The sequence below is a fragment of the Schistocerca gregaria genome, chromosome X (assembly GCF_023897955.1).
Source record: "Schistocerca gregaria isolate iqSchGreg1 chromosome X, iqSchGreg1.2, whole genome shotgun sequence".
NCBI classification, from domain to species: Eukaryota; Metazoa; Arthropoda; class Insecta; order Orthoptera; family Acrididae; genus Schistocerca; species Schistocerca gregaria.
Genome location: NC_064931.1, coordinates 648,835,499 through 648,979,677, shown reverse-complemented (window position 1 = coordinate 648,979,677; position 144,179 = coordinate 648,835,499). Strand labels below are relative to the sequence as shown.

The 144,179-nt window shown below is 42.0% G+C and overlaps 2 protein-coding genes and 1 non-coding gene across 4 annotated transcripts; 2 read left to right on the top strand and 1 right to left on the bottom strand.

The window, feature by feature from the left end:
• Positions 1–951: 951 nt before the first annotated feature.
• On the top strand, positions 952–1,488 carry LOC126298254 (uncharacterized). Its single transcript, XM_049989557.1, has one exon. It carries the CDS (start codon positions 952–954, stop codon positions 1,486–1,488), a length of 537 nt encoding a protein of 178 aa, XP_049845514.1.
• Positions 1,489–38,942: 37,454 nt separating this feature from the next.
• LOC126299191 (PAT complex subunit Asterix) lies at positions 38,943–88,286 on the top strand. Of its 2 annotated transcripts, none has more exons than XM_049990971.1 (4): positions 38,943–39,094; positions 57,641–57,749; positions 71,352–71,449; positions 87,948–88,286. In XM_049990971.1, the coding sequence occupies exons 1-4, from the start codon at positions 38,958–38,960 to the stop codon at positions 88,027–88,029; spliced, it is 426 nt and encodes a 141-aa protein (XP_049846928.1). In that variant the 5' UTR covers positions 38,943–38,957; the 3' UTR covers positions 88,030–88,286. The 2 variants fall into 2 exon arrangements, with proteins under 2 accessions (XP_049846928.1, XP_049846929.1); XM_049990972.1 differs by having other exon boundaries at positions 39,044–39,248.
• Positions 88,287–141,061: 52,775 nt separating this feature from the next.
• On the bottom strand, positions 141,062–141,136 carry Trnal-caa (transfer RNA leucine (anticodon CAA)). The gene has a single exon. It is a non-coding gene; the product is annotated as a tRNA-Leu (tRNA).
• Positions 141,137–144,179: the final 3,043 nt, after the last annotated feature.

Genomic DNA, 144,179 nt, shown 5'->3' with positions numbered 1-144,179 from the left:
CTGGAGTAGCTTCAAAACATTCACAGGGCAACGGCAGACGCACACTACCACCCTGACAGTAAACAACAATGAACCTTCAACAGACCCCCTCGAGCAAGCAATAGCCTTTAAAGAAACACTGCAAGACGTATACTCATTCCCGAACGACAACAGATTTGATGACATATTCAGACGACATGTAGACATGCAACTAGGAACCCTGATAAACGCCCCAACAACTGAAACCGATGAACAGCAGGCCCTCACCAAAGACATCACAGACGCAGAAATAGAGAACGCAATCTTCTCAGGACGCAACTCCGCCCCCAGCCAGAATGAAATTAGACGTATTCACCTACAAAAAGCCCCCCTCCTCGTCATAGCCCCCATCCTATCCCTTATCTTTAATTATTGCCTACACAATGAGACAATACCAACTAACTGGAAGACCAGCAAGACTATCATGATACCTAAACCCGACAAACCCAGGACAGACCCAAAATCATACTGACCGATATCGCTACTGAACGTGATAGGGAAAACATACGAATGAATAATAACGGACCGCATAAGGACTTACGTCGAGACAAAAAACCTATTCCCCTCACACAAGCAGGATTCAGACACAACCACTCGACTAATGACCCTCTCCTTAAACTGACAGACAGCATCACGAAAGGGTTCAACCAGGGACACTGTACACTCGCAGTGTTCCTCGACATAGAACGCGCCTTTGACAAAATATGGCACCAGGGCCTGGTGTTCAAACTAATCAGCATCGGCATCCCATCCAATGTAGTCAGGATAATACAAACATATATCACCAACCGGACCTGTAGGGTGCACATCACCAATCAGGTGTCAGAAGCCTTTACCCCACAAGCTGGCGTCCCCCAAGGTGGCATCTTGTCCCCACTACTGTACACACTTTACACTGCTGACATACCCACTGTAACGACACCACACAAAGAAATGGGACTATATGCAGACGACACGGCTTACTGGTGTATAGAACTACGCACAACGACACTGCAACGAAAAACGACCACATACCTCCACCGCCTAGAAACCTGGATGGCAAAATGGAGGATACGACCAAACCCAACCAAGACACAGACAGTCCTCTTCAGACACTTATCAAAAAAGAAACAACAGAACGAACATGACATCCGACTAACCCTCTGGATTAGCCCCCTACAACTAAACGACACAGCTAGATACCTCGGAGTACACCTAGACAAACATCTCAACTGGAAAACACACCTAGCGTACCTCCTTAACAAAACCCGACTCAGACAAAACCTAATACGACAAGTGCAAGGACGCTTCCATGGCTGCAATACTCAAATAGCAATAAATACCTACAAAACTTTCATTCGTCCAGTTCTAGAGTATGCTGCAGCCCCCCTGGGAGGCATACATGCACCGATTACAAAAAGTCTGTTCAGCACAGAACGCAGACTAATACGAAGTATCGCAAGGCTACCGTTTCTAACACCAAGCAATTAAGTATATGAGACAGCCAGAATAGAGCCACTACAAACAAGGTTGGCCAAAATGAGACCCAGATACGGAAACCACATCCTAAACAAAAGACCGGACATGGAGGACCTAATCACAGTCAACCACAGAACCAAAAGGAAACCCAAATTCAAGTACACAACACCCTCCCACACAATCGCCCACAACACAGCGAAGATGTACCCCGATCTCGCCCCAATCCTATCACCACTAACAACAAACACCACCATCCCCCCACACTTAGACGAAAGGACCCAAGAATAAAATACTAACACCACCAAGTACACAAAAACATGGCCCACAAAGAACCACCAAAATACACCTAACACGACTCCCTCTACTCCCACTCCCCCGCCAACCCAACTCCCTCTACTCCCCCTCCCTCGCTCTGTACACCAAATAAGAAATGTAAAACAAATGCATATGTATAGTAGAATAAGTACTTAGACATTCTACAAGATATCTGTAATTATAAACTATTAACGACAAGAACAAATGCATTGTAAAACAAACCTAAAAAATCGAAACTGTAATGTAATATTAACAGAAATTGTTTAAAATATCACTGAAACTGCTAAAATATCAATGAAATTACCAAAATATCATTGTAATTGTTAAATTATCACAAAAACTGCTAAAATAACATTGTAAATGTTAAAATCCCACTGTAAATGTTAAAATATCTAAAAACCTTTGTAATTGTTTAAAATATCTAAAGATCTTTGTGACTGTTAATGACCAAAAGGAAACTTGCACTATGTAGCAAGACAAATGTAAAAATAGTTTAAAAATAAATTGTATAAATCCATGGCTGCAAAGGGCAAATAGCAAGCCCTAAAACAGCCCGCTCTGTCCCCACAGGGCAGAGAATGAAAAGTGCAAAAAAAAAGCCGTCTGGAATGCTATGAAAAAGGAAACAGGGAGAGGCAAACAAATGCAGAATAACATACTGCTAAGGGAGGAGAATAAAGTAATAAATGATACACAACGCTTAGCAAACTATGTAAACGAGCATTTTTCAAGTATTGCAGAGAAGTTACAGCAAAAATTCCCGAAAACAAACATAACACCTGTAAATAATGTTGCACTAAATACAATGACATTACTTCCAACCACAGAGAATGAAATCAATAAAACTGTTCAAAAACTAAAAAATACAAAGTCAGTAGGCACACATGAGGCATCAGTGTGTATACTGAAACAAAGTATGGGGATTATACAAGGTCCCTTAATAAATATAATAAATGAATCCTTCTGATGAGGGACATTTCCAGAGCAGTTACAACAGGCAAGAGTTGTACCTTTGCTTAAGAAACATAATGCAGACGACATAGAAAATTACTGGCCCATTTCCCTGCTGTCAGCATTCTAAAAACCATAGAAGCAACTATGAAAGACAGATTAATGAATTACCTGAATAAATACAATCTTTTAAGCGAATCACAGTTTGGTTTCCGAAGTAGCATAAAATACGGAGTCAGTCATAGTAGAATTCACAATAGCTGTTCTTGATGCTCTTGATGAAGATGAGTATGTCACAGGAATATTTTTGGGACTTTCTAAGGAGTTTGTTACAGTCGACTAGAAGATTCTGTTAAATATGTTAGAACCATTAGGAATAAGAGTGGTAGCTAATGACTGATTTCGATCATATCTAACAGATAGGTTACAAAAAAGTAGAGATAACACATACTTCAAATAGATCTAAACTTTTAGTAAAACACTTATCATACATCTTGCACACCAGATGGTAGAATTTTTTCAGGACTGGCTCTCCCAAGGCTGTCAGTAGTTCTAATGGAATGTTGTCTACTCCAGGGGTCTTGTTTCGACTCAGGTCTTTCAGTGCTCTTTCAAACTTTTCACATAGTATCCTATCTTCCATTTAGTCTTCATCTACATACTCTTAAATTTCCGTAATATTGTCCTCAAGTACATCGCCCTTGTATAGATCCTCTATATACTCCTTCCACATTTCTGCGTTCCCTTCTTTGCTTAGAACTGGATTTCTATCTGAGATCTTGATATTCGTACAAGTGGTTCTCCTTTCTACGAAGGTCTCTTTAATTTTCCTGTAGGCAGTATCTATCTTACCCCTAGTGAGATAAGCCTCTACATCCTTAAATTTGTCCTCTTGCCATCCTTACTTAGCTATTTTGTACTTCCTGTCGATCTCATTTTTGAGACGTTTGTATTCCTTTCTGCCTGCTTCATTTACTAAATTTTTATATTTTCATTTTATATATATATATATATATATATATATATATATATATATATATATATATATATATATATATATATATATATATATCAGTTCGTGACATCCAGTCTTACAAATTTACTGTCTCTGATGGACACACGTCCAGATCATAAGCTCTCAAAACTCAGCCATCTCTCTCCCCACATCTACCACTGCTGGCGGCTCACCTCCAACTGCGCAACGCTACGCGCTGTTCACATGCAACTGCCCAACACTACAACAGCGAATATTACAACAACGCTAACCAGCCACAGACTGCACACAGCACAGCCAGTGATTTTCACACAGAGCGCTAGGTGGCGTTTACCAATAGAAAAACGTAAACAGCCTACTTACAATGTTTATGTTCTCTCTTCCTAGTACTTTCTTGGTATGGAATCCAAACACCACAACAGTTCTACAGAATTGATAGCACAAGTGCTTTACATAAAATGTTTCAAACTCCTTCCGTCTGGAGCTCCGTCATGCAAAAACCGTACGTTTCTTCTTCTTCTTAATTGTCTGGTATATCCCCACAAGACTCTCAAATGAATCAGGTCCATATCTGCTACAATAGTACTAATCCTCTCAGCATGCATGCACCTAGAGGGACCGTGTATGATGCATCACCCATGGTGAAATCTGGAGACTCAAGTTGTAGCTCGTTTCGAAACAGAGGGCAGAGTACTGCTATGGTAATGATTCGTTTATAGGGATAGTAATCATCAAAGATGTTGGTGAGACCTTTCAATCCCCGACATTATCCCACAAACGCGAGAATACTTTGCGACTCCCATCCTCAGAGAGGGAGATAGAAAATCGTAATGAAATCTTACCGAATTTATAAAGTGTTTCGGCTATGGAACGTAGTTTTCACACCTCCTCTCTGTTGATGGCTATTTCCTACACTAAGAAACAGTATATGTGTCATGTGATGTAGGCTGTGTGACAGGGTTTGCGATGTGTCCACATGTATAGAGCCCTTGCACAGTAATGAAGAGTGGTGGTTTAGGAATAATAAAGAAATTGAGAACCATGCTGCAATGTCATTGGCTAATAGCGTCACGAGGTAGACTCGATTAGACGTTATGTTGACGTGGCAAGTCGTCGAGAGTGGTGATTTGTAACTCGAGTAATTGGCTAAAATGCGTTGAAGTTATGAGAAACCAGTTAAAATCACGAAAATTGATGGAAATATGAGAAAAATATAGAGGGATGAGGGTACGTACATGCTAGCACAGATGTATCAAAATCATTCCATTCCTCTGCTGGTGGGATTGACAACTGATGGTGGATATTATCTGTACTCTATCGGTTTAAGTCCCGCAAAATATCTCTTTGCTCCATAGTGATTATGCATTGTAGGCCATAAGAATGAAAGATGCAGTGCAAACTTTTGGTCTCTACCGTGGCACCTGCAACCCTGTCACTGTAGAAGATGGGATTAAATGTAGAGGTCATCACCTTGAGACAGCTGTTTGGAAACACTCCACAATGCCACAGACTTTTACAGTTTCTATTTGCTGCGACTTCTTCCACATTTTCGTCAATAAGAAACACCATCTCTATCCTTTATTTCAAAAATCCTGTGTGTTGTGGGAGCAGCTTAGTTTACTTCATGCATTTTGCAGCTTTCTATGACAGTCATTGGACTGAAACGTGTTGATGTCAGTTTAGTACCTGACACAGACCTCAAAGTCATGGCAGAAAAACAAATGTACATAGCTGAATTCATACACTACTTCGATGTGTTCTAGCAGAAAACAACATATCAAACTGCTTATGAAACAACAACCAAAGAACCAAGTATTGTGACTGATGGTCTGTGGGATATGGTATTCCTCCAGTAGAGGTATCAAAACTTTACACAGCTCCATAAATGCGACCATAAAAGTAGGGAGAATATAAAATGTAGACTGGCAATGGCAAGAAAAGCGTTTCTGAAAAAGAGAAATTTGTTATTATCAAGTACAGATTTAAGTGCCAGGAGGTCCTTTGTGAAAGTATTTGCATGGGGTGCAGCCATGTCTGGAAGTGAAAAATTGATGATACATTGTTCAGAAACTCTTAAAATGTGGTACTACAGAGGAATGCTGAAGATTGGATGCGTAGATCATGAAACTGGTGGAGAGGTACAGAATAGAATTGAGGATATGAGAAATTTATGGTACAAAAAGACTAAAAGAAGGTATCAGCTGGTAGGACACAGCGCGAACCAGTTACGAAGCGCCCAGCAGGAAACAGAAGTGGAGACCAAGGACACAGCCAGGATACACAGCACCAGACACTATGGATGATGACTGTGACCCCAGAGAGCGGCCGTGCTGGGCGCGGGCGGCAGTTGGAACACCAGCGACCACAAACGACGATGGGAACCGCGTCTGGCCGGCACAGACCACGCAGGGAACACCCGATGCGCCGCGGACCGGGTAGGGAAAGCCCAGCACCTTACAGGCATACATACTGGACTCTATCCGCCACCAGCAGTTGCGCTCGAGCAGCGTACACGCGCGCATCACTGGTGAAGGGCGACACCTGTGTTTGGCCAGAAGAAGAGCTGTGAAGCTGCGCTTGAACTGTGGTGTCGTGCGTCGTTATTACGACACAGCAAAATTATCATGTCCTCGCATCACAGAATGGGCAGAAACGGACAGAAGAAGAAGGCAGACGCAGAGAAGACGCCTTCGCCACCGCAACCCAGCAGGAATGCAGAACGGAAGCACGATGAACATCATGTACCTGTCCCCCCTCTATACATTCAGTGCAGCAGAGGGTCGTGGACAGAGATATATGATGTCATAGCCAGCTGCTGCAGGGAAGAAGTAGGCGTACAGTCCCTTGACTCAAGACGCCATCGTCCAGCTACAGGCAGCGAGCGTGGCCGACCACTGTGGCTAAAAAGTGCCGCAGCCCAACACGGTGCGTAAAGTGCGCCGGCGCGCACGACACCCACGCCTGTGACAGAAGACGAGAAGAGGCGCCAACTCGTGCTCGCTGCAACGGGATACACGGGGCAAACTGGCGTGAATGCCCATCTTTCTCTAGCGATGGCTGCACTGGTGACAAGGCGCAAACCGAGAAGAGACGTCGACGGCGCCGAAAGCGCCGCAGAACGAAGACACAACAGAAAGGAGAGAAGACAGCTCCCACTGACCACGGGCGACCGGAATATCGCACCACTGAGGGTGTCGATGGGGACCGGCCACTGGCGACTGCACAGTAGGCTCTGTAAGTGCGAAAGATGCGCGCCATGCTGGAGGCCGCGGCGGAGGTGGCTATTACGGCCTTCAAAGCCGCCATGGACACAGACGTTATTGTTCTGGTCTTCAGTCCCGAGACTGGTTTGATGCATCTCTCCATGCTACTCTATCCTGTGCACGCATCTTCATCTCCCAGTAGCTACTGCAACATACGTCCTTCTAAATCTGCTTAGTGTATTCATCTCTTGGTCTCCCTCTACGATTTTTACCCTCCACGCTGCCCTCCAATACTAAGTTGGTTATCCCTTGATGCCTCAGAACATGTCCTACCAACCGATCCCTTCTTCTAATCAGGTTGTGACACAAACTCCTCCCCAATCCTATTCAATACCTCCTCATTAGTTATGTGATCTACCCATCTAATCTTCAGCATTCTTCTGTAGCACCACAATTCCGAATCTTCTATTCTCTTCTTGTCCAAACTACTTATCGTCCACGTTCCACTTCCATACATGCCTACACTCCATACAAATATTTTCAGAAACGACTTCCTGACACTTAAATCTATACTTGATGTTAAAAAATTCCTCCTCTTCAGAAACGCTTTCCTTGCCATTGCTAGTCTATTTTATATCCTCTCTACTTCCACCATCATCAGTTATTTTGCTCCCCAAATAGCAAAACTCCTTTACTACTTTAAGCGTCTCATTTCCTAACGTAATTCCCTCAGAATCACCCGACTTAATTCGACTACATTCCATTATCCTCGTTTTGCTTTTGTTGATGTTCATCTTATATCCTCCTTTCAAGACTCTGTCCATTAGCCGAGCGGTCTAAGATGCTGCAGTCATGGACTGTGCAGTTGGTTCCGGGGGAGGTTCGAGTCCTCCCTGATCTTCCCCGAGGTTGGCTGCTACCAAATTTTCCATTCGTCTGTAAAGAATTAGCGTTATGATTTTGCAGCTGTGACTTATTAAACTGATAGTTCGGTAATTTTCACATCTGTAACACCTGCTTTCTTTGGGATTGGAATTATTATATTCTTCTTGAAGTCTGAGGCTATTTCGCCTGTCTCATACATCTTGCTCACCAGATGGTAGAGTTTTGTCAGGGCTGGCTCTCCCAAGGCTGTCAGTAGTTCTAATGGAATGTTGTCTACTCCTGGGGCCTTCAGTGCTCTGTCAAACTCTTCATGCAGTATCGTATCTCCCATTTCATCTTCATCTACATCCTCTTCCATTTCCATAATATTGTCCTCAAGTACATCGCCCTTCTATAGACCCTCTATATAATCATTCCACCTTTCTGCTTTCCCTTCTTTGCTTAGAACTGGGTTTCCATCTGAGCTCTTGCTATTCATACAAGTGGTTCTCTTTTCTCCAAAGGTCTCTTTTAATTTTCCTGTAGGCAGTGTCTATCTTACCCCTAGTCAGATAAGCCTCTACATCCTTACATTTGTCCTCTAGCCATCCCTGCTTAGCCGTTTTGCACTTCCTGTCGATCTCATTTTTGAGACGTTTGTATTCATTTTTGCCTGCTTCATTTACTGCATTTTTATATTTTCTCCTTTCATCAATTAAATTCAATATCTCTTCTGTTACCCAAGGACTTCTACTAGCCGTCGTCTTTTTACCTACTTGATCCTCTGCTGCCTTCACTACTTCATCCCTCAGAGCTACCCATTCTTCTTCTACTGTACTTCTTTCCCCAATCCTGTCAATTGTTCCCTTATGCTCTCCCTGAAACTCTGTACAACCTCTGATTTAGTCAGTTTATCCAGGTCCCATCTCCTTAAATTCCCACCTTTTTGAAGTTTCCTCAGTTTTAATCTACAGTTCATAACCAATAGATTCTGGTCTGAGTCCACATCTGCTTCTGGAAATGTCTTACAATTTAATACCTGGTTCCTAAATCTCTGTCTTACCGTTATATAATATATCTGTAACCTTCCAGTATCTCCAGGCCTCTTCCATGTATAAAACCTTCTTTCATGATTCTTGAACCAAGTGTTAGCTATGTTAAAGTTATTCTCTGTGGAAAATTCTACCAGGCTTCCTCTTCCATTCCTTACCCCCATTCCATATTCACCTACTACGTTTTCTTCTCTTCCTTTTCCTACTATCAAATTTGAGTCACCAATGACTATTAAATTTTCGTCTCCCTTCACTACCTGAATAATTTCTTTTATCCCATCATACATTTCATCAATTTCTTCATTATCTGCAGAGCTAGTTGGCATATTAACTTGTACTACTGTAGTAGGCGTGGGCTTCGTGTCTATCTTGGCCACAATAATGTGTTTACTATGCTGTTTGTTGTAGCTTACCCACACTCCTATTTCTTTATTCATTATTAAACCTACTCCTGCATTACCCCTTGTATTTATAACCCTGCATTCACCTGACCAAAAATCTTGTTCCTCCCACCACCGAACTTCGCTAATTCCCACTATATCTAACTTTAACCTATCCATTTCCATTTTTAAATTTTCTAACCTACCTGCCCAATTAAGGGATCTGACATTTCTACTAGCATTTAGTGATCTGAAAAGTCTTATTTTTAAATTTAAAGCCTCTGTGACACCATTTTCAATGTTTCTGAAGGTATTGTCTAGTACGCAATGTGACATCTCTGTTATTCTAGTGCGGTCCTAAAACAATGGTTTTATGTGGGAGCTATTGAGGATACTCAAGAGCTGTCTTCTCACTTCACTTTTAATTAACAGGCTAATATTAAAATCGCTACAAAATAATAATTTAACTGTATTATCCTAAAATTTGTTTAATGCACCATTATGATGAGAATTTTGCAAAATCTCATCACCACTTACCGAATGTTATTTCTGCCGTAAACGTCAAACTTATTCTCTGGGTAACCTCTATAACCCAGCCCCAAACGCTCAGATTTATACTCAAGTTGTTCCTCACGTAACTGTAAACTTGCATGATAATGACTAGGGTAATTTTGAGCAAGTTTCCGGACTGCTCACCTTGCCACAGGCTTGATCGATTTTCATATACGCAAGCTTATGAACGTACATATGCTCAAACCTCAGTTGTGAGGCGATCATTGCAGGGTACTGCGTCTAGCAATGTGGTTGCAGATCAATTTAAAATAGTCGAGAAAGTTTCTTTGAGGGTCTGAGAGCCATCCTTGCTTCACAAGCATTAATCCATAGACTATCATGATAAGACAAAGTAGAATATTGCGTATCTTATACTTCTAAAAATAATCAAAGCAATTGACCCTGTTTGTACAGACATTTCATTAGTTATAAATTCTCCAAGCACCAACTACAGGAGACAAAAATGGATGGTATTTATTAGTATGGATCAGGAAGAGATGATTTATATGAGTCAACACTTTCGCATTGTCTATGTGTACAGATGAATATTTACTGTTTCATAACCCTTCAATTAGCGAGGATTCATAATATTGCCATTAGTATTTTGTGTCGTTTTATAGTGCCTTTCATAATTGCACCCTGGTTTTAGATCAGTTAGGTTACAAGTGATAGAGGTTAATATGTTTCTCCATTCGCCTTGATGTATTTATACCAACCATATGGACATGTCGTCAACTCATAAAACAAGTCAATGTGAGATTAAATTTTTCGTTTAATTTTTTTAAAATCTTAGTTAAAGTTCTAGATTTGTACTTTAATTTTCAAATAGTGGTCATCAAGGTATGTTTTCTGAAAATTTACAGTGGATTATATCGAGTATTTGAACTAAAATAAACTCCTGAATGTAGTATTCAATGAATCTCTACAAACTGTCCAGAAGTAATGCCACGACAGTATTTCGCAGACAGTATCCACATATGCCACTGAATGTACCTACACAAATACATCATTGTACGACACATAGTTTAAGAGATATGATGTCATAAACACTGAGATGCACAAAAAAGTGCCACATCTTGCATAAAGTTTCAATATCTTTATTTTTTACCTCTACGACACTCGTACCGTCAAGTCAAATAAACGACACTCCTTACATCTGTCAGCACTTTTGACAGCTTTCAGCTGCGAAGTACAAATTGTTGTAAGCGAAAACAGAAACTGTCTACAGAGCTATGAAGAGGTGTTGCCATAGACGCTTACAAAATCGCACTGTAGACACAGAAAGCGCACAAACCAGATGTGTCCAGCATACAGAAACTGACCGAGATCATGTTTCTTAATTTGGATGGTGTACTTATACATTACGAATATTTCTTTAAACGACTGTTTCATAATTTCGAGGGTATTTTCATTAATACATGGAAGTTATGTGACACAGTTCATTTTTTGTTTTTGTTTCTAGTTGGCAAAATGAATATGCAGGTGATGCTGAGTTTGACAGATAGTTATACATAAAAAGGAAGAATATGTTCGAGCAAACCATCTGTCTAAGAGTTTAAGTACACGGCTATTGCAGATAAAACAGACTGTGAAAAAATTAATAACACCAGACATTTTCGCAGCACAGCAGCACACGTCACATTTTACTTTCTCACAGTCAGTTTTAATAGAAAATCTGCAAACTGTTATTTTAAAAAATATTTAGCATATGTCAATACTACATTATATTACAGCAGATCTGAAGTAAATCGATCAATGATTTTCGAAATTTTTGCTAAAAGCACTTCCATTGTATATATTACATATATTTATACAGGGTGGTCCATTGATCGTGACTGGGCCAAATATCTCACGAAATAAGCGTCAAACGAAGAAACTACAAAGAACGAAACTTGTCCAGCTTGAAGGGGGAAACCAGATGGCGCTATGGTTGACCCACTGGATGATGCTGCCATAGGTCAAACAGATATTAACTGCGATTTTTAAAAATAGGAACCCCCATTTTTTATTACATATTCGTGTAGTACGTAAAGAAATACGAATGTTTTAGTTGGACTACTTTTTTCGCTTTGTAATAGATGGCACTGTAATAGTCACAAACATAGAGCTCACAATTTGATACGAACAGTTGGCAACAGGTAGATTTTTTAAATTAAAATACAGAACATAGGTTCGTTTGAAAATATAATTTCGATTGTACCAATGTGATACATGTACCTTTGTGAACCTATCATTTCTGAGAACGCATGCTGTTACACCGTAATTACCTGTAAATACCACATTAATGCAATAAATGCTCAAAATGATGTCTGTCAACTTCAATGCATTTGGCAATACGTGTAACGACATTTCTCTCAACAGCGAGTAGTTCGCCGCCCGTATTTTTCGCACATGCATTGACAATGTGCTGACGCATGTTGTCAGACATCGGTGGATCACGATAACAAATATCCTTCCACTTTCCCCACAGAAACAAATCCGGGGACGTCAGATCCGGTGAACGTGCGGGCCATGGTATGATGCTTCGACGACCAATCCACCTGTCATGAAACATGCTACACAATACCGCTTCAACAGCACGCGAGCTATGTGCCAGACATCCATCACGTTGGAAGTACATCGCCATTCTGTCATGCAGTGAAACGTCTTGTAGTAACATCGGTAGAACATTACGTAGGAAATCAGCATACATTGCACCATTTACACTGCCATCGATAAAATGGGGGCCAATCATCCTTCCTCCCATAACGTCGCACCATACATTAACCCGCCAAGGTCGCTGATGTTCCACTTGTAGCAGCCATCGTGGATTTTACATTGCCCAATAGTGCATATTATGCCGGTTTACGTTACCGCTGTTGGTGAAAGACGCTTCGTCGCTAAATAGAACGCATACAAAAAATCTGTCGTCGGCCTGTAATTTCTCTTGTGCCCAGTGGCAGAACTGTACACGACGTTCAAAGTCGTCGCCATGCAATTCCTGGTGCATAGAAATATGGTACGGGTGCAATCGATGTTGATGTAGCATTCTCAGCACCGACGTATTCTCGTGCAATTTGTCTGCTACTGATGTGCGGATTAGCCGCGACGGCAGCTAAAGCACCTTCTTGGGCATCATCATTTGTTCCAGGTCGTGGTTGACGTTTCACATGTGGCTGAACACTTCCTGTTTCCTTAAATAAGGTAACTACCCGGCGACCGGTCCCGACACTTGGATGATGTCGTCCAGGATACCAAGCAGCATAAATAGCACACCCTCGTTGATCACTTTGATAACAATAGCCATACATCAACAAGATATAGACCTTTTCCGCAACTGGTAAACGGTCCATTTTAATACAGGTAATGTACCACGAAGGAAATACCGACCGCACTGGCGGAATGTTACGTGATACCACGTACTTTTACGTTTGTGACTATTATAGCGTCATTTATCACAAAGGGAAAAAAGTGGTCCAACAAAAACATTCGTATTTCTTTACGTACTACGCGAATATGTAATAAAAATGGGGGTTCCTACTTAAAGAAACGTAGTTGATATCCATTTGACCTATGGCAGCGCCATCTAGCGGGCCAACCATAGCGCCATCTGGTTTCCCCCTTCAAGCTAGACGAGTTTCGTTCTTTGTAGTTTTTTCATTTGATTCTTATTTCGTGAGATATTTGGCCCACTCACTATCAATGGACCACCCTGTATAATATATGTCTGAAAAATAATAGCTTACGTCAAGCCAAATATTTATTAGAGTATCATGTATAAACTTGAAGTAAATCAGTCAGTAACAATTCGAGGTATGTGCTACGTTCATCCATTATATATTTTATATATAATTTTATATAGGATATATATTAAAGCAATGTGTAGCTTTTGTCTGTCCAAGCTTTAATTAGAGTATCACACAAATATTTTAAGTACATGGGACATCAGTTTCTCAAAATTTTTACTGACGAAGGTTGTCTATATATTGTCACGTAGAAGAAGGTGTAATTAGATGAATGACGAACACTAACTTCACTTAACAAAGGTTGCAGCACTTGCACATCCTAGAGCGCGGAGCGAACTGCCACCGGCCAGAGCACATACAGTATATTCCAGTACAATGGTTCTTGATATTTGTACATACTTCTAGAATGTACTCGAACCGAATATAAAAACTAAAGTTGCACATCCCAGGTGAGTGTTGAACTCACAACCCTCCATGCAACAATTTAGTGTCATATCCATTAGACTACAGGGCTACTAAGCTCCTTCAGTGACCGGCTCTTTCCTTAAGAGAACAGTGTATCGGTGTTACGACGTCATCGTCCAGGAACGAGTGATTGGTCCTGCATACTCCGACTCCCGGTAACTGATGCTCGCACTGGCGGTGATCTTCTTAGAACTTCTGTTGCCGCCATGCTGTTTCTCACCTTTCCTCTTATTGCCAGTCGCTGGAGCTTCGAATTTACTCTGGGTGGCAGGATCCTTGTAGGGCTTCATTCGAAGGACGTGGACTGTATCTCCGATCTTTCGTCGTCTTGTGTCGGGGCAGAAATTTTCAACTTCGTAACATCAGACAACTGTGTTTGCAATCTTATAAGGTCCAAAGTAGAGCCTGAGGAGCTTCTCAGAGGTACCAACCTTCCAAACAGGAGTCAAGATCCAGACGAGGTCACCCGCCTGGTAGACAATAGGGCGGTGGGTCGCGTCATACCTTTGGCGATCGTTTTCTTGAGCCTGCAGCGTGCGGTGTCCGGCTAACTGCCGCAACTTCCTCAGCTCTGGTTAACACCTGGCCGATTTAGTCGTCGTCTACGTCATCAAGATGTAACGGAAACGCAGTTTCCATCGTCGTAGCCGCCCCACGCCCATGCACCAGGAAAAATTGCGTAAATCCTGTGGTGTCTTGTTTGGCGGTGTTGTAGGGAAACGTCTCGAAAGGTAGCGCCTCATCCCTGTTGCTCTGCTCAACATTGACGAACATTGATAGCATGTCGGCCAAGAGCTTATTAAGGGGTTCAGTAAGCCCATTAGCTTGCAGGTGGTAGGTAGTCGTTATGTGATAAGTAATGTTGCACCGAGATTTTTATTTCTGTCACAAGATCTGATTGAAAAACTTTCCCTGATCCATAATTAACGACCTTGGGGCACTGAGATTTAATACACTGTCTTCCACGATGAATTTGTCTACCTCAGATGCTTCAGCTGTTTTCATGGCTTTTGTAATGGCATAGCGTGTCAGATAATCAGTGCAAATAATAATCCATCTATTGCCCATAGCAAACGTTGGAAATCGTCCAAGGAAGTCAATCCCAACACGCTGGAAAGGCGTTTCGGCTGTTGGAATTAGTATGAGTCTGCCAGGTGGTTTCTGAGGATCTGCCTTTCTCCTCTGGCACTCTCTACAGTACGACACATAGTGACGGACACTCCTAAATAAACCTGGCCAGAAGAATCTCTTGCAGAGTCTATCGTATGTCTTAATAAATCCGAAACGTCCGGCCTCAGGTGTGTCATGGAATTTCTGTAGAACATCTAAGCGCATGTGTTTAGGAATCACTGGTAGCCACCTCTTTTTTTTCTTGCAAAGTAACCATTAACTACCTTAAATTGTCCTTTCACACCCTCTGACCGAATCAAGGCAAGCATAATTTGATACATCTTGGCGTCCTTCTTCTCAGCAGAGAGATCTTGGAGTGCAGCGAGACAGTCACTACCTTCATCAAAGACTTGATGGTCTTGCACAGGGTATCTTGAGAGACAGTCGGCATCTTGGCGTTTTCTCCCACTTTTGTACACTATGGTAATGTCATACGCTTGAAGATGTAGTGCCCACCTGGCGAGTCGTCCTGTTGGATCCTTAAGACCTGTCACCCAACGAAGTGAATGATGGTCTGAAACAACTGTGAATGGCATTCCATAGAGATACTGTCGAAATTTGCACATGACCCACATCATATCAAGACATTCTCTTTCTTTAGTTTCTCTTGGCTTTTGTAAGTGTCCTAAAAGCATAGGCTATAACCTTCTCTTTTATATCCGAAATTTGCACCAGAACAGCACCGATCCCATACCCACTTGCATGTTTGTGTAGTTCTGTAGGTGATCTTTCATCATACAGACCAAGTATAGGGTCAGTCGTTAGAGCTTTTCGCAGCACATCGAAAGAATCTTGTTCAGCACCACCCCAGATAAATTTAGCATCAGCTTTTAACAACTCTTTGAGCAGCCTTGCTTTGATAAACCGACAGTAATAAGAACATAATCCGAGGAAGCTTCTTACATCTCTAATACTTATAGGAATAGGAAATTCCGTTATAGATCTCACCTTTTCTGTGTCTGGCCGCACAGCTTCGTTTGACACAAAGTGTCGAAGTATTCTAATTTTTTTTCCAAAGAGACACTTTCTTGCATTAAGTTTCAGTCCGCCTTGTTGGAGACACTTAAGAACGGCCCTCAGTCTTTTTATATGTTCATTGAATGTCTCTGAGAACACTATAATGTCATCTAAATAACAAAGACACATAGTGCACTTCAGGTGCCTTAGAAGATTATCCATCATGTGTTCAAAAATTGCTGGTGCATTAAACCAACCAAATGGCATTACCTTAAACTCACACAGGCCCCCAGGGGTGATGAATGCAGTTTTCTCACGATCAGCCTCATCTACTTCGATTTGCCAGTATCCCAAGACATGTCCATGGTTGAGAAAAACTTAGCCCCGTTCAGACAATCTAGTGTATCGTCAATTCGTGGAAGAGGGTAAACGTTCTTTTTAGTTATCTTATTAAGCTTCCTGTAAGCAAAACAAAAGCGCCAAGTGCCATCCTTCTTCCTGGTGACAACCATGGTCTCTGCGAACGCTGAATGACGTTATTCTTCATCATTTTCTCTACCTCGTTTCGAATTACTCGACGTTCCGTTGCTGACACGCGATATGCTCTCTGGCTTATTGGTTGATGGTCTCCAGTGCTAATCCAGTGCTTCACAGTCGATTTGTCTAATTTGCTCTTCACCTGTGCATTGAAGCTTTCAGAGAACTCTTGAAGAATGGCAAGTAGCTTCTTCTGTTGTTCCTTAGGGAGATCTGGTGACAGTCGAGCTAGAAGATTTTGTCTCTTAGTGGTAGCGCTAATTTCGCCCACAGACTCGGAGTGGGTGGTTTCTATGATGCTCAACTTTTCTTCAGTTAACGGCTCAGTGTTTGCTATGCACAAGCATCTTGGAAGGATCTGCATTTCTCCACTACAGTTAATTATTCACAATTCACCGAATCCGTTCTCAAACGAGCCGAAAGTGGTTGGGATGACCAAGTTATTCTTCGGTGGTATGTTTCTCTTACATTCCACAACAAGATCCATGGGTTGACGCATGGCATGACACACAACAGCTACCTTTCTAGAGTTGACTGCAGGAATGATTACTTCATCCAGCACACATACTGTCCACACACTCAGATGCGCATCTTCCTGTCTACAGTATCTCATCTCGTCTAGCATAATCTTTGAGCGACCACAATCTATAATTGCCTAGAAGCTTTCAAAAAGTCCCATCCGAGAATGACGTCATGAATGGACTCTTGTAAGATGGTGAATTCTAAGGGCTATGATTGGCCACTTATACCCACACGAATGGTACATCTTTGACTGAATATGATGCTCCAGAGCCCACAAGAGCTTGGGCTGGTCGGCCAACAAAAAAAAATGGTTCAAATGGCTCTGAGCACTATGGGACTTAACTGCCGTGGTTATCAGTCCCCTAGAACTTAGAAGTACTTAAACCTAACTATACTAAGGACATCACACACATCCATGCCCAAGGCAGGATTCGAACCTGCGACCGTAGCGGTCACGCGGTTCCAGACTGTAGCGCCTAGAAACGCACGGCCACTCCGGCCGGCTCTCGTCAGCCATCCATGAGGATATCCACGTGGTTTCCTATCATTTTTGTAGTGATCGACGGCGGAGGATTTTTCTCTTCGGTTGCCTCACTTTCAAGGAAGGGCGCACTCTTTAGTTTTACAGGTTGCGGCGACTAGGTGATGGGCTGGAGCTTCAAAACGTCGATGAAGACGTTGATTGGCGTGCTGGGGTACGTCCTCTCCAGCAACTAGCTTGCGGCGATGGTGATGTACGTCGCCCTGCATCCACAACGTCTTGTTTATCTTCGTCGTTCCGGGGTTGCCGCCTACTAAGATCGCTCTGCTGTCTTCTGGCATGGGCGTCATCAAATATCCACCACCTTTCTCGACAGTAGCGCACTACATCTCCTGGTCGTCCGCAGTGGAAACATACTGGTTGGTTATTTTGGGTCCCCCAGATGTCTTCCTTGGTGCCCAAACAGGTTCCTCATGCGACATTGTAGGAACGTAACTTTGCCTCGGTCTCGACTTTTTTACCATTTTGAAGGAAATTGGGTTCAATGTCTGTTCCACTTCTTCCCTTATGACCCCTTGAAGCGTCTCGGTTTTTTGCTCGCCGTTCAATCCAAGTGCCTTCTGAACTTCCTCTCTCACTATCTCATGAAGAACACTTGTGAAATCTGTTTCTTCCTCCATCACAGACATCGATCCGACGTTTGGAAGCCGTTCAAATTTCTTGCATGTAATTTTTTTTGATGCATTGTCTCGATATACTGGCACCATTTTATGAAGTCGTCTGCTGTCGAAACTTCCTTCAGGAGAACGTTTTGATACATGTCCTCAGCAACACCCCTCATGAGATAGGCAACCTTATCTTCCTACTCAGTTCTAGGATCCACTATTTTACACAGCTCGAAGACGCCTTGAATGTAGGATGCTGTAGTTTCTCCTGGACGCCGTGCCCTGCACTTTAATTTATCTTCAGCCTTACACTTCTGTCGCTGTGTGTAGCCGAAATACTTGCGCAGTTCCGCCTGCAATACTTTCCAGCTTTTGAACTTCTCCTCGTTGATCTCATATCATTGCTTGGCAGTACCCTCCAAGTAGAAAAATCCGTTAGCCAAACACAGTGTCATCCCATTTCTAAATTTGGCTATACGCTCATATATCTTCAGCCACATGTTTGGATCTTGGCCATCATCACCAGAAAACGCGGAAGGATGTCTCATCTGGTGGCACACAATGGCTGTCATCGTGACGTCCTCTTCTTCTTCTGTCTCCGATAGATTGCTATCCATTGAATATGGTTCGAACTCTGGTTTCTCGCCACGTAAACGGCAGCTCCGTTGTGGTCTGTTGGGAGCCACTGTGTCGTCGATAATGTGCGGAATCACAAATTCCTATACCCAGCTCTCCACCAGAACAGTGTCACGTAGAAGAGGGTGTAAATAGATCAATGACAAACACTAACTTAACGAAGGTTTATTCAGCACTTGCATATACAAGAGCGGGAAGCAAACTGCCTCTGGCCAGAACACATACGGTATATATACAGCTACAGGATATTCCAGTGCAATGATTCTTGCCATTTGTGGATATTTCTGTACTCAACCAAATATAGAAATTAAAATCTTGCACTTTAGGAGAGTTTTGAACTCACTATCCCCCACACAACATTCTAGTATCATAACCACTACACGACAGCGACTGTGCTGCTCAGTTTCGTCTTCGACAGTATTTTTGGTTTTCTTACAGCATTCAATATTTATGCAATAGATTAGAGATGAACAGAAAGTTTCCCAGTGTTTAACCATGGATTTTGCTATAACATTATTACTGTTATCGTACATTCTGGCTTGTACAAAACTGGTAAATTAAAAGTATGTAAAGAAGTGTATGATGGAGCTAAATATAAGTACAGGCAAGAAATCAATAATGCAATGAAACTACATGATATATTAAACATTAAGAAGTCCAAAACCAAATGCGACGAAGCCTGGAGTGTAATGAACTTTTTTTGTCTAAACTAAACAAACAGGTGATATTGCCATAACCCCACAAGGATGCAATAAATTTTGTATTTAATCCAGTGATGAAATTAGTAGTTCAATAAACAAACTTCCTGAAACTGCACTTAGAATCAGGGACAACTGCTTTGAAAACTCATTTCCAAGCACTTTCACTTTCACATAAATGTGTCATAATACTATCTTGAAAGTAATGAAAATTTCAAACCTTCAGGTAGTGTTGATTACTATGATTTGTTATGTAATTTGTTGCAAGATGTTATTGACTGTGTATTTTATCAAATGGTTCAAATGGCTCTCAGCACTATGGGACTTAACTGCCGTGGTTATCAGTCCCCTAGAACTTAGAACTACTTAAACCTAACTATACTAAGGACATCACACACATCCATGCCCAAGGCAGGATTCGAACCTGCGACCGCAGCGGTCCCACTGTTCCAGACTGTTGAGCTTAGAACTGCTCGGCCACTCCGGCCGGCTGTATTTTATCCTTCATACTTTGTGTAAATAAATATCTAGTTGAAAGTAAGTTCCCTGAGAAACTAAAAACTTCCAGAGTTGTGCCCATATATGAAAAAGGTGAAAAGAACTATCCCACTAACTGTAGGCCCCTGATTTTTTCTAAATTTTTTGAACAATAATTTATAAAGAAGTGTTTATTTGGGCAAATCAAATATAATCAATGATAAACAATTTGGTAAATCCACAACTAATGCAATGGAGCCCATAGTAAAATTTGTCATAGATGTGTTCGAGGCTACGTGTAGTGTCCAGTCTATGTTTTGTGACCTGAGCATAACGTTTGATTGTGTAGAGCACAATATTTTCATGAATAAGCTACTCTATTCTGGTTTTGACAGCAACAGTATAAATATATTTAAATCATCCGTAGATTTTTGGTAGAGAGAAGTCAAATTTGGTTTATATTAGGCCTGGAGTTCCACAAGAGTCGGTGTACGGGCCTTTTTTGTTTCTGTTAATGATTAATGGTTTACCCTTAAACATAAATTCTCACACAATATTGTATGCCAGTGAAACAACTTTTCTAAATAAAAGCTCAGATTTAGCTACACTGAAAGCATTGACTGAAAATACCCTAGCTCAAGATTCATTATGGTTCTGAGTGAATGGTTTCTTGCTAAATGAAAGTAAAACCCAAGAACTTTACATTAGCTTGAAGTAGATCCCTAACCACCATGAACTAGAAACTTAAAATTGTATGTGTTATTGTTGACAACAAATTGACCTGGGAACCACACATCAAAAATATATCAGGTAGACTTTCAAGAGTTATTTATTTAATTAGAAATTTAAAAAGATATGTTCCAGATAACTATGTAAGATCGGTCTGTTTTGCTTTTTTCCAAAGCATAAATTATCACATGAAGTTTTATTGTGGGGTAGTAGTTGTCATATAAATAACATTTTACTTTTGCAGAAAAAAGTATTAAGAATAATTATTGATTATAGTAAATCAGAACACAGTAAAACTCTGTTGGTGAAATTGCAATGTGTGACAGTAGTAAACCTATTGACTTATAATGTTCTGTTGTCCATTAGAAAAATGATCCAAAATTTGTATTCAGAAGTGATATTCACAGCCATAATACTAGAAATAGAACACCTGTAGACATACCACATCATAAACTATGTAAATCACAGAACTACTCTCTAGTCCTTGGACTAAGCATCATTAACAGATTAAACAAAGATTTTAAAGAATGACCTGTAAATATTTTTAAAACCTCAATTGTATAGGCTACTAGTAAACAATCCGTTTTACACTGTTGATGAATTTTGCTAAGATGAAAGTACTGCTTTGTAACATGTGGGTTCTACTTTTACCAATTTCATGCAAACTTAAGTGCATTGAGAAAGGTATGCCCTTGACTTTGTCTATTGCTGTAACGAACTGAATGACAATAAAGTTATATTTTTATTATTACTGCTCCATATTTCTGAGATAAATGTAACATCTTTAGTTTTTTCAATCTGTGTTACATCCATAAATGTAAGTGCATTGTGTTTTAATTTGTACATTATTTAAATAAACAGCTTTCAATGGTCTGAAATTAATGTTTAATACCTGAAATTTTTTGTATAGACTGATGACATGATCTATCAGTGTTGCTAATGGTGGAACAGCAGCATACTGTATAGCGTTTTTTTCCTAAATTTTGGTTGTGACTTCTGATTAGATCATGTAAGTCTCTTGAATGAGAACTGCCTTCTAGTGTTTTTATATTATCACCTACTACTGTTATGTAAGTCAATTCTCTGGTATCCTTTCTTAGTAGTACACACAGTTACTTGAGAAAACGTTTTACCTGGTAACTTGGAGGTCTGCAAAGTCCTAGTATTAAGCTCTTCTTCCTTCCTCTGCTGCTTCAGGACAATTTCTGTATATTTCTGTCTGTCCACAAAGTGGTAACCTTTAACTTTTTGTTTAAATATATTGCAACTCTGCCTCCCTTATGTCCCTGTCCACTGAAACAAGCAAGTCCCTTGTATCCAAATTGTGGCAAAAATATTTACGCTGTTTTGTGTATTATAAAAGTTATGTCTTGCTTTGTCTCAATCTTTGACATCAACACCATCTGGAGCCAAGTTACAACAGTCCTTGAGTCTGTGATCTTCTGTTTGGCATACGAAGTCCCCAAATAATAACTTTTGTTGCAAATGTTGTCTAACGGGAATTGCGTATGAGACGGTATGTTTTTCTTGTATTGGTCACTTATAATCGTCTTCCTGAGCATATTGTAAATACTTGTACCCAGTATGTATTTCTATTCCTGATGTTACCTCAGCCTCATAATTATTATGTGTTAGCCTTTCTAATTTGTCTTTGTGTAAATTTTGCCAGTATTAGATGATGATGACTTGAAACCCATCATATGTAAAGTTTTTAGCAGTCAAGACATTTCCATGGAACTAGTACATGCAAAGCCTGAATGGTTGCATACCTTACAAATGGAAGACTTCATCTTTCAGATGGAAATTTTGTTGTACATCTTGAATATATTTTCTTCTACTCCATGTTCACGCTTTATGGTCTCTGGTGTATCAGAATCAATTGGTACTTCTATTGTTCTCAATTTCCAAGCAGCATACTGTGTATTTTGGTGTAAAATTCTTACATTTGAAGCATATCAGGTTGAAAAATACGTGTAGTTAAAAAATGAACGATGGAAGAAAGTGACCAGTGTACCAAATGCAAAGTCAACTTTCACTCTGAAAAAAATGCTCTAAAACTCCAAAAACAGGAATGAGGTGCTCTCATCAGTGAAGTGTGACCAAAAAAACAGGTGAAAATCAACTTCACTGTGAGTACAGTTACCTCAGCTCAGCCACATTTATAAACATGAGTGTGACACATTTATAAATATATAAACATCAGACACATTCATTAAAAAATCACTGACAACTTGTAGTAAAGAATACCTAGTTGGAAGCAAGTGCACAGTTAAGATCCAGTAAAATAGAAATACATTTGTGCAACAATGACGAAATTATTCTCTACATTAATTTCGAGTCTCTTAAAGGCCAACTTAATGAACTGCTGTTCCAACTAGAAAGAATCAGTTACAGCCTCTTCTGTATCAGTAAAATTTTGGTGAAAGACTCCAAAATAGTTTACTGTTCTCCTCTTTGCTACCTACTAGTTGGTAAATTCTAGCTAACCAAGCATTGCACAGTATCAATCTACGTAAAAATTCCTATTCTGAAAGATGAACCTCAAAAAGTGCTGAAGACAAGGAATGGTATATAAATTTAGAAGTATAATTGCTAGCTGTAAGGCACATGACACTGTAAACTTTAAAAATAATTCAAAAGCAGCATAGAACAGTTATAAAAAGCTAATGATTAATTATAGTAAAGAAAACAGTGTACCATTTTTCTTTGCAATTCTCAATATTCTGTAAATTGTACTAACTGCACCATCCTGCTCAGTAATTGCACCTTGGATGCAGAAACCTTGTTTCCTCAGATTGAAAAATGTGTGAAATTCTTTGCCACAATTATCGTTTGTCAATAATTACTATAGGAATACAAGTACAATTTTTTTCAGGAAGTTGTCACATTCAGAGCCATTAAATAAATATAAGGGAGCAATAGATACTTAGCTAAAGTGCACTGAATTTTATTCTGTTGAACACTTAATGATGACTGAAATGTGTTTCAGAAATGAAAATAATTTTTAATTGTTATGCAAGCATTTTTATTTTGCGTTTTGCAGTATATCATGACAACAGACTTTGGTCCATCATATGAAAAGGGTCCTCCAATTCATGCCAAACATACTCCTCTGCAGACACATCTACATTTTCTCCACTAGTTACATAGCAATTCATTTTACTGTAATCAAGTATTTCAAATAAGGGTTTTAATTACACATGTAAATAAAAGGATAAAATTTTCAATTGAAGGACAACATTGCAAAAAAATAATTATTTTCTTCATTAATATTGCTTGGGTTTCTGCATCACCAACTGGGGTACCAAGCACAATGCATTACTCTTTGACTTACATGGTGGATTTCCTCAGTAGGCCTACAAACAATGTACACACACACACACACACACACACACACACACACACACACACACATATATATATATATATATATATATATATATATATATATATATATAAGTTAGTGCTGACAGTAATTATGGTCATAATCAATGTAAACATTTAAATTTCACTTTCAGGCTGCCTCAGTGCTGAAATAATATTTGCTTTTTCAACAAGGGTTCATTTCTATAAGCTGCCCTTTGGCTGTTTATTACATTTACCAGGTCTTCGCTGCACTTTTACCCTCTCGTTGCTGGGGCATCATGGAGCTTCCCTGCACTCTGACTGAAACAGTGACAGTGAAAGCTGCATCTCTCTGTAGTGATTTCAGGATTTCTGTGGACACTAACCGAACTGACACGGTTAATCAAAATTTGGTACATGGATACTAGTTCTCAGACCAGAGCTGTGATCTCATGATCATCAGTATTTGTTTTAAGTGAACACAAAATGGCAGAAGCCTATTGCTTCAGTTGGTGTAAATGTGGCACTGGAATGTAATGCATACATCATTGACACAGCATGAATTTTTTGCAAGTGTTCAAATAAATTAAACTGTCTGCACAAGAACACCTGAAAGCATGTATACATATATTACAAATGGAACATGTCAACTAACACTCCAATCTACATTCAATATTATTTAAAATCACAGTATGTTTGTGATTTCACATGAAACTTTGTGCCATGAGTATTGGCTGTTATGTCACTCTCCTTAACACTATATGAAGCTTTGTGATGAGCTTCAGTAACGTGGATCCTATATGAATGGCCACCCTTATACAGTTTAACCTCTGGAGCACACAGTTTGTCACCCACTAATTTCATCGACACAATAAGTAGTTTGTCAAGTCTACTGTTAATGTTCCATCTAAATAACAATATGTTAAGACTCAATGCATTGGTTCAAGGTGCATATTTGTGTTTATACCCAGATTTCGATGGTGACAGTATGCCCACTGCTGAGCCCGGAATAAATACTTTGAAGGGAGATATACACTAAAGTTTCTTGTACCTTCATCTGCTTGAAGCTACCCAAGAAACGACTCCAACAGCTCGTTACAACTGTCTATGTCCGCTTCTTCAAGCAATATATGAAGAGCTTTTTATACAAGTGCTTTCTTTCTCTTCATTGCCATGGACTTTCTTCAAATTATTCCACCAGCTGCGGTTTCTGTGCCAAGCACACAGCAGGTTATTTTCTGTGGGTTTCATGAATCGAGTCCACACTGCAGAAAGTATTCGTGTCATCAGACACAAATACAGACAATTTTATTATGGCATCTCTCTCTTTCATGGCACTAAAGAAATGAGTCATTATGGAAGTAGTCTTCTGATTTGAAACACACTATCCTACAGGCATACCTGAACCAAAATCGTCTACCGCTAACAATGTGGTCACAAACTTTTAGACATTTGTAGAATGTGAGGAGTCTACATATGCAATATTTTGTCCAAATCTCCGTAATAACTGTTTCTGGTAGTCATCCGACTTCGTCAATGTTATGCTGCTCATCATTACCAATGGTGGAAGGTCATGTCGAGTCAAGAGATGCAGCCTCTCCACTTCGCTGGTATGAATTGAGTCCCACACATCATCCAGAATTCTCTGGAGTGTGACCTCCTCAGTAATCTAACCTGCAACATTTTAAAATTACTCCAACTACAAACAGGGCGTTTTTGAGTATGTATATGCACACAATATGCAGAAAGAACACTGCAGTTAATCACCCTCAATAAAATAAATTCTTGCAATATAACATTTGCTGTAAGTAGGTATAAGCTGAATAGTTTAAGAAATGGCTTAACAGTATATTCGGCTTAACAGTATATTCAGCATACCCTTCCAACATAGCTGAAAACGCCATTAATACACTGAGGACAGAAGAATAAACTGAGACCAGATTTCAGCACCAGTTGCAATGTGTTATTTCCCTGTTTCAATTACCAAGGCCACTTTCAACTGGTTATGATGTCTGCAAGTACATGCCACAGCATTGTAACAGGTGCTGTAGTCTAACTCAAGTCTGTTATTGCAGTTGCAGATGTCTTGATCCACCATGTTTAATGCGCTGGACAAGAAAAAATATGTTTTGCCTTTAGTATATCCAGATGCAGTAATTATCTATTCTTGTAAAATAGATTAGTATGACACATGCAATAACACAAGGTAATATGTAAGTATTTCAGAACTTTCTTCCACTCATGCATTATTGTAATGCATTACACCTGCCCCCTCCCACCCAAATACATGGCATTACAATCACCATTATTGTGGTCAGTATGGATCATAACAGTCTGGTCTTTTACAACTGCACTCATGCTACCATCACAAATTGTATTCATATGAACTGCCAATCAATATATTCACATCTTTTGCTGCAGATAACAATTCCACTTTTTTCTTTGTGAAGCTCTTATGGCATCAATACAATGGTTCCCCATCTTGCTGGTACCCTGGGACTTACACAACCTTTTGCTATCTGACTTTGATGAAAATGTGCCACTTCTGTGGCATACAATGATGGTTTTTGCAGTGCCATTCTTTAAATGCTTAGTGCCATAACGAGACACAAAACTAATTTTAGTTTTTCTCTCCTCCTCAGACTTCCACTTCAGGTAGTCTAAAATAAAACCATCAATGAAAAATAATTACATTCAGATTCAACAAGTACAATGTAAGCAGAAGGAGTAAAACATAAATTGCACTGTTCCCCACGAATTACTGACACCACACTGTTACTGGTGTGATTTTAATCATTTCAATTTGTGTGTACAGGGCTTAGGTGCAACAATTTAACCTATACTGAATCTAGCATACAGTTAATGCGCAATGTCTTTTTAGGCTTTCAAATAAGCACATATTCTATTGATAAAAAAGGGCTAATGGCCACATGTCAGGCAAGTATGTAACAATTAACAATGGACGATATTAATTTAAATAGGCAGTGTACACTTAACTTACCATCCTTCCATTGGAATTCACTAATTTCTTTTAGCATCTCAACCATGTGCTCCTGTTCCACATGTAGTAGCAACTTAGCCAAAAAAATAAATTTAAAGCTGCAGCCACTTTTTGAGCACTTTATCATATTCTATCCATCTGGCTGTATTTTATGCACATTTGTCAACTGAGCATTCAAACGCTTTCTCGCTGAATACTCTCTATCACATACTCTTAACACGCAACAGAACCAGCCAAATGATAAGATACAAAGATAAAATACAAAGATAATCGCTCTAATTGAGTGTGAATACGAGAGTGAGTGTAGCAGAGATGTTGCATTCACTCAAATTTTTGCTACGCTTCTGGTTGGTTAATATGTATGACGTCATGAATCTAACTCACTGCCAATCAGCATCGCGAACAGCGGGTCGCGAGACACAAGTATAGTTTCTACATTCAGTGCAGAGGTGGCCAACCTTTATGACAGGCTGGTCAAATTATTGAGATTAAATATCCCCATGGGCTGCATTACCAATTTTTGTTTTGCAAACCTAATCAAGCAAGAAACATTATTTCTTTTTTTTAAATGAAATATAACAAATCTGACGAAGGAATACTTCTTATGCAATTGAATGAAATACAATATTAGTGGGATGTGTGGCTTTGTTTGACCGAAGTAGGTGAGTCAATGTTGATGTCAACTGAACGTTTCCAGATGAACATCAGGAATTCGTGTTCTCATTTTTGATTTGGTGTAATTCATCTGACTAAAAAGCTGCTCACCCACTTGTTTCCAAATAATGAAATAGTTTTTAAATCATATTGTAAAACGCTGGATGTTTCTTCTTGTCTAAACATGCTTTATAGAACTATTCCAAACCAACCTGATTAAATTTCTCTTTTAACTGCGCATCACATTGCATTTGGCAGCATTCCATTTCTAAATGTCCCAACAGTGAACTCATGCCTGCAGAGAATGGCGTAGCAAATACAGAAAAAAGCAGGCAATGTTTATTTAGAACTTTAAATCGGTTTTCGAATTCATATTTCAAGTCAGATATCAAAGAAGCATATTTAATTTCTGCTGTTTGTGTTACGTCCACTTGCTATGACAGTGTAGGAAAATGCGTGAAAATTTTTGTTCGTAAATGTTGGCTCCAAGGCCCGAGTTTCATTTGAAATGCGGAGTTAAGATCAGCAAGACATTAAATAGCTGTTCTTTTCCTTGCAGTCGATTATTATCATAATTTACATGGCTAGTTATATCGACCAAGAACCCAAAGTCGGAAAGACCATCTTTATCTTCAAACTCTGGAAATCTCTTTGATTTGCTTTCAAAGAATGGTTGTATTTCTTGCTTCAAATCAAACACTCTTTTCAACATTTTCGCACGGGTTAGCAATCTAACTTTAGTGTAAACTTGATTTTATCATGCTCGGAATCCAAAGACTTCAGAAATTCTTTGAACAGACGATGTTTAAATCATTTCGAATTAATAAAGTTCACTGTTTTGTCAGTTATCTTCACATCATGCTCCATTCTTGTCGAAATTTTCCCTTGTACTTATCAAATATAACTGCATATTTAGTCTCCGGTGTCATAATTTTGTTTTACATTCCACAAAAAAATAGTTTACAGTCCACTACTCTTGAAAAGATCGCAACTCCCCTGTAACATTCCTCTTCTTAGATCCCATTGGTTTACTAGTTGAGGTTTTGCATAATTTATGCCTTGAACTGAAACAGATTTATTTTTACCATAAGTCGGAAACTGACAAAGGTACCACATGGTAATCAGAGTTTCGTAATTTTATATATGTATGGGACTTCAAGCTCAGTATCAAATATCAGTTATGGTATCTAAAGTAGTTCCATGCAACTCTCAAAAATTCCCTACAAAATATACTTTGAACTTCCCCGAAGTTGTTTAACACTGTAAAGCAAGTTGACTGTTTTGATAGGCTGTGTGGTAGGATGCCTAACTTCCACATGGGTGCAAAATGATTGTTGGCCTTGCAAAAATGTTTAGTGATATACATCAACTATGCTGAAAAGTGGAATCGAATCCTGGCCCTCCACATGAAAGACTAGCATCGTACCATAGTGCTCGTCAAGTTACCAGTATTTCATTTGAGTATTATACTCACTTGGGAAACTTTGTAGTCTGTTCTCTCGAGAATTTTTGAGAGTGGTATTCAACTGCTTTAGAAAATTAATATTTTAATTCTAAGCGTCAAGTATCATAAATATAAAATATTACAAATGCTTCACTTAACCCAGGAGCCTTACTTTAAAACTTTGACCCACATTACGACTTCTTTTGTTATGATTGTTTCTTAAAACTATTCTACATTTCAAGTCGATAACATTATAAGTTGCCGCAGATAAGATAGAAAGAAAGGTTAATGAAGTTGCACTGGGAAGGTCTCTTTCCTAACTTTGTAACGCAGAATCCATAAATGTCAACAGTAAAAACACATTATTACAATTAAGTATTTATTCATTTTGTACTACTAAAATTAAAAGAAGGTACTGAGGCAGAAACAGTTGCTAATATCGAGCGGTGTACCTACTCGCCACAACTGAATGCATCAAATAAATGTAAGCCTACTGAAATGAAATGCAAGCATCACAGATTAATTGAAAAAGATAAAATCTGGCTTCACTTACCTGAAGTGTTTATAGATATATGGCGATCGAATGTGCACCACATACACACGTGAAGGACTGTACATTATGCCTGAGAGTGTTGTTAGTTTGCAGTAAAATCAAACAAGGAACGCGTTGGCAATGTCTGCCACTTGTCACACTCGCTCAGTGCAACAAACATATCCTGTTGTGCAATCCAACTACCGCTGATTGGTTGCATATCACCAAGGCGAGCTGCATTTTCTTCCAGACGGCGCACAGGCTTTTCAAAATAAATATATTGGAGGGACTTTTCTTTCAAACAGTAATACAGACAAAAATCTAATGGTAGTCAAAACAATGAACTGAGTTATTTCTATTGTAATTAGATATACGAAATAAACTTGATGGAGTGCTCTTTTGGGGGTTTTACATGAAATAAAAGTAAAATTTTTTATCATATGAAAGAGCTCTGTGGGCCAAATATTAGTGCCAGCAGGCCATTGGTTAGCCATCCCTGCTATTGGCCAAAAAATTCAACCTTTTGAGCCAAGTTATTACACGCCAGCCACTTGGAGCACTAGCAATGCTTCAGCAGCCAGAAGTTTTGAGAGGTGAAGTGATTCTAGCGTTCTAAGCGACTTATGCTTAGTAACAGAAGTATGGAATAGTATATGTGAAAACATGCTTTACTTCAATATTTCTCAGTCACTAAACGTAGCGGTGACGTTTTGACACAATAAAGAAAATGTAATTAAAGTATTATCCCATCTTCTGTTAATGTCAACATGTAATGATGCAATCTCAGTGGAAAGTAATATATACAGTTCACACTAGCACAGTCATAATCACATCATCGAACATCGATTGAGACAAGAAATAGATTGTGACCTGATGTGTTTATGTTCAGAAGAAAATTATTACAAATGTATCTGCATGCTTGGCATGTATTTTATTAATGCTGACGCTTTGCACCAAGTGTACTTAGTTTCACCAATTTCTTTGCGAATTTCAGACTTATTTTAATACATTCAAAACCAAGCATTTTTTTTACAATCTTGGAGATATTTTTTATTGCTCCTACAATTTATGTGGTACAATTAATTTCATTTGTGTTTTGAATGTGTTCTACACTTGGTACTTGTAATATACAATTGTTTTGCAGGTGTGGTTTTACTTGTTAGCTGTATTGCAGCGCTGCAGTAGCAGCTTCAAGAAAACCGTGGAGGTTTCCATAGACAAGATATTTCTTATCTATGGGAGTTTCACAGCTGTTTTTCATTAACTGTGCTTAAACGTCCATGGTTTATACATACTTCTTTACAGAGATCTTTCATGTGATACCTTAAGTCACAGATAACAATGGGAAGCACTGCTTTTCAATTAGACATTTTAGTTACTGGGTCACCCAGAGTGTTCTGAAACAGCTCTGGCATTATTCTCCTGTTACTGCTACCCAGAAATAAGATGTTTTTGTTTCTCTTCATACATTCTAAGACAAAAGAAAAAAGCAATGTACTACAAAGGAATTATCCGAATGTGACGGAAATCGGTAGATAAGATGTACATGCACAGATATACAAATGATAACAGTTTCAGAAAAACTCGATGATCTATTCAAGGGAAACAGCTTCACTATCTGAGCAAGTCAATAACGCGTTGGGCCACCTCTGTCCATTATACAAGCAGTTATTCATCTTGCTATTGGCAGATAGAATTGTTGGAGGTCCTCGTGTGGTATATTGTGCCAAATTCTGTCCAGTTGGCACCTTAGATCGTCAAAATCCCGAGACGGATGGAGGACCCTACTCATAAAGCTCCAGACATTCCCTATTGAGGAGAGAACCGGCAACCTTGCTGGCCAAGGTAGATTTTGGCAAGCACGTAGACAAGTAATAGAAACTCTTGTCATGTGCAGGCAGGCAATATGTTACTGATGGTTTGCCATAAGGGCAAAAAAACGGGGTGTAGAACACCGATGACGTAGCAATGTACTGTAAGGGTGCTGCAGACAACAGTTAAACGGTTCTTGCAGTGAAAAGAAATGCCATCCCAGACTATCACTCAAGGCTGTCGTGGCATATGATGGGCGACAGTCAGGCTTGTATCTGGGGCATCTCCAGACACGTCTTTGCGGGTCATCAGATCTCAGTTCGAAGCAGGATTTCTCACTGAAGGCAATTCTACTCCAGTGAATGAAATTCCAGGCTGAAGACTTGCATAAGGGCCAGAGGTGGACCTACAAGTTATTGACTTGCTCAGTTTGAGAAGCTTTCTCTTTTGAACATGTTATCCAGTTTTTCTGAGATTGTAATTGCTTGTTTGTCTGTAGTTGTACATTACATCTACTGATTTCCGTTCCATTCAGATAATCATTTCGTGGTGTGTGTCTTTTTGTCTTACAGTGTATTTTAATTAGCTTTTGTGACATGCTGCAATTGTAGTGATCACTCCAGAGATATAAATTAACTCTCCCCTGTTCACTGTAATACAGCCATGGTAATAATTACTGCATCATTAAAAACACATTTTTCAAGAAGGTTGTGGGAACATTCTATGGGAAAAATGTTGGGTTCAATGAAAAGAACGATTATTTTGTATCAAAGTTGGTTACATGCCAACATAGTTTGGGAGTCAGTTATTTGACAACAACAGTGACTGCATTCCTCCATAATGTAATGAATAACGTGTTGTTTGCTAGTTTATGGATATGAGTGAGGCAATAGCTAATTTCTACACATAAATGAATGCTATTTTCATGTTGTTTAGGTAGTCTTTTGGTAGTGGTAGAGATTTGGCTCGCAGAAAATATCCCAGCAAGCGAGTGGTAAAGTAATTCAAACATATGAGCTACTAGAAACCATTATTTTTATTTATTTATTTCTTGTTCCGATGATCCATGTTGTGACAATATCACAGGATATGAACGTCAGAAATCTATGGTGGCACAGAAAAACAAAACAAAATGATTTCACATTACAGTAAACAGTAACTTAGGTTCTACTACAGAAAATCAATTTTGAGAGCTAAATAAATATTACAAAATAATAAGTGTTACAGAAAATAAATATTGCAAAACATGTGTTTGTAATAAATAATAGTCAGGATTAAAAATGTAGATTTGGGAACATATTTGCAGTTAACAATACAAGAAATTCTAGACACTATAGTTCAGGAACTCTTTCTCATATAAAATGAGCCTTGTAATAGGAACTGCCTTAAAGTTTTCTTTAAACAAGAGCTCATCTTCTACCAAACACTTAATTCTTAAAGGAAGGGCGTTAAAAATCTTACAGCCAGTGAAATGTACTCCTTCCTGTACCAGACTTAGATTGACCTGTTCATAGTGGATATCACGTTTTTTTCTCGTCTCACGTCTATGATGCTCACTATTCAGTTTGGAAATTGATTTTTCTTTCCGTATAGATCACATGAAAGAGAATATATATTGTGCAGTGGATGTAAGGATTCCAAGTTTCTTAAAAAGATTTATGCCTGTGTCTCTAAGATGGACTCCACACATGATCTTTATGGCCCTTTTTTGTGCACACAGTACTTTCTTAGCCAGTGACTGATTCCCCCAAAATATAATTCTATATGTCATAATGGTGTATGAATAACCATAATAGGCTGACTTCATGGTTTCCATACTTCTACAAGAAGAAACAATGTGTAATGCATAAGTTACTGAACTCTATTGCATGGATCCAGGATGTGGTTTGACCAGTTCAGTTTGCTGTCAATATTCTAGCCTAGGTATTTTGAGGTATCCACCCTGGTTACCACATACTAACCTATTTTTGCTACCATTTCTTCATGTTTGAATGTTGTGTGGAACTGAACGTAATTTGTTTTAGTGTAATTTAAAGAAAGTCCATTAATGTTAAACCAGTTCACTGCTTCACTAAAAACCTTATTTGCTGTTTCCTCAAGTATATCTACTGAATTATCAGTAAGTAACGTAGTGTCAGCAGCAGAAATCGTGAATCTACAGTATTATGTACAGAGGCAGATCATTCATAAAGATAATAAGAAGTAGGGGCCCCAGAACCGATCCTTGGTGCACTCCACATGTGATGGTAGCCGTCCTGAAGATAATGGGACTCCATTTTGACTATCCACCAGAACTTTCTGTTTCCTGTTTAACAGGTACGAGTCGAGCCGTTTGCCTGATGAACCACTTATACTGAGATGTGCAGCTGTTTGTAAAAGAATCTGGTGACTGACACAGTCAAACGCTTTTGTTAGGTCACAGAAATGCCACCCACCTTCAGTTTTTTTGTTGATAAATTCCAAGACCTTGTCAGCAAATGCAAAACTATTGCATCTTTTGTTGACAAATCTTCCTAAAATCCAAACTGACTTTCACTGAATATATTTTGATTCCTAAGATGCTTAACTATCCTTAAATACATTAGTTTCTCTAAAAGCTTTGAAAAACTTGTCAGTTGTGATATTGGCCAGTAGTTAGCAGCATCTGTCTTATCTCCCTTCATATACATCGGTTTTATAACTGCATACTTAAGCCTATCAGGAACAATTCCTTGCTTAAGTGATGCATCAAAAATCTGGCGAAGGACTTTACTTACATGGCTGCAGTAGTATTTTAATAATTTGTTAGAAATATTGCCAGTTTCAATAGAGTTTTTGCTTTTCAGGGATTTAATAAGTTCTTCAATTTCTTGAACAGTGACTGCTGTTACCTTCATTTGTTGTAATGAGCTAGGTACTTTGGCTTTCAAAAGATTGATGGCTTTGTTCATGGAGCCTTGTAAATCTATTTCTCTGATACTATTAAAAATGTTTGTTCAATGTGTCTGCAACTATTTTTGGATTACTAACAAGATGACCCTCAGTTTGTATTTGGATATTTTCACTACAAACTGCATTTTCGCTTGTTTCCTTCTTTACTAAATTCCAAATAGTTTTTACTTTATTGCTCAAGTAATCAATTTCTGCCTTCAAGAACATGTTCTTTGCTGCTTGTAATGTCTTATTCAGAACTTTATTGTTGAGTTTATAGTGCATACTCCTACTGGGATCATTTGATCTCTTGGCTACTGTATATAGTACTCCTCTTGTTTTACAAGAAATGTTGATGCCTTTAGTAATCCGAGGCTTGTTTCCAGATTTTAACAGATTTTCTACAATTTCCCATTGTTGGAAAGGTTTCTTCAAGAAGACTTGTAACTTCACTGATAAATATATTAAATTTTGAGTTTACATCAATTGCAGCATACACATGAGACCAGTCCACTAGCAGTAATTGCTGACTAAAGCTTTCAATGGTGTGTTCGTTTATAATCTTAATTTTGATTCCAAATGAAATTTACTTTTCTTCGTACATTTATTTGGTTTAGAGCAAGGTATTGCCCTACATGATGAGAGAGACAATTTATAATATTTTCCACAGTTAGATTGTTGTAAATATCCTTATCTACAAATATATTATGTATTAAAGTGCTAGAATTGGCTGTCACTCTAGTTGGAGTGCCCACAAATGGTACTAAGTTGTAACAGTTCAGAAAGGCTTTTCAACAGAAAATGCTATATATGCTTTCACTGATCAAATATTAAATGCTCTGAATAACCGGACATCACCCATTGGTATTTTTTGTGATCTCTCAAAGGCCTTTGATTGTGTAAATCATGGAATTCTTTTAGATAAGCTAAATCATTATGGTTTGAATGGGGCAGTGCACAAATGGTTTAATTCATACTTAACTGGAAGAATGCAGAAAGTTGAAATAAGTGGTTCGTGTAATGTTAAAACAACAGCTGATTCCTCAATCTGGGGTGCTATCAAGCACGGGGTCCCACAGGGTTCGGTCTTAGGTCCTTTACTGTTCTTGATATACATTAATGATATACCATTCCACATTGATGAAGATGCAAAGTTAGTTCTTTTTGCTGATGATACAAGTATAGTAATAACATCCAAAAACCAAGAACTAAGTGATGTAATTGTAAATGAAGTTTTTCACAAATTTATTAAGTGGTTCTCAGCAAACGGACTCTCTTTATATTTTGATAAAACACAGTATATACAGTTCCGTACAGTAAATGGCACAACTCCAGTAATAAATATAGAATTTGAACAGAAGTCTGTAGCTAAGGTAGAATTTTCAAAATTTTTAGGTGTGTCCATTGATGAGAGGTTAAACTGGAAGCAAAACATTGATGGTCTGCTGAAACGTCTGAGTTCAGCTACGTATGCTATTAGGGTTATTGCAAATTTTGGTGATAAGAATCTCAGTAAATTAGCTTACTATGCCTACTTTCATTCACTGCTTTCGTATGGCATCATATTCTGGGGTAATTCATCGTTGAGTAGAAAAGTATTCATTGCACAAAAACGTGTAATCAGAATAATTGCTGGAGCCCACCCACAGTCATCCTGCAGACATCTATTTAAGGATCTAGGGATCCTCACAGTAACCTCACAGTATATATATATTCCCTTATGAAATTTGTTGATAATAATCCAGCCCAATTCAAAAGTAATAGCAGTGTGCATACCTATAACACCAGGAGAAAGGATGATCTTCACTATGCAGGGTTAAATCTGACTTTGGCACAGAAAGGGGTAAATTATGCTGCCACAAAAGTCTTTGGGCACCTACCAAACAGCATCAAAAGCCTGACAGATAGCCAACTAACATTTAAAAATAAATTAAAAGAATTTCTAGATGACAACTCCTTCTACTCATTGGCTGAACTTTTAGATATAAACTAAGTAAAAAAAAACTTAATCATTAGTGTCATGCAATATTTTACGTTCCACATCATTACGAAGTGTCGTATTCATGATCTATTGAACAAGTATTAATCTAATCTAATCTAATCTACAGTAGATCGGGTGTTCGATGTCCATTTTGTTTCTATTTACTTTTTAAAAGTCGACTTAGAAGTCACCCATAACAATGCTTGATTAATTTTTCCTACACAGGTGGGACAGAAGTGATTCTATTTGTCTCAGGAATACATTCAGATTTTCAGCAGGCGCCCTGTAAATAGCCAGTTCGATAACTGTTGCACTGTCTGCTGTTAACTCGATGACACACGCCTCAAAATGCTGTTAATCGCAGTATTTGCTTAAACATACAGATTTATACACTACATTTTTTTTTCAAATATTACAACTCCAGCTTTTCTCATAATAGATCTGTAGTAATATGCAGATAAACTTAAGTTTTCAATTTGCAGTATGTGGATTACACTAATAACATCATGTTGTGAGAATCACAATATATCAGGCTCTCTTTCACACTCGTGTTTTAAATTTATTAGCAACTGGTCCTTTTTATTCTTGAGACTACATATATTTTGGTGGAATAAATACAAGGTTTGACTTTTGCTCACCCTAGCATTTGGATGATGTTTGGTAGGACTGGCTTTTCCCAGAACACTAGTTGATAGTATTGTTTGGGATGTGGAAGACTCATATTGAACACACGAGAGAGCTGTTTCACGAAACTTGGAATCCTTTTCTCTTGTGTTACTTACCATAAAAAAAACATTGGGTTTGCTTTCTGTTGCGTGTAGGACCGGCAACAGTTTCTGCTGCACGTGTTAATGTTTCAGCAGTTGGTCCTGCCACTGATGATTCTGCTCCTTTCGATGATGATGCTTCTTCTGCTGCTGAGACTTTTCCCCTACCAGTACATGGAATTTTGCTGTTTGCTCTCTCTCTGTTCGCAATTATTTCATTTATCATTTTACACTTAAAATTTTTTCTTTCGTAATTTAGATGCATTCCATGTTGGGTATGCTGCCATTGTGTCCAATTTGGTACGCTGCATTTTACAAGCCTAGAACACATTTGTTTTCTTTTAATATTAGTGTTTCGATACATTACTTCTTATCTGTGTGGTAAAGTTGCATGTATTGTATTTCGTAGTTTATTGCGTTCCAGGGACCTTTTTAGTTCTATTATGCAGTTATTTACTTCGTTTTTTGCAATATCATTTGCGCCTGCTACACACACGACATAGTCATTTTTTGCCCGACATTTTATCGTGTAAGTCGACACCAATAATGTTTTTCGATTTTACTCCTGGCTTCGCAATACCCGTTGCGTCGTATCTTTTGATTTCTTTTGAAAGTTTCGTCATGTTTTGGCCGTTACTGTCCGTTAAAAACAATACACTACTTTCGTGTTTGTACTGTTCTACGTTTTTGTTGGTATTGTCTCTCTCATTAGTCCCATTACTACTTGCAATAGATGGCATTCTCAATTTCTCACCGTCAGTTTTTGCCTTAATTCTGCTCAGTTTCTCTCCGTTACTATTTGCCTTAATGCTGAACTTAGAGCCTGTATCACCATTCTGTTGATAAGGTTTGTTCAAAAGTTCATGTTCCCTTACCGATGTTAGGCCACAATCCGCCTCTTCACTTACGGAAAGAACATGAAATTTGTTTTGAACCACCAACTGTTGGGCGTTTTCACTCCCCGGCAATGTTTTCGTATTTACATCTCTGTTTTTATATGGTATTTTCGTCCACTCGTTAGAGTTTTTTGCTGAAGAGAAATGGATTTTTGTTTGACTAATGGCTGTTATTTCTTTTCGAAGTTTAGATATCTTACTACTCAGTACACTGATGATTTGCTGAAGGCTCCATAATTTCGTCTCTACAATTTTCACACACTGTATTTTTACCGACATTATTTTCGTTTTTCGCAAGAATACTACTCACTTGTACACACAACGTCTCCGCCATCTGTCTGTTGTAGGGCAGAATGAAAACTGATTCGAAATATTTATTAGAATATGTACTAGGCAGGGCTGAATCTTTTTTCAGAGTCGCAACAAAGTTACCCCCATAAGGGACAAACTAGCCTCGTTTTACCACGAGTTTAAAACAAATTAAAGTACAACATGATCGTGGAAATCCCATGCAAAACGCATACACCGAGCGCGGTTGCGCAGTGGTGTGAGATTGGACTCTTATTCGAGAAAAAGGCGGTTCGGATTCCCGTCTGGCCATGCAGATTCAGATGTCGGTTTCCTGTGGAACGCATAAAGCTAATGCTGTATTGGTTCCTTTGTTATGGCATGGCTGAATTCCTTCTCCATCCGTCCCACGGATTTACTTCATCACTAAAGGTCTTGCCATCGACGGGACGTTAACTTCTAATATTCTTTTTGTAGGATGAAGGCAGTATGTTTGTATGACCTTTCGACTGTAATTATTCGATTGCTATCATATGCCACTGCTGGTAGAAGACGTTGCTGTGTTTTTCCTCTTTTCTCGAAGTGTTGGGAATGGTTGCTGTTGACGTCAGTAATGTAGGTCATGGTTTGTGTGTGAGATGATAAAAGCATACGGAAATAAAGCCTATTCGATTGCTTAGTGCAGTTTTGTGTTGTATATTGAAGTTAATGCTATATCTAGTGCAATGAACAATCACTTAGATCCCCGAAGACCTGATAAAGAACTCAGGTTAGTTACTGAAGTATCAGTTTATACAGTGCGATCTATCACATGGTTATGTTCGTTTACCTTGATGTTACGTTTTTCAAAGATTGTTGAGGTTTTGTGGCATTTCAAAAAGCTGGAGATTCACGCGTTTCTTTCTTTTAGTTTGCTAGTAATAATTTGTTGAGCGGTCTTTTTAAAGCTATGTTTCAAATGACAGCATTATACATATGTTCTAAAGGCACAACCGTAAAATGCTGTTTTCTTATTACTGTAGCTCTAGTTTCGCCGTAGATACAACACACAAACATGACTTAGGTTCTACAACTTTACCAGTACCTAATTACTTACGTAATGGAAGGAAGGCTGTTTATCAACACCAATTGGGTTTTAAATGCACAAGTACAGTTGGGCAAAGATGGGACAGCGAATCAACTGAGTGCTTGCTTATGGTAGTGCCTTATGCCTACGTGAGAATAACTAGGGGAACAACTGATAGTGATCGTGGATTTCCGAGCCCTCCTCGCAAATATGGAGCTGTCTTCTTTATCACTGCATCACGTTGCTGATGCAGACCTCCACACGCCAGTAAAGAAGTTCCCATGTAAAACTAGAAATTAGCCATACATTACAGTAAGGGCAAAATGTATGCAGCATGATATGTTCATAATCACTCATTTGAACATATTGGGTTTTTCCTTCACTTATTGTACCAAATTTATGGTTTGTCACATTCATATGAGTAAAAGCAGTGCTTTAGAAAGGAAGCTAGCAAAATTGCTCTTCATACTAACACTCGGTAAAGAAACTTATCCCATCCATCCATACATACAGAACCAAGTAGATGTCTACGTCTAAACCTATACTCTTCAAACCACTGTGAAGTGCATGCCAGAGGGTTCATGCCTTTTGATAAGCTTATATATGAGTTTGAATTTCAGTTTCCACCCATCATCACTTTGCACACTCTCCTTGGAACATACCACCTCAATGTTGACATTACATGTTTAGTGATGTACAACACATGATGCTCTTGTGCTAAACTGCCCCATGATGAGATATGCTGTACATATTTGGTTTTTCTCACTTCTAATTCCTGTACTCAACCTCTGTAAAGATGGTCCCAGACACATTAGCATTACTGAAGAATTGGTCAAACAAGCATTTTGTAAAGCACCTTTCTGCTGAATTAACTGCATGTTAAGGGATAAAAATGGCATTGGGTATCACTAAGTTCAACTGACCCATAGCAATATTTTTCAATTGGTTTAGACACATTGATACTCCAGTGACCTACTTTGAATTGCTACTACAGGGGAGGGGGGGGGGGGGGGGAGGGGTGGGGAGGTATCTCATAAGATCCAGTTATTTTCACTCTGTTGTAGTCGATTTTGTACATAAATGATGGATATGGTCCATGTGGATGCAAGTAGTTGGCCTGTAGTTCTCTATTTCTTTAAGTTTCTAAGACATATGCAATCCACCAATGACTGTCACAATACAGGCAACAAATCCATGTATCTCTCTTAACAGCAATCCATTCACCATAGTGATCACTGACTCTCCTCTCTTCACAAAAGAAGCAGAATATGTCTTTGTTTTTACTATACATTTCCTAATACATATTATACCATGTAGCTTATGGGCACCTGTAACTTAACTTGTATTCTTGAAATGTTGGATCAGCTTGGCAATGTCTTAATCATGACGGAAAACTGATGTATAGTCAAACACACATGGTGTAATATTTTCTTTGCACCACTGAAACATATTGACCCGGAATTCCACTTATGTACCCAGTACCTGGCTGTTGTAGCACAATCCTGTTTCTTCAAGCTCTTTTCTTATAAGAAGCTGACCTAGCTGCCCCATATTTGTCACCTGAAGTCCAGCTATTTGCAGAAGCTCAACACCCTCTGCTTGCTCGCACACACATCTTGGTGTGTGGATCATGCTACTCTTATCTGTATATACCGAATGGATTACTGTTGCCAAGTTGGTGAGTTTTAGGCTCCTTCAGCTTTAAAACTATTAGACACAGTCCCTCATTGTGGCATGCATCTGACCACTGGTTTCATTTGGAGTAGTACCGTAGACAGACTCCTTGCCGGAGCAGGAATCTTCCCCTTTAGATTAGACAGTACCAGCTCTTGGTCTCGTATGCAATTGCCATTTGACAGTTCATCGCTCATCTGTCCGCAGCTTGTGGTATAGTGGCTAATGTTGCTACCTCTGGATCAGGGGGTCCTGGGTTTGATTCCTGGCTAGGTTGGGGATTTTCTCTGCCTGAGAACTGTGTTTGTGTTGTCCTCAAAATCTCATCATTTGGGAAGTGGTGAGCTTGGAACTGGAAATATTGGGAACTTGTCCAGATGCTGATGACCTCAATGTAGAGTGCCCCATAAACCATCATGATCAACATCATCATCGACCATCCCATGTATTCCATTCTATTTACATCAGAGTGGTGTCGTCATCCTGATACTCACCTTTGGGTGAGACTACCACTTGGATGGTGCCTTGTTTCCCTCTTCAAAGATCTCCAGCCCCCCCCCCCCCCCCAATGGAGTGCTCCCCATGTTTTCTCATGCCCTCCCCCTTGGACCAGTCTCTTCTCAGGTCCTAAAGTCTGTTGCCCCTAAGACCTTTTATGCTCTAAAGCTGAGGAACACACGAGATATACTTTCACATCTTGTGCTGGTATGGAACGCCATTTGCTGTCAGGAACATGTAGTGTGTTAATGGCAGAGCTGATAGATGTTAGTAGAGCCCTCCAGTTTATTAAATGGACCGCCTTTGACCATGTTTTAATACGTACTAACCCAATGAGCAGTCTCCAGGCTATTGGCCGGTGCTATTCTTGCCACACTTTGGTCTCTCTAATTTGTGACCTTGCTGACTTTAGTCACGTGGCCTGTTCAGTTGTCTTTCTCTGGGTCTCAAGTCATATGGGTATCCCTGGGAATGAACTGGCTGACCATTTGGCTTGGAGAACTTACTCACTCCCTATTCATTTTGTCGACCCCCAGTTGCAGATTTGTGGGTGCACATGAGATCCGTTCACTCATAAATGGAACTACATCTGGTGGGCTACTGCCCCATCTAATAAACTCCTCACAACCAAGGAGACTACTGCAGCATGGCATTCTTTACTTTGCTTCTCCCAGAAGGAATCCAGTCCTACATTGTCTCCACATTGGTCATACCAGGTTAACAAACAGTTCTCTTTTGTCTAACGATCTATCTCCACATTCTGGTTGTGGAGCCGTGCGGATAGTAGCTCATTCCTTGGCGGTGCCCCAAACTATTGCAGCCCTTCTCTCTCAGGCTGCATTCTGTTCCCCATATCCACTACTTCCCATCCAAGTTCCTCCTCCTGACCTGATACCCTTCTTTCACCCTCAGTGTTTCCCTTTGATGACCGAGCCATTCCCCAAGTTCATCTATTCCCTTTTGGTCTTGTCTCATGTTTCCATTCTCCTTTTTTTTCCCCCCTCTGGCTTTTTCTGGTGCCACTTGGAATTTGACCTCCCATTCTAAATTGTTTCCATAGTGTGAACCATGTGGTAAAGAACTTCCTCCCTAGCATCTCCAATGTGGATTCCTCTCCTTCCGTCCACAGCTTGTGGTCTCACGGTCGCGTTTTCACTTCCCGAGCATGGGATCCCAGTTTCAATTCTCGGCGGGGTCAGGGATTTTCACCTGCCTTGAGATGACTGGGTGTCCTCATAATTTCATCATCATTTATGCAAGTGGAAGATTGGACTGAGAAAAGGTTGAGAAATTGTAAAGGTGCTGATAACCACGAAGTTGAACGTCGCACAATCCAATAATAATCCTCATCACCCTCCTCCTTCTCTTCCTCTTCTCCTCCCCACTTCCTTCCCCACTTTAGCTCCTCCCCCCCCCCCCCCCCTCCCCTACCTCACTAGGTCACCAGCACATGTAGCCAGTCTGTGTGGTGGCACTGTTATGTACCCATCTGGCTGAGCCCCTGACAAGACAGGGATCACAAGTCTGGTACTTTAGCTGTCACCATCTCATGTAAGCCTAATAGTGATTGCTCACTTTTTGGGGAATTGGAACTCCCGGCAACAACTAGTGGGCCAGATGGCACTTGCTGCGGCTGGATGCAGATGGTGCCCATGAGGAGTCACTGATCAGAGTGTGTGGTGCCAGGGTGGATGTTCTGCACATGAAGCATGCTAAGCTCTGTGCTTCTCGCTGCTCATCAACATCCATCTTTCTCTTCGCACAGGAAGAGTTCTTTCTCTGCTCCTACCTTTGATTCATCAGCCTTCCCCTCCCACGCCACTCCATGTGAGGGCCAGGGCCACTGGCTTGGGGCGAAATCCTTTCCCCATTATTTGGTTTGTTCCAGGACAGGCGGGGAGACTTCTGCTGCTACCAAACTGCTCTTTACGTAGATCATATTGAAGATAAGTTTGGTGAAGTTGACTCAGTAAGATGCGATCTGGTTCCTACTGATTGAAACCTCTGCTGCCAGTCAGTTGGCTTCCCTTTGTGATTGCAAGCACTTGGTAGGCATCCAGATGAGTATCTCTTCACTAGTCCTGAAAAATATGATCCATGGCATTATCTTCCCCATGTACCCGATCTTTTAGTCTTACAGGAACTCGGGACTAATCTGGCATGGTGCAGCATTCATTTTGTCTGAGTCCAGATAGCTCATACGGACAACTGAATTGATACTGGCACTTTCATCCTGGCCTTTGAGGGGAATACACACCAGGAGAAAGTTCTTAAGTTACGGTTTACGATTGTGATGTGCACCCTATATCCCATCTTTCGTGTGCTGTTCCTGGTGTCTCTGTTTTCGTCACATATCTTCATGATGTGAGACAAATCTTAATTGTGACAACTGCACCCACCCTCTCTATATGGAGAGTCAAAGTGCACCAACTGTTATGGCCCAAATTCTCCTCGCTCAGTGGACTGCCCAATCTATAAAAAGGAAAGGAAGATTCAGGAATTCAAATCTCTCAACTGTCTAGCCTTCTCTGAGGCTCGACAGAAATTTAACCATCTCCACCCAGTATCTCTAACATATGCCGCTGCTTGTGTTGCGTCCTTTTCTCCTCCCTCCTCCTGAACTCCACCCTATCCCACTTCACGTTCCTCCTTCCTGGCACTTCCAGAGATGAAAGTATCTTCCCTGGTACCCACCATCTAATAGGACAATTAACCTGTTACGTAGAGCTCGATGAGGCAACAGTGGTCTGTGGGCCTCAAGGCAACTTGTACTCTTTCGCATCCTGTCATTTCTGTGACTTGCTGTTTTCCCAACCACAACTTCTTGCCCTCTGAAGGAGGAGGTGGTCCATAAGTCTCAGAATGAGGCTGTCTGCCCCCCCCCCCCCTCCGTGACATAATTGGTGTGTTGCCCCCCCCCCCCCCCCCCCTTCCTGACAATCAGGGTCCAGTCTTACATTTATTGATGTCACCTTGTCCTTACAAGTGATAGAGAGTGACTTGGCACAATACCGATTCTGGCCACTGGCCTGCTCAATATCCATAAATCCTCTTGTACTACTCTCTTCCAATTGCTCTGTAATGGTTATTATTGTCACCTACTTGAATTGTAGTCTCTCCTCCTCCTCCTCTCTGTAGCTTGTGTTGTATTGCAGCAATCTCATTTTGTGGATACCCATTTGCCAGCTCTTTATACTTTCCAAGCCTTCTGCCGGAACTGGATTGGTCCTTTGTGAGCCTCTGGTATATCTAAGTTGGTTTGCACCACGGACATTGTTAGTTGTTGGGTTACTCTTCATTATGTGCTGGATGCAATGGCTGTTTGGATCCATTTAGACCCTGTGGTAACAATATGCAATTTGTATCTCCCCCCTAGACCAGCCTCCTATGCTTCCTGCTCTTATTGCCTTTCTTCAACAGCTCACTACCCCCTTCATCCTTCTTGGAGCTTTTAATGTCCAAAATCCTCTGTGGCGTGGTATTGTGACCACTGACTGGAGCAGAATTGTCGAAGACCTGCTGGCAGGGCTAAATCTGTGCCTCCTCAACATGGGAGCAACCCCCCCAGCCCAAAAAAAAAAACATTTTAGTGTGGCACACAGCACTCCTTGCGACTTATCATTCCATCTCTAGACCTGGATTCCTCCCCTTCATCCAGTGGGTAGTTCACGATGATTTGTGTGACAGATCATTTAGTCTTATCTTTTCTCTACCATCACTCGCCTGGATACCCTCCCAGGTGGGCCTTTACTAATGTGGATTGGGATGCCTTTCCCACGCTGTCATCCCATCTGCTCCACCACATGAAGGCATTGATGAGTCTGCATGCCATTCTTTTGGTAGCGGCTTCAGTGACTCTTTCCTCCAGTTCTCCCTGATGGAAGACCACGATGGTGGACTCCCAAATTTGTTGCAGCTATTAGACTGACATTGTGCCCTCCAACACTACAAGTGGCATCCATCTCTAGACTACCTCCTGGCCATTAAATGGAATGAATGCCAGAAACAGATTTGTCGGGAATGATATGTCACAGCTATAGATAGGGCTGAATACTCTCTCTTCGCAGGTAAGGACAATGATCAGTGCAGTTGATGTCCTGGAAATTTCCTAAATGGTGTTATCCTCACCAGCTCAGATTCTATCACCTAGGATATTGTTCTGCATTTCGCCCAGGTCCCAGTGTCTGCAATAACTTCTTTTACCTTTTGTTCCCTGTCACCTAGAGCCTTACAATGTCCCATTTAGAGAGCAAGAACTGACCAGCACTGTTACTCTCTGCCCCGACACAGCTCCTGGATTGGACCAACCAGGCTGGGTGCACAACCAAATGCTTAAACACTTATCGATGGCTAGCCAATGTCATATACTTGCCTGTTTTAACTGTCTCTGGAGCGAGGAGCAATTCCCTTCCCAATGGTGAGAAAATGTCATTATTCCAGTTGGGAAATCTGTTAAACTGCCCCTTCAGATGGACTGCTATTGTCTGATCAGCTTAACCAATGTCCTATACAAGTTACTTCAATATACGGTGTGTCAAAGACTCTATTGGTTCCTCGAATCCTGGGACCTTTCTTTCCTCGAGTTCCATACAGTAGGCCCTCTTTTAGTGTATAGTTTTGTTGACTTGCTTGTTCTTGGTAGGAGGGACTGACGCGTTCATGCTTTATTCCCATTAATCATTAAACCAACGAACAAACCAGCCACATCTCGGTGGAATGCGCCCTCATTTTGGCTCTCCGTGCTAAGTATAAACTTCCAGACTTATTGCCTCTAATATTGGCCAACAATTCATGGATGATTGAACTGGTTCTGTTTTCTCTGTGAAAGTGGTTTTTATTCTCAGTTATAAGGTTTTAATCTTCCTCCGTCACAGGGCCAGGTTTGTTCGGGATGAGCGTCACGTGCTCCATGCTAAGTCTGTGGGGTCCTCAACCCTACCTCCTTGACCAGGCTACTCTTTCATCCCCTTTACTCTGCCTTAATCACTTTTAGATTCCATTTGCATCCTGTCTGCTGCACCCAATATACTGTTCTGGGTGTCGCACTTTGTTGAATAGTTGGTACTCCAATTGTAATGGATCAGTGGTTGGACAGCTATGGGTGGGACATTCCCTGTTGCATGCAGAGGCCTGGGGATTCCCACCTGCAGAGTTGTATCTCCTTTAACTTGTTTTCATTACTGATGGTGGAAAAGGTATTTTTTTACAGTTCTAGCCTTCTCACTTTTACTGTTATGAACCTCACGACTAGTTCAGAAAACATTCTTGGTGCATGTCTGTTCTTCCAGGTGCGCTATTATTGGATAGAGGGTCTGATGACCTCTTTGTCTGTACATCCCCTCCTCCAATCAATCAAGTTCTTCAGCCGTGAGTGTTGCTGAATACCAGCTACAGGTTGCCATAAGGAAAGCACAGTTCTGGATGGCTTCCTTTTTCCCACTCTCAAAACACTTTTTTAAGCAATGTAGAACTGTCCAGCCACGTCAGTAACTTTTCCTTCATAGTGAACTGCTTTTGGGGCTTTTATTTGATGCTTGGCTGACATAGCTACACATTTTCTTAAAAAGAAGTGGTAGTTGAAATAACACACTCCACTGCCACGTCTGGAGTGGGAGCCGATCCATCCTTTTGTATCTTTACAAAGCCCTTTTCCTATCTTGACTTGATTGTAGAAGTCTGGCTTATTGATTAATGGCTTTACAGCTACTTAACACAGTGCACCATTGCAGGATTCAACTAGTGACTCATGTCATTCAGATGGGCCATGTGAACAGCCTTCTTGTAAAGGCTGAGATTTCCCTTCTACAGATCAGTCACCACCAGTGATTACTGAATTATACAGTAAATGTCCACAGTGACCCTGAATGCTGGAATCACCATGTCCTTTTCACCCCCACAAAGGTTCAGGTCTGTTTTTCCAGCTGCATTTCATCTGAAGTCTGTCAGATCTTTACTTTGCTTTCATCTGTTGAACCCTCATGTCAGGTTCTCATTGCAACTTCCCCTCCACCTCCCCACCATGCTCTGTATTTCATCCAAAGATCCACCTGGAACTATCCTTCAGACCAAAGGAATTTGCGGACCCCTCTGCATTTAGATGTTCATTCCTCTCAGTTCTAGGAGAATTTCCTGGTTCAGAATTCGTGTATCCTGTTGACTCGAAGGTAAACAATCATATTTCCCATAACTTCACTCATTCCGAGGGTCATGAACAGCACTCCTTGGTATACAGGTGCTCTGTTTTGATAGTAGAATTAAATAGCCATTAGCCAAGTTCTCCATTACATGTGCACTTTGACCTCACAGAAACTGCCTAAGCTGTGTATTCTCAGGACCTGTTGGTTTTGACCATACATGATCTTTCTGACCCCACAGTACTAGGAGCCTAATTGTATTCCTGCAGACCTCAGATCACACTGGGATTCTTCTGGAGAACAAGCTGGCCTGTCAGTTAGCAAAGGAGGCTACTGAGATGGAGATGGGGAGACCAGGATATGATTTGCAACGCTATCATTGCATGTTAGGCTTCTGGAGACCTGAAATGGGGAATAGCATGGTGGTCTTTTTTACTCCTTCCAAAGGGAATCCACTACCCTTTGCTGGCTCCAAATTAGCCATACCTGGCTCACTCGCAGTCACATCCTTTGGCTAGATGATGAACTGTAATGTCCTTTTGGCGTTCTTCTGTTGTAGGCCCATATCCACTTAGTGCCCCAACTTTGTTCTTTGCAGTGAACAGTGAAACTTGATAACTCATTGCCTCTACTGTTCTGTGATGACCCCAAGTAGTGTATCTGGTTTTACAATGTATACAAATATCATTTACTGACCCTCATTTGACCTTTGTGACTGTGGTCTCTTCACTTCATTTTGGCATTCTGTGATGAGAGCATTCTGACAGTATTCTACAGTGAATAGGGAAATTCTGGTCTGGTACAGAAGTTAACCTTGCTTCACTGGACTAGCCTTTTTGAGGTCCTTCAGCTGCTTTGTCAGGCACATATCCCCTGCTCACTCTAAAATATTACTTTTTATGGCTGATTTACCTTTTCTCTTGTTTTTATCATGTTTTAGGCTTAAGATCAAATTCCTAAAGATTGCCCCTTAACAGTAGACTGATGTGACAAGATGTTTTCAGCCTCTTTGTGATTTTTGTGCTAGTTCTTGCTTCCAAAATTTGTTTGATATTCTACCTTTTCACCATTTGATTATGACTGTATTCTACAATGATTGGGTAACTGTAGGTTGGATGTGGAAGTTGACTTCTCACTGCAAGACTACCCTCAAGGGATGGAGCTCCACCTTTGGCAGGTACACCTCTGGCTCCTCACTGTGTATAATTACTTTTGTTTTTTTTCCCCTTCATTCTACTCCTTACCTGGTCCTTTGCATCAGATAATGCCATAAATGATCAGATTTGCTGTCCACTCTTTGTTCTCTCAATAGAATCCTTCAGGCTTTGATTACTAAAGGAAGAGGGGAATAATCTGATGACCTCCAGGTTTTGTCCCAACCACCATTCAACGGAACATCTCCAAAATGACGGTGTCTTGTATTGAAGAATGGCTCCTATTCTACAATGGAATGTGTCAAACATGGCATAGAAAAAGTCATTGAGCTTGTGTCTACAAGAGTGACACTGTGAAACTTCTGATAATCCTGTACTGAGGTTTGATCCTTTCCACAGGAAAAAAGATGGTAACTGTGACTGGATTAGATGTGGTGTGGTATTATTCATAAGTAACATGTATCACACTTCACCTGTCCCACGTACCACCACCTTCCATGCAGTAACTGTTAACTTCCCCATGTTGCCTAAAATTGTCATTAACACTTTGTATATCCCACCTTGTGATCTAGTTGTTAAAGCAGCTCTCGTAGACCTAACTGGGCCTCTTCTCTGTGTCAGATTATGCTACTTAGCTCAGAACACCACTTACAAAGAGTAAAGTTCTTGAGTTTCTCACTGTACAAGGGAACACAGTAGCAAAGTGGGGGGGGGGGGGGGGGGGAGGGGTGAACAAAAATATGGCAACACCAAAAACACATTACCATGCCTAATACAGTGTAGGAAAACCCACTCACATTCAAAACAGGAATGGATAAATACATGCCCTCTATGGTTTCCAAGGGAATCTTATACCATTCTTCGTGCAAAATAGTGATAATGAAGATGAAGATGTAGGTGGATAGCAATCGTACATCGATCTCTCCAAAGTAGATAACAAAGGCTCAGTAATATTGACTGTAGTGGCTAAGGCAGATATGACAATTCATCCTCGTGTTCACAAGAAGAGTCCTAGCAATGTGAGCTGTGCAAACAGGGGATCCTGTCATCTTGAATTACAGCATCACCATTGGGAGAAAGATATTGAACAGTGGGGTGGATATGATCAGCCAAAATGCTCACATGTTCCTTGGCAGTAATGTGACCTTGCAGAGTAACCATGGGGCCCATGGAATACCATGATATGACTGCTCAAATAATCACTGAACCCCCCACCATGTTTCACTTTTGGAACACAAACTCAGCTAGGAGTTGAAATCAGTGTGAAACAAGACTCACCCAAGCAAATGACTTTCTTCTATTGCTTCATAGTCCAGGTTTATTGGCTTCAGTACCACATTTTCCTGTTCCAGGCATTTGAATCACTGATAGATGGTTTTGGAATTGCATCTAGCCCTACATTCCTTGTGTATGGTGCTCTGTTCATGTTGCTTTGGTGCTGACAGGGTTTGTGACTGCAAGATTCAGTTCTGCAGTGACTTTTGCAGCTGTCGACCTCTTTATTTGTTGTCACAATCCTCTTCAATAGATGGTCATCATGGTCGCTCAATACACACTTTTGTCCATGTCGTTACTTAGCAGACATAGTTTTTCCTGTATGCAGTGTAAACTTGTATATGATGCCTCTTGAAAAACCCAAACACTTTTGCTCACCTTGGTTACAGAAGCACGCACCATAAAAGCCCCAACAATTTCGCAGTGGTTTCCTCTACGTCTAAAATTTCTGCTCACAGGCGAAAATTAGATGAATCTCAGCCACAGACAATTCTTCCATAAGTGCCACAGTTCCTAGTTGTTTCTCGGTTTGATGAAGGTCAAGACTTCTCCACAGTCAACCCTTTCATTATTCAGAAAGGTGTTGAGAAAATTGCAGGTCCTGTAAGGTCTTGGTACCAATTACGAAATGGCACCTTGTTGTTAGAAACAGTCAGTGCCCTCTGGGCACAAAAATTGCTGCAAACTCCACTGCTTCACACCTTCCCTGTCTGAATGGAAGTGCACCGCACTTTAAATTCATCATGCAGGGTGGTTCATACATGCTCGCTCGACGGATTGTCCAACGAGGAAATTCAAAACTTCCTGTCTGACCAGGGCGTAATGGCTGTATATCGTCATGAAAAGGGTTGACAAGGACTTGGTACAAAGCCGTACGCTCTTGTTGACATTTGACAAAGTTAAACTTCTATCGAACATTAAAGATGAGATAATTTCAGTTCGCCCTTACATCCCCAACCCTAAGCATTACTATTGGTGTCAGCAGTTTAATCATACCAGCCAGTCGTGTTCTAATTCTGCCAAGTGTGTTACATGTGGCAGGGATGGCCACGAGGGTGCCTGTCCACCTCCACCCCCTCGGTGCATCAACTGTATGGGCGGTCATGCTGCTTCCTCTAGAGATTGCCCCATTTTCAAAGATGAATTAATTATTCAGGAAATCCAAGCGAAGGAAAAGGTGTCTACATTTGCTGTTCATAAGTTGTGCACCAGTTGAAGGCCCACTGTGCCCCCAGCAGGTAAATAAAGCACTGTCCTTGTATCTCCTCGGCGTACTAAGTAGGCAGCCATGCAGAATTGCAATCTCACATTTAGTGCCACGGTTGTTAGCTTGGTCAGCACAAAGATCGCCGATTCAACCTCCCCACTGCTCACTCTACGGCTCACCCTTCATCAGCTCCTGCTAAATCATGAGCCCCAAAATCGGGTGCAACAACTTCCAAAAAAGAGCCTGCTCATGAAGATTTTTTACATACCCCAACTTCACAACCCTCGATTCCTCCCTCATCTCAATGTCCTGTTTCCAAGAAGGCTCATAAGAAACAAAGTTCCTCTCCTCTGCCTTGGAGTGTCTCATCTACAGCTGCGGCTATCTTCCATGTCGCCAAGGCGCACCGCTGGCAGCCAATCAACTGGCCGATCGCTGGTGGCAGGAGCTGCCCCCGAACAACCTATGGACCAGGATCTTCTGCCTTTGGCTGAATGCTGTTCCATGCTGTCAGCCGTTGGATCTCAGCAGTCGTTGAGTTGACAGCAACCGTGGTAAAATTCTTCCCTCTCCTGTCCACCCTATGCCAATTATCCATTGGAATATCCACGGCATTCGAGCCAATCGGGATGAATTGTCGATCCTCTTACGATCCTACTTCCCGGTCATCTTGTGCCTTCAGGAAACAAAGCTGCATCCCCACGATCGCTTTGTTTTCCCTCATTTCCAGTCAGTCCGGTTTATTACAGCAATTGCCACCTATGCACTCGAGACACTGAAAGTTTGCCCAAGCTGATTGGACACTTGTCTCCTCTCTAGTGACATTTGATGGCTGTCACTTTCCTAGCATTGACGATCAGGTCACTCATGTTATAGAACTTATTCTCACAGCTGCGGAATGTTCAATACCTCACACATCTGATTTTCCCCGGCACCCCCCAGTTCCTTTGGGGAACAAGGTGTGCCATGACGTAATATGTGAGCAGAGATGTTCTCTTCGCGTTTTCCGCCACCATCCTACTTTGGCCAACTGTATCCGCTATAAGCAGTTATCTGCGCAATGCCATTGCATCATCCGCCATAGCAAGAAGGCAAGCTGGGACTTCTTTACTAGCTCCTTTAACACCTTCGCTACTAACTTAGTAGTTTGGAGTTGGAGTAAACATTTATGTGGCACATCTAGTTTCTCCCCGTTCTCTGGGCTCACTGTCGTGCATTATACCTTAGTGGACCCAGTCACAATTTCTATCTCACTGGGTCAACACTTTGCTGGGATTTCGAGCTCTTCAAAGTACCTGGCAGCCTTTTTCCTGAAGAAATGTGCAGTGGAAGTCTGACCTCTTGCTTTCTCCTCTAAAAAGAGCGAAAGCTATAACACTGTTTTCTCTATGTGGGAAAACCAACACACACTCTCTTCTTCTCACTCTTCTGCCCCTGGACCAGATTGTGTCCATGTCCAAATGTTGCTACATTTATCATACCATAGTCTGTGTTACCTCCTTTGCTTTTATAATCGGATTTGAACCAACAATACCTTTCCCAGGAGATGGCAGGAAGCTATCGTTGTTCCTGTTCCGAAATCTGGAAAGGACAAACATCTCCTCGATGCTAAGTGTTGTACTGTTTGCCATTGCCATAAATCCAATTATAGATTGTCTCCTTCCTGATGTCTCAGGCTCCCTCTTTGTCGGCGATTTTGCAATCGTCTACAGCTCTCAACAGACCAGCCTTATTGAACATCTTCAAGGATGTCTTGATCACCTCCACTCTTGGAGCATAGAAACCGGCTTCCACTTTTCTCCCAGTAAGACCATCTGTGTAAATTTTTTGCATTGTACGGAGTTTCCTCCACCTTCCCTACATCTAGGCGCTGTTGACCTTCTGTTTGCGGACGTTGCTAAATTCTTGGGACATAAGTTTGACAAAAAACTGTGCTGGCCCTTCCATGTTCCATATTTTTCGGCTCACTGTCTGCGATCTGCTAACACCCTCCGTGTTCTGAATGGTACCTGCTGGTGAGCAGAGAGAGTGGTCCTTCTCCACCTTTTTCGCGCCTTAGTGCGCTCGAAATTGGGCTATGGTAGCATAGTTTACTCCTCTGCTTGGCTGTCTATTCATCAGGGTCTCGACTCTGTCTACTGTGGATTGCGTTTAGCGTCTGGAGCTTTTTACACCAGCCCCATGGAAAGCCTTTATGCTGAGACTGCTGAACCTCCACTGTCCAATCGGCGAGCTGTCATTCTGAGTCGTTACGCTAGTCATGTCTTCCATGCCAGCTCATCTGGCCCATGCCCTTTTTTTCCACGCCTCCTCAGATGTATGGTATGTGGGCCGCTTTTCCTCTCTGCTACCACCGGGAGTCTGCTTCCATCAACTGCTACATTCTCTTTCCTTTGGCTCTCATAAAACTTTCTTGACAACTGGGGGTACAGCACCACCTTGGCTTCGTCTCCGGACCTGCCTGCTCTGTGACCTTTGTCATCTTCCCAAGGATGGTACCCCTTGTCTCTTTTATTATCGGGCATTTGCTGCTCTATGCACACAAATGGAGGATGCCACATTTATTTGCACTGACGGCTGAAACACAACATATGATGTTGAGGGTGCCTGTTTTGTTGGTGACACCCCTAATCGATTTCAGCTTCCTGACCAGTATTCGGTTTTTACTGCGGAGCTTTACGCTGTTCAGCAGGCTGTCCAATACATCTGTAGCCATAAGCGGATCCAGTATATTATATGCTCGGATTTGCTCAGCCTCCAAGCTCTTTATCCTGCCCACCCTCTGGTCCACCAGATTCAGGACTGCCTCCACTTGCTCCAGTTGGGTGGTATCTCTGTGTCATTCCTCTGGATCGTAGGGTGCATTGGTATGTGTGGAAATGAGGCAGCCAATATAGCGACCACAGCTGCAGTCTTTCTTCCTTGGCCTGCTGTTTGCATGGTTCCCTTTGCCGGTCTACAGGGTGTTTTATGTCGTCGTGTTGCTCTTTTATGGCACACACATTGGTCTACACTTCCCAATAATAAATTTCCAGATGTGAAAACTCTTCCCTGTGCTGGGACCTCTTTCTCCAAATTTTGTCGTTGAGAAGAGGTAATTTTAACTAGACTCTGGATAGGGCCACTGTCTTTTTAGCCATTGAAACCTTTCAAGTGGTGATCCTCCCCCGCTTTGTCCCCTCTGCTCTCAACCATGGATTGTAAGACACCTTTTACTTCAGTGCCCCTATTTTAATCAGTTATGTGCCCATTTACAGCTGTCACCTGACATATTCTCCCTTTTAGTAGTTGACACGCGCTCAGCCAGTCGCATCCTTGAGTTTGTCAGTGAGACGACACTGGTCATTTGAAGCTCTTCTCAGGCAAAACAACCCCCCTTAATAAGAGATTTTTCTAAGATTTCCTTCCATTTGTAGTTTCCCTCCTCCTTTAGTTTTAAATTTAAATTTCAGTTTTTTACCCTTTACTGAGCCACAGAATGGGAAAAATTCATCTTTGAATAGCCTTAAAGAGCATCCAACATTCTCTACTAGATCATTTATGTATATTGTCGACAGCAACGGTCCTATCACACTTCCCTGTGGTACTCCAAATATTACCTTTACATCTCTCAATTTAGTTCAGTTATGACTGGCATGTTGAGTTGTATCTGTAAGCCTGCTCTGATACTCCGTAAGCTCGTATCTCCGTTAGATGGCAGTGCGGGACGGTGTCCAATGCCTTGCTGTGAAGGCAAGGAACACAGGATCCACATGAGCACTGTTTTCCACTGAGCTGTGAATCTCGTGAAGGAACAGAGCGAGCTGAGTTTCGCAGGATATCTGTTTGCAGAATCCATGTTGTTTTTTGATCCATCTTTTCCTAAAGTAGATCTGAAAATTCACCAAGCTTTCAAAAACTCATGTAACTGTTCCAACTGTCAACAATTAATTAAATATTCGAAACAGCTGAAAATGCATACATACATCAGGAACATGTATACCAACAAGATGAGAAGTTTTGAAAATTTGATGTGTAAAGGCTGCAAAATTAAATTCCCATTACTTTATCACACCTCATATCTAAGCCAATGTCATACTTTAAATGCCAAAATTTTGGGCACATCACCATGCAATACAAGGGAAGACATTGTGCAGCAGGTGTGTTTTGCTGTAACTGATAGAAATATTCTATGTATGGCTCAATCCACATGTCTGAATTGCTTACAAAAAGAAGTATGGAGCAGAGAATGTTGGTTATTTATAGAGGAGAAGAAATTACAGGGGCCCATGATTACCCAGTGTATCTCATATTCTGTGGCAAACAAGACAGTTAGGTCCAGCTAGCTGCCTACATTCATGAAGCCATTCATCTCGGCAGTGAAGCAACCTGTATGGGAGACTAGTGTTGGCACCCAGAAAATATAGCTGATGAAAACACAATAACTTGAAAATGTAGCTACAAGCCTGTGCTACAGTCTAAACCAGCAAGCACATACAGAAGAGACAATAGTGGCAGCAGAATATATCATTCAGAATAATGAACCCTCATGGTAGTCAGAAGATAATAAGGAAATGAATGGTTCTTGTATAACAAAGTTACCTATGTGCTTAAAATCGAAGCAAGGGACCAAGAGCAACGAGTGAAAAGGTACAGCAAAAAAGTCTACAATAAGCCACACATTAAACTTTGACTCCTCTGTGCTACATGGTTATAGCAGTCATGAAAAGGACAAAATTATTTGGGAGAATGGTAAAGGGGAGTGGCAGTTACTGTAAGTAATACATAGTCCTTCTCATTTATCCCCTTTAGTACTAGCTTACAAGCGGTCACTGTAAAAGTGCATGTGCATCTTGGATTAACAATATATTTCCTCCACCTGCCCCCAAATAAAACAAATAAAATTGTAGACAGAGACTCTCCTCCTGCAGGTCTCTGTCTGTCTCTTTGCCCCCCCCCCGGTTGAAAGTCTAATTTCAGTAATAAGTACACTGTGCTCAAAAGTATCTGGACACCCCCAAAAATATGTTTTCAAATTAGGTGCAATGTGCTGCCACCTACTGCCAGGTACTCCTTATCAGTGACCTCAGTAGTCATTAGACATTGTGAGAAGATAGAATGGGGCACTCAGTGTCAGTCAACTGCAGATAACCTAAAAGTCTTGGAGTGATAAGGGTGAAATGTCATTGAATTGTTAGGGAGAGCAAGTAGACTATGCCAGCTTTTCCTGAACGTCATAAATTGATCCACTAAAAGTATGATTGTATGGAAGACTTTTAGGAGGATTTCTTGAAGAGATGGGATATGTCAAGTTGCAGCTGTGATGTGAAACTGTAGTTGCTAGAGCAATGCACAGACATAACCCAGACAATGGTTTAAGCTTTTGTTGGAGTTACTTCCACTTCCAGTCTGGATCTAGCTTTCTGATACCACACAGTGATTTGTTGTCACTGTCAAGACGCAATGGATAAATTTAGAAAAAAACTTGGGATTGACAAAAATATTGCAACATTCAGTCATCCATAAACAACTAATACTATCCAGGATGTCTTACTGTTAGAAATATTTTAATTCTACTAGATTTCTTGTGTACATACTCCTGGATTTCAATGACTTATTTACTATGAAAGACAGCATTAGCACTATCACACTCTAGTTTGGAAGGCCTCTTTTCGCCCATCTGTTCTTAGTGGAAAGCACTCAGAAGTTCTTACAGCAGCATGTAAAATGGGTTGCAGAAAAACTGCTGTGTGTCTAATTTTCATTGTCTGCATTTGGAAAATCACACGTCACACTGAACCCCATGATTGCAGGGTACACTTAACACTAAGTGTACTACAATGTTATGTCATGTGGTTTGAGAAATCATTTGCACTTGTGTGTGTTACTTTGAGTTGTGTGTATTGCATGTGTGAGTTTTAAAAATAATTTATGTTCAGTGACATTAATGGTTGAAGTGCCTCTTTAAAATTATGGTGCTGGATATTTTTATAGACCTAATGATATGATGAGATTTAGTTCAAATAATGTAATTTTCTTTGCTTGAAAACCACACACATTTTTCTACCCCATCTAATTGAATGAGTCAGTTACAGTAACAGGATTTATCAGCTGGCAATAATTTTAATTCATAATTTCAATAGGTACCTGTATCAAATATTTTTCTGTTTACAGATACAAACCTCCAGTACAGAACTCTCAAAATGGCCAGGGGGAAGACCTGACTCCTGATTATATGAATATACTGGGAATGATCTTCAGCATGTGTGGACTGATGATGAGAGTAAGTTTACAGAAGGTCCAACAAATTGCTCAGATATAATTAATTTCATTTTATGAGAATAAATTTTTATGGAGAAATGAACAGTCTTGTGGAAATAACAATACCAAGTTTTCTTGCTGCCCCCAATAAGCTCTAAAGCCCTTGTATATAAAGCTCAGTGGGTGTGGAAGACAGCTTGCATTTCATTAACTTCACAATCTTGATTCCCTTGTGATGCAGGGAAACCTCTGAAAACAAGCTACTCAGATCATCATCATCATCATCATCATCATCATCATCATCATCATCATCATCTGGGTAACAGGACAGTTTCCTGATGCATTCAGATATGCTAATGCAATGTCTGCTGAAACCCAAAGAGGACTGCATACCAGAGCACTTAACCTAGTGTTGCCTTCACCAGATATGTAGGCAAGATATTGAAGGGAACAGTCAACTACCATTTTGTTTGGAATTTAGAATTCAGACAACACCTAAGTCACTTTCTGTGGGGGATCAGGAAATAACACACTGCCATGTACAACCTAACCCTGCTGGAGCTGGCAGTACAACAGACCTCTGTAAATGTCACTTAGTAAGTACTTTCTTTGATTTAAAAGAAAAAAAAATCCTCAGAAAGCTCTAGAAATGCAGTTTCCAAGGACATCTGCACATCTGCATAAGGTATTTCTCCCGCCACTGTCCCCTCGCCCTGTTGCCATCTGTGCTGCTCCTTCCATTTTAAATACTGAGGAGGTGCTGTTCTAACTGCCTAAGTAGCACATGGCTCAAATAGCATTCTGTGACTGGTGTACTTTGTGACCGGAAGATTCCAAACTGCCTCAAGTCGAAAGTATACTGATTTGTAATCTATTCAGTTGCACTTTATGCTACTGAATGCTGGCCTTAAAAGAAGTGGAAGGACGACTTGTTGTCATGAAAATGAAGATGCTCAGGTGGACATCTGTATTAACACTGCACGATTGTGTCACAAATGATGACAGTCATAATCTATACGGAGTACCATCAATAGTAGACAAGATGAGAGAAAGCCATCAACAATGGTATGGGCATGTTCTTAGAGCAGACACAACAGTAATGGCTGCGAGTTTTAATTTGAAAGTAAATGATAAATGGCAGTAGGATGACATTGACAGTGAAGGCTTGACAACCTGCATGAAGACCTCATGTCTACACCCTGATCCGGCACGTGATCACATAAAATTGTGACAGCCAACCAAAATGGGATGCTGCAAGCATGCGGGACAAATGCTAAGGAAGAAGAAGTAGTAGTAGTAGTTCATTGTTGTTGACAAGTCCACCAGTTTTAATGCTCTTCCAGCCTTGCCACAAAAAAATCTGATAGCTGCAACTGACAAGTGAGTGAACTAATGAAAAATGGAAAAGAAACTTGGCAATCAGGCCCTGAAGACGATTTGATGTTGACCACCTGTCTTGTAATCATCTGCAATGTGGCGTCACATAGATGGAGTACGGAGGGGGCACAGTTTCAGCACACCACTCTTCAACCTGCTGTTGACGTTTACACCTGAGAGCCACTACCTCTGTTGAGTAACTCCTGAGTTGGAGGCTGATTGCACCCTGGTCCGGTCCTACCACAAAGGAAAAACCCTTGGTAGCTTTGGAGCTCGAACCTGAGTCACCACATTGCAGGCATCTACACTGACCGCTCAGTTACAGAGGCAGACAGGTGGAGGAATGGATGGAGAAAATGCTTTTAAATTATCAATTGTCAAATCTAGTTGCCCTTGTAACTGATTGTATTCTGTTTTTCTAAGGTCGTGACGAGGGCCACTGTTCTCTTCTTGTCTGATGTGAAAGTGGAAACTGTATTCAGAGTAGTAATTTTTGTAAGCTGTACACTGAATGTATACCAATAGTGAAACCAAGACATTTCAGAAACTGAGCAGGGTGGTTGTTGTTGCTTCAGTATATTAAGACGTTGTACCTCATACAAGACAGCACAATAGAATACTGGCTGCTAGCTGCCCTAGCTTTGTGCAAGAGATTCAGCCCACGTGACTCATCATTTCAGCCCCTTGTAGCCAACAGCAGAAGCAGTTGTAGAGACATGTAGCACCTATGAATTGATCGAAACCCACTTTAGGTAGTGATACTAAATCCCTTCCCTCTGAAACTGCCAAATGGAACCGGCAATGGCCATGTTTTGCCATTGCAGGCATGGAAGAGTGGAAGACGTGTCTGAGATCCCCACCAAGTGATAGTGGCCCGATCTCATCTGGACTGGCCAACTCAAATGGTCTGACTGAGCACTTTGGGGATGTTGGAGTTGGCAGCACATCAGAGGCAGTGGTGCTCTGATGCAGCTGGACTAGAAGATGCTTGGGCAATTGGAGTGGCTCAGCATTCATGAACTGTCACACACCGGCCTACTGAGTTGCTCACCTACGATCGGGTAGTGGGGTTGCAGATTGTACCAGTGAAACGGCAGCACAGGGTTATGGCTAGTGGCATGGGAGGTTGTTACTGGGGTGCTAGGTCCCGGGATCAGAGGTGGCAATGGGGCCAGGAGTACTGACTAAGGGTACAGTCATTGCTGGAGCTGGTTTTGGTGGTGGGTTAGAAGCACATGACAGGATATGTTGTCAAACAGCTGACATGCTCTGTGGCCTACGATGACCTCTACCCCAGGGGACTCACAGAGCTTTCGTGGGGAATAAGTATGGCTTGCATGGAGCCCCAAGCCATTGCAGCCTTTCTTCTCTCCCAGGCTGATTTCTCTTCCCCATATCCACTCCTTCCCACCCTATCCATTCAGTTCCATTTAGACTGTGGTAACGATATGCAATATTTACTCCCCCCCCCCCCCCTCCAGACCAGCCTCCTATGGTTCTTGCTATTCTTGCCCTCTTTTGACAGCTCAGTCCCCTCCTTTCTTCTCTAGTAAATTTTAATGCCCACAACCCTCTGTGGAGTGGTACTGCAACCACTTACCAGGATTCCACCAGGAGGCTTGCCACTCTGACGGGTTCGTGTTTGGCTACCATGGGGTCCCAGCTTTCGCAGCATCTCTTCCCTTCCGTGCTGCATGTCTGTCCGCTTGCTATTCTTTTTCCCCCTCCCTTGGGGAACACATCTGGGGTGTTATTGGAAATGTTCCGCATTGTCTGTCACTGACATAAGAACAGTCTCACCACTTTTTTTTCATTCCCTTTTTCTTTCTCTTTTTCCCTTCTCCTCTCATTTCTTTGCTTCGGCGTTTGAGATTCTTCTTCTTCTTCTTCTTCTTCTTCTTCTTCTTCTTCCTCCTCCTCTCTGTGCATACCTGAAGGCCGGTCAACATGCCTGATGCATAATAGGTGACTGGGTAATGCACAATTCCCAGCCCCGGGTCGACAGGTAGGGTTTGCATATACCCACTGGGACAGCCCAAGCCCAGGGAGGGGTGATTGCCTGAGCTGCAACCTCCCCAAATTGCCAATTAGTCCCTCTGTCAGGTGTTGAGGAGGTGTGACCTGAGATGTGAACAATCACCTAGGGTGGGTGCGCCCGCTTGTGAAGGAAACCCCCAGTTGGAAGGAGCATGCCATCTGAGATGGTGGCAATCATGGGGGATTTTCTTACAATGAGCCAATGATCAAAATAAAGGTCTACAAAATGTAAATGGAATGAGGCTACCTGCTCAAAGACCACTCCAGCTGCACTATGGTTCCTTGTAGTCTCACATACTGAAGACAGCCAGTCCTTCGCCACGGTAAATCTATTTATTATTCAGAAAGGTGTTGATACTGTTGCCGACCCTGTGAAACCCTGATTTCATTTACAGAATGGCACTTTCCTTTTGGAGACTACGTCTAATTCTCAAGCTCAACTGCCTGCTGCTTCACTTCACTCCTACCCTGTCCGTGTCGAGGCCCATAGAACTCTGAATTCTCCCCGTGGTGTTACTTACACTAAGCTGCTCGATGGTCTGACCAAGATCGAAATGCAGTCTTACCTCTCTGATCAGGGTGTCACTTCCATCCATTGGGTGATGAAAAAGGAAGATTCCTCCTTAGTGCCCATCCGCACTCTTTTTTCAGCATTGATATAGTGGTGCTTCCGTCCAGACTGAAGAAGGCTATGAAATTATCACAGTCCGACCACACATTGCGAACCCGATGTGCTGCTACCAGTGTCATCATTTCAACCACACTAGAATGTGTTGTCGACACCCAGCTAAATGTGTAACCTGTGATAAGGATGCACATGAGGGTGATTGTCATCCACATCCTTGCCGCCGTATCAACTGCAATGGCAGCCACGCCACCTCGTCTTAGGATTGTACCTGATATTTCGATGAGTGGGGTGTCTAAGAGATCCAGATAAAGGAAAAAGTGCCTTACCCAATCACTCGCAAGTTATTGGTTAGGTGCAAACCCTGCTTTCTCCCGTCTGGCACCTATAATTCTGTTTTTGTTACCACTTGCTCCATGAAGAACATGGCCACGCAGACATGCAACCTCAAATTCAGCTCTGAGGTCGTGAAATCGCCCAGTGTCAAGGTAGCCTCGGCATTCCCCTGTCCAGCTGTGCAACAAGACGACAAACTCTCGCCTCAAGGGATGGAGCCACACAACCAGTAGGCCAGAAAGTACAGAAGGAGCACTCCCGTGAAGACTTCTTACATCCCTCCAGCCAAACAACACGAGAGTCTTCCTGTGCTAATCTGAAAGGCTCGAAGAAGTCATCCAAAGGCAAATGGTCTTCTCCTTCGCCAACTCAAAGATCCTCTTCAATGGTGTTGCCATGTGATACCTTAGCCTGGCCGGCCTCCATATTGCCAGTGTGCACCACTGACTGTTTTTCTGCGTTGAACTCGACAGACCAGCAAGGTCCTCCTGCTTTTGTGGCCTGTAGCAGTGACTTTTTGCAGGCTGTCACTCGGCATCCACTGAGGTGACACCCTTTCACCCTGAGGTTGGCATCCCATCTGATGGGGGTGTCCTTCTGCTCATACGGGCTGATGTTCATAGTCAACCCATCTCCCTGACTACCCATCTTGAAGTTGTTGCGGTTCGCCTTTTCTTCCTCACCTGACTTTGTCCCTCTGTACCATTTATGTCCCTCCATCATTCGATGTCACCAGGGCAGACATTCTTCAGCTTACTGGGCAGCTAAGTTCTCCATTTCTACTATTTGGTGACTTTAATGTGCATCATCCCCTTTGATGTTCTCCCAGAATCTGTTGGTGTGTCCTCTTGGCTGATCATCTTAATCAACTCAATCTCTTCTGCCTTAACACTGAAGCACCCACCCACATTCCTTTCCGACTCCTCACACACCTATTCTCATTTGGACATATCTTTCTGCACTGCCCAGGTTGCTCATCATGAGTGGTTCATTCTTTCTGACACCTACTCGAGCGACCATTTCCCATGTGCTATCTGATTGCTGACTCCTACCCCACCTGTGTGCACGCCCAAATGGCAGCTTATTAAAGCTGACTGGCGGCTTTTCTCCTCCCTGATGAGCTCTGAAGAACAAGATTTCCCCTGTTGTGATGACCAGGTGGAATATCTCACAAATGTTATCCTTACTGCTGCAGAACGTTCCATTCCTCTCACTGCCTCTGTACCACACCGCATCTCAGTCCTTTGTTGGAGTGAAGCATGCCACGATGCAAATCATGCACGAAAATGTGCTCTCCGTGTTTTTTACTATCATCCTACGATGGCAGACTGCATTCATTATAAACAGAGGCATGCAAAGTGTCGTCGAGATAGCAAAACAGCTAGCTGGATTTCATTCACTAGTTCTTTCAGCATTTCCACCCTTTCCTCTGTTGTGTGGGCCAACTTCCGACGGCTCTCTGGGATGAAGATCCATTTGCCAATTTTTGGCCTTAAAGTAGCAGACGATGTTATTGTGAACCCTGTTGCTATCTCCAACACCTTGGGCCTCCATTTTGTGGAAATTTTAAGCTCTTGCCACTGTCACCCTACCTGCCTCCATCGGAAATGAGCAGAGGCAGCTCGGGTGATACCCTTCTTTTCTCAGAATTGAGAGTGCTACAATGCTGCAGTTACTATGAGGGAGCTAGATCATGCTCTCAGTTCATCCTGATCCTCTGCCCCAGGGCCAGTCGCTATCCACATTCAGATGCTGCAGCAGCACCTTTTTCTTGCGAGCAAGCACTTTCTGCTTAATACATACACCTGCATCTGGGCAGAGGGCACATTTCCCAGACAATAGAGTGAGTCATACCCATACCCATACGTAAGCCTGGTAAGGACATAAACCTTTCTTCTAGCTACCACCCCCATCTCTCTCACTAGCTGCGCTTGCAAGGTGATGGAATGTATGATTCATGCGCGGTTGGTATGGTGGCTCAAGTCTCACAATTTACTAATGACTGCACAGTGTTGATTTTGGGCACGGCGTTGTGCAGTTGACCATCTCTTTACTTTGTCTACCTGTATCATAATGGTTTTCTGCAGAAATCCCAGACTGGCCGTGTTTTTCGATTTGGAGAAGGCCTACAACACGTGCTTGAGAACTAGTATCCTCCATACTCTTTACTCGTGTGGCTTCCGTGGTCACCTGCCCTGTTCCTTTCAGGAATTTTTGAAAGACTGGATTTTCAAGGTGCATGTGGGTTCTGCCATGTCGGACACCTTTATCCAGGAAAACAGAGTGCCTCAGGGTTATGTCTTGAGCGTCGTCCTCTTTGCTATCGCCATTAATACTATAATGGCCTGTCTCCTGCCAGGCATCTCTGGCTCCCTTTTTGTTGATGATTTTGCCATCTATTGCAGTTCTCCATGGACCTATCTCACTAAGCAGTGTCTTGATCATCTTTACTCCTGGAGCATTGACAATGGCTTTTGCTTTTCCACTGACGAAACTGCCTGTATGAATTTCTGGTGATGCAAATGGTTTCTCCCACCACCTTTACATCTTGGGCCTGTTGCCCTTCCATTCGCTGAATCTGCAAAATTCCTGGGGCTCATGCTTGACAGGAAACTCTCTTCATCCTCCCATGTCTTACGTGGCAGCCCGCAGTACACGGTCCCTCGATGTCCTACATGCACTTAATGGTACTTCCTGAGGTGCCGATCGAACCACCCTGCTCCGTTTACACTGGTCTCTTGTCCATTTGAAACTAGACTATGGATGTTTTGTTTGTGTCTGCACATCCGTCGCGCTTACGCTTTCTCAACACTATACACCATTGTGGCATCTGCTTGGCCACTGGTGACTTTTACACTAGCCCAGTTGAGAGTCTGTATGCCGATTGTCTGCCATGCGTGACTACCCATCCTATGCCTCCTTCTTTGATGATTCCTTTGATCACGAGTATGGGGTGTGTCCCTCTTCTCTGTTGCATCCTGGAGTCAGCTTTCAGCACTTGCTTCGGCATCTTCACTTCACATTACCTGCAGCTTTCCTGGTGGGTCTTGAACCCTTCACAACCTTGGCTTCGTGAAGTGGCCAGTGTTAACCTTGGCCTTCATTCTCTTCCTAAGAACACTACTCCAGCCTCGCTGTATCGCCTTCAGTTTCACAACCTTCATGTGGAATTTCGCAAAAGTACCTTTATGTACACTGATGGCTCTCTGACCATGGTGTCAGGTGTGCCTTTGTCATTGGTGCCCATATCTTTAGATATCAGCTTCTGGCACACTGCTCAGTATTTACAGCCAAGCTCGTCGCCCTGTATCAGGCCACAGGTACATCCGGCGACACAGACTTTCCAGTTGTGTCCTCTGCTCACACTCTGTGCCCTTCAAAGTCTGTGTGCTGTACACTGTCCATCCTGGACTACCTCCACTCTGCTCTCCCACTGGGAGAAGGTCATTTTAACTAGGTTGCATTTTGAGCTCTGCCTTTTTACCCATCATCATTCATCATTTGATAAGTGGCGCATTACACATTTGGTGCTTCCCGGAGCACCAGAAATGCTGTGTCCTCTTTCCAGACACAGAGATCCACCTCCTGCAACAGTGTACAAGGTCTGAGGTTATGATCCAGATCCGCATCTGGTCCTTTCTTTCTATACTCAGTTTTTCCCACTACCACTACTTCTCCAGGCCTGCTCACGTACACCTCCATTGTGCATCCCCCGTCCACAGCTCTGTCTTGACCTATTAAGAGGACTCTTTTACTCCTGAGGCCCTCTTATCACCAAATTCTTCACCATCCTCGGAGCATTTCGTAGTTCAGAAGTAGTCTATATTTATGGCTTGATGGTTGCCAGTCATGCTGGCTTTGCTTACATTCATGCGGGATGTAATGAATTCCACTCCATAGCTGATGGCTGCAGTGTTTTCACTGTGGATTTGGTAGCCATCTCTCATGTTCTTGAGCATACGTTCCTGCACCAGTGAGTCCTTTGTAGTGATTCTGAGCAGTTTACGGGCTCTTGTCCTTGCCATCCATTGATTCTGACTATCTAGGATTCCCTTTCTGCACTCGAACAATGTGGGTACTCGGTCTTTGTCTGGACCCCGGGTCGCTTCGGGATTGCAGGAAATGAACTCTGCAACAGGCTGGTCAAACTCTCTAACAGCAAGGTGCCACTTGAGATCGGTATTCTGGATGTGGATCTTCAGTTGATATTACACATTAAAGTTCTAAGGATTTGGAATATGGAATGGTATACTCTGACTTTGCCGAACACTGGTGATAAAGGAGACCACGAATTTATGTAGGTCCTCCAGGCCAACCTCCCACAAGGACACCATCTTCCTTTTGTGGCTCTGCATCAGCCATACTTGGCTAACTCAGTCATCTCCTCCGTCACTAGGATCCACCCCATTGTTGCTGTGGTGCCAGTCTGGTGATGGTCCACACTTTCCCGGACTGTCCCTAGCCTAGCCTAGCCTAGCCACCCTGTTGCAGACTCTTAATCCTCCTGACTTGCCTCCCCTGGTGTGAACAGACGACACCTTAGCACTTGACCTGGTTTTACGGTTTATTCGTGAATGGAGTTTTTGCCATTCTCTCTAAGAGAGGGAGTCTTAGCCTTGGGTTGGCAGGACACACTGTTACCACCTCTGTCCTGCATGGTCAGCAGTTGTCTGGGCTTGGTGGTGCACCACAGCCATTTTCATACCTGCTCTTATGCTCTTCTTCCCCTCCTTGCATGTAGTAGGTACTGTTGACCTTCAGTAGACCTTTGGGGTTTTCTTTCCTTTGGTTTCGTGCACTGGGTCATTCTTTGGTGTGCAGTTGGATTGATTTGCCTGTTCCAGGTAGGAGGAATTGATGGCCTCATAGTTTGATCCCTTTAATCATTTAACTAACCAACCTCAATTGCAAAGATTGTAGAGGGCCCGGAGAGTTGTATGACTGGTCATTGAACATCAGAGCCACAGGGGGGAAGCTGGTGAGCTTATCCACCACCAGCAGCCACATATTTCCCTGAAATGGTGTGGCAAAATCAGTGTGTACCCTTTCCCATGGGTAGTCTAGGGGTAGCCATTGAGAGAAATGTTCTAGGGTCTCTACACCGGACCAAAGCTAACATCTTCAGATGTGTCATCACGCAATGCAAGACTGGAAGATATGTGGCCAGAGTGGGACTGGAGTGATGATTCAACATTCAGATTTGTCAGTGGCCAACAGCAAGACACTGTAGCATTGAGCCTGTGTTGTGTTGGAAAAAGGTGGGTCTGCTTGTTTTGGCAAATGCTGTAGTCGCCCCAACTGCACCACTGACAAAACTTTGTGCACGACTGATTCACTGTGGCTCTCCCCTGTATTGTTAGTGGGAAGTTGTCCGGGGTTGTTTGCAGGTGCTGATCGAGTGAAAAACACTGTCTTGGCAGGCAATCAACTTTTTCGGGGGTGGGAAAGGACATCTGTGTTGGCGTGTGTGTGTGTGTGTGTGTGTGTGTGTGTGTGTGTGTGTGTGTGTGTGTGTTTTGGTAGTGTAGGTGAATTGGCGGTGTGATTGGCTCCAACCTGTTCAGCTCCCTTTTGGATCCCTTTTCCTTGCTTATTCAACGGAACTGTAATGGATACTACCATCACTTACTGGAGTTGCAATCCCTCAATTCTTTTTATTTGGCAGCATGTGTTTTTCTTTAGGAATATCATTTTACTGATGCACTCTCACCAACCCTTCGTGGGTTCCATGCGTTGTGGGAACCGGGTCGGCCCTTTGACAGCTTCCGGTGCTGTTTGCTCATTGGTCCATATGGATGTTATTAGTACATGGATCCCCCTTCATACCACATGGGAAGTAGCTGCCGTCTGGGCCCACTTGGACTCTGCAGTCACGGTTTGCAATCTGTATCTCCCTCCTGATAGGCCACCTACACCCACTGCTCTAACTGCCCTCCTTCAGCAACTCTGCAACTCCCCCCTCCCTCCCTCCCTCCCTTCCTCCTATGGGATTTTAATGCCCATCACCCTTCGGGTGGGTGGGGGGGGGGGGGGGGGCAGTGCTTTTTCGTCTAGTCAGGGGCTCCTCATTGACAAATTTCTTGCAGACCACAACCTATATCTTCATAATGATAGTTCCCCTACTCATATCAGTGTCATCTATGGCATTCTCTTTGCTGTTGTTTTGCTCACTACGCCTCTCCTTCTTCCTTCTTTACACTGGCCTCCACATGATGATCTTTGCGACAGTGGCCACTTCCCATTGCTTCTCTCATTCCCTTCCCACCTCTTGATGCCCAGATTAACCCTCGGGGCTTTCCATTGTGCTGAAGGGTTTATATGTATATCTCCCAGGTTATGTTTACACCTTTGTCAGGATGTATTGGACTTACCTCCTCACTGGCCATGTTCTCCCCTCCTTTTCATGCTATTTTGTTTTGTTTCTCTTTTTTTTGTGTGTTTGTGTGTTTTCTTCCCCTGTTGTTGTCCCCGTTGTCGGGATCATAGTATAGTATACTATACTATACTATACTATACTATACTATACTGTACTATACTATGGCATGGGCCTGGGAGGTGACAGCAGTGTTGGTGCCCCAACATTTGTAGCTTCTTTGGAGCACCCCTGTTCCCACAGTTTCCTCCCTCCACCCCCACCGTTATCCTGTTCTTTACTCTTGTTGCTTGCCAGACGTTCGTTTTAGCTCTGTTTGCCCGTTCTTACTTCCCCTTGTCTGGACTGTGCTGTAAGTACCTTGGTTTCTGCCAACTTGAATCATGGAACCGATGACCTCACTGTTTGACCCCCCCCCCCCCCTCCCCAAAATCAGTAAACCAACCAACCATCACAGAAGTGAAGCTTTTTAAGTCTGTGCTGATTTGTGGAGAGAAGCTTCTCACTCTCAAGAAAATTTATTGTACTCAGAATTGGTATATGCTCAAGAATTCTGCAAAAACAGATGTTCATTTTGCAGTTCTATTCTTTTACACTCATTATGTATGATAACCACCAGCACTTTTTTCCAGTTGCTTGGATATTTCTGCTGGGTAAGAGATTCACAATAAATGCAAGCTAAGTATGGGGCCAATTATGATGGGAACTCCTCTAGAAAACAGAATTGGTATTACATCTGGATGTGGCGATTTGTTTTCAACTTTTTCAGCTGCTTTTCAACCCTAGGGATACCTGTTTTTGTGCTTTCTGTGTAGGAGTTTTTGTGGTCGAACAACAGTATGTCTGTCTGATACCACAGTGTAAATGATTCTTTAAACGTAAAATGTAAAACTTCAGCCTTTTTGCTGCTTTTTTTGCCACACCAGACTGGTCTATGAGTGACTGTATAGAAGCCTTGAGCCCGCCTGGTATTTTTATCTAGGACCAGAATTTTCTAGGATTCTCAGCAAGATCTTTCAATAATGTATGACTGGAGGTTGTTGTATGCTTCACACATTGAAGTTGTTATACACACTTGAATTTCTACTAACTTTTTCCTGTCGACAGTTCTGCATTCTTTTATGAAGAAAGAGTGCAACAATTTGTTACCTCGGTGTATTCCGGATTTTGTTGTTAATCTGTGACTCATGTTCATCGTTAATCCATTTACTCAGCACATATTCTCCAGTGTGCGGCTTACAGTCACTGTAAACTTTGCCCATAATTCCTCTATGTCCATCATAGTGGAAGGAAATGACATCCATTCATTGTCCTAGTAGAATGCTAATAACGCTTATCTGCTTTTTCCAGCATAAATACTCTGCTTGGCTTCGTGAGCGATTTCTTATTTTAGTAACTGTCCCACTGATGGTGATGGTGATAATGATGATATTTCTAATCCCTGTCTCTCTGTTGATACTGTTGAAAAGCTCAGGCCTATCTGTAGCTACATGGTCTAAAGTATTCCGTTGGGTGTGGGTTGTCGCACTTGTTACTGTACTTAGTGCGACAGAATGAAGTGGCAACACCAGTTAGTCTGCCCAGGGGTTTGGAGTTTCCCTGGGTGTAAGGGGAATACTGGAGCTGTCCATCTCATTCCCTCTAAATTAATTTCCAGTTTGAGGCAAACACCTCAGCTTTGTACAACCTGTCAGAAAAATAAAAATCTGAACAGAATAAATGTATAACCTAGTAGCTGAGGAGCACATTCTATATTATGACAAGAAGGCATATATTAACTTTTGTGGTGACCTACCTTTTAGTTTAACTGACAGGGAAACTAGTGTGGTAAAACTTACAAACTTTTGTGTAGTGCGTGTAGTCCATTTCAATCTAAGAGGCTGGAGATGTTAGTATGTTAGAGGGTAATAGGCTCATCCTCTTGGACTCCAGTAATCAGCCAGGCAGCCACATTTGTTACCTGTCAGTTTTAGATGTCCCACAGTTTAATTTCTCTTTTTTTTATTGAAGTGTGTGTGTTTTAAGGAAGTTTTCTGTATTAAGCCTTGTGAAATTTTTAAAACAACTTTCAGCCGTACTTCTATCATGGAATTAATGTGCAGATGCTAAGCTTCCAAATATCATATTAATTTATTGATGTTGTAATATAAAGCAAAAACTTGTTGCCCAGTTATTGGCTTTTTATATTGCCCCAGAGGGAGCAGTGGGGATTTATTAGCAGAAAAAGCAACTGTATGTTACCTCATGCTTTATTAAGTAAATAAACTTGTTGTGGATAGGTGCCAAAACAGTATGAATGAATCTGTTTTGAATGTGATACAGGGGATGTTGTTGGGATGTTACTTAGTGCAAGCCGGAATCAGTTACCAACTCTTCACACTGTAATTTCTACATACATTGTATTTTGTCAAAAGAAAATGTGGAGATATCACAAGTAATTGTGAGAAACCACTTCTGCAAAATGTAAGAAAAATTAATTTCATGTTATTTAAGCAGCATTACTTATCTCTTCCCATTCATGTGTTCTCTTATTTGCCGTTGACTACAGGTCCCCAGTCTCAAACATGTCCTGTCACAAGGATTAGCTGTTACAAATTACACATTTCTCAGTTGTATTATGTTGCAGGAATAAAATAAGATCTCAAAAGCTTGAAGTCTCTTGTCTACATTCTGGTTATCTTTTCACTACCTCACATGTAAAATAAGTAATTTCTTTGTTGGTTTTGCCTTTGTTATACACTGTTTTCTGTGTTAAAATTCTCAAAGGACAATTTAACATTTTGGGCCTAACAATATTACATTCACAAGTAATCACAGTGCATACTATGTAATTGTTTGACTTTGTGTATTATTTAACATGAATGCGTGGTTTTCAGTTGAAATGGTGTGCCTGGGTTGCCTTATATTGCTCCTGTATTAGCTTCGCAAGTTCACGCGTGAGCGATGATACTAAACAAATACTTAGCAGTTTCATGTAAGTATGTTAAAATGTAATGTGTTGTTACTTATATGTTCTGTAAATGTTTTAGTGATGTGACTTCGTGTAAACTTGGCCTTGCAGTAAAAGTGTAAAAGTGTGATTTGTTTTTCTGAACTGGTACTTTGATTTCAGTAGTTTTACCAAGTCTTGGTCACAAACAAATAACATTGATTGCCTTTTGAAATTAATTATAAAGTTGTCTAATTGTTGCAGAGATAGGGGGGGGGGGGGAGATAGATAGATAGATAGATAGAGAGAGAGAGAGAGAGCACTGGAGGCCGGTAAACAGGAATGTCTACCTTTTTTTCAGAAGTAGTTTCGAGCACTGTTGAGGCACTTGCCCCACTGCAACATACGATGGTTGTGCATTGTGAACCAATTCCAAACACACCAGTTGATATCCTTGCAAGAGGCAAACTTTTTGCCTCTGAGCCTTCTTTAGATCACCAAAATGCCTTATTTGCTGGAAGACAGGTCCAGACTGTACGGAGGGTGACTGAGGACCTCTCATTGTGTATGGGGGCCTCAAATTGTCATACAGCAAAATGATGCCTTGGGTGAGCTGCCCTGATAGTTTCAATCCGATTGCATTGCAAAGGGCAGTCAAGGTTAATGAGTATCACTGTACATGCACTGTTGTTCCATTCTGCTGGAAGGAGATAAGAAGGGGTCCTTTACGTCATAGAAGGTGAGCCTAACCTGTCCCACACTTGTGTGGACGGTCCAGTATTTTTTGTGGCAACAACCGTGTATGCTTCAATTCATCAACCTCATTTAGTGTCTGGTTCAAAGTGATGACACAATGTTTCATCACCAGTGACCAGTTGACAGGAACTCGTTGCCTCTCTTGGCACAGTGCAACAGGTGTTCAGGATAGTCCCATTTGACATACTTCCTGTGTTGGTTAAAGATTGAGAAGCACCCATTGAGGTGCACACTTTCCAAGACTAACATACATCCTTAATGAATGCGTGAACCTTCAGACTCTTAATCTGAACTCTGCAGCAATGGCTGCTATTGTAATGCACCAGTCTTGAATAATCTCCTGGACAATGGCATTCGTTGTACAGTAGCATTGGTAATGGGGTATGGCATTCCATACCTGAATTGCTCATGCCCCATCTTCACACTTGTAACAGACATGATGTACTCTCATACACTAACACCATTCTTCGAAGCATTTCTGTTCCCCACGCTCCTACTTGATAGCTACACACTACACCCCTGTGCTTTTCTTTTGAAACCTCCATTTCACTGTTTTCAGCAGACTAAGTGCAGTGGATGTTTTACATGTGTGCATGTGCTTGTTCTGTTGTCTCATGGGTATGCACCCATGTCCCTCTAGTGGTGCATATGGGACCTTAGTGCTCTAATAGGGTGTGCACCATCTTCTGCAGCCAATGACATTACAATCCTGTCAGTGGTTTTAATACACCCTCTGGCTTGTTTCTTTTTGAATACACTTTATAATAGCCAAGGTACTGTGTTTTCACAGATAGAGTTTTTTTGAATAATGCTCAAAAAATAGAACCAAGTATGTTACACTGGATCGCAAACATCAAAAAGAAATGAAAGGTGGGATTGAGTGAGACTAAAGCAGCATAGTAGAACATCTAATGTTGCCAGTAAAAATAAATTATATGATCAGATGAGATCAGCAGCACTATCAGATTGTTCATCAACAATGTTGCTGTCTACAGGGAAGTATCGCTACTGAACAGTTGCAAGAAAGTGCAGAAATACTTTGACAAAATTAACATTTGGAGCATATCATCTCCCATGGATTACTGTTGTGGTCCCCAGTCCAAAGACTGCTTTGATGAAAATCTCCATGCAACTCTATCCTGTGGAAGTCTCTTCTCTATGTAACTACTGCAAACTGCATCAGTATTTGAACCTACTTACTGTACTCCCCCCTCCCTGCACACTTCACTCCATTACAAAACAGATATCTTCCTGCTTCAGGATGTGTTCTATGAACTGATCTCTGCTTCTAGTCAACCTGTACCATACTTTTCTTTTTTCCACTGTTCAGTTAAGCACCTCATAAGTTACTCGATCTACCCATCTAATCTTGAGCACTATGTCAAGAAACCTTCTGTTCTCTTATTGTGTGAACTGTTTATCATCTACATTTCACTTCCATACAACGTTATACACCAGGCAAATACCTCATAAGACTTCCTAACACTTAAATTTGTATTTGTTGTCAACAAATTCGTCTTTTCCAAAAATGCTGCTATTTATGTTATAGCAAGTCTGCATTTTACATCCTTTCTACTTCAGCCCAAATAGAAAATACTCGTCTACTACTTTTATTTCCTAATCCAATTCCTTCAGTGTCACCTGATTTGCTTACATTTCATTACTCATGTTTTACTTTTGTTGATGTTCATGTTAAAATTCTTTTTTTCCATGTTATAACCCACTTCAAAGACACAATGCATTCCATTTAATTGCTCTTCCAAGTCTTTCGGTGTCCCTGACAGAATTACAATGACCTTGACAACATAACCTCAAACTTTTTATTTCCTCTTACTGAACTACCTACTCGAAAGCTCCAAATTTTTCTTTGGTTTCATTTCTTACTTGCTCAGTGTACAGATTGCAGGGATACGCTACAACCTTGTCTCATTCTCATCTCAACCACTGCTTCCCTTTCATGCTCCTTGACTCTTATAACTTTGCCTGCTTTCTGTAAAAGTTGCAAATAACCTTTTGCTCCCTATATTTTACCCCCACTATATTCAGAATTTTGGAAGATGCATTCAAGTCAACAGTGTCAAAAGCTTTCTGTAAATCTACAAATGCTATAAACGTGGGCTTGCCTTTGTGGAACTTAACTTCTAAGATAAGTTGAAGGGTCAGTATTGCATCACATGTACCTAGATTTACCTAGAGCTCAAACTGACTTCCATCAGGTTGGCTTCTACCAGATTATTTAGCAAGCATTACTTACTAAACTGATAGTTCAGTAATATTCACACCTGTCAGGACCTGCTTTCTCTGCAATTGGAATTATTACATTCTTCTTGATGTCTGAGTGTGTTTTCCCATCTCCCACATTGTGCACACCAGCTGGAATAGTTTCATCATTGCTGGTTTTCCCAAGCATCTGAATAATTCTGAAGGGACGTTGTCTGCTCCCGGGGCCTTGTTTAGACTTGGGTCTTTCAGTGGTCTGTCATATTCTTCTTGCAGTATCTTATTTCCCAGCTTATCCTCATCTACTTCCTCTTCCCTTTCTATAATGTTGTCTTCAAGTTCATTTCCTTTGTAGGGGCCCTTTGTATATTTCTTTCAGCACTCAGCTTTCCCTTCTTTGCCTAGTACTGGTTGGCCATCTGAACTCTTGATATTTATACTGCCACTTCTTTCGTTCGGTCTCTGTAACTTTTCTGTAGGTGACATCCATCTTTTCCTGTAGTTACATGTGCTTCTACATCTATACATTTCTTGTGCAGCCAGTTCTGCTTTACAATTTTGCACTTTGGCACCCATTTTTAAACGATTGTATTCCCTTTTGTCTGCTTGATGTGCTGCATCTTTATATTTCACCAATAAGCTTGCGTATCTCGTGTGTTTGAGGATTTCTGCTGGGCTTTTTCTTTTTGCCTATTTGATACTCTGCTTCCTTCACGGTTTCATCTCAAGGCTATCCATTTGTTTTGTACTTCTTACACCTGTTCGTCAATTTGGCCAAATGCTCCCACTGAAATTCTAAACAGTCTCTGGTTTGTTCAACTTATCCAGGCCTCCTCTCCTCAATTTCCTACCTTTATGCAGTTTCATTTTAATTCTGCAGTTTCTAAGCAATAAATTATGGTCAGGGCACATGTCTGCCCCTAGAAATGTTTTACAGTTTTAAAATGTGGTTTCAAAATGGTCTGTTCTACCATTATGTAATCTGTTTAAAACCGTCTGGTGTATCCAGGTATCGTTCACGAATTTAATCTTCTTTCATGATTCTTAAACCAAGTGTTAGTGATGATTGAATTAGGTTTTGTGTAAAAGTCCTCTTCATTCCTCTCCCCTAGTCAAAGTTCTCCTGCTATATTCCCTTCTCTTTGTTTTCCTATTATTAAATTCCAGTCCCCCATCACAAATAAATTTTCATGTCCCTTAACTATCCAAATAATTTCTTGTATCTTACCATGCTAGATGGCATATAAACTCGTATTATTGTGGTGGTGGTGGTGTTGGCTTTGTGTCTTTCTTGGCTATGATAATGCCTTCACTGTGCCATTTATATTAGTTTACCCCCATTTTTATTTTATTATTCATTATTGGACTTAATCGTGCATTGCCGATTTGATTTTGTATTTATGACCAGACGAGCAGTCCTTTTCTTCCTGCCATCACACTTTATTAATTCCCATGGCATCAAACTTGAAGCTTTCCATTTACTTTTTAAATTCTCTAGCCTACCTACTCTATTAAGGCATGTAACTTTCCATGCTCCAACCTGTAGAATGCCAGGTGTGTTTTTCCTGATGCCATTCTCCTGGGTGGTCCTTGCTGTAGATCCTAATGGGGGATTATTTTACCTCCAGAGTATTTTACCCAAGAGGATGTTTTCATTATTTAACCATATAGTAAAGGTGCAGGCTGTCAGAAAAAATACCTGTAGTTTCCCCTTGCTTTCAGCTGTTCACAGTACTAGCATAGCTGGGCCATGTTGGTGTAATGTTACAGGGACAGATTATTTGTTCATTTGGACTGCTGCATCTGCAACTACTGGAAAGGCTGATATCCCTCTTCAGGTGCCATTGGATAGTCTGACTTATACACAGTTAAACCTCTGTTTTCGTTGGTTGGATGAATAAGGGGACCAAACTACTAGGTCACCAGGCCCTTTTCCTTGAACATATAGGTCTAGATGACTGTATGTGAGAGACAGCCTACCACACAAAAACTAGAAGCAGAAACTTGAAAGTCAGCGAAGCTGAAATAAGGGACATAAAGAAGAAAGGGAGACACAATAAGAATGGCAAGTGATGTGCCTCAATGTGCCTCACCTAGGGAGCAGCCGGAAGCCCCTGAAAGCAGTCCAATGAGGGATATACATTCCCCACCCGCCACTTATCAGAGGTACTTCACTCAGCGATTGCCTTCTAGGGACTGGCAAGGGAAACACAGCGGGAGAAAAGGTGAAAAAGTCTAATGGACCATGTGGGGGGGGGGGGGGGGGGGGGGAGAGAGAGAGAGAGAGAGAGAGTGAGTGAGTGTGAGTAAAAGAGCAGGTAGGATGAGGACTAGGGTGTACCACCAAGCACCAACAACCACAGCCTGGTCTGGGCAGAGGGGGCAACAGTATTCTGCCAACCTGTAAGTGGACCAATAAGATTAAGCGGCTCTCCTGTAAAGAGTGTGGTAAAAGCGCTCTTCACAAATAGAACATAAAGCTAAATCCAGGGGTAGCGAATCTGGGAGATAGTCCATTCCAGGGTGGTTAGGTTGGAACAGACCTGCAAAATGTGGACCACTATCAAATGGGAGCTATGACGACAGTAGGGGGAGTCCTCGCTCGAGAGGAGACAACTATGAGTCAGCAAAGTATGGCCAATACAGAGCCGGCTAAAGATGGTAGGGTCCTTGTGAGAGGCCTGCATAGAGGACCTCTGCAGATTTATAGTGTCTTTTGTCACCAGTAGTTTGTTTGGTGAAGTCAGAGTGAGCCATTCCATATTCCAGGCACCTAAAACTTGATGGCATAATGCAGATCAGAGGTCCGTTTCCAGAATACCAAATTCAAGAGCTGACTTATTGGCTAACAGAGTTCATTCCCTGGGACCCTGGCGTGGCCTGGGGCCTAGGTGAAGGTCATTGAGTGTCTGCTCTCTTAAAGGACATGCAGGGAATCTTGGACAGCAATGACCAAGGGATGGCTAGGGTAGCACTGGTTGAAAGCATGAAAACTGCTCAAGTAGTTGCTGTAGATGAAAGGACCCTCCAGTGCAGGAACAGATATGCTTAAGAGCACGAGAGATGGCTACTAACTCCACAGTTAAAACACTACAGCTGTCCAGCAAGGAATGCAGTCCAGTAAGTCCCATGTGAGTATAAGCAAAGCATATGTGACCATCAAGCCATCAGTGTAGACCTCATGTGAACCCCAGGATGTACAAAGGACGGAGAAAAATTGGCAGCGGAGGGCCTCAGCATGAACAGTCTTTCTGACCTTGTAATAGGTCAAGATGAAGCTTTGGCTGAGTGATGTGCCAAGGTGGTGTACGTGAGTGGGTCCAGAGGAGAGGTGGAAGAGAAAAAACTGAAGTTCAGAGAGGATAGACCGGATGCGGATTGCAATCATAATCCTAGATTTGGGCCTGGACCCTTGTTGTGGGAGATGAACTACCATGTGTGGAAGAAGGAGATGGTAGTTTGGATTCTTAGTGGAGCTGCAAATGTGTATAGTATAATTGACAAGCTGTTGTTGGTGCCTGATCTGCAATGGAGAGACCCCAGCCTTCACGAGTAAGCTGTTCACAGGGCTTGTTTAAAAGGCTCCTGTTGCAAGTCGAACCCCACAATGGTGTATCAGATCCAGTAACAGTAATGCTAAGGGTGATGCCAAACCAAATGCCAGACTTCCATAATGAAGGTGGGATTGTATCAGAGCTGTGTAAAGCTGCAGAAGGGTAGTGCGATCTGCATCCCAGCTGGTGTTATTCGGGCAGTAGTGTGTGGTAAGGTACAACTAGTACTTTCACTTAAAGCTGGTGAAGATGGGGAATCAAAGTTGACCAACAATATAAAACCAGCCCTAAGAAGTGGTACGTCTCCGCCACATTGAGTAGTTGGTCATCGAGGTAAAGTTCTGATTGTGGGTGAATGGTACGACGTTGACAGAGGCATGACTCAAGCCTTGGCAGCTGAAAATTGAAGCCATAGGTGAGGGCCCATGCCTGCACATTTTGTATGGTGCCTTCCAATTGACATTCACACCCACATTAGAGGAGCAATAGTAGAGGCAAAACTAGTCAGCGTCCAAGGAGGGTGATACTGGGGACCCCACAACCATTGATTGTTACTGGAAAGAGAGGAACATTCAGTACAGTTCCATGTGGGACCCCATTCTCATGGATATGGTGGCTACTGCGAGAAGCACCAGCTCAAACCTGAAACATATGGTGTGACAGGAAGTTCTGGATGAAAATCAGGAGTGAATCCTGGAGATCCCACTCATGTAAGGTAGCAAGATGTGAGGTCATACGCCTTTTGCATGAAGGAGATGGCTGTAAGGTGTTGATGTTGCGAAAAAGCTGTTCAGATGACAAGAGCCCAGGTAAACTTAGATTATTAGTAGTGGAACAGCCTTGGCAAAACCCACCCTGGGTCGAAACCAGAAGACTCGAACCCAGATGCCGGCATTCAAGCAACTTACAGAGAACACTGATGAGACTAATTTGGCAATAACTGCTCATCTTGAGAGGGTGCTTATCTGGTTTCAGTACTGGGACAATAATGTTTTCTTGCCTTTGTGGTGGGAAATAGCTCTTGCTCCAGATGCAGTTAAAGATGACAACGATAGGATGCCGACAGTTCACCAGTAGGTGCTTGATCGTTTAGTTGTGGATGTGGTCCAGCCCTGGTGCTGTGTCAGGGCAGTGGGCTAAGACACTGACGAATACCCACTCATCGAATGGAGCATTATGTGGGTCCAGGGGTGGTGTGTAGTAAAAGGTAATTGCTTTTGCTCAACCCACGTTTTAGAAGAGGGAAGGAAGGCTGATAATTCTTAGATGCTTGTTTGGCGATGGCATCTGAATTAGTGTAGACATTGCGATTCAAGATAATACCAAGTACACCAGGCACAAGGAGCGTCAGCATGTAGTGCTCTCCCACAATCTCGACAGATTGGGCTAGCGTTGCAATGAATTTCAGGCACTTGACGCACCACACAGGGTGGAGGAGTACGTATAGTTCCACATCATATTGGTATACCATAACATTGACATTTTCAGGCAATGAATCACTCTCAAAGGCCAAGAGGAAGATGCCAATAGTGTCCCTATTGTCATTTGGTCCCCCTATGTACACATTGTTCCAAGTTGGTGCGTAGCTCATCATCAGATTGTAAGAGCAGGTATCTGTGGTAAATAATGCCCTGAATAAAATTTAGACTTTTGTGGGGAATTAGTCACTGTCACCACTGTCACCCAGCTTGTTACTAGCAAGTAGTGCCCGTGACTGGGCAGGGGATGCCATTTCGATCAAAATTGGCCCACTTTTCATTTTAGAGATGGGTGCCACTATCCCAAACTTGTCTTCTGAGTTCTCCACAAAGAATAAGGGCTTTGTGGCCAAGAAGGAATTGCCAACAGTCCATGTACAAACCAAGTATTGTGGGGATTTTTACTCTGCTTGCCACTTAGCTCTACACCCCTCACACAGCGTAGACAGGGAAGGAAACATTTTAGGGACGTATCTATCTGCATTGTAATATGATTGTCCTTCCACAGAGACTGCTGGGGCTGCTTTATTTGTGGCTCATCCACCATGGTGCCACCCACTCTGAACGGGGGCTCTCCCCACAGGTACCACGCACCCCCAGCAACAACTATGTTCTAGGGGGCTCACCACTCTTTGGCGGGTTTTAGCTTGGCTAACATGGGGCCTGAGCCTTTGCAGCACTTTTTCCCTTCCGTGCTGCATGTCTATCCTCTTGCTGTTCTTCTTTCCCTCCCTTGGGAAACATGTCTGGAGTATTCCTTGGAATGTTAGTCAGTCTGCCACTGACTTGCAAACAGTCTCCCCTTTGTTATTCACTCCCTTTTCCTTTCTCCTCTCGTTCCTCTCCTTCGGCATTTGAGAATCCTCTTTTCCTCCCTGTGCACTCCTGAAGGCTGGCTCACATGTCTGATGTCTAACAGGTGACTGGGTAACATACCCCCTGGTACAGGCCAGGCCCAGAGAGGGGTGACTGCCTGAGCTGTAACCTTCCCAAATTGCCGATTGGTCTCTCCGTCAGGTGTTTGGGAGGTGTGAACAATCACCTAAGGCACCTTGTGAAGGGGCCCCCAGTTGGAAGGAGCATGCTATTGGAGACGCCGGCAATTGTGGGGTATTTCCTCGTGATGAGTCAATCATCTTCACACTCCACTTGTATAAAATGTAAATGCAACGATGCTAATGATTCAAAGATCCTTCTTGCTGCACTGCGGTTTCCTCATGGTCTCACGTACTGAAGACAGTAAATCCTTTTCCAAGGTAAATCTGTTTATTATTCATAAAGGTGTAGATGCAATTGCTGGCCCTCTGAAATCCTGATCTCATTTAAAGAATGGCACTTAGCTTTTGGAGACCACATCTGATTCTCAAGCACAACTACTGCTTGCTGTCTTGCTTCTCCACGGTTACCTTGTTCGTGTCGAGGCCCACACAACTTTGAATTTTTCCCGTGGTGTAATTTACACCAAGCTGCTCAACGGTCTAACTGAGGCTGAAATACAATCTTACTCCTCTGATCAGGGTGTCATTGCCATTCATTGTGTAATGAAAAAGGTAGATTCCTCCTTAGTGTCCACCTGCACTCTTTCTCACCTTTGATAGAGTGGTGCTTCCAGCCTAGCTCAAAGCTGGCTATGAAATTATCACTGTCTGGCCATAGATTTTGAACTCGATGCCCTGCTACCAGTGTCATTGTTTTAACCACACTAGAATGTCTTGGCGACACCCAGTCGAGTGTCACCTGCGGTAGAGATGCACACGAGGGCAACTGTCCACCTCCTTCTCCCCTCTGTATCAACTGCAAAGGTGGCCATGCTGCCGGCTCTCGGGATTGTCCAGTGTATCTTGATGAGCGGGCTGTACAAGAGATTCGGGTAAAGGAAAAGGTGCCTTATCCAGTTGCTCGCAAGTTACTGCCTCATCGCAAACCTTGTGTTCTCTCATCTGGTACCTATAGTTCTGTTCTTGTTACCCCTTGCTCCACGAAGGACATGGCCACGCAAACATGTGCCCTCCAATCCTCCAATTCAGCTTTGAGGTTGTAAAATTGCCCAGTGTCAAGGTAGCATTGCCATTCCCCGCATCCAGCTGTGTAACAAGTCGGCAAACTGTTGCCTCAAGGGGCGAAACCACCAGCTAAACAACCGGTCGACCGGAAAGGTCAGAAGGAGTACTCCCGTGAAGGCTTCCTCCATCCCTCCAGCCAAACAACACTAGAGTCTTCATCTAACCGGAAAGGCTCGAAGAAGTCATCCAAAGGCAAACGGTCTTCTCCTTCGCCAACTCAAAAGATCCTCTTCGACGGTGTTGCCATGTGATTCCTTTAGCCCAGCCACCCTCCATGTCGCTGGTGCACACCAACTGTTTTTTGGCATTGTACTCAACAGACTGACAGCACAAGCAAGCTGATGTTTCTGTGGACCCCATGGAGCAGGATCCCCTGCTTCGGTGCCCTGTATTAGCACCACTTCCCCAGTTGTCACTCTTCAGCTGCCGAGGCGACAACCCCATGTCTCTTCATCATGACTCTTTCCCAATAGAACGTTTGTGGCCTTTGGTCCCAGAAAGATGATTTACGGCTGCTTTTAGTGTTGCAGCGTCCCCTTGTACTCTGCCTTTAGGAAACTAAATTGCGTCCTCACGGCTGCTTTGAGCTTTCACATTTCTTACCGATTCATTCTGACCTTCCCCGTGAGGTCGGCATTCCCTCTCATGGGGGTGCCATGCTGCTCATACGGGATGACATTCATAGTCAACCCATCTCGCTAACTACCAATCTTCAAGATGTGGCAGTTCACCTTTTCCTTCCCCACCTGACTTTTTCCGTCTGTACTATATATGTCCCTCCATCATTTGCTGTCACCAGGGCAGCCTTCCTTCAACTTATTGAGCAGCTACCTCTCCTATTTTTTGCTACTTGGTGACTTTAATGCACATGATAACCTTTGGGGTTCCTCCAGGACTTGTCGGAGAGGTGCCCTCTTGGCTGACCACCTTAACCAACTTAACCTCTTCTGCCTGAACACCGGATCACCCACATTCCTTTCTGACTCCCCGCACACCTATTCCCATTTGGGCATATCCTTTAGCGCTGGCCAGCTTGCGCATCATCTTGAGTGGTCCATTTTTTCCAACACCTACTCGACCAAGCATTTCCCGTGTGCTGTCGGTTTGCTGATCCCCACCCCATCCGCGTGCACGCCTAAACAGCAGCTTCCTTGGGATGACTGGCAGCTATACTCCTCCCTGGCAACCTTCGAGAACAAGATTTCCCCAGTTGTGATGACCAGGTTGAATATCTGAGAATCATTATCTTTACTGCTGCAGAATGTTCCATACCCCACACTTCCTCTCTACCTCGTCGTCTCCCAGTCCCTTGGTGGACTGAGGCATGCTCCAAAGCAATTCACGCACGTAGACACGCTCTCCGCATTTTTAACCGCCACCCTACGCTGGCAAACCACATTCATTATAAACAGATGTATGCAAAGTGCCATTGCATTCTTCAGGATAGCAAAAGAGCTAGATGGATTTCAACACTAGTTCTTTTAACAGTTTCACACCTTCCTCTGTCATGTGGGCCAACCACTGATGGATCTCTGGAGCCAAGATCCATTCTCCAACTTATGGCGTGACAGTTGCTGACAATGTCATCATGGACCCTATTGCAATCTCCAACACCTGGAGCCGCCAATTTGTGGAAGTTTCGAGCTCTTCCCACTCTCCCCCTGCCATCCTCCATCGGAAACGAGCAGAGGCAACTCAGGTGACACCCTTATCTTCTCCAAATCGTGAGTGCTACAATGCTGTCATTACTATGAGGGAACTAGATCATACTCTCAGTTCATCCCGATCCTCCTCCCCAGGGCTAGACGCCATCCACATTCAGATGTTGCAGCACTTTTCTCTTGTGGGCAAGCACTTTCTGCTTAACACGTACAACTGCGTCTGGGCAGAGGGCACATTTCCTGGACACTGGTGTGAAGCCACCATCATACCCATACCTAAGCCCGGTAGGGACAAAAACCTTCCTTTTAGCTACTGCCCCATCTCTCTTACCAGCTGCATTTGCAAGATGATGAAACACATGATTCATGCCTGGCTGGTGTGGTGGCTTGAGTCTCGACGTTTACTAATGAATGCGCAGGGTGGGTTTTGAGTGCAGCGTTCTGCAGTTCACCATCTCGTTGCTTTGTCCACCCATGTCATGAATGGTTTTCTGTGGAATTCTCAGACTGTGGCTGTGTTTTTTGATTTGGATCAGGCCTAAGACACCTGCTGGAGAACGTATACCCTCCATACTCTTTACACATGGGGCTTTCGTGGCTGCTTGCCCTGTTTTCTTCGGGCATTTTCACAAGATTGGGTTTTCAAGATGTGTGTGGGTTCTGTCTTGCAGACACCTTTGTCAGGAAAATGGTGTGCTTCAGGGTTTCGTCCTGAGCGTCGTCCTCTTCGCTATCACCACTTACCCTATAATGGCATGTCACCAGCCGGGCATCTCTGACCCTTTTTGCGACTATTTTGCCATCTATTGCAGTTCCCCATGGACCTATCTCACTGAGTGGCATCTTCAGCGCTGTCTTGATCATCTTTACTCCTGGAGCTATGACAATGGCTTTCGCTTTTCCCCTGACAAAACAGTCTGTATGAATTTCTGGTGGTGCAAATAGTTTCCCTCACCATCTCCACACCTTGGGCCTGTTGCCCTTCCATTCGTTGAAACTAAGAAATTTCTGGGCTCATGCTCTATAGGAAATTCTCTAGGTCCTCTAAGGTGTCTAACCTGGGCGCCCGCTATATGTGGTCCCTCAATCTCCTACATGTCCTCAATGGTACTTCCTGGGGTGCCAATCGAACCACCCTCCTCCATTTGTACCGGTCCCTTGTCCATTCGAAACTCAACTATGGGTGCTTTCTTTATGCGTCCGCATGCTCATCCCTCTTACGCCATCTCAACACTATCCACTATCATGGCATACGTTCGGCCATGGGTGCCTTTTAGAGCAGCCCGGTTGAATGTCTGTATGCCGAAGCTGCTGAACTACCACTGTCCTACAGCTGTGACACTCTCCTCAGCAGGTGTGCATGCCATTTGTGTGCCATGGGTGGCCACCCAGCCAATGCATCCTTCTTTGATGATTCCTTCGATAATCAGTATGGGGCTTGTCCCTCTTCTGTTACTTCCTGGAGTTTGCTTTCCCCACTTGTTACAGCATCTTAGCTTCACACTACCTGCAACTTTCCTGGTGGGTGTAAACCCTTCACCACCTTGGCTTTGTGAAACAGTCCATGTTAAACTTGGCCTTCATTCACTTTCTAAGGACACTACTCCAGCCTTGGTCTATCACATCAAGTTTTAAAACCTTTTGCATGGAACCTTCCACTATTACCTCTATATACACTAATGGCTCTCGGGCTGTGTGCCTACGTGATTGGCACCCATGACCCGTGTCTTTTGATATCTGCTTCCGGCACACTCCTAAGTATTTTTAACCGAGCTCTTCACCTTGTATCAGGCCATGGAGTACATCCAGCGACACAGCCTTCCCAGTTGTGTCCTCTGCTTGGATTCACTCAGTGCCCTCCAATGTCTGTGCACTGTACACTGCTCATCCCGTAGTGCAGCGGTCCCAGGAAAATTGTCGCTTGCTCACTCTTCGTGAAGTGAGTTTCATGTTTCTGTGGGTCCCTGGTTATATCGGTCTGCCAGAAAACGAGGCTGCTGCCGCTGCTGCCAAGGGTGCCATCCTAATACCCCAGCTTGCGGGTACCTATATTCCCTCCAATGATCTCTCTGTTGCTGTCTGTCAGGAGGTGGTGTCTCTTTGGCATCACCAATGGTCCTCCCTTCATGAGAATAAAATCTGGCTTATTAAGCCTCTCATAGGGCTTTGGATGACCTCTTGTCGGCCCTCCCGCCGGGAGGAGATTTCAACTCAGCTACATATTGGGCACTGGCTTTTTAGGCATCATTTACTAAGTGGCACTACCCCACCACTTTGCACACATTGCCCCCAAATTTTAACTGTCTGACACTTTCTGCTGGAATGCCCTTTTTTAAAATGTATATTCCATCCTGTCTTTGTCTTCTGATTTATCAGCCTTTTTAGTGAATGATGCATGGGCTGTTGACTGTGTTTTTTTATCTACCGAAGCAATATGGTGAAGGCCATTTAATTTTTAGTGTTGGACCTTCATTTCTGTATGGTGGTTCCGCTTTCCCCCCCCCCCCCCCCCCCCACATGCCTGTTTTTAGCTGTCTCCTATTCTGTCTATTGGGACTGACGTATATTCATATAACTCTTCTCTGTGTTCGTGTTCTGTAGTTTTGACTTGGGCCCACATGACCCCCCCTCCCCCCCCCCCCAGTTGTTTTTTGTGCCCTACAGAAAGCAAAACGAAACCAAAACCAATCAGTAACAGCTACCTGGCAAGTAAGCCATTGCTCGGAGTCCCTGTGCCCCTGTCATGCTGTGCACATACTCCTTAGCATACATGGGGAGTTTCCAGCTAAGGCACCAACAATGTGATCCCTGTGTGATCAGGGGGCTGCCACCGTCCAGGTATTTGACAACACCCCGACAACTCCCCACCTCCACCCCCACCCCTTACAACAGGATGGCTACTGTGTTGGGTTTTGTGTGTATTACCTTATTAAAGGGAAGGGTGCAGAGATGGAAAGGCACAAAAATGGAGCATACACTGCATTGGGCAAAATTCCCTGCATGATCCACACTTCTGGAGAATTCTGAAAATTGGTGGCATATCAAACCCAACACTAGGATCACGTGTTTGTTTAATGAAAAGTTGTAGAATATGCTGCAAGTGGGAACCTGAGACTCAGTTGTAAACCAGGTCCAAGCAGGGCCAGCGCCAAGAAAACCATCTGATGGATAGGCAGAGTGGGAAAGGGATAGTGGAAGTATAAGCTTACAGCATAGAAAGGAAGTAATGCTGCAAAGGCTGGGGGCCCCGTGGTAGCCGAGCACATACTCAAAAAAAAGTTTTGAACCCCCTGAGCGTGCTCTGTTTTGTTTGCACCTACAGTATGGCTATTAATATTGTTGAGAAACGTGAGCCACCCTACCTTGACAAGGTCCATAGTTCATGAGCAGCTCACGTAGTTCATTGAGGGGCAATACTAAGAAGTGGTATGAAACAAGATGAACACCTGAAGTCAGTATTAAGGAATCAAATGAAAGGCTTAGATTTGTAGGAAGGAATCCAGATAGTGCGGTGCATCTGTAAAGGCACTAGTGCAACCAATCAGAAGTACTGTCCTAGCATTTGGAGTCCTTATCGAGTAAACATTTTTGCGGAAATTGAATAAATTCAGATATTCTTTGTGAGGACCATAGGTGGTCAGTATAGACCAATACCAAAGTGTAATGGAAGGAGGGGGGGATGAGTTAAACGGGAATGTTTGGAAGAAAGGAGATGTTCTCCCAAAACTTAGTTGAGTAAATTTATGGAACCAGTATGTGAGGGTCTGTGAGAAATCACTGTTGTACAACTTGTGTAGCAGTCATAAATGTACGATAAGAGAGATTTGATCATGTAAAAGGCATATAGACTGTATGGAAAGGCTGTAAATTCTCTTGAGCATTCACACTATACAGGGGCTTGTGAAGTATGTATGAAGATCTACTTCACCTGTTTAAAACGAACAGAGTAAGGCTCAAATCCCTGTCTGGCAATAGACTCTCTAATATTTTTCAACTCACTTAAGGTGAATTGCATTGATAGTTCATTTGAAAAGGCCAGTCAATTTTCTGGCCATTCACTTTGCACAGGTTTTAATGTCATTTAGCCCTAGTCTTCCTTCATTCCTTCCTTCCTTCTGTTAGTACAGGTTTGGTATGTGTTGAATTTTCTGTTTTTTCAGCAGGCTATTTCTACAGACATAAGATATTGTGAAGAGATAACAAATATGTAATGTTGGTATTTTTTCTGTTTACAAGTGACCATAGTCCTGCAAGATTTCAGAAATTACATTTTCCAGTTGGATTGTTATTAAATGTATTTATTAACAGTTGTGATTTCAGCCTATTGTGCCATTCTCAAGTGACAGCTCTAACGCCAACTGCTTAGTCTTCTTAATATCTTTAAGTAATTTGTTGTTACAGATGTCGCTTAAGAACATTATAATAGGTCAAAATTGCAATGTTTAAATAGGTTTAGTAACAGTCTAGGCAGAAAAAACTGGCAACTTAGCTATTGGAAGGAAGAGCCTATACATAATACTCACACCACATTTGCTAATTGAAATTTAGGATTATTGTATTCTTCTTTTAGGACAGTCACTTTCCCTGTAATTACTGTTTCATGGCATTACCATTATTTCTAGTCACAGAATTCTGTCTGTGACAACTTCCTTGAATGTAAAAATAGACCCCATTCCCATCATATGTTGTTTTCATCTAAGTAAGACATAATTTAATTTGTGAATAGCTTTTGTAGCAGCAGTAGTTATAAGAATTGTTATTCTGTGTTTGTATGTTACCAATGTATAAACACTTGCCTTTTGTGTTTCCAGGTTGTCAATATCGGCTGTAGTCATGTCGTATTTGCAAAATCCACAACCAATGACACCACCTTGGACAACAGTTTTACCATGATGGTTGTTAACATAGGAACTTCAGAAGGAAAATTCTGCTGTAGTGTGATCAAAGAATTGTGCAGTGCTATGCACACCTGTAAAAATGTTTTATATAACAGAAGTTGGTATTTGATAAATGCCATGGTTACAACAAAGTACAATTAAGACTCAAAATAATGACGATAATAAGACAACGATCATTGCATTGTAAATAATAAAACACTGTTGACAATGTTTCATTGTAGTTGTTGTTATATACAGATTTAAAAACAGAAATATGTTGTTTACATTTTTAGAATGAATCCTAACCATAAGAAGCAAATTTGGCAAGGAATGTAAAATGACCCATTTCTTTTTGGCAGTTATAAAATGGTTTTGAATGTCAGATTGTAAAATAGTGATTTCATATTTTATTAGAGTGGGTGAAAACCACACAGAAGAAGAAAATAGGATGCATGTAATTAGCATCCCATAAAAGACTGAAGCTTTTCAAATCACAAAAACAGATGTAAGATTTTTCTGTATCTAAAAATCTAAAGATGCTGTTATCTATCACATTGCATACCAAGAATGTTTAGTGTTCTGGTTGGAGTTTCTGTGCTAAGTAATCAGGAGACAAGGTCAGCAACCATCACAGATATAAACAACAAAGGCCACTGACTTGTAAACAAAACAAAATGTTGATTCTTCAACAAATAAATTATGCATTAAACTGATGTTTGAAGAGCTGCAAAAATACTGATACTACAAAAACATGAATCCTAAGTGAAAATACCACTGACTCAGTAAACATCTTTAAGAAGTTTGATGTTTATCAAGCAAAAGTTTCACAAGAATGTGTGGAAAAAAGCAACCATGTAATATTCTTTGTTACTAAAATTGTCCCATGAGAATGTCAGTTATCCTCCATTAGCAATCTTTAACATGAAATCTGTGTCTGGCTTTGAGTTTCTTGAATTTCCCTGGCAGATTGAATATTTGATCACCTTTCAGGTGTGGTTTACACGACTGCTATAAAACAATGTTGATGAAAGTATACACTCATTACCAATTAAACTGAACACACATACCTAGTAGGGTGAAGCACTTCTTTCCATGCTGATGGTGGTAACGTATTGTAGCATAGGCTCAATTTATGTTCATAAACAATGAAAAGTGTCTGCTGTAAAGCTGCCCCAGCCATCTTACAAATTTTTGTGAGACATTTCCAGGGTCTGTACATCTCACTTAAGTCATAGATGGGCTCAATAAGAATAAAATTAGGTATTCTAGGGAATGTTAAAGTACCCTCTGGTCTATGAAGTGTTCTTCAAACATTTGACAGTTCAACAATGGGGTAGGGCACTGTTATGTGGAAGGTACAGGTGACCTATGCAGTGCTGTTGAAAAAAACTGGGCGGATATGATCTGACTGTAGGTTCCTGTATCATCTGCTTCCGAGAGCTGATGGCATAGGTATCAGATCTGTCTTGATCACCTGTGCGAAAGTAGTAGTTAAACGTTCACTCGTCGTGTACATATTTCTGGGGGGAAATAGAATTCTCTTTCTCTTAGGAAGTGCATGTAGTAGCGTTAATATTCACTGTAAGACTAGGTGATGCATAAAGTAGTTAAATCACGACTCTCATGTAAATGTCTTCATGAAGTTGCTTGCATGTAACAGTCAGTGTTGGTGCTTTAGTATGTCATGTTCGACCATTAAGTGTCAGCATTAAAGCTGAGATAAGCACAGCTCACATTAGCAGCAGCAGTAGTCTCTGACACACTGTCTTCCAGGGTCAATGGCTTTGACGGTGACATGTTCAGTGGCAAGTCGGACAGACTGGACATCTCTCACTGTGTCGCCACATTAACTTACAATTGTTTTACTATAGTTATCTAGAAACTAGGCAAATCAGAAGATGCAATCGATCATAACCAGAGCACAGAAGGCAGACCTGTTCTTAGATAAAATAAAATTAGAGAATGAAATCCAATCTAAAATGATAAGCATAGGATAAGCATTTGAACTTAAGAGGAAAATAATGTGATGGTAATTGTACAATGTAACTTAACAGAACAAACTGAAGATTTAGAAAAAGGAGACCAGGAGGCTGACAGTGAGTGGCAAAACTAGAAAAGCACAGGCTTAGAGAAGAAAATATTAGTGTGGTTGCCTCAACTTCACATCCACAGAAGGTTGCAACAGGTACAAAAATACTAAACTCACACTAAAGAAGGGTGCATTTGGTTTATTCATCATAGCAACAACAATGAGGATGACAGACTCTGTGCAGACATTTACAGACTGACTCAGTCCCATAAAAGGAAAAAATTACAAACAGCGAACAATGCTTTGATCGTAGAAACAGAATTGGAAGCTCACAGTAAAAAAAATTTGGGCCGCCAAGAAAATATAGGCCTTTAATAATGGTTCAATATCCTGTCACAAAGGACAGTGGAAGAACTGGAGTGCTTTATAACCATAATCTAGAGTGAAAAATAAACTATTTCACAAATCATACTAGGTTTCATTTCAAGATTGCAACCAAAGGAAGGAATACATGCACAGTGCATGTCAGTTAACCTGAATGAAAGGACAGAAAAGGGTAAATATAGTATTCAGGTTGACGAATGTGAAAAACTACTTATTGTTTGCTAGGATTGTGGTCTTAACACTAAATTCTGCAAAACAGGAAAAGTGCTCCACTTGTACTGTGGCTAGGGGAGCCATGGGGGGGGGGGGGGGGGGGGGGGGAGTTCGTAATAAGCTCTAATAGCTACCTGTTTTGGGACCCATGTGCAAAAAGGAAGACACAGTGCACTCAGCAGGGCCAAGATCTTCTGGGGTATCAACTTTTATTGGAGCAACAGATTTTTAAAAAATCGTGAACTGAAGGAAATTAAGTGCTTCTGAGCAAAAGAAAATAACTTAAAATGGCTGTGTATATAAAACTAAAATGGCGGGAAGATTGTCAGACAGGCTTACCTAATAAAATAGAAATTACATCAGATTCAGCATAACAGATAGAATTCCAAATAATCTGCACCATATGCAGAAAGCACAAGAAAACTTCAAATAAAAGAATTGATGCAGCCTGAGTCAGAATTTCTCACGAAATTTTGGTCACCAGCTTGGGTGTGAAAGGTAGTAGGAGTAATCCACTAAATTACAGGACCATATCATTAACGTCGATATGCAGCAGGATTTTGGAACGTATACTGTATCTGAACACTATGAATTACCTTGAAGGGACTCAACATGGATTTAGAAAACATGTGAGAAACACAACTATCTCTTTACTCACACTTAGTGCTGTTGACAAGAGATTTCAAATTGATTCTATATGTCTAGATTTCCAGAAGGCTTTTGACACTGTATCACACAAGTGGCTTGCAGTAAAACTGTGTGCTTATGGAATATCATCTCATATATGTGACTAGATTCATGATTTCCTGTCAGAGGTCTCAGTTCAAATTAACTGATGTAATCATTGAGTAAAACAGAAGTGATTTCTGGTGTTCCTCAAGGGAGTGTTAAACGACACCTGCTGTTCCTTATCTATATAAACAATTCAGGAGACAATCTTAGCAGCTGCCTTAGGTTATTTGCAGATGATGCTGTCATTTATCGTATAGTGAAGTCATCAGAAGATAAAAAAAATGCAGAATGATTTAGAAAAGATATCTTTATGGTGCAAAACTTGGCAATTGACTCAAAATAATGAAAAGTGTGAGGTCATCCCCATGAGTGCTAAAAGGAATCTGTTAAACATTGGTTATGCGATAAAGCAGTCAAATCTAAAAGCCATAAATTCAACTAAATACCTAGGAATTACAATCGTGAACAACTTAAATCGGAAAAAAACACACAGAAAATGTTGTGGAGAAGGCAAACCAAAGACACTTAGAAAATGAAACAGATCTACTAAAGAGACTACATACACTATGCTTGTCCGTCATCTTTTGCATCTCTGCTGCATGGTCTGGGATCCTTACCACATATAATTGAGTCCATTGAGAAAGTTCAAAGAGCAGCAGCTTGTTTTGTATTATCACGAAATAAGGGAGAGTGTGTCACTGAAATGGTACAGGATTTTGGGTGGCTATCATTAAAACAAAGGCATCTTTTGTTGCGTTGGAATCTTCTCTCGAAATTTCGGTCACCAGCTTTCTCTTCTGGGTGTGAAAATATTTTGTGGACACCTACATAGGCAGAAATGATCATCAGAATAAAATAAGAGATATCGAAGCTCACGTGGAAAGATTTAGGTGTTCATTTTTCCGCGTGCTGTTAGAGATTGGAATAATAGATTTATTGTGAAGGTGGTTCAATGAACACACTGCCAGCCCTTAACTGATTTGTGGAGTACTTATGTAGATGTAGAACTTATAAGGAATTTTCATTCACTTGCAGAATAAATTACATTTCCGGTTCGAGGAGTAGTGGACAAAATTCAGCTGAAGATGATGAATGTGCCATATGAAATACCTTAGCTGCAAATCTTGCTCAGCAAACTATTCAAGAAATAGAAGAGATACAGATGTTGATGACCTGTCCAGACAGTTGGTAGTGAGTTGGCCACTCCCAAGGCTAGCAATACAAGCACACCCAAACCTAGTACTTTTTGCCATCAGTGATGCTCAGTGCAAATGCACACAACAGCTGCCTCTTAAATTTTCTAAGAGTTTGGAGATTAGTTTGCTGGGGTGGGGGGGTTTCTATATTCCATTGCTACAACGACCCACGTTTCTTTGGATTGTGCTAAATTTCAACTGCACACCGGGTACACAGCATACTCAAGTCAGTTCACAATGCCTACTACAATGTTATATTGCTATGACATGTCTTGTTTCCTGCTTAAGGCTGGGAATGAGTGGAAACAATCCATATCTTCTTGGAGTCATTGGACTTCCACAGGTACCTCTACCCATAGAAAAGTGCTGAGTTGTATTGTGCATATAATCCCAGGTGTTATAAGTAAAGTGAAGCTACTCATAGAGGTCAGTTGTGGCCTGTAATTATTGTATGGCAGCAAAACATGATAGATATGCAAATGCATTAATGCAGAACCTATTTATGCCAGGTAAAAAAATAGATTCCAATTTTTGCCACCAGGTGCAAATTTGGTGCTATACACTGTTTTGTATGGTGGTGTGACACCCACACTGTCATTTGACGAGCCATAATGTTAGTGGACAGTATGGCTATTGAGAAGAGAGTGTGCGCTGTTAGTAAGACTGTTTTCTGTGAATAGCAGCAATTGCAGGTGTGCTTTGAGTGAGTATCACTGACTGAATTGTCTGAGAAGTGCAGTGTCATTCAGTGGTTTAAAGATGATGATGATGAAATTGAAAAACGTGTGAGCTTGATGTGGTACATGGAATAGGAAGGCGTCCTAACCCTGTGGAAGTTATTGCCAAGGCTGCTGTTGCTGTAACTGACAATGCACAATGTTCCCTGGGTAGTGATCGTGTGTATGGAGTGTCAAGAGAATTGTCTGTCCCATGGCAAACAGTAGACAAAAGTTTGCAATCTGTTTTACAGTGGTACCAGTACAAGATTCAGAGGGTGCAGCAATTGAAACCTAGTGTTTCACAGCTATGTTCTCAATTTACTCTTCGGTTTCTGGCATGGATCAAAGTTAATGACATGTAGCTGGGAAATATTCTATGGAGTGATGAGGCACATTTTACACTTCAGAGTGCAGTGAATGCACAGAACTGCCAATTTTGGGGTACCATTAAACCGCGTGTTGTGCGCAAAGGTCCTCTGCATTCGCCGTATGTGGCTGTGTGGTGTGGATTCACAAGCAACTTTATTCTTGAACCTCTTCTGTGGCGAAAATAGAAAAAATATACCCAGAGAGTCTGTCAGGTGTTCATTGATATCTGTACGTTATCGAGAACTCTCTGTACAGCATGTGAGTCTTGCTTTGGAAGAGTGCAACTTTGTGGGAACCACTATTTCCATAAAAGAGGGGGTAACACCTCATATCACTTGGCCCATGAAAGATCTGCTTAATGCAACCTTCCACATGTTATCTCCACAGGTTTTCCAGATTCATGGACAGCAAAATCACCTGATCTGAATCCAAGTGACTTTTGGCTCTGTGGATATCTGAAAGAACTCATTTACCAGAGACTCATTTGGTCTCTACCTTACCTGAAGGCCAGTAAAAAACAGCCTCCCCAACAGCTCCCGCCACCCCCCTGCCGCCCAGAGGACTTGCCAGTCTGTGGTGGGTTTTTACTTGGCTATCACTGGGCCCCAGTTTTTGCAGCATTGTTTTCCTTCTGTACTGCATGTCTATCCTGTTACTATTCTTTTCCTCCTCTCTTGGAGAACATGTCTGGGATGTTTTGAAAATGTGTTCTGCATATTCAGTAGGTGATACCAGAACAGTCGCTTCACTGTTTTCCGTTCCTTTTTTCTTTCTTCATTCCCTTCTCCTATCCTTCGACTACTTCAGTCTGTAAGGTTTCTCTTTTTCTTCTTCCTCCGTGTGTGCTCCTGAAGGTCAGCCTACGCATCTGATGCGTAACAGATGACTGGGTAATGAGTAATTCCCAGCCCTGGGTTGGCAGGTAGGGTTTGCACATGCCTTCTGGTATAGGCCAGTCCCAGGGAGGGGTGATTGCTTAAGCAGTTACCTTCCCAAATTGCAGACTGGTTCCTCTGTCAGGTGTTCGGGAGGTGTGTACAATCACCTAAGGTGGATGTGCCCCCTTCTGCCTTCTGGAAGGAGAGCCATCGGCGACACTGGCAATCATGAGGGATTTTCTCGCAATGAGCCAATCATCTTCATCCCAGTCAATTCCTACCAAACATAAACAGAATAAGGCTAAAATTCAGAGACCCCTCCCAGTGCACCATGGTTCCTCATTATTTCACGAACCAAAGATGGCCAGTCCTTTGCTATGGTAAATCCGTTTATTATCCAGAAAGGTGTTGGTGAAATTGCTGGCCCTGTGAAATCCTTTTCTCATTTACGAAATCGCAATTTGCTTTTGGAGACTACTTCTGATTCTCAAGCTCAACAACTGCTTGCAACTTCACTCCTCCACTGCTATCTTGTTATCACAGGCGAAACACACATTCCACACCCAATTCACTGCTACCAGTGTCATCATTACAACCCCTCTCAAATGTCCTGGCAACACCCAGCCAAATGTGTAATGTGTGCTAGGGATGTCGACGAGGGCAATTGTCTGCCTCCTCCCCGCTGTATTAGCTGCAAGACCTCCCGAGATTGTCCCATGTATCTCAATGAGCAGGCTGCCAGGAGATTTGGATGAAGGAAAAAGTGCCTTACCGAGTCACTTGCAAGTTGTTGGCTAGTTGGAAGCCCTCCATTCTACCACCTGGCACTTTATTGTTCTTACTACATCTCCTCCACGATGAACATAGAAACGCAGACAGAAGACTTCAGATTCGGCAGTGAAAGCACCCAGTGTCATGGTAGCATCCCTGTCTCCACCTCCAGCTGTTCAACAAGGCACCAAACTTTTGCCTCATCGGGCGGAGTCATCTGCAACATGATGGACGGGCTGGGAAGGACAGAAGGAAAACTCCCTCAAAGACTTCCTATGTCCATTCAGCCAACAAACATCTGAGTCTTCCTCTGCCAACGGGAAACTCTCCAAGAAGTCAAACAAAGGCAAATGGTCTCCTTCACCGACTCAGAGATCCTCTTTGATGGTGTTGCCATGTGATACACTCACCTGGCTGACCTCCATGTTACCAGTGCACACCATCAACCATTTGTCTGCCCTGGACTCCGCAGATCAAGAGAGAAATCCGGCGCCTCTGTAGATCTCATGGGGCAGTGTCCTCCAGCCTCTGCGTCCTGTAGTAATGAGGCTTTAAAGGCTTGCACTTGGCAGCTGTCTAGGTGATACACCTTCAGTTTTGCCCCCCTCCTCTTCCCTTGTTAAGACTCTCCTCCAATGGAACATTCGTGGCATTCAATCCCACAAAGAGAATTTACAGCTGCTCTTAGAATCACAGTGTCCACTTGTTCTGTGCCTCACAACTGCTGTGAGCTCTCTCATTTCTTCCCAGTTCACTTTCACCTTCCCCCCGAGGACAGCATCCCATCTCGGGGTGGGGGGGAGTCATGCTGCTCATCCGAGATGACATTTGTAGACAACCCATCTCCTTGACTACTCAGCTTCAAGCTGTTGCAGTCTGCATTATCCTTCCCCACTTGACCTTTTCCCTTTGTACCATTTACGTCCCCCCCCCCCTCCCCATATCTTTCAGCATCACCCTCTGGGGGTTAGAATGGCTTGAGGTATTCCTGCCAGTCGTAAGAGGTGACTAAAAGGAGTCTCTCACCTTTTGGCCTTTATATGGTGGTCCTCTGTAGGTTTTTGACCTCCATCTTTCAAAATTTTCCCGAAGAGCGAGCCAACTGGGGAAGGGCGCCTTACATGGTGCATAGTGTTCATCGTCCATTGAGATCTTAAGCCCACTTTCTCATCGAGGCATCTTCCATCTCTTGGGCAAGGGCACCTTCCTGGCTGCATTTTCCTCCACCCACTATGCAATGTTGTTTCCTGCACCAACAATGACCCTGGATTTCTTTGCACCTCATATCCAGCACGGTAGCTAGTCCGCTGTGGTGGGGCCATCATGTACCCTGTTGGTTGTAGCCTCCTGACTACACAGGGGTCGCTCTGCTGATGCCTGTGCCATTAACTCCCCACATATACAAAGGAGTAGATGCATGTCACCCTGGGGCATAAGGACTCCTGGCAAAGATCATCCTGCCAGGTGACCTTTGCTGTGGCTGTGTGGTGCCTGTGGGGTGCCCTGGTCAGAGTGGGTGGCATCAGGGTGGATTACACATCATCACTTGCTGGTGATCAAATGCCAGCAGTCCTACACATTCCAATTCTCAGTATGATTCTAAATCATTCCCCTCCCTGGCCACACAATGGGAGGAACACCAGGCTAAGGACAACAGCGAACTTTATTCTCCCCGGTACCGCGTATGTACGAGAGCTGATTGGGACTCCTTTGTCCCGATGAAGCTTCAGTTTTTTGTAGAGCATTTAGAGGACAAGTTTGGGGAGGTGGAGGGCTTGTCCAAAATGCGGTCAGGGTCAGTCTTGATAAAAATGGCATCCTCTGCCCAGTCATTGGCATTACTCGTTCTGATGTGCTGGGGATGTTTCCGTTACCATCACACCTCATAAGAGTTCAAATATGGTCCAGGATATACTCCACAGAGACCTTCTTTTGCAGTCCGACGATGAGCCGCGCACAAACTTAGAACGATGAGGGGTTCATTTTGTCCGGTATGTCAATCAGGGTCCGAGGGATAATCAGGTTGCCACCGGTGCCTTCATCTTGGCCTTCGAGGGTGACACATTACACGAGAAGCTCAAGATGACGGTCTACTGCTGTGATGTCAAACCATATATCCCTCCTCCAATGTGGTGCTTTAAGTGCTGGAAGTTCGGCCATATGCCTTCCCGTTATACTTCCAGAATCACATGTTGCGATTGTGGACATCCATCCCATCCCAATACTCCATGTGCCCTGTCTCCCATCTGTGTCAACTGTGGAGAGCATCATTCCCCTTGCTCACCAGACTGTAGGATTTTACACCGAGAAAGGAAAATCGTGGAATACAAGACCCTAGACTGACCTACACTGAGGCTAAGACGAAATTTGAGCGCCTACATCCTGTGGCTATGACTTCCTCTTACACCACTACTATGAGAACAGTTGTAGCCCCATCAGTTCCGTGAATCCAGTCAGTTCTCAGAACTGGAAGACTTACACCTGCCCCCTTTGATGGAGGGGCCACTTCCCTCCATGTTGCTCCCGCACCACCTACCTCAGGAGGACTGTCCCCCCAACCATTGCGGACACCAGTCCCCCTTCTCAGCCAGAGAAGTGTAAGTCTTCTTCAGCTCCTCTCACTAGGAAGGGGTCCGTTGGGTCACTCCCTTCCCAGGTTTCTGCTAGTGGGAAAGAAGACACCCGCCAGTGGCTGAAGTGCCCAAAAGCAGCTGGTTATAGGGCTTCACAATCATCCTCCATCCCTCAGACAGAATCAGTGAGGCCCTGCCAGCCAGAGAAACCCAAGGATCAGCGAGAGAAATTCAGAAAGATGAACCCCAAAACTGAGGGAATTGCAGTGGCATCTACACCACCGCTGCCTACAAGCTCTGTATCTGAGGACGAAGTGAAGATTCTGTCATCCACAGAGGACCTAGATCTCGCCAGCTCATCAGACACAATGGGTATAGCCTGTTCAGGAAATAAGTCGATGGCAGTAGGTGACCCTGAGGTGTAGACTGCCTCATTGAGTGTTCCATGCCTTCCCAGTCTCACGATCTCACTTCATCCTCCAGTGGAATTGTGGCGGTTTTTTCCACCACGTGGCTAAGCTACGGCAACTGTTAAGCTTCACTCCTGCTTTCTGCATTGCCCTCCAGGAAACCAGGTTCCTGGCAATGTGGACCCCTACCCTTCGCGGCTACAGGGGATATTACAAGAACCATAGCGAATATAATAGAGTGTTAGGTGGAGTTTGCGTTTATGTCCTGAACTCAGTATGTTGTGAACCTGTGCCCCTTCAAACTCCTCTTGAAGCTATGGCTGTCAGGATAAGGATGACACAGGAAATAACTGTCTCCAACGTATATCTCACTGCAAATGGTGCAGTACCCCTGAGTGTATTGGCTGCACTGATTAATCAACTCCATAAACCGTTCCTACTTTTGGGAGGTTTTAACGCCCATAACCCCTTGTTGGGTAGCACCATGCTTACTGGGCATGGCTGAGATGTCGCAAATGTACTGTCCGAACTTGACCTCTCTCTCTTAAATCCTGGGGCCACCACACATTTCAGTGTGGCTCATGGTATTTACTCAGCCATTGATTTATCAATTTGCAGCCCAGAACTTGTCCCATCTATCCACTGGAGAGCACTTGATGACCTGTATGGTAGTGACCACTTCGCCATCTTCCTGTCACTCTCCTGGCATCATGCCCATGGATGCCTATCCAGATGGGCTTTAAACAAGGCAGGCTGGGTAGCCTTCACATCTGCTGTCACGGTTGAATCTCCCCCATGTGCTAACATCAATGTGGTGGTTGAGCAGGTAACTACAACAATCGTTTCTGCGGCAGAAAATGCAATCCCTCGTTCTCTAGGATGCCCCCCAGCTAAAGACAGTCCCTTAGTGGTCGCCGGAAATCAAGTGGCTCCGTTCCCTAGAGCACCTAATAGCCTTTAAGCTGCTATGTGACCGTATTTGACTGCTTATAAAACAACGGAAACAGGAGTGTTGAGAGAGGTACATTTCTACCATTGGGTGCCATACGTCACCCTTCAAAGTCTGGACGAAGATCAGACGTCTTTTTGGGTACCAGACACCAACAGGTGTTTCTGATGTTGACATCAATGGCGTGCTCTCTACCAATGCAGATGCAATTGCCAAGTACTTTGCTGAGCAATATGATCGAGCCTCTGCGTCGGAGTACTACCCCCCCCCCCCCCCCCCCCCCAACATTTCACACCCTCAAACGGAGAGTGGAAAGGAAAGTACTCTCGTTCACTACACGCCACACTGAACCATATAATGCCCCCTTTACAGAGTGTGAACTCATCAGCGCCCTTGCACATTGCGCGGACACAGCTCATGAGGCAGATTAGATCCACAGTCAGATGATTAAACATCTCTCGTGTGACTACAAGCGATATCTCCTGTTCATCTTCAACCGGATCTGGTACGATGGCAGGAGAGCACCATCATTCTGGTGCTAAAACATGGTAAAAATCCACTTGATGTGGATAGCTATCGGCCTCCTTAACGTTCCCTGTAAACTGCTGGAACTTAAGGCATGTCGGCAGTTGGTTTGGTCCCTGGAGTTACATGGCCTACTGGCTCCATGTCAGGGTGGCTTTCGCCAGGGTCGTTCTACCACTGATAATCTTGTGTCCCTCAAGTCTGCCATCTGAACAGCGTTTTCCAGATACCAACACCCTGTTGCCGTCTTTTTTGACCCACGCAAAGTGTATGACACCACCTGGTGACATCGTATCCTTGCCACATAGTATGAGAAACGTGCTGTCGCTCCATACTTTCCGTGTCCAAGTTTGTGCCTCCCATATTCCCCCCCCCCCCCTCCTCCCCGACACCATATTCAAGAGAATGGCGTTGAGTGTCTCTCTATTTTTAGTGCCCATTAATGGTCTAGCAGCAGCTGTAGGTCTGTCAGTCTCCCCTTCTCTGTATGCAAATGACTTCTGCATTTCGTATTGTTCTTCCAGTACTGGTCTTGCTGAGTGGCGCCTACAGGGAGCCATTCAGTCAGTCATGGGCTCTAGCCCACGACTTCCAGTTCTCGGTCGCAAAGTCGTGTGTCATGCACTTCTGTCAGCATTGTACCATTCATCTGAGACCAGAACTTTACCTTAATGACGAACCACTCACTGTTGTGGAGGCATATCAATTCTTCGGACTGGTTTTCGATGCCCGATTGACTTGGCTACCTCATCTTCATCAGCTTAAGCGGCAGTGCTGGCAGCACCTCAATGCTTTCCGCTGCCTGAGCAACACCAACTGAGGTGCAGATTGCTCAACGCTGCAGCAGCTCTACAGACCCCTTGTTCAATCCTTCCTTGACTATGGGAGCCTGGTTTATGGTTCAGCGGTGCCCTCAGTGTTGCGATTACTCGACCCAGTGCATCACTGTGGCATTCGCCTAGCGATGGGAGTTTTTAGAATAAGTCAGGTGACCAATGTCCTTGTGGAGGCCAGAGTTCCCCCATTGCGGATCCAATGTGCACAGCTGCTTGCCAGTTCTGCTGCACACAATCATAGTTCTCCTGAGCATCTGAATTACCATCTCCTTTTTCCCCCCCCGCGGCATTCATCTCCTGCATCGGTGACCCAGGTCAGGGCTCACGACTTCAGTTCACGTGCGATCCCTTCTCTCTGAACTGGAGTCCTTTACAACCTCTCTTTGAGGTTGATTCACATACACCTCCATGGTGTACACCTCAGGCAAAACTTTGTCTGGACCTTTTGCATGGCCCTAAGTACTCCGTTAACCCTGCTGCTCTGCGCTGTCACTTCCTCTTGATTTGTTCTGGGGCTCTGAAGTTGTTTACACTGACGGCTCGACAGTTGATCATAATGTTGCCTTTACCTATGTGCACAGAGACCATATTGAACAGCATTCCTTGTCCACTTGCTGCAGTGTATTCACTGCAGAGCTTTCGGCCATCCGTTCCTGTTGTGGTGAGTCGTTTCTTCTCTGTTCTGACTCAGTGAGCAGCTTACAAGCTATCGACCAGTGCTACTCTCGCCATCCTTTGGTAGTGAACATCCAGGGGTCCATCTATGCCCTGGAATGGTCCAGTCGCTCAGTGGTGTTTTTGTGGACCCCAGGACACATCAGAATCACAGGCAATGAACTTTCTGACAGGCTGGCCAAACAGTCTATGCAGAAACTGCTCCTGGAGATGGGCATCTGTGAAACTGACCAGCGTTCTGTCGTATTCCGCAACGTTTTTTTGGCTTTGGAAGACAGAGTGGCATAACAGTTATTGTTTTTTATTGTTGTTGTGGTCTTCAGTCCTGAGACTGGTTTGATGCAGCTCTCCATGCTACTCTATCCTGTGCAAGCTTCATCATCTCCCAGTACCTACTGTAACCTACATCCTTCTGAATCTGCTTAGTGTATTCATCTCTTGGTCTCCCTCTACGATTTTTACCCTCCATGCTGCCCTCCAATACTAAATTGGTGATCCCTTGATGCCTCAGAACATGTCCTACCAACCGATCCCTTCTTCTAGTCAAGTTGTGCCACAAACTTCTCTTCTCCCCAATCCTCTTCAACACCTCCTCATTAGTTATGTGATCTACCCATCTAATCTTCAGCATTCTTCTGTAGCACCACATTTCAAAAGCTTCTATTCTCTTCTTGTCCCAACTATTTATCGTCCATGTTTCGCTTCCATACATGGCTACACTCCACACAAATACTTTCAGAAATGATTTCCTGACACTTAAATCAATACTCGATGTTAACAAATTTCTCTTCTTCAGAAACGCTTTCCTTCCCATTGCCAGTCTACATTTTATATCCTCTCTACTTCAACCATCAGCAGTTATTTTGCTCCCCAAATAGCAAAACTCCTTTACTACTTTAAGTGTCTCATTTCCTAATCTAATACCCTCAGTATCACCCGACTTAATTCGACTACATTCCAATGCACAACAAATTGCATGTCATTAAGGGGACTGGCAATGTTTGGAAGTCTTCCCTGCAGGCTTATCACAGAGAATCAGTTGTGCTTTGTCGGGTCCACAATGACCATACGTGGCTCATACATGGTTACCTCCTCCGTTGCAAGAACCCACCTCAGTGTTGCTGTTGCTCCCAAATGACAGTCGTCCACCTCTTACTGGATTGCCCACTTTTATCCACTCTGTGGTGGACTTTAAACTTTACAAGCGCCCTACCTTCAGTGTTGGCTGACAATGCCTCAACGGCATCTTTAGTTTTACGTATTATTCGTAAGGGTGGGTTTTATCATTTTATCTGAGTTTTAGTGCATGTCCTGTGTCCCTCAGTGTCCTCCACCCTAGGACTTTTAGGGTGGAGGTTTTAATATGTTGCAGAGTGGCTGAATTTTCCGTTTTTATTCTCATAGTTAGTCAGCTATCATCATCTGCTTTCTTGTTTTTAATCTCTTCTCCCTGTTTCTTGTGTCTCTCTGTGGTTGTCTTGTACTGTTTGATCCATTCTAGTGTTTGTTGTCCTCCTGTCATTCTTCTGGTTCTTCATTTCTCCTGTTATTGTGCCGTACATCTTCTTTGTTTTCTTATTTCCCTTGGGTAATTGTTCTACTGGGAACAAGGGACCGATGACCTCACAGTTTGATCCTTTTCCCTCTTTTAAACCAACCAACCAACTTTCAGTGTCACCAGGGCAGTCCTCATCCAGCTTATTGGGCAACTCCCTCACCCCTTTCTGTTGCTCAGTGACTTTGATATGCAATATCTCCTTTGGAACTCACCCAGAACCTGTCAGAGATGCCCTCTTGACTGACCTTTACAATCACCTTAACCTCATCTGTCTTAACACAAGCACCCACATTCCTTTCCAACTCCACTCACACCTATTCCCATTTGGACCTCTCCTTCTGCACTGCCGAGCTTGCCCTTCATCATGAGTGGTCCATTCTCTGACATGGGCTTGAGCAACCCTTCCCAGTGTGTGATCAGATTGCTGACTCCTACCCCACCTATGTACAAACCCATATGGCAGCTTTCCAAGGCTGACTGGAGGCTTCTCTCCTCCCTGGCGATTTTCCCCAGTTGTAATGAACAGGTAGAATATCTTACAAACCTTATTCTTACCTCCGCAGAACATCCCATTCCTTGCATTTCCTCTTTGCCTCACCATGTCCCCGTCCCTTGATGGACTTTGGTGTGCAGTGATGCAATTTGCGTGCAGAGATGTGCTCTCTGCATTTTAACTGTCATTCTATGATGGCCAACTGCATTCCTTACAAGCAGTAGGGTGCACAGTGTCGTTGCATTCTTCGGGATAGCAGTAAAGCTAGCTGGATTTCCTTCACTAATTCTTCTAACAATTCCACACAGTCTTCTGTTGTATGGGCCAACCTCTGATGGCTGTCTGGGACCAAGGTCCATTCCCCAATTTCTAGCTGTAGATGATGATGTCATAGTGGACACTACTGCTATCTCCAACACCTTGGACCACTACTTTGTGGAGATTTTCAGCTCCACCCACCATCACCATGCCTTCCTTCATCAGCAATGAATGGAGGAGACTCAGGTAATACCCTTCTCTTCTCAAAAACATGAGTGCTACAATGCTGCCTTTACTATGAGGGAGCTACATCATGCTCTCACTTCATCTTGATCCTCCACCTCAGGGCTGGACGATGTTCACACTCAGGTGATGCAGAACCTTTCTTTAGAGGGCAAGCACTTTCTCCTTCATACATACAATCACATTTGGGCAGAGGGCAAGTCTCCCAGACACTAGTATGATGAAGCCACTGTCATACCCATACCCGTACCTAAGCCTGGCAAGGACAAACACCTTCCTTGTAGTTATCACCCCATTTCTCTCACCATCTTTGTTTGCAAGGTGATGGAACATACGATTCTTGGCCAGCCGGTACGGTGACTTGAGTTTCGCAATTTACTAACCACTACACAGTGTGGAATTTGAGCATGCTGTTCTGCAGTTGACCATCTCGACACTTTGTCAACCCATTTCGTGAACGGTTTTCTGTAGAAATGCCAGTCTGTGGCCGTGTTTTTTCAATTTGGAGAAAGCCTAAGACACCTGCTGGAGGACTGGTATAGTGCGTACTTTCTTTGCATGGGGCTTCCTTGGCTGCATACCCTGTTTCCTTCAGGAATTCTTAAAAGGTCAAGTTTTCAAGGTACGTGTGTGTTCTGCCTTGTCAGATAACTTTATTCAAGAAAACGTTGTGCCTCAGGGTATCGTGAGTGTCATCCTCTTTCCTATCACTATTAACCCTATTATGGCCTGTCCCCCACCGGGCATCTCCAACTCCCTTTTTGTTGATGATTTTCCCATCTGTTGCAGCTTTCTACATATTTGTTTCCTTGAGTGACATCTTCAGTGATGTCATGATCATCTTTACTCATGGAGCATCGACAATGGTTTTCACTTTTCCAAACCATTTGTGTTAATTTCTGGAAGCACTATTGGTTCCTTCCACCGTCTTCTCATCTTGGGCCTGTTGCTCTTGTGTATGTTGAAACTATGAAATTCCTGGGGCTCATGCTTGATAGGTGGCCCTGCTCTGTGACTTACCTAGCTGCCTGCTGAACATGGTCCCTCAGTGTCCTACGTGTCCTCAGTGGTTCTTTCTGGGGAGCTGATTGGGCCACCATCCTCCATTTGTCTCAGTCCCTTGTCCATTTGAAAATAGACTATGGGTGTTTTGTTTATGCATCTGAACATCTGTCCTTCTTATTCTGTCTCAATTTTGTCCACTAGTGTGGCATCCGTTTGCTCATTGGTGCCTCTTACACTAGTGTGGTTGAGAGTCTGTATGCTGAAGCAGCCAATTTACCACTGTTATACCACCGTGACTTGCTCCTCGGCAGACGCGCATGCCGTTTGTCTGCCCTGCTTGACCACCCATCCTACGTCTCCTTCTTTGATGACTCCTTTAATCGCCAGTATGGGCATGTCCCTCCTCTGTTATCTCCCGGAGTTCACTTTTGGCTCTTGCTCCAACAGGTTATCTTCACACTATCTGCCTCATTTCCAATGGGTGTAAAACTTCACCACCTTGGCTTTGTGCAGCAACCCATGTTCATCATGGCCTTCATTCGCTTCCTAAGGACACTGCTCCAGCCTCGCTGTACCACCATAAGTTTCACAACCTTTGTGATAGTATCTTTGTGTACATTGATGGCTCTTGGACTGACCATGGTGTTGAGTGTGCTTTCATCATTGGCACCGATGTTTTTTGGTATTGGCTTCTGGAACATTGCTCAGTGTATTCAGCAGAGCTTGTAGCCCCGTATCAAGGCTCGCAGTATGTGCGGCGACACAAGCTTTTCAATTGCGTCATCTGCTCCGACTCTCTCAGTGCACTTCAGACACTCAGTGTGCTGTATACTGACCATCCCTTAGTGCAGTGGCCACAGGAAAGCTGTCACTTGCTCACTCTTGATGGAGCCACTGTGATGTTTATGTGAATTCCTGGTCACGGCAGTCTGATGGGAAGTGAGGCTGCTGGCGTTGCTACCAAGGCTGCAGTCCTCATACCTCAAGCTGTTAGTTCTTCCACCCCCTCTGATGATTTCTGTGTTGCCATTTGTCAGCAAGTGGTGTCACTTTGGCATCACCAGTGGTTCTCCCTTCATGGAAACAAGCTCCAAGGATAAAAGCCTCTCCCATCAGCTCGGATGACCTGCTCTAAGCCCTCTGTCATCAAGGAGATAATTTTAACTAGGTTGCGTATTGGTCACTGTCTTTCTAGCCATTGCCTTTTTTTAAGTGGTGCTCCCCCATTGACATCAACCTCTGACAGTTCACCATTTCCTGATAGAATGCTCGTTTGTTAACCACTCACATTCTCCTGTATGTTAGCCATCTGACTCACTGGTCATTTTAACAAATGACGCATGGGCTGCTGACTGTGTTTTACTTTTTTCCGTTGTAACAATACGCAAAGGACATTTAATCTTTACTTCAGGACCTTCGTTTCTCTATGGCGCATTTTATGGTCCCTGTTTTTAGCTGTCATTCCTTCCATCAATTGTGCTTAATGAGTAGTCATTTTTAACTCCTCGTGTTTTAACTCTTCGTGTTCTATGGTTCTGACTTGGGCACATATGACCGTAGTTGTTTTTGTGCCCTAAAACAAAATAATACAGTATACAGGAACATACTGCTCAGATTCAACGGGAACTGCTGCAAGCAACTGTTGATCACATCATTTTATTGATGCAGAGCATTGTCAATGGCTACGGTGTACATATTGAACAAACTGTGTAAACGGCAGCTTATAATAAAATGAACTTTACACATTTCTCACTTTTTTTACCTTTCCTGCCCATGTCCCATACTTGGTCCATTATATATGAAAACTGTTACATACATGTTTCTTGCACAGACAGTCCCAGATCTGTACCCATGCCAAAATCAGATCTCATTTTTTTTCCCATGTACATCACTTCTGCATTAACTCTTTAGCATATCTACCAAGTTTCACTGCCATACAATAATTACATTCTGAAAAGTACCTCAGTAAGTAGCTGCAATTTAATTATGACCACCTGGTACCGAAAGTGGGACCCCCTCCTCCACACCTGCCCCTCCCAATTTCCCTGTTTACACTAAAACATAATGTCCCACAGCCAACCCACCCTCACACACCACCTTGATTACATTTCTCCCATGTAGGCCAAAAAATAAAATATAACGAAAAACACTTTAAAAATTCAAGAAAAAATAAAAATTATTTTTCAACACTTGGAGGCCGCTATTGCACATAACAAATACTGCAGACTGTACAATTTAAATTTTAATGAAATACAAATTCAGATCTGTATATAACTAGTAAGATAACTGCCTTATATTCAGAATAAAAACTTTTAAAATTAATTAGAACACAGAGTGATGCCTGAAAATTTAAGTAATATAAAATACTTACTGTAAGAGCATTAGGCAACAACTGACAAGAACATAGGAAAGGAAAAGTTGAATGGATAGTTTTGAGAAATAAAAACGTGAAGGCAGCAGGTGATCAAATGGGTAAAAAGACAAGGCCTAGTAGAAATCCTTGGATAACACAGGAATACTGAATTTAATTGATGATAGGAAAAAATTTAAAAATGCAGCAAATGAAGAAGGCAAAAGGGAAGTGTAAAATGGTAATCAGGAGTGCCCAGGGTCAAATGTAAGGATTTAGAAGCATATTTCAGTAGGCAAAAGACATATCACCAACAGGAAAATTAAAGAGGCCTTTGGAGAAAAGAGAAGTAGCTGTATGAATACAAGAGCTCAGATGGAAAACCAGTACTGAGCAAAGAAGGGAGAGGTGGAAGGAGTATACAAAGGGTATACAACACAAATCAACTTGAAGGCAGTATTATAGAAAGGGAAGAGAACACAGATGAAAGTGACATGGGAGATATGATACTGCAAGAAGAATACGACAGAGCACTGAAAGACCTCAGTCAAAACAAGGCCCCAGGAGTAGACAACATTCCCTCAGAATTGTTGCAATTCTTGGGAGACCTAGCAATGGCAAAACTATTCCAATTGCTGTGCAAGATGTGGGAGACAGGAAAACACGCTCACATTTCAAGAACAACATAGTAATTCCAATTACAGAGAAAGCAGGTCCTGACAGGTGTGAATATTACTGAACTATCAGAAGAATGCTTGCTAAATACTGGCACTAATTATTTACAGAAGAATGGAAAATCTGATAGGAGCCAACCTCTCATAAGTCTGTTTGAGCTCCAGGTAAGTGTAGGAACATACTATGCAATACTGACCCTTCAACTTATCTTAGAAGGTATGTTGAACAAAGGTAAACCTATGTTCATAGCATTTGTAGATTTATAGAAAGTTTTTGACAATGTTGACTGGAGTACACCTTTTGAAAATGGTTCAAATGGCTCTGAGCACTATGGGACTCAACTGCTGTGGTCATTAGTCCCCTAGAACTTAGAACTACTTAAACCTAACTAACCTTAGGACATCAGATACATCCATGCCCGAGGCAGGATTCGAACCTGATACCGTAGCAGTCGCACGGTTCCGGACTGCGTGCCTAGAACCGCGAGACCACCGCAGCCGGCTACACCTTTTGAAATTCTGAATGTAGCAGGGGTAAAATACAGGGAGCAAACAGTTATTTACAGCTTGTACAGAATGCAGACAGCAGCTGTAAGATTTTAGGGGCATGAAAGGGAATCAGTGGTTGAGAAGGGAATTAGATAAGGTGGCAAGAGAAGTTTTATGGAATGGACAATGTCTGTAAAGGAGGATATAAGATGAACATCAACAAAAGCAAAACAAGGAAAATGGAATGTGGTCGAATTAAATCCGGTGATTCTGAGGGAATTAGATTAGGAAATGAGATTCTTAAAATAATAGATGAATTTTGATATTTGGGCAGCAAAATAACTAATGATGGCTGAAGTAGAGAGGATATAAAATTTAGACATAACATGGCAAGAAAAAAAGTTTTTGAAGCAGAGAATTTGTTAGCATTGAATATAGATTTAAGTGTTAGGAAATCTTTTTTGAAGGTTATTTGTATGAAGTATAGTTATGTATGGAAGTGAAACACGGATGATAAACAGGTTAGGCAAGAAAGAAGAGACACTTTTTAAATGTAGTGCTACAGTAGAAAGCTAAATATTAGATGGGTAAATCGCATAACTAATGATTAGGTACTGAACATAATTGAGGAGAAAAGAAATTCATGGCACAACCTGGTTAGAAGAAGGGATTAGTTGATAGGACACATTCTGAGACATCAAGGAATCACCCTTTATGGAGTAAACATCATAGAGAGAGACCAAGAAATGAATACAATATACACATTCAGAAAGATATAGGTGCAGTTATTATTCAGAAATGAAGAGGCTTGCACAGGATAGAATAGCATCGGTAGCTGCATCAACCAGTCTTCAGACAGAAAACCACCACCAAAACAACAACAAAAACAATAATAGATGTCTGGGTACTTCTGATGGTCGGTGTAATTAAGGTATAATTTCATAACAATTTTCACAATATTTATTTTGCACCATAAAATCGATAAATTCAAATACACTTGGGCAAAAGAAAGTCCCTGCTCTTTTTTATCAATAATATGGAGTTTGGGTACTTTTATAAGACCGCTGCTTGTGGTAATGAGAAATTTTTGAGTGTTGTTTGACATGCAATACATTAGGTTAATTTACCTACAGAATCAACATTTCAATGTTTAGTGTACTTTTCCCACAGGCTGCTTTGAGAGACTGAATTCTTCTCAGCACTGAATAAGTTTGTTGGCCTCTACTGTCTCTGGAAACCCGTGATTCACACCTTGCTGTACAACCCTTTATCAATGGGAACAGGCATTGTAATCTTGAAAAACAAGTGATCCAAGGTTTGCACCACTGAAATGGTCCCTAGCTGTTCATTACTCCCTTTGCAACAATTTTACAATACACCATATCATTGACTGTACCTGTACATATTTTTATCCTTCCAGTTCCTGTGAAACAAAAGGAACCCCACACCATAACACTTACAGAGCACTTTTTGGTTTGTATAACACACTCATCGTTCAATACCTGTCCTGTGACAATCTAGACTTGAGTTCACTGCCAAAAAAATTCAACTCCTTTAATTGCCCTGGACAACTCTTCCATTGTCCAATCTTCATAAATGTTTACAAAATGAACCCTGTCTATGATGTGATTCTTAGCATACATTTCTTCTTGGGAGTCTTCTTTGAAAGTCAGCTATGCACTGTTTTAAGTGAAATACTCTTCTTAAAATCTTGTTCGATTTTGGAACCAGTCTTCCACAAACTCATTTTCCTTTCTTTCTTCGCTAGTATTTTTACTGACCTCCAAGTCAGAGACTTGTTTCCTTCTTATGATCACATCTGTGTTGCAACCTTGTTATCCCAATATCTCCCTGCTTTTTTACAGTATGTTTCCCACTATTTTGTGGTTGCCAGATAGTTTTCTTGCAATTTATGTATTTCAGTCTCTTGCATTTTTCATGGGTAACACCATTCTTAGTTTCCTCAGGGAAATATTCTTTTGTCCCATAATTTGGACCTTACCCAAACATGCCTCATTGCTAGACCTAAACTTCCACATGTCGTCAACCGTGTGTCTACGACCTGTACTCATAAATCCATAATGTATATTCCCATACAGGAGAGACATCTTACTTTAAAGTCACTTGCCCAGTGTCGGCAGATAAATACAATATTGCAATACCTGTGTTATTCTGAATTATGTTGTAATGCTCCTTCAGGGATAAAAAAAACCTAAAAACTTTTTCAAGCACTGTATCAATTGGAGGCCTTATCAGTAATATTTGGATGGGTGTAAACTGCAGATCCAGGCAATATGAAAATAAGAACTGCCATAATGTGAATAAAAATGCAGAAAGCGGAAATGAAAGACAGAATAATAGATTTTAATAGGTGAGGAAGAGGAGGTTGTAACCGAAGAGGTTTGAATGTTCATGCTAAAAGATGAAGTGAGGACCATGATGAATGAAATAACGCTAGGAGAGCTGAGAGAGATTTCGAGAGAGATTGTGCTGAACAGGAAAACTGGGAGGGAGTTCATGCAAGGTCTGTACACAAACTGAGGTGTCTGATGGATCAATAGGAATTAAGCAGATGATGAGGGAAGACATTGGAAATGTAAGAGATGCCCTTTTCAAAGAAATGGAAGATGAAATTAAAGAGGAGTGTCAAGCTATAGTAGATTTTGAGATTAATGGTATTGAGGCAGTTGTGGTCATTAACATGGGTGCAAATTATGTGCCATTACAGAGGGAATTTACAAGCAAATAATAATTAAACGAGAAGCAGCAGTATTACTGGTGCAGGGAGGTCATAAATACTGTTCGTAAAAAGAGCAAAATAATAATCTGGTGTTATAGGAGGTGAGAATTCAGGAAAAAATGTTGAAGGTTAGTGCCATGGTGATACTAGCTTTTTGTAGTGGACTTAGAATGGGATCATATCTGTTGGTATACCGTACAGCTGTTACAGATTTTGAAAATGGCAATATGACTATTATGGTAAATGATTCAAAGAATGAGATAAGATTTTGTAATAGTGTTAGTCCTCAAAAGAAAGCACAAGGTAGGTGCTACTTACAGGTGAAGTGCGAGTGTTTTCAGTGGTAAATGAATAAAAATGAAATTATTTTACAAATGAGGAGAAATAATCAAAACAACATTGAAACAGAAGTGTCAGATGATGAAATAAGGGCTAAGGTAAAGGGAATTAAATTAATTAACCAAGCTGGGAAATGGGAGTTACAGACTTCAGTTGTGGAGTATACAATAGCATTTATAACAAACCAGGACTAACAACAGGCAAGCTTTTTGAATTCAAAGTCAAACCATACCAACTATTTAAATTAAAATTCTGTTCAATACCATTAGCAGAAAGAGATACAGTGGGGAAGGAAATTCAAAGAATGTTGGACTTGCAAGCCAATGAAAGACAGATGAGTCAGTACTGGAAACCATTTGTCCATGTAATGAAAAAGGATGGTTTAGTAACAGTGACATTAGATGCTAGAGTTATAAATAAAATAATTGACAGTCATGACCATGGAGCCCGTTTCACTACACATGCCACCTGGATTCTCCCCCCCAGACACCAGTTTCCCAGAACACCGCAGTTTGGAACTAGTGGTACATATTCTTGGTTCTTGCTACTCACCTGGCTTAATTTATGTTAATTCCTTCCATCTCAGAATTTATTCACAGTAATGACTCCTTTCTTCACTCCATTTTAGTTTTCTACATTTTTCATTTTCTGACTTGTCTATTTTTCACTGTCCCCTCTACCACCTCTGTTACATACAATGCACTTAGCTTTACACTCTTATTAACTTGTGCATGACTTTTAGTAGTAATCTCTGTCTTGCATATTACCCTGTCTTCCACTTTTAAGCTCAAAGGCTTTCAAATCTCATCCCGTGCAATCTCCAACAATCTGCCTTTCCTTCTCATCTCATCCAGTAAGTCTCCCCTGACAGGGATTCTGGGTGACTTTTCTGAACAGTATCCCTTTCCCTAAACCTCTCCAGTCCTTTTCCTTCAACCCTCTTCCTTCCCCTTCAACTCTTCTGCTGGAAGAAGGAGCCACTGGCTCTGAAAGCTTGTAAGGGTTAAATCCTTTGGTGTCTATGTTTTCCTGATGCCGGTAGATTTTTTTTTTTGTGTATCCATTTACATTATAATAGAAACTCTGAATGACAGGCCAGAAGCTTTTAAAAAGTTACTTCAAAAATCTGAAGGAGCAGGTACGTTATCCAATCTCAACTTGATATCAACTACTGGCAAGTTCCATTACCAGAAAGTAGTGGCAATACACAGATTTTGTTTACAGAGACAGGTGTTTCCAGTTTAAGATACTGCCATTTGGAATAAACATCTGTGTGTCTGCACTCATACGAATGCTGGATTCCACATTAGGGGAAGAGCTGTTAACTAAGATTACAGTTTATGTTGTGGACATTTTAATTGCTGCCAGTGAGTGGCAAGAGCAAAAAATATTTTGGAAGAAGTGTTAGCACTTTTTTAAAAGAGTACAGTATCCCACCAAAACACAGTAGAGGTGACACATCTGGTGTCCCAACCAGTAGAAGTTATATATAATGCAGTATATGTGAAAATGTATGGTGGTAACTGGGAAGAAGCCATTTGGTTTTGACAAGCATGAATGCCAGGCACTGGAAAAGGTACTTCCTTTTTTTTTTAACAAATAATGAAGTACTAAAGCCACAGGATATTACCTAGAATTAAATGTATGTGGTAGAGTTGTGATTCGCAGTAGACAATTAATGGTAAAGAATTATAACAACAATATGTTTGTTTTGATAAATATTTACATACACAAGGCAGCCTGAGTTGAATGAGCTCCTGATGGGCAATGAATCAGGAGGAATGTTAAGTCAGTCAAGGCATTTAAAGAGCCCCAGAGAGACGTGTACTCCAATGTTAGTAGCCTCTCGGAGAGTGCCAGCCAGCTGTTAAGGTCAACATGCAAAGGAATGTCATGGTGATGTAAGCATGGATACGTCAAACATGAAATATATTATAACATTACCCATCAGCATTATTGTTGTCATGGGATGGATTGTTACTGTTAGGAAATGGTTTAACTTGTAAATATTGTTTTGTATCCAAAGAGAGTGCATTACTTAACTAATTATTTGTGAATCTGAAAAATATTTGTGTGCCACTTGTGTGGAGAAAGAAAAATAAATTATTATTTATGAACATTATGAAAAATGTAAATGGATTCCTTGTTACAAGTATGTTTCATATAAGTGATGATGCCTGGAGTCATGGGAAAATTGAAACCATGATAGCCAGATGACTGGAACTGAGAGCCAAAATTGGAGCCCCAAACAACAAAAAAAGAGCAGTTATAAAATGTGTAACGATGGCTGCCAAACAGAACCACAGCACCAAGGATCAACATATTCATCAAATGTGTGATAAGTGGTTTAAATTAATGGTTGTTAATGGTGCATGCTCTGAAATAATGACTGTTGAGCTATGAATGCTCTGTGAAATACATGTAATGGATGGCCACAAGCAACAATAAAGTTACAAGAAAAGAAACATACTGTGTGTATGGCATATGTGTATTTTGAATGGCAATGAGTTGCCGGGTGCTGTGGCCGAGCAGTTCTAGGCACTACAGTCCAGAACTGTGCTGCTGCTATGGTTGCAGGTTCAAATCCTGCCTTGGGCATGATGGATGTGTGTGATGTCCTTAGGTTAGCTAGGTTTAAGTAGTTCTAAGTCTAGGGGACTGATGACCTCAGATGTTACGTCCCATAGTGCTTACAGCCGTTTGAACCATTTTGTCAATGAGTCACATGCAAAAGTATTATAAATAATATTCTGAGTTGGTTTAATAATACACTCCTGGAAATTGAAATAAGAACACCGTGAATTCATTGTCCCAGGAAGGGGAAACTTTATTGACACATTTCTGGGGTCGGATACATCACATGATCACACTGACAGAACCACAGGCACATAGACACAGGCAACAGAGCATGCACAATGTCGGCACTAGTACAGTGTATATCCACCTTTCGCAGCAATGCAGGCTGCTATTCTCCCATGGAGACGATCGTAGAGATGCTGGATGTAGTCCTGTGGAACGGCTTGCCATGCCATTTCCACCTGGCGCCTCAGTTGGACCAGCGTTCGTCCTGGACGTGCAGACCGCGTGAGACGACGCTTCATCCAGTACCAAACATGCTCAATGGGGGACAGATCCGGAGATCTTGCTGGCCAGGGTAGTTGACTTACACCTTCTAGAGCACGTTGGGTGACACGGGATACATGCGGACGTGCATTGTCCTGTTGGAACAGCAAGTTCCCTTGCCGGTCTAGGAATGGTAGAACGATGGGTTCGATGACGGTTTGGATGTACTGTGCACTATTCAGTGTCCCCTCGACGATCACCAGAGGTGTACGGCCAGTGTAGGAGATCGCTCCCCACACCATGATGCCGGGTGTTGGCCCTGTGTGCCTCGGTCGTATGCAGTCTTGATTGTGGCGCTCACCTGCACGGCGCCAAACACGCATACGACCATCATTGGCACCAAGGCAGAAGCGACTCTCATCGCTGAAGACGACACGTCTCCATTCGTCCCTCCATTCACGCCTGTCGCGACACCACTGGAGGCGGGCTGCACGATGTTGGGGCGTGAGCGGAAGACGGCCTAACGGTGTGCGGGACCGTAGCCCAGCTTCATGGAGACGGTTGTGAATGGTCCTCGCCGATACCCCAGGAGCAACAGTGTCCCTAATTTGCTTGGAAGTGGCGGTGCGGTCCCCTACGGCACTGCGTAGGATCCTACGGTCTTGGCGTGCATCCGTGCGTCGCTGCGGTCCGGTCCCAGGTCGACGGGCACGTGCACCTTCCGCCGACCACTCGCGACAACTCCGATGTACTGTGGAGACCTCACGCCCCACGTTTTGAGCAATTCGGCGGTACGTCCACCCGGCCTCCCGCATGCCCATTATACGCCCTCGCTCAAAGTCCGTCAACTGCACATACGGTTCACGTCCACGCTGTCGCGGCATGCTGCCAGTGTTAAAGACTGCGATGGAGCTCCGTATGCCACGGCAAACTGGCTGACATTGACGGCGGCGGTGCACAAATGCTGCGCAGGTAGCGCCATTCGACGGCCAACACCGCGGTTCCTGGTGTGTCTGCTGTGCCGTGCGTGTGATCATTGCTTTTACAGCCCTCTCACAGTGTCCGGAGCAAGTATGGTGGGTCTGACACACCGGTGTCAATGTGTTCTTTTTTCCATTTCCAGGAGTGTAGAATAACAAAGAGCGTTTATATAAATTTCTTTAAGATGGTAACCAGACCATAGACAAAAGTGAGTGAAATGTTTATTTTGCATCAAAACTTTATCTAGTAAGAATATTTAAAATGTTGGTTTAATGTACAATACTGAGAAAGACTTTATTACAAATAATTACAGGGTTTCATACTGCATGAAAGAAGCAGTTAATGTGGTAAGTGTTAATTGTCCTACAGGACCATTTGGAAATATGGAATTTTCTACATTAACTTTATGGTATCTGTTGTTTTTGTTAAAATAAAAAATATTAACGAAAATTATTACTAAGAGTACATGGTAAGCAGGATATGAATATCGCAGTAATCTGAAAGAACAGAAAATTAATATCCCTTTCCTGTATTTCTATAAATTTGTATTTTTTTAATTAGATAAATGTCCATTAGTGTCACTCAATGAAAAACATGTGTTTAGGGCAGTTCATAATGAAATTCTATATCAGCATTTGATGCATAGGAAAGGAATATATTTACTGTGTAAAATAAAAGAATGAGCAAATGTGAAGACAACTCCTATGAATGTTAATCTCTCAACTCCGTTATTTTCAGAGCTGGAACTCTGTTTCAATAAACCCTAATTTTGAAAAGAAATGTGAGGTACATCTTATTTTGGACAATATTTTACTTTCTACATTTTGCATTTTATTAAGGCACTGTAGCTAGCAGAAGTAATTCACTCTCTTAAGCAGCATTGCAGACTACAACAACACTGAGTGAGAAGCTGCTTCCCATGCAGACATCAGTGATGGATGTACCATATGAGTCAGTGGAGTAAGGAGATGTAAGCAAGCCATGAAAAAGAATGTTGCCTGGCGATCCATATGTCGAGGACCCGCCAATAGTCAGGTGCGAAATCTCAACCTTTTCTTTAAGAAATATCAATTATCAGAGTCCATCTTTGGCAGAGTAAACGATAGGAGGCGCCTAGTTGGCATTAAAGCTTATATATAAAGTACCAGTATGCACTAAACCCATTAAACCTAAAAATAAATGAAAATTATTCAGCTTCCGATCACATAAAAATAGTTACGAAGTTGTACAAAGTAGGTACGCATGAGATTTCTGCTGTGTGCCCATCTCATCAGTCAGCGAGAGGTTATAATCCCAGTCTGTTCTCTGTATTAGTTGTCATAACCATGCTATCGAGGTTTAGTAACTTTATGATGAATTGTTTCAACTGTTTAATTGTAAACTCTTTCATCGTGTTCATTAACGAAAGTACCATAATGACATCCCAGGATTTATTTCAAATAAATTAGCTACCCACACTCCCAAATTATAGCCACATAGGTCACCTGCTTGCATCTTCTAGTGAATTGAATGTACTACAAGAACTGCTTTAAGGGACTACATCAATGTGTGATCTATGGAGAACAAGCAGGAGGAAGTCCCATGTACTGATTCATTAAGGTCACTGAGAAAAGGGTTAACTTTCAGGTATCAAGTGGGAAGGAATGGCCAGTTTTACTCCATATCACCCAAACTGCTTCTACTGATTTGTGGTTAAACTGAGAAACATTTACAGAGGTTTGGTACCATGAAGGGATCTTGCGACAGAAGCTGCAGCCTATTACATATCACCTGTCTTATTTGATCTCCACTCATACTGAGGTTGTGCTCCAGCTTGTAATGCACACATGATCTTTGTACTAAACAATGGACTGGGGCAGAGGTTTGGTTGGCCAATAAATAAGTACCTTATGCGTCTGGTAAAAATAGAGTAGGTATTTTGTCAAGGCCCTGTGCCTTCTAGTTAAGTTAGTGTATGTCAGTAACATTGTCACATAAAGAATAAATGTGCATAATAACTGAAACCACAGTGCATTCACAGCATACACTAATTCAAAGTAATTGTCCTCCCAACATAATCTGAAGAACTAGCAATATCAAACAAAATATGCTGCTAACTGGGACTTTATACGCGAAACAAGAAGGTAGTTCTGGTACAGTTTAGCACCCTGACTCAAAAGGCTATCCACTACTACTAAATGTTCCCAGAGGGCCACTTGCGATTATCCACCACAAAGCTGAGTATATGCACAGTAAGATAATAAGGATAGTCCCATTTACCACTTCCTACAATTAAACTGAAACATCAGCTTAAGAAATTTTTTGTAAAACACCCTTTCTACACATTAGAAGAGTACCATATTTATGTGAAGAACAACAAATGCTTTGTGAAATTATGTAAATAAAAATCGGTAAATATCTTATTGTAATGTGATTGTAAATTAATTACTTATGCAGAAGAATGTGTCTTACGTATTGTACAAATGACTGTAATCATTACTGTTTCCTTGTACATGTGCAACATACAATTCGATGTTGAATAAAGGTATTATTATTAATTATTATTGGTATTATCTTTGTTCATATGATCTAACCACATCTAAATCTGGAGTTAATGTTACAGTTAAAAAAATGACAATTAAGCACCACTTCCTACGCGACTTTACATAGTTATGTGTCGCCAACATCAGATGAACTAACAGGAAGCTAATTGTCTTGCTGAGGTTGAGCCACTGGTTTGACCTCAGCCAACACTCATTGCGACCTGCCGAGAATGAGGTGACGATACCCCTATTTGCAGTTTTCTAGCAGACTGTGACATCAGACACACCACCTTTCCTAATATTCATAATTTTTTTCGAGCGCTCTGTCTACTAGAAAACATATTTTTCTTGAAGGAATACTTTGTTTCTCCTACCTTTCACGGCCAGGAATACGTCCATTCAATTGTTGTTTGGGGTATCTTCCAACTAAAATTGAGTCTTACCTTTAAGTTTTGGTAGAAGTATGACTATTCCAAGCCCTGAGCTCATTCGAGATGCCTTGCTTTCATCCCTCTTCGGGATCTCACTTCCACCCACCTTAAGACGTGTTGTCCAGCGTGCGACAGTGACACGAACCCCCGCGATGAAAGGGGCTGTCTATGCGCTGTTTTGAGTTTGGGCTACGACGCGTGGCGTTTCGAACGCCGTCGCAGCACTGCACCAGTGACCAGTGCTGCGACGGAAGCTGTACGACTGAGGTTTTCTTCTTATGTTGTCGTATGATGATTACGCAAAGAAAACTGCAATGAGACACTCACAGAAAGTAATCTCTTTCGAGTTAGTCTTTCAGCATTATTGTGTTTTAGATTTAAAGCATCATAAGTACAAGGGCACTTTGTTTCAGCACAGTCACATTCGGAAAACTGCCATTTGGTCGAAAATTCCTTTGCTTCTTCCAAAAGTTTATCTGTTCAAGAAACTGGACATAAATACCAGGAAGTTTGTAGACAAATGCGGGTATTACTACTGCCACAATTATGATAACGTATTCTGTAGAGTTCAGGAAGGAAAATGCCAGACATGGATAAGATTCTCCTTTGCTTAAAACCTGAAAAAAAAGATAAGCTAGCACGCTTTTATTTGTAATAAAACAATATTTCATGGCATTCTGAGTCATATTTTCTTGAACGTATGGAGAAACATTAGGAACTGATGTAGGAGAAATAGAAGAGGAAGACTGCTTGGAACAGGATTAAACATTTGAGCGAAACCAAAGAACTAGATTCTGTATGATAACTAGGTTTTCCGGAGTGCAGTTCAACAGGAAGACAATAAGAAAATTTCTTGGTTTTAAGCGTAGTACTTTCATCTGCCAATAGTTTTCGCTTCTTTGGGAAAAATTGCGATTTTCAGTCAATGTTGTACACGATGTTATTAGACATCTTAATTACTGGTTTTCAGTTAAATTTCACTGTTGTAACTCTAATAATTGAATGTTTTACCGTTTTGTAAACAGAGCTAAAATCATGTTTTTCTGACAAATGTTTCCTTTCTCGAAAACTACTACTGCTATAGCTATGAAATTTTTCCTGATGTTTTATTACAGCATAGAAATCATACAAATACTAACTTATTTCGTCGCCTCTCAAACAAAATTTTTCCCCGAAAATTCGGTGGCAGAATCAGCCAATTTCGTTCCTCGGTAACTCCCAGTTGGCAACAATTAGGACCATTTTGACTCCTGATCCATTACAAACAAGTCACGGTGTTCGTTTGTGTGTTGCCAGTCGGCAATCAACGTGGAACGAAACTGAGCAATTTTGCCATGGAATTCACCGGGGAAAAATAAATTGTTATCCTGTTTGGTTGGAGAACATCGCAGCTGTTTTCGTAAATTACACCTTAGGAAATACTACAACCAGCCACAAGGTTTCTTGAAACGATTTATTATACCACTGCCAGTTTCCGGCCTGGGCCCATTGTCACATGGTAGCGTTGACTTCTTTTACATTTGTGTCATCCTGAAAAGCCATCCTTTATCTGACGGTTATCTCAAGCCCTAAACTGGTAATGATATAATAAAATCATTTCAAGAAAACTTGTGACTGGATGCATTATTTCCTACAGTGTAATTTAAAAGTAATCTTGGTCGAGACGTTACCAAATCAGTAGGAATGTATTTCCCGTGTTGTATTATTATTCTTGGGTTGGTTGGTTGGCTGTTTGGGGAAGGAGACCAGACAGCGTGGTCATCGGTCTCATCGGTGTACGGAAGGATGGGGAAGGAAGTCGGCCGTGCCCTTTCAGAGGAACCATCCCGGCATTTGCCTGCAGTGATTTAGGGAAACCACGGAAAACCTAAATCAGGATGGCCGGACGCGGGACTGAACCGTCGTCCTCCGGAATGGGAGTCCAGTCTTACCACTGCGCCACCTCGCTCGGTATTCTTGGGATTACTATGGTGTAATGAACAGCATTTAAAATGTAATAGCAGTAGAGGTAGCAGTTTTATGGATAGAAAACATTTCAGTCGGAAAAACAATTTTTTAAACTCTGTTTACAAAACTGGAAAACATTAAATCCCCAAAAGTATTACAACTAGAGCAGTGAAATTTTAACTGTGAACTCGTAATTCAGATATCTAATAACACTAACCAAAACGGCCTTGCTGTTGTGGTACTGCGAACGGCTGAAAGCAAGGGGAAACTACAGCCGTAATTTTCCCCGAGGGCATGCAGCTTTACTGTATGATTAAATGATGATGGCGTCGTCTTGGGTAAAATATTCCGGAGGTAAAATAGTCCTCCATTCGGATCTCCAGGTGGGGACTACTCAAGAGGACGTCGTTATCAACAGAAAGAAAACTGGCGTTCTACAGATCGGAGCGTGGAATGTCAGATCCCTTAATCGGGCAGGTATGTTAGAAAATTTAAAAAGGGAAATGGATAGGTTAAAGTTGGATATAGTGGGAATTAGTGAAGTTCGGTGGCAGGAGGAACAAGACTTATGATCAGGTGAACACAGGGTTATAAATACAAAATCAAATGGGGATAATGCAGGAGTAGGTTTAATAATGAACAAAAAAATAGGAGTGCGGGTAAGCTACTACAAACAGCATAGTGAACGCATTATTGTGGCCAAGATAGACACACAGCCCACGCTTACTACAGTAGTACAAGTTTATATGCCAACTAGCTCTGCAGATGATGAAGAAATTGAGGAAATGTATGATGGGATAAAAGAAATTATTCAGGTAGTGAAAGGAGACGAAAATTCAATAGTCATGGGTGACTGGAATTCGAGAGTAGGAAAAGGGAGGGAAGGAAACATAGTGGGTGAATATGGATTGGGGGACAGAAATAAAAGAGGAAGCCGTCTGGTAGAATTTTGCACAGAACATAACTTAATCATAGCTAACACTTGGTTCAAGAATCATAAAAGGAGGTTGTATACATGGAAGAATCCTGGAGATACTAGAAGACATCAGATAGATTATATAATGGTAAGACAGAGATTTAGGAACCAGGTTTTAAATTGTAAGACATTTACAGGGGCAGATGTGGACTCTGACCACAATCTGTTGGTTATGAATTGTAGATTAAAACTAAAGAAATTGAAAAAAGGTGGGAATTTAAGGAGATGGGACCTAGGTAAACTGACTAAACCAGAGGTTGTACAGAGTTTCAGGGAGAGCATAAGGGAACAATTGACAGGAATTGGGGAAAGAAATACAGTAGAAGAAGAATGGGTAGCTCTGACGGATGAAGTAGTGAAGGCAGCAGAGGATCAACTAGGTAAAAAGATGAGGGCTAGTAGAAATCCTTGGGTAACAGAAGAAATATTGAATGTAATTGATGAAAGGAGAGAATATAAAACCACACTAAATGACGCAGGCAAAAGGGAATACAAACGTCTCAAAAATGAGATAGACCGGAAGTGCAAAATGGCTAAGCAGGGATGGCTAGAGGACAAATGTAAGGATGTAGAGGCTTATCTCACTAGAGGTAAGATAGATACTGACTACAGGAAAATTAAAGAGACCTTTGGAGAAAAGGGAGCCACTTGTATGAATATCAAGTGTTCAGATGGAAACCCAGTTCTAAGCAAAGAGGGAAAAGCAGGAATGTGGAAGGAGTATATAGAGGGTGTATATAAGGGCGATGTACTTGAGGACAATATTATGGAAATGGAAGAGGGTGTAGATGAAGATGAAATGGGAGATACAATACTGCGTGAAGAGTTTGACAGAGCACTGAAAGACCTGAGTTGAAACATCCCATTGGAACTACTGACGGCCTTGGGAGAGCCAGTCCAGACAAAACTCTACCATCTGGTGAAGAGATGTATGAGACAGGCGTGATGTGAAAAATACCAAACTATCAGTTTAATAAGTCACAGCTGCAAAATACTAACGTGAATTCTTTACAGACGAATGGAAAAACTGGTAGAAGCCGACCTCGGCGAAGATCAGTTTGGATTCCGCAGAAATGTTGGAACACGTGAGGCAATACTGACCCTACGACTTATCTTAGAAAATAGATTAAGGAAAGGCAAACCTACATTTCTCGCATTTGTGGACTTAGAGAAAGCTTTTGACAATGTTGACTGGAATACTCTGTTTCAAATTCTAAAGGTGGCAGGGGTAAAATACAGAGAGCGAAATGCTATTTACAATTTGTACAGAAACCAGATGGCAGTTATAATAGACGAGGGGCATGAAAGGGAAGCAGCGGTTAGGAAGGGAGTGAGACATAGTTGTAGCCTCTCCCCGATGTTATTCAATTTGTATATTGAGCAAGCAGTAAAGGAAACAAAAGAAAAATCCGGAGTAGGTATTAAAGCCCATGGAGAAGAAATAAAAACGTTGAGGTTCGCCGATGACATTGTAATTCTGTCAGAGTCAGCAAAGGACTTGGAAGAGCAGTTGAACGGAATGGACAGTGTCTTGAAAGGAGGATATAAGATGACCATCAACAAAAGCAAAACGAGGATAATGGAATGTAGTCGAATTAAGTCGGATGATTCTGAGGGAATTAGATTAGGAAATGAGACACTTGAAGTAGTAAAGGAGATTTGCTATTTTGGGAGCAAAATAACTGATTTCGGTCGAAGTAGAGAGGATATAACATGTAGACTGGCAATGGTAAGGAAAGCGTTTCTGAAGAAGAGAAATTTGTTAACATCAAGTATGGATTTAAGTGTCAGGAAGCCGGATCTGAAAGTATTTGTATGGAGTGTAGCCATGTATGGAAGTGAAACATGGACGATAAATAGTTTGGACAAGAGGAGAATAGAATCTTTCGAAATGTGGTGCTACAGAAGAATGCTGAAGATCAGATGGATAGATCACATAACTAATTGAGGTATTGAATAGAATTGGGGAAAAGAGGGGTTTGTGGCACAACTTGACAAGAAGAAGGGACCGGTTGATAGGACATGCTCTGAGGCATATGGGATCTAAAATTTAGCATCGGAGGGCAGCGTGGAGGGTAAAAATCGTAGAGGGTGACCAAGAGATGAATACAGTAAGCAGATTCAGAAGGATATAGGTTGCAGTAAGTACTGGGAGATGAAGCTTGCACAGGATAGAGTAGCACTGAGAGCTGCATCAAACCAATCTCAGGACTGAAGACAACAATAACAGCATGTAAAACACTGACAGAAATATTGTTACTTAGGTGACCCATGTGGATTCAATGAAATTTAGATGTGTCCCTAAACTGTCTGCAAGCACTATATCGATACATTTGACGAACTAAAACAGGAAATATATTGTTGCAGAATTGTCTCCAATATTTGACTCTTTCAGATCGACAGTATTGTTTCAAAGATTGTGACTGCTTCCAGAGGCAACACAGAAGTTGTATCCGTATCAATTAACCTGGGAGATTCTGAGTTCAGAGAGAGAGATATAAGCTCCATTAACTGTTTCGAGCCGGCCGATGTGGCCGAGCGGTTCTAGGCGCTTCAGTCTGGAACTCCGCGACCGCTACCGTCGCAGGTTCGAATCCTGCCTCGGACGTGGATGTGTGTGGTGTCCTTAGGTTAGTTAGGTTTAAGTAGTTCTAAGTTCTAGGGGACTGATGACCTCAGATGTTAAGTCCCATAGTGCTCAGAGCCATTTGAACCAGCCATACAAGGTGCCAGTTAATCAAAATGTTATAACAACCTTCACTGACATGTGTCGCACAAATACTATTAATCTCCTCCCATTTAGTCCAGGAGCCACGATGGTATTACCATATCATTTTCTCCTTGTAGTAAAATATACAAGTAGTTCAAAGTCAGATTCAACTCGGCCGCGCTTCCCTCCATCCCGTTGCCGCTGTGTCGCACCTGCGCCTGGGTCGCGCGTTGGGAAACAGCGGCGACTGCGGAAGAAATTCTGTCGCGTCGTCATATACCTGAGCGATCAGGCAGCTCAGGGGTCTGTCGCTGCCGCAAGCCGCTGTCGCGTCTTCGACAACGCATCTTAAAGGGCTCGCGTATCCCGCAAGCACGCCTCGCAAACGACGATAAACGAAGATGGCTGCTGCTCACTTCTCTCGATTTTGATGCGCTATTCGAATAGAGATCGTGTAATTCTTGAAGGCAACTTTGGATTTAGATGCAGGTATACTTTTTTATAATATATGTAAATGACTTGCCCAGCACCATGTTATGTAAATCCAAACTCTATGCAGATGATACAACTTTTGTTACAGCAGGGAAAGATTTTGGAAAATTATACGAGGAAAGTGAGGCTCATCTCAGAGCAGCCATCAAGTGGTTCCAACTCAATGACTTGCATATAAATCATGATAAAACTGTAAATATTCTCTTTAGCGTGTGTGTTAAGAGTGATAAGATTGATTGTGCCTCAGCTAAACTACTTGGGATCCATCTTGACTCAAAATTAACGTGGAAGAGTCATACCGAGTATATTTATACCAAGTTAGCACGTGTGACATATTTTTTAGGTAAACTAAGGTCATGTGTTAGTGGTAAGTTATTACTCAATGCATACTATGCCTTTTTCCACACCCATTTAACATGTGCCACTTTGTTGTGGGAAAACTCACCTGGAGCAAAACAAGTTTTCATTTGGCAAAAGAAGGCAGTCAGATGCATCTATGGAGTCAGAAATAACGAGTCTTGTAGACCATATTTCAAAAATTTAAAAATACTAACAGTTGCAGCCCTATTTAAACTAAGTTGTCTGATACACACAAAAGAAAACCAACACAGTCAGAAACTACAACAATCTATCCATCACCATGACACACGTATAAAACAGCAAATTGACATCTCAGTTGCTAGACTAAAGAAAACTCAAGATAGTTACAGGTACATGGGAGTCAAACTATTTAACATGTTGCCAAAAGAGGCACATAATGTGTCACTGAATGAGTTTAAAAGTGTCACAAAGAAATGGCTTAGAGAAAAAGCTTTTTATACAATAGAAGAGTTTATAATGTGCACTAAATATGATCTTAAGTACCGGTACTAATATAGTTTCACTTAGATTAAACTTATACATGTAAATATAATGCAAATACCTTATGTAGCGTCAACGACAAATTTTTGTATCTTATTAGACAATAATGATCTACAATATATTACACCTTTTCTGTTAGTTACGTAAACTGTATATGTACACAAATGACGACATCAATTGCATTTTAATGCCTAAAGATGGATAATAAAATAAATAAAAAATAAATTACAATTTACAAAAAGCACATATTTCAGATATGTTCCACAACAAGTTATTCTTACGTAATGTGATATTCTGAAATGTGCACTATCAGTGAAACTGCATGTTATTGCCACTTCCCAAGTATGGTAGTGCCCTGTGCCCTTTATTTACCCGGGTCCGCTTAATAACTTTCCCTTGTTATCAGTGGTGCAATAAGTCACATAAATTGTCTCGCCTGTAGCACATAGCTTGAAATGCATGGATGTCGCAGATTAGCAGAGGCTTTACGCGACTGCACATGAAAGAGGAAGAGTCGAAGCAACGTTCCAGCCTGCAACGTCAGATGGAAAATTGAACGGAAACACTTTTGTTGTCACTACTGTGATGCATTTCTCATAACGCATGCTTCTTAAGACAGTGGAAAATGTAAACACACTTCCAACGTCACGATTCTGTGGCACTGACAAGGGAAGCATACGCCCAGCGAACCACCGACCTTTCGCACGGTTGTTGTACATATTTAGATATAACAAATACTGCTCTAGTACGACGCGTTTTCTCCGGCATTTTCGAGAAATCGAGGTTTTATGAGCGTACTGAATGCCGTAAGATATCTGACAGCTGTCCACAAGCTGCCTAAGCACAACTGGCAAAGCTGCCGCACTATAAGTCTATGTATACTGCATTGGAGTCATGACATTTTCTTCCTATTTTTCTTATCTTTAACCAAACGCTTCTATCGTTATAACAAATCATGTTTCTTCGGACTGTTGGTACATTTCAACTCCACGTAGGGCAGACAGCATACTAGAGTGTTGACATTGCCAACTACAATACTACCTATATTGCTACGGTGTGTCACTGTTTCTTGGCTAAGACTGGAAACGGGCGGAAACAATCCGTACAGTCCCTAGGTCATCCGACTTCCACCGATACCTCCACTCACAGAGAAGTACCAAGTTAAATTGTGGGGCCCCTACCTGTTCACCTACCCCTCTCACTTCCCCTGTTTACACCCAAATCTCGCTTATCACTGCCAAACTGCCCTCACACTATATCACCTTGACTACGATCCTCCACATGGGCCAAAAAAGTAAAACGTGCACGAAAACATTTTAAAAATTAATACAGTAATATTTGAAATAGCTATTCACCACTACATCATTGCATATAAAAAATACTGCGCATTACCTAATTAAATACAAATGAGAATCTGTATATAACTAGTGATATGACCATCTTATATTCAGAATAAAAACATATTAGGTAAATTAATCGAAGCACAGAATTACGTAAAACAGAATCGAAAAGTACATATGTTAATGTTAAAATATAAACTGATAATGAAGTGCAAGCCGTTAGTGATCCAAAAAGTTTGCTATTTAAATGATTTGTTTATTTGTTTCATATTTGCATACATTTTCCGCCTATATTATTGCCACATCAGATTACCGTTCCTAATTCATTGGAGATAAGTATTTTTATTATTTTATCTTGAAATTAGAACATTTAATTTTATCAATTATCACAGGTGCTATTAGATATATCGGGACGGTCATGCTGTACGTCCAGTTACCTCGAAATCAGCAAGTCTCTTTTACTAATAACAGCTCTGCTACGTGTTGTACACCAGACAGTTTCGATACTTGTGCTTTAAACTGAGTTCTTTTCAATATCATATGTGGGGGAAGCAGAGGAGAAATGTCATCAAGAAATGTGCTTCATTTTTGAGAGCTTCATCGCAGGCTATAGATGTGTACAGAGATTCTGCGTCTGTGACTTCCTAGTTGCGAACAGATGATGTCAAACGTTGGGTAAAAAAAGATGCCATTCGAAATGTAGTCGTTACCTCTGTCGGCCTCCGTCGTCCTCACGGGAGCCGCCGAAATGTTTCGCTTCTGTTTTTATTCGCCTCTGAAGGAATTTACACTCGATGCTCCGTCTATCGCAGCTGTTGCTAGCTTCGTCAACCAGTTTGTTGGATGTTTCTAACAGGAGGACACATGCAGCTGCAACATTCGTATTCGCAGATAGCAAAGCCTTAGGTGGTATACAGATTCCTTTCCAGTATCGGTACTTCGCTTTCATTGCTGAAACGGCGACCAAGCTGCAGAATCAGTTTTCTTTTTAAGACCTATTGATGCACTTCGTTCACTAAATTTCTTACTCATAAGAATTGTTTGTCAGACTCTTAAGAACGCCAAAGAATCTTTCTTTAAATGTATAGGTGTCGCACTTCTCATACCATTGACTTGTGTTTGGTGGCCTTGGAAGTAGTCGGCAAAAGTTTGTAAATGTTCTCAATGTTTCAAAAAACAGAGCCTTTACATTGTTTATAAGGACTACATTTCAGCTGTGACTTGCAATGGAGAAAATATAAATGAAGTGTTAATCACAGGATTTTTTTTTACATCATTGTATACGCCACTCATGACAGATGCTCCATTGTAACCTTCGCCTGGTCATTTGCTCAGATCTAGTCCCATTCGTCCTCTGCATTTAATTACTTGGTGTTAGAAGCCTCGCGCACACTGATCTTCGAGGTGGGAAAGGAAGCAAATGGTTCTCATATCCTTACCTCTTTTTAATGTAATTGTTTTACTTATTATTATCCTAACATTACGAAAGGTTTCACTTGACTGAACAGTTTTCTTAAGGTCGCATCGCATGAAAAAAACTTGGCACATTGCATCTGATGTGAGCTACGTGATTTCTCCAACAGTTCTTTCAGTACAGAATCGCAACTGACAAATAATCCAATGACAGAAATTCTTACTTGGGACCGCGATATTCTTGCTTTGCCCACGAAGGGGAAAATTCCATGTTGCTAATGAAAATGTGACATTAATTATTATTTCCAAAACGTTAAGTGAAACATTTCGCTCTTCTTTTCGCTTTTTTGCGACATTTGATTAATTGTACCATATATTTCACACTGTTCATAGATAACACAGGCATGTGCAAAAGACCGAATGTTCTCGCGTTTTAATCTTCTCGGTAAATTTTTCCAGTGTCTTACTCCACTGCTGTTAAATGCACTCTGAGATCGAGTAGCGCCCTTTTCAGGAAACAATCAGGAAATTTGCCAATACTCACTAGACTATACGTTTCTCTGAATCTGATAACCATTTCTCTTTACTGTAAGGGCTATTTTTGTTAAGACATCATAGTAATTGCTAGAAACGGACATTCCTTACCCTTCTGGAAAGGTTCATTTGCCTGAGAAGGTCCGTTAACAATTATTCTTCCTTTTACATCAGCATGAGATAATTATTGGTAATTGCACTAGATCCTGAAGTTCCGATTCTTAACTTTTAAAATGCAAATTCAAAATAATATTCATTTTAAGCAACACCTTTTATTAAATTACCGTTACTCATCGTGGCATGGCAAACTATTTGTATCACTTTCAAGCCTATCGCAATTCCGAATAAACTAATACACAATTACATGGCCGTTTCTGAGGCAGTTCAGCACTGATATTTACCTCTGCTTACTAGTCGAAGTCTTCAGAATACTACACTACTGGCCATTAAAATTGCTACACCAAGAATAATTGGCTCCTTCTACCGACCCCCAGACTCCGATGATACAGTTGCGGAACAGTTCAGAGAAAGTTTGAGTCTCGTAACAAATAAATACCCCACTCATACGGTTATAGTTGGTGGGGACTTCAACCTACCCTCGGTATGTTGGCAAAAATACTTGTTCAAAGCCGGTGGTAGGCAGAAAACGTCTTCCGAGATTGTCCTAAATGCTTTCTCCGAAAATTATTTCGAGCAGTTAGTCCACGAACCCACGCGCATTGTAAATGGTTGCGAAAACACACTTGATCTCTTAGCCACAAACAATCCAGAGCTGATAGAGAGCATCATGACTGATACAGGGATTAGTGATCACAAGGTCGTTGTAGCTAGGCTCAATACCATTTCTTCCAAATCCATCAGAAACAAACACAAAATAATTTTATTTAAAAAAGCGGATAAAGTGTCACTAGAAGCCTTCCTAAAAGACAATTTCCATTCCTTCCGAACTGACTATGCGAATGTAGACGAGATGTGGCTCAAATTCAAAGATATAGTAGCAACAGCAATTGAGATATTCATACCTCATAAATTGGTAAGAGATGGAACGGATCCCCCGTGGTACACAAAAAAGGTCCGAACGCTGTTGCAGAGGCAACGGAAAAAGCATGCGAAGTTCAGAAGAACGCGAAATCCCGAAGATGGGCTAAAAATTTACAGACGCGCGAAATTTGGCACGTACTTCGATGCGAGATGCCTTTAATAGGTTCCACAACGAAACATTGTCTCGAAATTTGGTAGAAAATCCGAAGAAATTCTGGTCGTATGTAAAGTACACAAGCGGCAAGATGCAGTCAATACCTTCGCTGCGCAGTGCCGATGGTACTGTTATCGACGACTGTGCCGCTAAAGCGGAGTTATTGAACGCAGTTTTCCGAAATTCCTTCACCAGGGAAGACGAATGGAATATTCCAGAATTTGAAACACGAACATCTGCTAGCATGAGTTTCTTAGAAGTAGATACCTTAGGGGTTGCGAAGCAACTCAAATCGCTTGACACGGGCAAGTCTTCAGGTCCAGATTGTATACCGATTAGGTTCCTTTCAGACTACGCTGATACTATAGCTCCCTACTTAGCACTCATATACAACCGCTCGCTCACCGATAGATCTGTAGCTACAGATTGGAAAATTGCGCAGGTCGCACCAGTGTTCAAGAAGGTTAGTAGGAGTAATCCATTTAACTACAGACCTATATCATTGACGTCGGTTTGCGGTAGGGTTTTGGAGCATATACTGTATTCAAACATTATGAATCACCTCGAAGGGAACGATCTATTGACACGTAATCAGCATGGCTTCAGAAAACATAGCTCTTGTGCAACGCAGCTAGCTCTTTATTCGCACGAAGTAATGGCCGCTATCGACAGGGGATCTCAAGTTGATACCGTATTTCTAGATTTCCGGAAAGCTTTTGACAACGTTCCTCACAAGCGACTTCTAATCAAGCTGCGGAGCTATGGGGTATCGTCTCAGTTGTGCGACTGGATTCGTGATTTCCTGTCAGGAAGGTCGCCGTTCGTAGTAATAGACGGCAAATCATCGAGTAAAACTGAAGTGATATCAGGTGTTAACCAGGGAAGCGTCCTGGGACCTCTGCTGTTCCTGATCTATATAAATGACCTGGGTGACAATCTGAGCAGTTCTCTTAGATTGTTCGCAGATGATGCTGTAATTTACCGTCTAGTAAGGTCATCCGAAGACCAGTATCAGTTGCAAAGCGATTTAGAAAAGATTGCTGTATGGTGTGTCAGGTGGCAGTTGACGCTAAATAACGAAAAGTGTGAGATGGTCCACATGAGTTCCAAAAGAAATCCGTTGGAATTCGATTACTCGATAAATAGTACAATTCTCAAGGCTGTCATTTCAACTTAGTACCTGGGTGTTAAAATTACGAACAACTTCAGTTGGAAGGACCACATAGATAATATTGTCGGGAAGGCGCGCCAAAGGTTGCGTTTCATTGGCAGGACACTTAGAAGATGCAACAAGTCCACTAAAGAGACAGCTTACACTACACTCGTTCGTCCTCTGTTAGAATATTGCTGCGCGGTGTGGGATCGTTACCAGGTGGGATTGACGGAGGACATCGAAAGGGTGCAAAAAAGGGCAGCTCGTTTTGTATTATCACGTTATAGGGGAGAGAGTGTGGCAGATATGATACACGAGTTGGGATGGAAGTCATTACAGCATAGACGTTTTTCGTCGCGGCGAGACCTTTTTACGAAATTTCAGTCACCAACTTTCTCTTCCGAATGCGAAAATATTTTGTTGGGCCCAACCTACATAGGTAGGAATGATCATCAAAATAAAATACGAGAAATCAGAGCTCGAACAGAAAGGTTTAGGTGTTCGTTTTTCCCGCTCGCTGTTCGGGAGTGGAATAGTAGAGAGATAGTATGATTGTGGTTCGATGAACCCTCTGCCAAGCACTTAAATGTGAATTGCAGAGTAGTCATGTAGATGTAGAAGAAGAAATGCAGATGATAAACGGGTATTCATTGGACAAACATATTATACTAGAACTGACATGTGATTACATTTTCAAGCAATTTGGGTGCATAGATCCTGAGAAATCAGTACCCAGAACAACCACCTCTGGCCATAATAACGGCCTTGATACGCCTGGGCATTGAGTCAAACAGAGCTTGGATGGCGTGTACAGGTACAGCTGCCCATGCAGCTTCAACACGATACCACATTTCATCAAGAGTAGTGACTGGCTTATTGTGACGAGCCAGTTGCTCGGCCACCATTGACCAGACGATTTCAATAGGTGAGAGATCTGGAGAATGTGCTGGCCAGGGCAGCAGTCATACATTTTCTGTATCCAGAAAGGCCCGTACTGGACATGCAACATGCGGTCGTGCATTATCCATTACACGCTTCCAATGTGCGTTCACCGCGATGTTGTCAAACACTGATGCGACCATCATTATGCTGTAAATAGAACCTGGATTCATCCGAAAAAAATGACGTTTTGCCATTCGTGCACCCAGGTTCGTCGTTGAGACAGGCGCTCCTGTCTGTGATGCAGCGTCAAGGGTAACCGCAGCCATGGTCTCCGAGCTGATAGTCCATGCTGCTGCAAACGTCGTCGAACTGTTTGTGCTGATGGTTGTTGTCTTGCAAACGCCCCATCAGGGATCTAGACTTGGCTGCACGATCCGTTACAGCCATGCGGATGAGATATCTGTCATCTCAACTGCTAGTGATACGAGGCCGTTGGGATCCAGCACGGCGTTCCGTATTATCCTCCTGAACCCACCGATTCCATATTCTGCTAACAGTCAATGGATCGCAACCAACGCGAGCAGCAATGTCGCGATACGATAAACCGCAATCGAGATAGGCTACAATCTGACCTTTATCAAAGTCGGAAACGTGATGGTACGCATTTCTCCTCCTTACACGAGGCATCACATCAACGTTTCACCAGGCAACGCCGGTCAACTGCTGTTTGTGTACGAGAAATCGATTGTAAACTTTTCTCATATCAGCACATTGTAGGTGTCGCCATCGGCGCCAACCTTGTGTGAATGCTCTGAAAAGGTAATCATTTGCATATCACAGCATCTTCTTCCTGTCGGTTAAATTTCGCGTCTGCAGCACGTCATCTTCGTGGCGTAGCAATTTTAATGGCCAGTAGTGTATTTTCTTCTCATTACTGCAGGTTACGTATAACTACAGCAGGACCTAGTACACCCATATTTAGAAATCTCGCATATAAATCCGCTGTATTTGAAAACGGGTAGCCAGTTCAATGAACACAATTATTTGTTTTAAGCTCTAAGTAGTTTCTTATCAGTACCTTTCCTTGTGCAACAGAGTAACTTTAAAAAATGAAATAGAGCTATTCTGCTGTTAAGAAACTAAAAGGTATGAAGTAAGAACTTCTTTGTTAAGGTTGAAAATTACTCTGCCACTTCCTACTAGCAGATTGCACCGTTCTTCGGTCGTTCAAAGCAAGCCACGCCTCAGCTTTACACGATTGTACAGTGGCTTCCAACGTTCTTGGCCGTATCACGTTTGGGTATACATCGCCAGGTCGTTGGCATGTTTTGTACTGTATCCAGATGGGAACTCCACGTTCTTATTTATATCAATACCGGCGTAAAGAATCATTTATATTATTTCTCAGCGGTGTTTTTTTTTTTTTTTGTCGGTAAGCCATATCACCCGCATTACTTAACCTAAATTAATGACAGACATCGTCTTCAAGATTTCGTCCAACGCTAATGACGAGAAATACAAATGTAGTTTAAAGTTATTCCTCTCGTTAAAAACTTTATTTAGAAAATATTTTTTGTACAAACAACGTAGAAGGTATCTTCTATTGATTGCCTCTTTAAGTAAGATGAACGACAGCTGCTGCAGTTGTCTACATTCTTTACGCAAACGTAGTCTATTACGCGAATTCGGTCAGACTCATCGATGTAAAGAATTTAGGGGGCGCCATCTATTGACAATCTAATTTTACTATTATGCACAACAGCGGTTGGAGTTGTTTACTTTCTTTGAACAAGCGTTGCGTACTATGCGATGATACGAAAAAAAAAAATGGTTCAAATGGCTCTCAGCATTATGCGACTTAACTTATGAGGTCATCAGTCGCCTAGAATGTAGAACTAATTAAACCTAACTGACCTAAGGACATCACACACATCCATGCCCGAGGCAAGATTCGAACCTGCGACCGGATGATAAGAAAAGAATGACCAATAAAAGTAGCCTTCACTATGACCATTAATAAATCTCAAGGTCTTACGATTCAAAGGACAGAATTTTATTTACCAGAATCTGGGGCTTTTACACGAATTCGCACTTTCAGTGGTATTTATGTTTGTGCTAAAAACATATACAGCCAAAAAGTAAAAAATGATCGCATTGTAACTACTAACATTTTTTTCGAGAAATATTTGTAAAACAAAGAAGTTTAAAAAAAAACACAGTTAATCTGACAAAGGCAATTCCTGCATTTTATATGTTTTACAGTTAATCATATTGTCTACAATAACATAAATTTTTTTACAGAGGTTACTATTTGTCACTAATGTCCAAAATATAATACTTTTTATCAGTAAATACTTGCATTTACTTATTTTTCCATCACTATATTACCCATCAGTGACTGTTCAGGATAGAGTGCAAGTAGTCATTAATTAATGAAAAACTTGGTTAATGTTCTATAAACTGCTATAACTCTTTATACTACAGCACAAAAAAAAAAATATTAAACTTTACTGTCGTAGTCCAACTGCATATGAAGAAAGACTAGGTTGACACGCTAACTTTCCCTATGTTAAAGTATTATATTATTATTAACAAGGTAGACAAGATAATAAAATTGCACATCACAAAATACGTTGTTAAGTACACAATGAAATGAAATGAAATTATTGCAAGTTGTTTTCAGGTGACGCCACATCGGCGACTTGCGAGTCAATGACAACGGACACACTAACACTGAGTCCCCTGTCAGGAACCGAACCCGGGCCTCCTGCGTGGTAAGCAATAGCGCTACCGCTATGCTACGGAGGCAGACATTAAGTAAACAGAACACTCTTGGTATGAGGAAAAGAAGGAATGTACAAAAGATGCAGTTCTCAGTTATTACAGGTTTACCTATAAGATTATAACAAACACACATATTCCCCTTCACACTCATAAAAAGTAAAAAGAAAGGTATCTGATTTCCCATAACAAAACGAAAAGCTGCGTTACTGCAGCTGAAAACCACTGTGTCGCCTCGAGTTGGCAGATTGCACCATTTTTATGTTGTTCAAATGCAAATCACACCCTAGCTCAACACAACTGTTCAGTAGCTTTCAACTCGTAGCCTTTCAGCGACATAAAATTTGGTTATTCATCACGAGATCGTTGTGCAGACTTCAGTATCTTCTATCTGAGGCAACGCACCCGCGACCATACAAATTGTAGTATTAATTTTTCTTTACTTTGCTACTGAAGCCACCCATCAATGCGATGAGTGAGTCGATTTTAATTACGGTCAAGAAGCAAACCTTATCGTAATTAAAATCGACTCAGTCATGACACTGATGAGCGACTGGCTAAAACGGTTAAATGAATTCATAGGAACTAAAATCCATTTGACATACAAGAGAAGTGAGCGTTTTCTAAAAAGTTCGAATGTTTAGGGATTGCCGTTTATTAAGTTAATAATGTAAACTGAAGGCGGTAATCTTTAATTATTATTATTGTGTTAAATAACTAGAAATGAAGTCGGTTGGGTACGGTACGATGAAAACGTTTATACTACTAAGCACGAATTTACTTAGCGGTTTCCTTTAAGATAACCTTTTGACACAACCACATACGTTACCAGTGAGCCGACATACATGATGCGAAGAGTGCCCCATCCCTTCTATCTAAGGCATTCAGTAAACGGACAGTGCTTATAACAATTTGGCGAAGTTCTTTGTGCTGTAATTGATTCTGCTACAATCACTAAACGCAACAGCCAGCGAGGGATTTTTCCTTGTGAAATCAAGTCGGATATAGTGTAACTTATACTGAATTTGAATTTCCAGACTTCAACACTTGAACGAACAATGAAGTAGTCAGAACGTGTAGACTGCTGGATGTTGTATTGTATTGTATGTTAACCGGGGGCCTAGAAACGACGGAGAGGCTCCGTCCCCGCCGCAGCCGCAGTGGTCCACAACCCTACGACGGCTACCGCAGTCCACTTCACCACTCCGCCGCCACACACCGAAATATTCTTTCAGGGTTATTGTGCGGTTCGGCCCCCAGTGGACCCCCCAAGAAACGTCTCTCACCAGACGAGTGTAACCCCTATGTTTACGTGGTAAAGTAATGGTAGTGTACGCGTATGTGAAGAACTTGTTTGCGCAGCAATCGCCGACATAGTGTAGCTGAGGCGGAATAAGGGGAACCAGCCCGCATTCACAGAGGCAGATGGAAAACCGCCTAAAAACCATCAACAGACTGGCCGGCTCAGCGGACCTCGACACAAGTCCGCCGGGCGGATTCGTGCCGGAGACCAGGCGCTCCTTCCCAATCCGGAAAGCCATGCGTCAGACCGCACGGTTAACCGGGCGGGCCACCTAGACGTTACTTTTTGTTTTGTTTCACCTGTGTTATCTGTGCTTGGAATTATATAATGTCCGCATGTCTTGTGTGTCAAAGCCGTTAAAATTGATATGTAAACAGTGAAATACAAAAGGACTTCGACTGACAATCGTGATAGTGATGGTGATATCGAATCAATAGTGTGTAGCAGTAACAGTGATCCATCTTCGTCAGCTTGTGACAATGAAATCCCTGTTACTATTTCTGGTAATTCCACGAAAAAGTGATACCGGTACTGAAAGTGTAGTCGTAAGGCAGGACATTTCAAAAACATTGGATAAAAACATATACATGGATTCAGTATAACGAAAACGATGACATAATTTTTTTTGTGTACGTCTGTGAGTGAAAACAAGAGAGTGACTCCAAAAACTGTTACTGCGAACAAGGATTCTTGTAATGTGATCGTTAAGTACGGCTTTAAGAACTGGTCCGTTGCTCTAAAACGATCCAAACCTCATAAAAAAAGTAATTTGAATATGTGTTCAGTTAGTATAAATAATTCTATGAAAAAATGCGTAAATATACTGCCATTAGTTAGCCATTCTAAAGTAAAAGAAATACAGGCCGCAATTGTTTGTTTAAGGAACATTTTTGCTTCAGTATTGTTCTTGGTTTTCGAAGGGTTGGCCTTTGCGATCACGTTGATGAGCGTTCTAATTTTGTCAATCTTCTGAAATTACGTTCCGAGGACGTACCCGAGATGAAACTATTGATTAATTAGACTAGTTACAGGCGGATGTCTCATGACACAATTAATGAAATTATAACATTGTTGCGCATGGCTCTTCAGAGAATTTTGATTCAACAAATAAAAGAATATGATTTATATGCATTAATGTTGACGAGGCATCCGATATATCATAGAGCACATGTCTGTTTGTTTCCGTACTGTTGACCAAAATTTTGCTGTTCATGAATTGTTTTGTGGTTTTTATGAGCAACTATTAACTGATTCAGATACTCTGTTTAAATTTGTGAACGATATATTATTAAGTTATTCTATTTCTGTGGACAGTTGTCGTGGACAATGCTACGACGGGGCAACAAACGTTAGCAATTGTCTGCAAGGATTACAGCCACGGATAAAGGAAATTGAACCCAGGGCTATTTACCTTCACTGTTTGGCTCATTCCCTAAATTTAGTTGTTCAAGACTCATTTACAGGGTGTTTCAAAAATGACCGGTATATTTGAAACGGCAATAAAAACTAAACGAGCAGCGATAGAAATACACCGTTTGTTGCAATATGCTTGGGACAACAGTACATTTTCAGGCGGACAAACTCTCGAAATTACAGTAGTTACAATTTTCAACAACAGATGGCGCTGCAAGTGATGTGAAAGATATAGAAGACAACGCAGTCTGTGGGTGCGCCATTCTGTACGTCGTCTTTCTGCTGTAAGCGTGTGCTGTTCACAACGTGCAAGTGTGCTGTGGACAACATGGTTTATTCCTTAGAACAGAGGATTTTTCTGGTGTTGGAATTCCACCGCCTAGAACACAGTGTTGTTGCAACAAGACGAAGTTTTCAACGGAGGTTTAATGTAACCAAAGGACCGAAAAGCCATACAATAAAGGATCTGTTTGAAAAATTTCGACGGACTGGGAACGTGACGGATGAACGTGCTGGAAAGGTAGGGCGACCGCGTACGGCAACCACAGAGGGCAACGCGCAGCTAGTGCAGCAGGTGATCCAACAGTGGCCTCGGGTTTCCGTTCGCCGTGTTGCAGCTGCGGTCCAAATGACGCCAACGTCCACGTATCGTCTCATGCACCAGAGTTTACACCTCTATCCATACAAAATTCAAACGCGGCAACCCCTCAGCGCCGCTACCATTGCTGCACGAGAGACATTCGCTAACGATATAGTGCACAGGATTGATGACGGCGATATGCATGTGGGCAGCATTTGGTTTACTGACGAAGCTTATTTTTACCTGGACGGCTTCGTCAATTAACAGAACTGGCGCATATGGGGAACCGAAAAGCCCCATGTTGCAGTCCCATCGTCCTGCATCCTCAAAAAGTACTGGTGTGGGCCGCCATTTCTTCCAAAGGAATCATAGGCCTATTTTTAAGATCCAAAACGATTACTGCATCACGCTATCTGGACATTCTTCGTGAGTTTGTGGCGGTACAAACTGCCTTAGACGACACTGCGGACACCTCGTGATTTATGCAAGATGGTGCCCGGCCACATCGCACGGCCGACGTCTTTAATTTCCTGAATGAATATTTCGATGATCGTGTGATTGCTTTGGGCTATTCGAAACATACAGGAGGCGCCGTGGATTGGCCTCCCTATTCGCCAGATATGAACCAGGTGTACCGCCAGAATGCAGAAACAATTGAACAGCTGAAGCAGTACATCTCATCTGCATGTGAAGCCATTCCGCCAGACACGTTGTCAAAGGTTTCGGGTAATTTCATTCAGAGACTACGCCATATTATTGCTACGCATGGTGGATATGTGGAAAATATCGTACTATAGAGTTTCCCAGACCGCAGCGCCATGTGTTGTTGACAGTTGTAACTACTGTAATTTCGAAAGTTTGTCTGCCTGAAAATGTACTGTTGTCCCAAGCATATTGCAACAAACGGTGTATTTCTATCGCTGCTCATTTAGTTTGTATTGCCGTTTCAAATATACCGGTCATTTTTGAAACACCCTGAATATATGCTTGAAAGAAACCAGAGTAATTAAGAAAAGCTTGATGACCTATATGCTGCCTGAGGAAGGTGGGAATACCGCGCTGGAAAGTACCACTGCTAACGATGTAAGCTTCGTCAGACACATGCAGCACAGGTGGCGGCATTTGCAAAAACTACACTCTGTATTTAAGCATGTGCCATTGGTTTGAGGCAAACTTACACAATGGATTTTTGTCTGAATTTTCGTAGCTAAATTAAGAATGAGAAAGTGGCAAGTGGTGTATCAAGTCGATCAGAGTCAGGATAAGTTTCACAAACAAATAACCAGGACAATAAAGAAAAATTGAATTAATGATCCGAGGGAGAACTTTTGCCAGAACTTTCATAGAGATGGGGAATGGACAAATGGAGTTTCAGATAGATCACCAAGAACCCTGTCTCAGGCATGTATGTGTGTGGTGTCCCTAGGTTACTTAGGTTTAAGTAGTTCTAAGTTCTAGGGCACTGATGACCTCAGAAGTTAAGTCCTATAGTCCTCAGAGCCATTTGAACCAACCAGATCATCAAGAGGTCTAACTTTGCAAAAAAATAAAATAAAACATTAATTGCTTGAAAGCGATTGGGGTGATTAACAAAAACTTAATTAGTGATTTAAGGGAAAATTAGTCAGTGGGTTTTTGAATTTTCACAGCCAAACAAAGATTAGGAAATGACAAAATAAAATATAAAATTTACCAGAGTGAGATCTAGTTCTGCAAAAAGCTTGAAAATAAAAAAATTAAAGAAAGTGGTCAAATGTTTTGTGACATGGTATGTCTAAGTAAGAAATAAAATAGATTAGAGAAACATCTGACGTGCCGCTGAACGATAACCAAAGTCATGTATAGCAAAAAAGTTGTATGTTAACTTAGAATTTTCACTTTACATAGTAGTACTATCACAAGTGCCTATTTGTTGAGGTCCGGTGAACCGGCCAGTCTGTGGATAGTTTTTAGGCGGTTTTCCATCTGCCTCAGCAAATGCGGGCTGGTTCCCCTTATTCTGAATCAGCTACACTATGTTGACGATTGCTGTGCAAACAAGTTCTCCACATATGCGTACACCACCATTACTCTACCACGTAAACATAGGGGTTACACTCGTCTGGTGAGAGACGTTCCTTTGGGGGTCCACTGGGGGCCAAACCGCACAATAACCCTGAAAGAATAGTTCGGTGTGGGGCGGCGGAGGGGGGAAGTGGACTGCGGTAGTCGTCATGGGGTTGTTGACTACTGCGGCTGCGGCGGGGATGGAGCCTCTCCGTCGTTTCTAGGCCCCCGGATAACATACAATACAATACAACATCAGTCTGGTGTGAGACATTCCCTGGGGGGGGGGGGGGGGATGAAAGAACGTTTCGGTGTGGGACGGCGGAGGGGTGAAGTGGACTGCGATAGTGGTCGTGGGGTTGCGGACCACTGCGGCTGTGGCGAGGACAGAGCCTCTCCATCGTTTCCAGGTTCCCGGTTAACATAACATAACATAACTATCACAAGTGGCAAAATATTGTACTGCTTGAGTTCAAATACCAATAGTATCTCAAGGCCACACAACAGCAGACTGCGGTCCCCATAATCCACCAAATAAATATCCTCCAGTACTCTTTAAAGTCACACCCCCCCCCCAATTAACCACGGACCTTGCCATTGGTGGGGAGGCCTGCGTGCCTCAGAGATACAGATGGCCGTACCGTATATGCAACCACAATGGAGGGGTATCTGTTGAGAGGCCAGACAAACGTGTGGTTCCTGAAGTAGGGCAGCAGTCTTTTCAGTAGTTGCAGGGGCAACAGTCTGGATGATTGACTGATCTGGCCTTGTAACATTAACCAAACCGGCCTTGCTGTGCTGGTACTGCGAACGGCTGAAAGCAAGGGGAAACTACAGCCATAATTTTTCCCGAGGGCATGCAGCTTTACTGTATGATTAAATGATGATGGCGTCGTCTTGGGTAAAATATTCCGGAGGTAAAATAGTCCCCCATTTGAATCTCCGGGCGGGGACTACTCAAGAGGACGTCGTTATCAACAGAAAGAAAACTGAAACTTCCTGGCAGATTAAAACTGTGTGCCCGACCGAGACTCGAACTCGGGACCTTTGCCTTTTGCGGGCAAGTGCTCTACCAACTGAGCTACCGAAGCACGACTCAGTCCCGGTACTCACAGCTTTACTTCTGCCAGTATCTCGTCTCCTACCTTCCAAACTTTACAGAAGCTCTCCTGCGAAACTGCCAGGAAGTTTCATATCAGCGCACACTCCGCTGCAGAGTGAAAACCTCATTCTGGAAACATCCCCCAGGCTGTGGCTAAGCCATGTCTCCGCTATATCCATTCTTTCAGGAGTACTAGTTCTGCAAGTTGATGAGATAAAAGAAATTATTCAGGTAGTGAAGGGAGACGAAAATTTAATAGTCATGGGTGACTGGAATTCGTCAGTAGGAAAAGGGAGAGAAGGAAACATAGTAGGTGAATATGGATTGTGGGGAAGAAATGAAAGAGGAAGCCGTCTGGTAGAATTTTGCACAGAGCATAACTTAATCATAGCTAACACTTGGTTCAAGAATCATAAAAGAAGGATGTATACATGGAAGAATCCTGGAGATACTAAAAGGTAACAGATAGATTATATAATGGTAAGACAGAGATTTAGGGATCAGGTTTTAAATTGTAAGACATTTCCCGGGGCAGATGTGGATTCTGACCACAATCTATTGGTTATGAACTGTCGATTAAAACTGAAGAAACTACAAAAAGGTGCTAATTTAAGGAGATGGGACCTGGATAAACTGAAAGAACCAAAGGTTGTAGAGAGTTTCAGAAGAGCACAAGGGAACAATTGACAGGAATGGAGGAAAGAAATACAGTAGAAGAAGAATGGGTAGCTCTGAGGGATGAAGTAGTGAATGCAGCAGAAGATCAAGTAGGTAAAAAGACGAGGGATAATAGAAATCCTTGGGTAACAGAAGAAATATTGAATTTAATTGATGAAAGGAGAAAATATAAAAATGCAGTAAATGAAGCAGGCAAAAAGGAATACAAACGTCTCAAAAATGAGATCGACAGAAAGCGCAAAATGGCTAAGCAGGGATGGCTAGAGGACAAATGTAAGGATGTAGAGGCTTATCTCACTAGGGGTAAGATAGATACTGCCTATAGGAAAATTAAAGAGACCTTTAGAGACGAGAGCCACTTGTATGAATATCAAGAGCTCAGATGGAAACCCAGTTCTAAGCAAAGAAGGGAAGGCGGAAAGGTGGAAGGAGTATATAGAGGGTTTATACAAGGGCGATGTACTTGAGGACAGTATTATGGAAATGGAAGAGGATGCAGATGAAGACGAAATGGGAGATACAATACTGCGTGAAGAGTTTGACAGAGCACTGAAAGACATGAGTCGAAACAAGGCCCCAGGAGTAGACAACATTCCACTAGAACTACTGACAGCCCTGGGAGAGCCAGTCCTGACAAAACTCTACCACCTGGTGAGCAAGATGTATGAAACAGATGTATGAACAGGTTGGAGATTTTATCCACCTTGTGGACTGGGTGTTGTGTTGTCGTCGTTATCATCTAATCATCACCGACGAGCAAGTCGCCCAGTGTGGCGTCACCTGAAATAAGATTTGCACCAGAGGTACCGCAGGAAGGGCCACCCGGCCAACAATACCACACGATCATTATTTCTTATGTCAATGTCCTCTTGCCACTGACGTTGGTATTTGCCTTTCATCATGTATATATATGGCCGCAGAATCATACCCATGTAGTGTTTGTTCGTTTGGACATGTCGTCAAGTCACATTTATGTGACCACCTGTCAAAAGCCTGAATAACCACCTTTTGCAATGTGGACCGCTGCAAGACACACAGGAAGAGAATCAGTGAGGTTATGGAAGCTACCAGCTGGGATGTGGAGGCATGCTGACTCCAGTGCCATGGCCAGCTGCACTAGGTTTCTTGGCTGAGCATACGTGGCACATACAGCACAATTGAGGTGGTCCCAAGCATTCTCGATTGTGTTTAAATTTGGAGAGTCTGGTGGCCAGAGGAGTATGGTAAAGTCATGCTGGTGCTCTCTGAAACACACATGTATCATGTGAACTATGTGACAAGTTGCATTGTCCTAATGGTAGACGCCATCATGCTGATGAAAAAAAACTGCATCTGGGGGTGGACATAGTCTCCAAGGACAGATACTTTCTTGTTGTGAGCCTTTTTTCCTTACAGCATGACAAGATCATGCACGTAATGCCACAAAAACAGTCCACAGACCATAATGATGCTTTAGATGTCTCTCCAGTTGCAGTATTGATGTGCAAATTAAACCTTCATCGACAATGAACACCAGTCAGCATGGGTGCATGTACTGGGCACCTGCTGGGGAGGCCCAAAAACAACAATATTGCTGAACAGTCATTGAGGAGACGCTGTTCATAGCCCCTTGGTTCATCTGGGTGGTCAGTTGCTCAATAGTTGCATGTCTGTTCACCCGTACACATACCTGCTGCCGTCATTCACCCCTGTCCTCTATGGCCCATGATGAACCACAGTTGCCTCAATGCTGGTGTTGGATAGCCACATTTTGTCATGTGTGCAATACTTTGACTATGGAAGCTCATGAATAACTTACAAACTTAGCAATTTCGGAAATGTTTTTGGAAGTCACTGATGGCATTTCATGATATCTTCAATGTGGATGTAGTCTATGTCCACTCTCTTGCGGGAACCATGCGAGATGCTGTGAGCAATGAAAAATGGGCAAGGGTCACTACAGAAGTAGTATTTGATAAACTGGTAATTTGGGTCGAATATGAAGCATGTTTGGATAGCTAAAGCAGTTAAAGTGACCACTCACATAAAGCTGGAAATCTGGGTTTGTGACAAGGAAGAAAACTGACACAAGTGTATATAAAACAGGTGTTTTCTTTGTTTATAAATAAATGCACAGTTGAATGATATAGTACCAAATGAATATTGTTGTAAACAACACAGTTCAGTTGAAGTAATAATGTACTTGCACAAACTATTGGTGCCATTGTAGTACCATTTCAGCTACAAATATGCAACTTTGGCAACAGCTTCTGCAATATCAATTGTAAGTCTATAAGCCTTAGAAAGACTCTTCAATCTTGAGTGGCTATACTGAAGGCATATTCCATCACCCGACAGCCCCTGCATATTTGATTA

Excerpts from the sequence above, each read along its gene's own strand:
- LOC126298254 (XM_049989557.1), top strand. The coding sequence starts at position 952 with ATGGGACTATATGCAGACGACACGGCTTACTGGTGTATAGAACTACGC.
- LOC126299191 (XM_049990971.1), top strand. The coding sequence starts at position 38,958 with ATGAAGGCAGTATGTTTGTATGACCTTTCGACTGTAATTATTCGATTG. Across the intron at positions 39,095-57,640 it reads TTGCTGTTGACGTCAGTAAT|ATACAAACCTCCAGTACAGA; the intron begins GTAGGTCATGGT and ends TTCTGTTTACAG. Across the intron at positions 57,750-71,351 it reads TGTGTGGACTGATGATGAGA|TTGAAATGGTGTGCCTGGGT; the intron begins GTAAGTTTACAG and ends CGTGGTTTTCAG.